Source organism: Schistocerca americana, chromosome 7, assembly GCF_021461395.2.
Source record: "Schistocerca americana isolate TAMUIC-IGC-003095 chromosome 7, iqSchAmer2.1, whole genome shotgun sequence".
NCBI lineage: Eukaryota > Metazoa > Arthropoda > Insecta > Orthoptera > Acrididae > Schistocerca > Schistocerca americana.
Window position 1 is genome coordinate 85,492,996 of NC_060125.1, and position 144,179 is coordinate 85,637,174.

The following is a 144,179-nucleotide window of genomic DNA, read 5'->3' on the forward strand; positions in this document are numbered from 1 at the left end:
ACCCACAGCAGGGTCAATCGAAGTTTTGAAGAGTATTGGTAGGTCATCACAGAGCAGATGCACTGTAGTCCTGGTAGAGATTACGGTATTGGTGGGCCACCAGAGGTGCAGACCCACTGCAGTCCTTGTAGAAATAATGGTACTGGTGAGTCAGCAAAGGTGTAGACCCACTGTAGTCCTTGTAGAAATGGCCAGCAGCCATCTGTTGTGACTGTGCAGGTGCACAATCATCATTGAAGAGTCTTGCGGATAATATAGCAAGTCCATAACCACCACTTGTGCACTCACAAAGTTTTTGGAATTGTCCTTAGAACCAGCAATGCTGTTATCCAGTCCCTTGCTGAATTATTAACACACGTGCAAACACTAACAGTCCCTACTTCTCACATATTGTCCATATACTACGACCAACAGAAACGTGTGCAGTGAAATGGAACTTACAAGTTAATAATATGATGAACTGGTGACAATTACAATTTTATAACATGAGAATACAATTACAAAGGTACAAAATACATCATTAAAGAACATAACGATACACATAACATTTGTGGTACAGGCTTTACAAAAGAATCGAACTAACATATATATCAGTGTTACTTGTTATTAATGTCAATTATATTTGAGGATAACAGTATTCCTCATCATAGTGAATGTAGCTTGGTACTAGAACAGAAAAAAATTTCTATGAAACAGGACACAGAGACAGGAAGAAAAGAAATATACAAGGGTACACAAACACATAGCATAATAATACAAAAGGAAAGGACAGGGTTTGTTTTCAGTGTAACATTTGGTACTGCAGTCCAACCCAGAACTTCATTCCATATATCTTTCCTCTTATTTCAATATTTGTTTCCACCAAAAAAATTCTATCCAAGCATGCTTTCTATATTTATATGTTCACACATTTCTTACCTCATTATTTATTTTCCATTATCTTACCTCATAATTTATTTCCAAGAAAATCCTACCTAAACCTGTTGTCCCTAAACCCTACTTTTTTGGTTCATATCCTCTTTCAAAATACTTTTTTTTTTGCCAAACCATTTTCTTATACACTCCTGGAAATTGAAATAAGAACACCGTGAATTCATTGTCCCAGGAAGGGGAAACTTTATTGACACATTCCTGGGGTCAGATACATCACATGATCACACTGACAGAACCACAGGCACATAGACACAGGCAACAGAGCATGCACAATGTCGGCACTAGTACAGTGTATATCCACCTTTCGCAGCAATGCAGGCTGCTATTCTCCCATGGAGACGATCGTAGAGATGCTGGATGTAGTCCTGTGGAACGGCTTGCCATTCCATTTCCACCTGGCGCCTCAGTTGGACCAGCGTTCGCGCTGGACGTGCAGACCGCGTGAGACGACGCTTCATCCAGTCCCAAACATGCTCAATGGGGGACAGATCCGGAGATCTTGCTGGCCAGGGTAGTTGACTTACACCTTCTAGAGCACGTTGGGTGGCACGGGATACATGCGGACGTGCATTGTCCTGTTGGAACAGCAAGTTCCCTTGCCGGTCTAGGAATGGTAGAACGATGGGTTCGATGACGGTTTGGATGTACCGTGCACTATTCAGTGTCCCCTCGACGATCACCAGTGGTGTACGGCCAGTGTAGGAGATCGCTCCCCACACCATGATGCCGGGTGTTGGCCCTGTGTGCCTCGGTCGTATGCAGTCCTGATTGTGGCGCTCACCTGCACGGCGCCAAACACGCATACGACCATCACTGGCACCAAGGCAGAAGCGACTCTCATCGCTGAAGACGACACGTCTCCATTCGTCCCTCCATTCACGCCTGTCGCGACACCACTGGAGGCGGGCTGCACGATGTTGGGGCGTGAGCGGAAGACGGCCTAACGGTGTGCGGGACCGTAGCCCAGCTTCATGGAGACGGTTGCGAATGGTCCTCGCCAATACCCCAGGAGCAACAGTGTCCCTAATTTGCTGGGAAGTGGCGGTGCGGTCCCCTACGGCACTGCGTAGGATCCTACGGTCTTGGCGTGCATCCGTGCGTCGCTGCGGTCCGGTCCCAGGTCGACGGGCACGTGCACCTTCCGCCGACCACTGGCGACAACATCGATGTACTGTGGAGACCTCACGCCCCACGTGTTGAGCAATTCGGCGGTACGTCCACCCGGCCTCCCGCATGCCCACTATACGCCCTCGCTCGAAGTCCGTCAACTGCACATACGGTTCACGTCCACGCTGTCGCGGCATGCTACCAGTGTTAAAGACTGCGATGGAGCTCCGTATGCCACGGCAAACTGGCTGACACTGACGGCGGCGGTGCACAAATGCTGCGCAGCTAGCGCCATTCGACGGCCATCACTGCGGTTCCTGGTGTGTCCGCTGTGCCGTGCGTGTGATCATTGCTTGTACAGCCCTCTCGCAGTGTCCGGAGCAAGTATGGTGGGTCTGACACACCGGTGTCAATGTGTTCTTTTTTCCATTTCCAGGAGTGTAGCTTCTAAATGCATTTCTTCCAATTCATCATAGTTAGTTTCTTATATAGTCTACCCCCTCTTAAGCTAACTTAAATCTACTGCGCTCAGATGCTAAACTAAGGGACGAGGCAATGCAGCAGCACAAAACAATTAACACAAACAGCAATGATAAAAAATACAAAAGACAAAGCAAGCAGCATAAATTACAACTAATATAAGGCAATGAGCAGCAAACAAGAAAAATAAATCAGTAGTAAAACTGGCTTAAAAGAATAATACAAAGTGAAATTTAGTAGCACTATGCCTGGCAAACAGCAGCAGCAAATGCAAAAACTTATATCTAAACATGACATAGCTCAAGCAGAAAAAATATTACACTAAAAATGACCATGTCTAATACCTATGTCACATCTTAACACTAGAGTGATGCATCACGAGAACTTACACTAGCAGATAAGTTACCAAATCGTAAAGAAATTATTTATGCAATTTCTGTGAAGGGAAATGTCTATTTATGTGCCCTCGTTTCCTTGGAAGTAGATCATAAATTTCTTATTGACTGGATCTGTAGGCATAAAATAACTATATTAGCACATATATTAAATTTTATTTTAACCAATGCTAGAAACTAGATATTAAAGAAAATGAGCAAATATGTGCAAAGGAAGGCGTGAAACATCATTCATTAGCCATATGGGATTTTATAAGGCAGTAAAAATTCTCTCAATTCTCGAGAAAGACGCTTGTCATAATCAGGGGCGCAGATGTAAGTATCTTTCCAAGTAATGAGCGTGTCGTATTTGCGGTGCTTTCTACAAGGAATGTCAATAGCGAGGATAATGGCCTCACTTTTTTTTTCTTTTCTACCTGTGCCTCTGAAAGGGGCACATGCTAATGGCTTTTTTTTTTCAGGCGACTGTCGCCCAGCTGGGTGCCCACGACGCATTACGTGCAGGTGGTCATTTAACTTTCTTACCGAAATATTTACGACACCAGTTGCCGCTACAGTGACAGTCTCATATAAAAATATTTCACAGGTCAAGAACTTGCATTACAAACCTCTAGAAACAAAATCCTGTAAATATAACAGAGTTCAAAAAATTTTCGCCCGCATTGTGATACATTCACGCATTTACACACATTTCATAACTCTTAAAGTACGATTCTTGGTTTCCAACATCCTTTTTCACAAGTCAGAGACCCTAACCACTACTCATTATTCCTTACCTTATTCGTCGACACTTCTTCAGTATTTCATCATAACAGATATGTAGCATAATCAAATAACTCATGTAGCATCAGCTTACTGATCATAAACATACCGCAACAGCATAATACACATAGTCATCGTAATAATAACATCATAACACCTCAGTCAACTCTCAAAATCGTCGTAGCTTCCTCCAATAATTTCAAAACCTAAAAAAAATTCTCTGCTCATATCAAATGTGTCATCTGCCTCAAACATACTTTAAAAATCGTGATCCCATACCAAATATATCATTCAAAGTTCTCATAATATCACAATGGGTCTGAAAAAATATGAACAGTTCACAAAGTACAGACAAAATACAGTTTTGTAAGTGTGAAGTTATACAACGGTGTAATTACGTAAACATCTGTCACTGCCGTAGTAAAAAGGTTTGTCTCTCTCAGTTAAATGATCAGATAGCTGTGTAATTCTGTGTTAGAGAAATATGGTACCAATGTGTAAAGTTGCATAAGCAAATACCATATTAGCTAGGGCTCCTTGTGCTTGCCAAACACATGGTACACAAAGTAGGCGTGTACCCCCCTGAGGATTAATGTAATTATACCCCCAGGTGTTACAGATTATTGCAATGGAATGAAATGTATCACAGAAGACATTTGTATCATTGTACTTCAAATATCTTTAAAAAATAAATGTTTTAAGTACAAAATTAATCACTCAAATACGTGTACTGTAGCGCTAAACTGTGCGTCTTGTTGTAAGATGATCTCTGTGGAAGTGCCGTAGTTATCGTCCTCCGAAAGCTAAGTTCTGCAGAAGTCAATGTACTTACCTAACGATAAACAAAAGTGAAATGCTTTACGTATAGATATCGTAGTTATTACGTACCTTACCATGATCAAGAAAGTACTATAATGTAATGTATTGTTGTGCTACGAAAAAGGCTGTTTCATTGTAGTTATACCACAAAAGTTACTACTAAAACATGTTTTACTTTCCAGAAGAATTCAGAAAAACTGTGCAGATATAAAACAGATACACCGCAAAAGCAACAAGGTAAATTGTGTCACACATTTGTAGCGTCGTGATAAAATCGTGTAGCTGTCACATAAACTAACCACTGTCTCAACTGGTATCTCACAGAAAGTACCTTAAATCCATAATGTATTTGCAAGTAAACCAAAATGTTGCATTAAAATCTCATTAGCAGTACTGGTAAATGTTCTAAGTATGTGAGCCTTATAGTCGTTACGTAAACATGCAACTAACAAGCAAGAATGTACATACACAATAACACTGTGTCGTCTGTTCACAATAACAATGCATTCGTAATTTCTGTTTAAATAAGTTCTCTTGGTTCTTGACTGGATATTTAACTTCAAACATTGTTGCATGTTAACAGATTCTAAGTCTGACAAAGCATACTAGAAATATGAAGTGAAAAATTTTATGGCAAAGACAAAGTTAAAAAGCAGATTATCTTTTAATAAACGGTTTTACATGTGAAATGTGGACCAATCCTTTACTCTTCCTACTATGCAGAGGTCCAACTTCAACCCAATTATCATGTGTACACGTCGGAAAGGAATGCTAAATCTTTTCTCAAGGTTAGCGTCTGTGTTATTTTTCTCTGAGCCAGCCGGTGCAGGTGGCTGCCTGGGGTGCAAGTCATTGTCTGTCTCTTTGTTGGCGCGCGCCGTTATTGGGATTAGGAGACCTAAGTTCTACAAATTCAACTTGCCGAGGGGGCCCTGCCCTGTTTAAATCCCACCAGTTCTGATGGAATTCAGGTCTGTCGTTATGATTATCTCGTCTGTCGTCATGTTGGTAGATTTCATAATTTCTTTCTTCTCGGTCATGTGGTGGAGAATTTCTTCCTGAATCGTACCTGCGCGCTGAACTGTTGCGTCTGAAGTTATTCTGTATCCCGTAATAATAATTGTTTTGGTTCCCATATTGTCTGTTTCTCTGATTGTCTCTGTGATAGTCATTATCGTGGAGAGGTGATCATTCCCTGTAATTATTACTACACTGCCAACGATTGTCATACGGGTGGTGTCTGTTTTGGTCACGATTTGTGTGGTGAGAATAGCCTTGTCGCGTCCAGTTATCGTTTCTGTCGTCACGGAATTGTGACGGATGTGACCTGTAGTGATTGTTTTCCTGTTTTCGCATCCCGCGACTGTCTGTGTCAATTTCTAATTCTTGTAAGAGTCCCTGAAAAGCTTCAATGTCGTCTTTGCAACGTCCTGCTAAAATAATATGTCGTAAATGTTCAGGCAATTTGATTAAGCAAATGCGGATGAGTTCTGAGGGGCTGTATGGGTTTGATAGGTACTGATTCTTGTGCAACATGTCTTCAAAATATTTCACAAGACTGGAAAATTCAGATTGTTCGAAATGTTTCATCATTACGATGCCATATTTTACTCGGTCTTGTGTGGCTTGAGACCAATATGCTGAGAGGAAGGCATGGTAAAACTTCCCTTCACTGTGGCAATCGTGAATGACCGATCGCATTCTTACAGCTGGTTCATTCTCTAAGTAGCCACACATAAATTCTAATCTGTGCTCTAATGACCAGTTGCGAGGAAAACAATGAGAGAATTAATGGAGCCACGCTTGTGGATGAATGTCGTTGCCAGAATTCTTAAATGTTTTGAATTTACGTGTAGTAATGAACAGCTTATAGTCAAAGTCATCATGTCGGCGAGTCGCATATCGGTCATTGTTACGTCGTTTCGGCGGTTCCATTTCAAAATTCGGTGCACCTTGCCAATTTCTTTCATAATTTCCGAAATGCGCTGTGTTATTATTTTGTGGCTGTTCCGTATTTCTATGTCCCTCTTCCTGTATTGGGGCGCGAGTGTCCTCTGAAATACGTAATTCTTGTATTACCTGTGTCAGCTAATCTTGTACTTCCTGGATTTCTCTTTAGTGTTGCGTATTAATTTGATTCTGATTTTGTTTGAATTTCCTAATTTGTTTGCACTCTTCTGTGTCATTCAGATTATCATCTACATTCGTAGATAAATTAGTGACCTGATCCGAAAGTTCGGCTACTTTCTCCGATAGTGAACACATTTCCTCAGTGTGTTTTTCTGAACCAAGTTTCAGAGTGTCCATTTGTGCTGAAATCGAATCTACTGTGTCCTTTAAGTTTTCTTGAGTTTTTGCAAGTTGCGTAACCGAATCGGTAAATGCAACTGAGTCAATTTTAGCTTGCAAGGTGTCGTGATTTTCATGAACAATAGTTTGCAGTTCTTTTATGGCTGCTTCGTGATTCTGTAATGCATTTTCATGACGCGAAAAAATAGGTTGGAAATGCTCACAAATTTGTGTTTTTACGTCATTACAGACTTTTTGACATTTCGATTCGATGTTATGTAACTCAGTAGTTAAATCTTCACGTGTGTGTTCAAGCGTGGTGTCTAACTTTTGAAGATTTTGTTCCATTGTGTCTAACTTTTTAAGATTTTGTTCCACTGTGTCTAACTTTTGAAGCTTTTGCTGTGTTTGTCTCTGATTTTGTTCCATTGTGTCTAACTTTTGAAGCTTTTGTTCCATTGTGTCTAATTTTTGTAGCCTTTGTCCCATTTGTTGCATTAACTGTAATAACAATGCACTGGTGTCTGAAACATGTTCCTCAGTGCTTTTCGGCAGTGAATTTGCACCGGCAACATTCACATTTTTACAAGCGGAAAATGTGTCTTGACTCATTTGAGAAAACGGTGAGAACCCAAAACCTGAGTCTACAGTATTTGCAATATTGTGTTCTGTCATTCCCGATTCCTGAGGCGAGCTGTTGCCGACCGATCGATCGATAATGCTTCCCTGTTCACTACCTGTTTCACTGTCTACACCATTATTTGACGCCCGCTCCATTTCCCTATGCACAGTTACCAAATTAGTACTTTGAACATTAGTTAATTCATTACATGGTGGCGCTGATAAGCTACGCTCGTCGTCACTATCATTTCTCAGTTTACTTTGGAGCCTAGTGTTACGTTTTTCACACGCCATTATTGTCACAATATTTCACACAATAACACAGAAAAGCGCAATTTGAAGAGCAAAAATAGGGGAACACATTAACATAGCACTGAAAATAATATCTAGTTAATTGCAAACGCAGCTGCGAAATACTTGCTGCAAATCTACATGCATGCCACAACTGTTTTACTGTACAACAATGAAAGACTGCAACTACAAAAGGAGATTCTCTCTACAATTACGCTCTTGCAATAAACAATAGCTACACTAATTACACAAACTACAAGAAAAAAATCAGAAGATTCCAGTGAGGTATCCTCGGCTAAGGGTCGACATATGAAACGTCCCCTTTGAACAATTATTACTTGACTGTGCTTTAACTGACACACAATATTTTTAGCGCAACGCAATCTGACTTTCAATAATCCCTACAAAAGAATGGCCCTGTCTAATATTAATCTATACGTTTCACAAATTACTTACCTCACAAAAATCTTCGTTACTCGAACTACTGCAATACAGCGAGCGCAACTACTGCCAGCTAAATAAAAGATTCAAACTAAGGAAGGCACTAACTACTGATAGGCATAGTTAGCAAATGAAAGATTTTAATAGAGAACAGACACTGTATTTACCATAATAGTCATATTATATATAGCAGTTCATGACAGTCTTACAAATTTCAAAACTCCGCCATGTCTCTCCCCAAATCCATCACTGCTGGTGCCTCACCTCCAACTGCGCAACGCTACGCGCTGTTCACGTCCAGCTGCCCAACACTACAATGGCAGACAACAATGCAAACTAGCCACAGACTGCACACAGCACAGCCAGTGATTTTCTTACAGAGAGCGCTACGTGGCGCCGTCAGTGTCAGCCGTGGCATACGGAGCTCCATCGCAGTCTTTAACACTGGTAGCATGCCGCGACAGCGTGGACGTGAACCGTATGTGCAGTTGACGGACTTTGAGCGAGGGCGTATAGTGGGCATGCGGGAGGCCGGGTGGACGTACCGCCGAATTGCTCAACACGTGGGGCGTGAGGTCTCCACAGTACATCGATGTTGTCGCCAGTGGTCGGCGGAAGGTGCACGTGCCCGTCGACCTGGGACCGGACCGCAGCGACGCACGGATGCACGCCAAGACCGTAGGATCCTACGCAGTGCCGTAGGGGACCGCACCGCCACTTCCTAGCAAATTAGGGACACTGTTGCTCCTGGGGTATCGGCGAGGACCATTCGCAACCGTCTGCATGAAGCTGGGCTACGGTCCCGCACACCGTTAGGCCGTCTTCCGCTCACGCCCCAACATCGTGCATCCCGCCTCCAGTGGTGTCGCGACAGGCGTGAATAGAGGGACGAATTGAGACGTGTCGTCTTCAGCGATGAGAGTCGCTTCTGCCTTGGTGCCAATGACGGTCGTATGCGTGTTTGGCGCCGTGCAGGTGAGCGCCACAATCAGGACTGCATACGACTGAGGCACACAGGGCCAATACCCGGCATCATGGTGTGGGGAGCGATCTCCTACACTGGCCGTACACCACTGGTGATCGTCGAGGGGACACTGAATAGTGCACGGTACATCCAAACCGTCATCGAACCCATCGTTCTACCATTCCTAGACCGGCAAGGGAACTTGCTGTTCCAACAGGACAATGCACGTCCGCATGTATCCCGTGCCACCCAACGTGCTCTAGAAGGTGTAAGTCAACTACCCTGGCCAGCAAGATCTCCGGATCTGTCCCCCATTGAGCATGTTTGGGACTGGATGAAGCGTCGTCTCACGCGGTCTGCACGTCCAGCACGAACTCTGGTCCAGCTGAGGCGCCAGGTGGAAATGGCATGGCAAGCCGTTCCACAGGACTACATCCAGCATCTCTACGATCGTCTCCATGGGAGAATAGCAGCCTGCATTGCTGCGAAAGGTGGATATACACTGTACTAGTGCCGACATTGTGCATGCTCTGTTGCCTGTGTCTATGTGCCTGTGGTTCTGTCAGTGTGATCATGTGATGTATCTGACCCCAGGAATGTGTCAATAAAGTTTCCCCTTCCTGGGACAATGAATTCACGGTGTTCTTATTTCAATTTCCAGGAGTGTATATAGCAGTTCATGACAGTCTTACAAATTTCAAAACTCCGCCATCTCTCTCCCCACATCCACCACTGCTGGCGGCTCACCTCCAACTGCGCAACGCTACGCGCTGTTCACACCCAGCTGCTGCTGCCCAACACTACAATGGCAGACAACAATGCAAACTAGCCACAGACTGCACACAGCACAGCCAGTGATTTTCATACAGAGAGCGCTACGTGGCGGCGGCGTTACCAATATAAGAACCTAAACAGCCTACACATAAGAACCTAAACAGCCTACTTACAAAGTGGATAAGTCGCAGCTCTGACGTGGATACGAAGGGCAGCAGAACTTAGCTCCAAGTATTTAAATCTCGTAGCGAAACCGTAATACAATTCTTAATTTATTTTTCTCATATTCCAGAGCTACCGGTTGACTTGTAGCATGGCCTTAATTAAACAGTAGTGGGAGGAGTCGTGGTGCAATCTAGAAATGAGATGGGGGTGATAAAGGAACAACGCCTTTGAGGACAATCCGCGTAACGCCCTAATGTTGTGGCACAAGTGCCCGAAAAGGGTTGGGACAGCACGATCGCAAATTCTTCGAATGTTACTCTGTTTCAGTATTCGTGCGGCCACCTCTAAGGGCGTGAATGCACCGCCACGCCCCATCCAACATCCTTTGAAGGCGCCGCTGATAACTTATCAGCACCCGATTAAGTGACTTTCAGAACAACAGCGGTTTCTTTGGACGCTGACAGGTGATTACAAAAGTTTGACTCGGCAGTCAATACGTTGTCAGTATGTTGTTCGGAAGCCTGCACAACAGGAGACTGACGTACTAGGAGACTGACGTACTAGGAGACTGACGTACTAGGAGACTGACGTAGTAGGACATGCATTGATACTGTGAAATAGTGCTTTGATAATGGTTAGGCACTAGCCGAAATCTAGATTTGGCTCTTAAAACCTGAAAGAAAAGGACGACTGATTGCTGTGCTCTATCATTGGAAAGCAGTTCGTAATGTTCGAATACAAAATATGTTCCAAAATGCTGCTGCATGTCGACGTTAATGATATTGGCCTGTAATGTAGTGAATTAATTCTACTGACCTTCCTGAGTATTGGTGTGACCGTTGCAACTTTCCTGTCTGTGGGTATAGATATTTCGTCGAGCGAGCGGTTGTATATTGTATCAGCATATTCTGAAAGGAACATAATTGGTATACAGTCTGGACCGGAAGACTTGCTATTATTAGGTGATTTAAGTTGCTTCACTACTCCGAGGATATCTACTTCGAAGTTACTCATGTTGGCAACTGTTCTTGATTCTAATTCTGGAATATTTACAGCGCCTTCTTTGGTGAAGGAATTTCGGAAGGCTGTGTTTAGTAACTCTGCTTTGGCAGCATTGTCGTCAATAGTATTTCTACTGCTATCTCGCAGAAAAGGCACAGATAAAGGTTCAGGCAGAACCTCAAGGAGGACAGCATTCTGCGTCCCGTCAAGGGTCATGGTCAACAGAGACACGCATGAAGAGGCTGAACTGAGAAAGGTTGGTGAATGATTTCGCACTGGCCTTATTCAAAGAATTATCAAATATTCAGAGAGCCCTACGTCTTATACCGATTATAAAACTGGCCATTGCGTTTGTTCCACGTTGTGGGGCACTATAAAGAAAGACAGAACGAGTTCTGCAAGTGAAGACCGTATTCCGCCCACCTGGTTAAACATGGTCACCGTTTCATAGTGTCAAAGACCAGGACTATGAAAGTCAGATGTAAGAGATCACCTGTCACTGAGGAATGACACTTTACAGGCCAGATGGACACTGCTATAGGCTGTTCGCTCGTCAACTATTTCGTCTAAATACAGCCAAATTCTTACTAATCCGACCCTCAGTAGTCCGGCATCTAAGGGACCCCCAGTCGCTCAAGTAGAAGTGAAGTTCACAACCACGAACTGTCGTGCCCAAGAATGTTGTTAGTTAAATATGATCTTAAATAATGATGTAGATATTCGAAATTATGGCATTCTTTACAATTCGTTACAATGGCTTCTCAAAGGTAACACGTTACACTCAACTGCAAGCAGAAGCTCCAAATTTTAGATGAGTTATACCAAGGGTCTTCGCAAAAATTTTGGGCAGGCAGCTATTTATGACATCAAAAAGAATTACATGTTACTTCGACAGTACTCGACTTAAATGGAGAGCGAGTTGGGAAAACGAAAGTGAGTTTGAAGAACATGATGTAACCGTTTATAGATAGGTCTCTCTCTCTCTCTCTCTCTGACAAACACATACACACACACACAGACACACACACACACACACCCACACACACACTTACATAGACTGACTTACAAAGCAACAATAATGTAGTTCCAGCCAGTGGCTCGATAATAGAGGAAAAAACAGTTGTATGTAACAAACAACTTGGTGACACTAACTTGTTTGCTGCAAACTAGGGTCGGTAACCAATCTGAAAAAAGCGACATAACTTGCTGCAGCTGACAGTCACCAGGGAAAGTCACAAATAGATGCAGAAGAGTTTCTAAAGCAGTTGTGGAGGATGAAGATTTAACTGCTGATGCCTTGCACAATGCTGATTTCACCAGCCACCTCTATAAGATGCTTCCTTCAGAAACATTAACTGACAAGAACGAGAAGGAAGCTCCTAGGTACAAACTACAGAAACAGCGCGTGACATTAATGGCGTGTTGTAACGCAAATGAGAGTCACACAGTGCCGCTCATGATAATTTGGAAACTCCAGCATGCCCCTAGCTATCAACACAAAGGCAGAAATACGCTACCAGTGTAATATAGTCTTCAGAAGAACTAGTGGATGGACAGAGAAATATTCTTTCAGTGGTTCCACGCAACCTTTTTACCAGCCGTGAGAAAAGAGCTGAAAAAAAAGTTCGATTGAAAGCAATGCTTATAATCGACGACGCTCCCAGTTATCCTTCTGATGTGACTCTGAAGTCCGATTTTAACAAGAACTCTTTCTTCCACTCAGTATTACGGCGCTGATTCAGCCCATCGACCGAGGAGTTTTGGAGTCAATTAAACGTCATTATCGTCGACATGTAATTGTTGTCTCTGCGCGGAACGAATGTGAAGAGGACTCCACCGAGGCTATGTTGAGGGAGTGGAAAGCGATAAAGTCATGTGATGTTGTTTTCAAACAAGACAGAAACGTTACTATAATGAAGAACTGGAGAAAAGTGTAGTCGGTCATTGATGCAGAGTTAATGCCATTACTGAGCGACAGCGGTGAGCCAGTCAATTCGGAATCATCGGCTGCTGACACTTTGTACTCTGACGTCATACACAAGCTTCCAGGAGGGGGGGAAATAGATGAAGAAGATGTTGCTAAACGGCTGAATGAGAAAAGCGTAAGCATACCAAACTTCAAGAGATGAAGAAATAGTAAAAAGCGTTCAGGAAAATAATAACGAAAGTGATGAAGAAGACGTAGGAGGAGAGAGAATGAGGACAGAAGCTGAAGAAATGAATCAAAATTTGTGCTGCAGCTGGGAGTTGAATTGCTTACTAGGCTGGTGTGCTAGTCATTACACCGCCACAGCAGTACAGGTAACACAGCTGCATGAGCTGTTCTAGTCCAATGTCCTCTCTAACATAAACTTGAGTTCATGTCTTCAGCATCGTAATAGACTAGCCCGTGCAGCTGTTTGCTGTAGTGGTGTAATGGTAACATACCTGCCTAGTGAGCAAGGAGACCTGTGTTCAAATCCCAGCTGTGGCAGAAATTGTAATTCATTTCTCCTGCTTCCACCATTATTATAGATAAAGTCGAGACTCATACGTCTCAAGGAAAATTTAATTAATTTTGTCACATCGCTGATGCTGCAGACATCTTCCTGAGGTACCTTATGTAACTACCAGATACATGCAGTGCTGATGTAATACGTGAAAAGCGGTTGCGTGACAAAGCATGCCGTCGTCGCGAATCGTCGCTGTGGCAACTAAAAATTCGGGACGTGTTTCATAACGTTGTGATAGTCATGTGCGGGTACATACTCAAGAACTAAATTTTCTATGAAAATAAATGTGTTTTGGGTTTAAGAGATTACTGATAATCTTCATGAATTTAAACTAAATTTGCCGGCCGGAGTGGCCGTGCGGTTCTGGGCGCTACAGTCTGGAAGCGAGCGACCGCTACGGTCGCAGGTTCGAATCCTGCCTCCGGTATGGATGTGTGTCATGTCCTTAGGTTAGTTAGGTTTAAGTAGTTCTCAGTTCTAGGGGACTGATGACCTCAGATGTTAAGTCCCATAGTGCTCAGAGCCATTTGAACCACTTAGAAAATTTATTTATGTGAAATAAATATTGGAGGAGCAGTTCAATCATATGACCTGGACCTCTCTTGTTGCAATTGTTATCTGATCATTTGATCTTCGGATAAGCTTCAGATCACACGATTCTTCGATATCGCGCACATCTGAAAATACATCAACCTGTACCGTCAACAGGCTCTGCGACCTTCAAGTTTGCCTGGCGAGACAGTCGATAACACTTTAGCGAGTGATGAGACGTGCTTCGCGAGGTATTTTTTACCAAATGTCTCTTGCGTAAGAGGAAAATTAGAAAGCTTACTTAACTAAAATACTCACTGACGCTGTTTGTTGCCAGGGATGAAATTCTGCCGATACCACTGGACTATGACGAGTCGTGGATCCAAGGTTACTATTTCAGCCATCACGATTATTAATATGACAATAACAGATGTTTTACGCGACTGCGCTAACACATAACAGTGATTTTACTCCTATCTTCGCATAAGTAGTGGTATTCGCTACACTCGTTTCTTTGAACACTCATCTTTACCGCGAATTCAAAAGGACCTCAAGGAATACCTTTAGATCGCTCGATAACTGGTGTAAGGGTCTAACACAATTTTATGTGTTACGGAAGCAACGGATATTTTAAAAAAAGGATTCAGTTACAAAAGGGCTCGAACAAAGTATTAGTGTCTCATATACATGGCAAGGATTGAACACAACGGTACAGTTGAATAAATCCTGTTTCTTACAGGGACTTACAGACACTTGCACTCCGATCATCCTCCAAAAATGTAATGGAAGACAGAAATTAGAATACTACAGCCATCTTCGAGAAAATTTCAACATTAAGAAAGAAGAACCACAAGAAACACTAACTCGAGAGATGCACAGGGCGGTGTAAGATCAGTAACCGATTACCATAACAGGTGTAGGATCTACCAGTAAGTTAAAAACATCCATGCCCGAGGCTGGATTCGAACCTGAGACGGTAGCGGTCGCGCGGTTCCAGACTGTAGCGCCTAGAACCGCTCGGTCACCCCAACCGGGTGACCGGGGTACACCTAGCTGATTTTGTGCAGTGTCGTCGAACAAAACAGTAATGTGGAAGCGACTAACAGTATGCTTAGTCGAAGACAAAGGACATGTCATTTTTGTCGTTTGACAGTCGCACAGATTCCAGTATGCAGGACGTAGTAATAGGCACCCTGGCGTTGAAAACAACTGAAAGCGTCGTCGGAAACAAATAAGTCGATAGGTCCGGACTGACTCCTAGTTCGGTTTTACAAAGAGTACTCTACGGCATTGGCTTCTTACTTAGCATGCATTTGTCGCGAATATCTCGTCCAGCGCGAAGTCCCAAGCGACTGGAGGAAAGCACATGTGACTTCTGTATGTAAGAATGGTTAAAGAACGGACTCGCAAAATTACAGACCAATATCCTTTACATCGGTTTGCTGCAAAATTCTTGAAAATATTCTGAGTTCGAATATAATAATTTTCCTTGAGATCGAAAAGCCTTTTTCCACGAATAAGCACAGTTTCAGAAAGCACCGCCCGTGCGAAACTCCGCTTGCCGTTTTCTCACATGATATCCTGCGAAAGACAACAGGCAGATTCCATATTCCTACATTTTCGAAAAGCTTTTGACATCGCGTCCCACTGCAGACTATTAATAAAAGTACAAGCATCCGGAATAGCTTCCCAGATGTGTGAGCGGCTCCAAGACTTTAAGTAACAGAACACAATACGCTGCCCTCGACGGCGAGTGTTCATTAGACGCCAGGGTATCGTCAGGAGCACCACAGGGAAGCGTGACACGATCGCTAATATTTTCTGTATACATAAATGATCTGGCCGACAGGGTAAACAGCAATCTGTGGCTGTTTGCTGATGATGCTGTGGTGTAGAGGGAGCTGTCGTTGTTGAGTGACAGTAGGGGGTATAAGAAGACATGAACAAATTTTCTAGTTGGTGTAATGAATAAGACCTAGCTCTAAATGTAGAAAAATGTAAGTGAATACCGATGAGTAGGAAAAACAGTCCCATATTGTTAGGATACAGCATTAATACTGTGCTGCTTGACAGCGGCATGTGGATTAAAAATCTAGGCGTAACTATGCGTACCGATATGAGATGGAACGAGCAGTAAGGATAGTAGAAGGGAAGGCGTATGGTCGAGTCTGGCTTATTCGTAAAATTTTGTGGAAAATAAAATTTGAAATTTGTGGTAAGGTCTTACGCAACCAAACTGCTGAGGTCATCGGTCCCTAAGCTTACACACTACTTAATTTAACTTAAACTAACTTACGCTAAGGACAACACACACAGCCATGCCCGATGGAGGACTCAACCTCCGACGGGGAGAGCCGCGCGGACCGTGACAAGACCCCCAAGACCGCGCGGCTATGCCGCGCGGAAATTTTGTCTGTTTGTGTGGTTCATCTGTAAACGAGATTGCATATAAGACACTAGTACGGCCCAATCTTTGTGATCTTCACCTGGTCGGATTAAAGGAAGACATCGAAGCACTTCAGAGACGGGCTGCAGATACGTTACAAAAGTATTACGTAGATGCTTAGGCTACTCAAATGGAAATCCCTGGGTGGAAGGCGACGTTCTTTTCGAGGAACCTTATTGAGAAAATTAGAGATCAGACAATTGAAGCTGACTGTAGAACGGTCATACTGCCACCAAATACATTTCGCTTAAGGACCACGAAGATAAGTGAAATTAGGGCTCGCATAGAGGCACGGAGGCAGTTATTTTTCCCTCGCTATGTTTGCAGAGGGACAGGAAAATAAAACACTAGTAGTGGTGACGGGTACCCTACGCCACGCACCGTACGGTGATCTGCGGAGTACGTATGCAGATGTAGATGTAGGTTGGACTGGTGCAAAACGTGCTGTCTTCAGGAAATGGCTGTGTCATACCGACACATGCAGGTTTGTGGAGGCCATGCGTATCTACATCTATACTCCACAACCCGTCTTACCGTTCAGCTACACACCGCACGTTGTCTTGCGGGCAACAGATGTACATAGCATGGTCTGAGTGGCAGTAGAACACAAAACTTGAACACGGAGCAACAGGCCCTTATTACTGCGTGCGCGCACGTTCTTCTCCGCACTTGAGCACGTATGCAGACGGCCCGCACATGCATTTACTGGACAGTGGATGGCAGAGAGCAGCGATCAGATAAGTCAGGCCATTACTGATACACGTGTGCAGGTCTCATAAATTTTTATCCCACGCCTCGCGATGTGGGTGCCACGTAAATAGTAGCTTGCTTGCGCCAGGTGCATAACTCGATCGGTGTCTGGATTAGATTCATCGCGAATGAGAAATGAAAGATGAGCCTTTTGACACCAGTTAAAAGAACCTTAACTGTGAAGTAATGGCAAAAAAAAGCAAAATTAAGGCAGTGGCTTCGAAAGTTAATGTCTTTGCAGATCTCTGGAACCAAAACCTCTGGTTCGGATTCATGTAAAATATGCTGATGTATTCATACAACTCTGTGGTTCTCGGAATGTTTGGAAAAAACAAGCTAATAAGGTCGTGTTGCTAAGACCACACTAATTATACAATATTGGTGGTGATTTACTCTGTCTGTAACCTTTAAGCTGAACTATGTCTATCATCTTCTCACCTCATGTCAAGCACTGTACTGTTGTTATTTATACGACTCTAAAATGTGTGTATATCTTAAACGAAACTCATGCTGACTCCCACATGTATTTCATACTTAGAACGCCGGTACGTTAAGTAGTGAAATTTTATAAATCAACTTGAACGTCGCATAATTATGTTTGCCAATGCAATCCTAATAGATCGATCTTTGAAAACTTTCTGAGAATCACAAAGCTGCATGAATACACCAGCATAAGTGCCTTACGCAGGGTGGGGCAAATGAAAGTGGCTCAGAGAACATACAATACTGGCCATTAAAATTGGTACACCAAGACTATATGCAGATGATAAACGGGTATTCATTGGGCAAATATATTATACTAGAACTGACATGTGATTACATTTTCACGCAATTTGGGTACACAGATCCTGGGAAATCAGTACCCAGAACAACCACCTCTGGCCGTAATAACGGCCTTGATACGCCTGGGCATTGAGTGAAACAGAGCTTGGATGGCGTGCACAGGTACAGCTGCCCTTGCAGCTTCAACACGATGCCACAGTTCATCAAGAGTAGTGACTGGCGTATTGTGACGAGTCAGTTGCTCGGCCACCATTGACCAGACGTTTTCAATTGGTGAGAGATCTGGAGAATGTGCTGGCCAGGGCAGCAGTCGAACATTTTCTGTATCCAGAAAGGCCCGTACAGGACCTGCAACATGCGGTCCTGCATTATCCTGCTGAAATGTAGGGTTTCGCAGGGATCGAATGAAGGGCAGAGTCACGGATCGTGACACATCTGAAATGTAACGTCCACTGTTCAAAGTCCCGTCAATGCGAACAAGAGGTGACCGAGACGAGTACCAATGGCGCCCCATACCATCACGCCGAGGAACCATCATGATGCTGTAAACAGAACCTGAATTCATCCGAAAAAATGACGTTTTGCCATTCGTGCACCCAGGTTCGTCGTTGAGTACACCATCCCAGGCGCTCTTGTCTGTGATGCAGCGTCAAGGGTAACCGCAGCCATGGTCTCCGAGCTGATAGTCCATGCTGCTGCAAACGTCGTCGAACTGTTCGTGCAGATGGTTGTTGTATTGCAAACGTCCCCATCTGTTGAGTCAGGGATCGAGATGTGGCCGCACGATCCGTTACAGCCATGCGGATAAGATGCCTGTCATCTCGACTGCTAGTGATACGAGGCCGTTGGGATCCAGCACGGCGTTTCGTACTACCCTCCTGAACCAACCGATTCCTTATACTGCTAACAGTTATTGGATCTCGACCAACGCGAGCAGCAATTTCACGATACGATAAACCGCAATCGCGATAGGCTACACTCCGACCTTTATCAAAGTCGGAAACGTGATGGTACACATTTCTCCTCCTTACACGACGCATCACAACAACGTTTCACCAGGCAACGCCGGTCAACTGCTGAAAACTTACCTCATGTCAGCACGTTGTAGGTGTCGCCACCGGCGCCAACCCTGTGTGAATGCTCTGAAAAGCAAATCATTTGCATATCACAGCACCTTCTTCCCGTTGGTTAAATTTCGCGTCTGTGGCACGTCATCTTCGTGGTGTAGCAATTTTAATGGCCAGTAGTGTAGTTCCAGGGTACAAAGAAACACAGCAGAGCAAAAGAAATACAGGACTAACCAGACTATAGCAGATGTCACCATTCATCTCTTGTTACTTTTGGGCCCTGGTCAGCAAGTCGCTGAAAGCGGATCGCGATGGGCTGCTGGAACTGCTGCAAGTTCTTCTGAAATGTTTCGCTGCACTTCTTGAAGACTGTGAGGATTGTCGCGGTACGCCTTAGCCTGGAGGGCTCCGCACACGAAGTAATCGCACGTTGACAGATCAGATGACCTGGACGACCAACAGACTGGCCTCTGCTAACAACTCTGTCAGGTGTGAAGATTTTGGAAATGTGGTCCAAGGTTCAGCCGACTGTATGGGCAGTTGCTTCAGCCCGTTGGAAGTAAGTGCGTAATTGTAGGTCTTTTCCTCCTCCGTTAATGCTGCCACAAATGATTTCAAAGTGTTGGAAATGCAGTGCGCCGAAGCAAGCGTCTGATGAAAGAAGGTGAAGCCAATAAAGCGGCGGACAGACGCTGCGCATCAAACCCTAACCTTCTGGTCACGCAACTGTGTTTCGTGGAAGTTACGCGGATTCTCTGTTGCTCAGAAGCTGTAATTCTGCGAGTTGACATAATCACTCAGGTGAAACCAGGCTTCATCAGAGATAAAGGACAGATCCATGACCAAGCCATTGATTGATATCTCAGTGAACAGGTATTTACAAAACTGGAGGCGCTGAGGAGTACCTGCTGGTGTTAATGCACGAACAACAGAGGGATGCATTTGCAGGTCCAAGGGGTGTATTGTTCCGCATGATTGACGTGATATGCCTCTCTCTTGAGACAGGCGGCGGGTTGATTTGGTAGGAGTCTTTAGCATTTTCTGGTGAACTGCAACCACAATTTCTGGTGCGCTGGCACGTTTAGGAATGTTTTTTGACTTGTTCAAAGCAGATCTAGTCTGATGCCATTTTTAAACGAAGCGTTGCACGGCTCTCCTTGCTGGAACTTTGACACCACCAAACTTATCAGTAAACGACTACCCACACCGTTTACGCGACTTTGTTGTCACGTAACTTTTCACAAGTAACACCCGCTGCTCCGCTATGAGTACCATTCTCCCCTGTGCACTGCTCCACTCATTCTGCCTGCACTACGCTCTGAACCGGTGTGGATCACTTGGCGGGCCTACAAGTGATGTGCGCGTCACGGAGTGTGGTTATGTGCGTACATCCACGTCCAATCGTATCCATTCGTCCGGACCAATTTCATTTGCCCCACCCTGTAGTACTATAATATAGTTTACTATACTATATTTTCGTATAACTGATGTTCTGCAAGAAGTGGAAAGTACCCCAGCTCGCTTGTTTATTTCAATCTGTTTTCTTTTATTTATAGTTTGGATTGTTTTATTGGCTCAATCTTTGTATGAGCAATGTTGTTAGGCAAGGTCTGTCTGACTGTCACTTATTCAGTCTCTCTTTTCCAGTGCATGCACGTGTTTTATCCTATCCTGCACAAACCTCCTCATCTCCGAATAACTACTGCAACCTACATCCTTCTGAATCTGCTTACTGTATTCATCTCCTTGTTTCCCTCTACCATTTTTGCCCCCCACACTTCTCTCCAGTACTAAAGTGGTGATCCCTTAATATCTCAGAATGCATCCCACCAACCGATCACTTCATCTAGTCAGATTGTGCCACAAATTTCTTTTCTCCCGAATTATGTTCAGTACCTCCTCATTAGTTGCGTGATCTACCCACCTGATCTTCAGCATTCTTCTGTAGCACCACGTTTCAAAAGCTTCTGTTCTCTTTTTGTCGAAACTGTTTATCATCACCTGGTTTAGTTCGGCTACAGTTCATCATCCTTGTTTTGCTTTTGATGATGTTATCTTATACCCTCGTTTCACAACACCGTCGGTTTCGTTAAACTGCTCCTCCAGGTCTTTTGCTGTCTCTGACAGAACTACAGTGTCACTGGCAAACTTCAGTGTTTTTATATCTTCTTCCTGAACTTTAATTCCTTCTACAAATTTTTCTTTGGTTCCTTTACTGCTTGCTCGGTATGCAGATTGAATAACATAGGGAATAGACAACAAACCTGTCTCTCTCCCTTCTAAACCACTGCTTCGCTTTCGTGCCCATTGACTCTTATAGCTGTCATCTGGTTTCTGTAAAAGTTGCAAATAACTTTTCGCTCTCTTTATTCTATCCCTGCTATCTTCAGTATTTCCAAGATAGTATTCCAGTCACCACTGCCAAAAGATTTCTGTAAGTCTAGAAACGCTATAAACATAAAGTTTGCCTTTCCTTAACGTATATTGTAGGAGAAGTCGCACGGTCAGTATTGCCTCGCGTGTTCCAAGATTTCTACGGAATCCAAACTGATCTTCCCCGAGGTCAGCTTGTACCAGTTTTTTCCATTCTTCTGTAAAGAATTCGTGTTAGTATTTTGCAGCCATGACTTATTAAACTGATAGTTCGGTAATTTTCACACCTGTCGACACTTGCTGCCTTTGGGATTGGAATTATTATATTCTTCTTGAAGTCTAAAGGTATTTCGCCTGTTTCATACATGTTGCATACCAGATGCAAGAGTTTTGTCATGGCTGGTTCTCCCTAGGCTACTCGTAGCACGTCATCTTCGTGGTGTAGTAACTTTAATGGCCAGTACTGTAGCATACAGACTGGTTGGTTGCAGGGCCTTAATTAGCCTCTTTCAATCAACACACGGCTGTTAGTGGCACCGAGGCAAAACCATCTTTCATCATAAAGCACAACAGACCTCCACCCTGTCCTCCAGTGAGCTCCCACTTGACATCACAGAAGTCGCAACACGTGGTGGTTTGGAGACGGTGGAATGCACGCTACAGGGAGTCTACCTCGGAGCTGTGCGTGAAGTAACCGATTTGTAAGAGTTCGTTGTCTCATTTTCGCGCCAGCTGCTCCTCAGACTGCTGCTGCAGATTCAGTGCTATGCGCCAGAGCCACACGCGGAACACGATAGTCTTCCCTCTAGTAGTACCACGTTGCCGTCCAGTGGCCTATCTCCTTGCGAGTGTGCGTTCTCGTGACTACCACTGCCAGCAGTAATGTTAATTGCCTACATTCCCGCCAAGTCCTTCTGCAGTATCGCAGAAGGAACGTCCAGCTTCTCGTAGCACTGTTACCCAACATCGTTCAAACTCTGTGAGATGTTGGCAATGGCGTCTTCGCCGCCTAAAACGCATTGTTGACCAACGTCAACTCACCATGTCCAATCTCAGACGTAACTAAAGGTTCCTTGTTTAAGGGAAATCTAATGTAGATTATTCTACTAGCGGCTCCCACGCCCGGGTTCCCGGGTTCGATTCCCGGCGGGGTCAGGGATTTTCTCTGCCTCGTGATGGCTGGGTGTTGTGTGCTGTCCTTAGGTTAGTTAGGTTTAAGTAGTTCTAAGTTCTAGGGGACTGATGACCATAGATGTTAAGTCCCATAGTGCTCAGAGCCATTTGAACCTTTTTTTTTCTACTAGCGGCACTCTTATGCGACTGGCGCCAAATTGGAATAGACGTCTTTTTCAGATGTAGAAACACGCCTAGGAACTTTCGTCTACGTCTCAAAACGTCTCCTTGGTTTTGCTATTTTTTTCCCGTCAGTGTATATTTCAGATTTTTTACTTGTTCCACTTCCTTGAGAAACATTTCGTTTTGGATGTGTGGAAGGAATATTAGCTTTTGAGTTCTAAATATGCAGGATGATTCAGATAAGGTGCTCACCTCAGACATTTCCCTAACCGTTAAATATATTGTAATTCTTTTACACCTGGAAAAATCCTCGTCAAATGAAATATAGTCCCTCTTCATAGCTGTAATAGTTGCAGACATTTCGGAATCAACTTCACTTATGAACAAGGAACTACATTGTACTTTCTGTTGCTAGTGTAATAGTCCTAAAAGAGACAATTTGAACAGCGTTTCTCTCTTCAGAATGTGATAAGCAGCTTGCGAGAAATCACAAGAAACAGAACTTAGGCTTAATGTGTTTAGAACATGAAACCGACTGCTGTGTTATCCGGAACTTCGTGCTGTTGTAAGTAGCTGTCACGTCACAATGGCGGGGCGTTCCACCTGATGCAGCTAAGTGCGTTCTACCTACAAAAGCGGAATGATGAAGATAAGTTCAATTCACACTTGGCTTCATCCGACTGGATGGCAGAGGATGTGACATCTACCGTCGATTCACCAGCTCACTATGGTAACAGTTCGGCTCTTGCTTGTGCCAGAATCCCGAAATTAAGGTGCGCGTCAGTAATTAAACTGGTTTGTAAAAAGGGGAATTGAGCTATAAATACTGCTAAATAATAACTTCTAGTCATGAGTTTAACGTCAAGATACAACGTTACATTGCCAAATTACATTATTTATTTATTATTTTGCGTATGGCAATACAGCGACAATATTTTATATAAGTACAACAATATGTAAACGAAATGTATAAAACAAAATAATGTGTAAATAGTACATGTGTAAGAAACAAGCAATAACACAAAAGGATAAAGTACAAACACTCAAAACAAAATAACTACACGTTAAAAGCTTGGCAAGCCTGACTAGAAGCTCATTCATATATTTAAAGCTCAATATCTACATTGCATAGCCAATCCAAAGCAGAGGGTTTCACATACATAACCCCAGAGACAAGTCTAGCGTATCTTCTTCAAGGGGCATTCCTCAATAATATGGCGGACGTTCTGTTCTGGTGCTCCACAGTCACAGCCTGGTGAGTCGCATAGACGTGCGACGTGTAGACAACCTCCAAGATGGACGATCCCGGGCAACGGACTGCGACAGCAGGACGGCAGAAAGTCTACACAAATGGCGGCCACACACAGCGACGAAACAAGAAAAAGAAAAATGCCATATTACACCAGCAAGAGCAATAAAAAGAATGTGATCATAAACACTTCCTTAAAATGTATGGTATCAAGTGTTCAAATTACACTCGGTTTATTGTGCAGTAACTGGTGCAAGGAACAGTTATTCAAGTCACAACGCTCGTTAAAGGCTTGATCATTACGCTCTGCGAAGTATTCTTGTGCTCTTCGAACAGTTTTTTTTTTCTTTTTTCTTTTTTTTTTTTGTACATTCGCTGAATTATCATTCTTGTTGGACACTGTTTGTCAGGATGCCTTTGTGTGTGCAACTCAATTGTTCCTTTCGCTTTCGTTCTGTGTTCGCGGTAAGGAAGTAACATATATAGTTTCTCTTGGTTTCCGATAGACATGTATTTTTCAGATTAACCAACACCCGACACACGTAAACGACAGGAACAGAATGAAAGCTGCATTTCCTCAGTTCCCCTTCTATAGCCTGTATCAAAGGGGTTGCAATACCCCCTTGGCTACTTATCTGATGTCATGTATTTCCTTATTTGGATACGAAATCGCAAATTCGACATGAGACAGTATAACCCTTCCTCTACGACCGAGGAGAACAATTCATTGGCAAAGATAGTTATTCACATTTTTGAGAAAGAGAGAAAGTAGACTGGTACTCCATTGCGAGGGTAATAGGCTTGCAACTCCTAGTTCGCGACCGCGTGAATATTAATTATTATGGACTTGCCAAGTTTATTCGCGCTTGAACATCGGACTTCAATTCGGTTGCGAGTCGCCCAATGCGGCGCCGACTGAAGTAAAACTTGGGCTTGCCGGCCGAACCCGACTGGGGCATCCCGGCCAACAATGCCATATGATCATTTCATTTTTTCATCGGACTTCAAAGCGAAATAATAATTCCAGGCTCTGAAAATGTATGCTACCGTTAGTAACCAATGCATGAGATATAAAAAACAGCTGCTAAACTGTTCGTCCGCAAGCTTTATTCTGGAAAGCGTTACGAGTACTCACAGCAACCCAAATATCTGGTCTGTCAGCTGTGAAAACGGTGGTAATTAGTCTTACAATAAATACACGTACACTATTCCCAGTTAATGCCGTTATTATTATCTAATAATCACAAATGCTTACAGAAGCAATGGATAAAACAGGAGAGAGTAGCGCTGCGCCACGAATGGATATGGGGAATTCTTATAAATTTCGCCTCGTTATGGCTGTAAGGTAGTAGCTAAGGGACCGACTGTCACATGGCAGGTGCGGGCGAAATTGGTATTTAGCAAATGATTCTGCGACGCAGGTTTGCGACACCGATCGCAAGCGAGAAGGATCGGCCCGGCGGGCACTGTGAACAAGTGTGAAATAATCAGAGCAGCAGAAGACACTGACATGCTGTGAAGATTGCATACGTTGCAGTTACGCAGCACACATTCATAGTTCCCCTGAGCCTCCGAATAACCGTCTCCTTTTCCCGCCCGCGGCAGTCCATCTGCCGCATTGGCGGCCCGGAGCGGGGCTAACGATTGCGGTTAGCGTGCGGTCCCTTCTCTCCGAACTGGAGTCCTTCCCTTTACCACCTGTACTTGCGGTCCGTTCTCGCACGTCTCCATGGTGCACGCCTCGGCCGCAGCTTCGTCTGGACCTTTTGCATGGCCCTAAGGACTCCGTTAAGCCCGCCGCTCTCCGCTGTCACATCCTCTCTATTCTTGACGCGTTCTGGGGCTCTGAAGTGGTTTATACCGACGGCTCAATGGCTGATGGTCACGTAGGCTTCGCATATGTTCATAGAGGACATATTGAGCAACCTACAAGCTATCGACCAGTGCTACCCTCGACAACCCTCTGGTAGCGTCCATTCAGGAGCCCATCTATGTCCTGGAACAGTAGATAGTGTCGGAAGTTCCATGTGGCTTTTCGCGGATGATGCTGTAGTATACAGAGAAGTTGCAGCATTAGAAAATTGCAGCGAAATGCAGGAAGATCTGCAGCGGATAGGCACTTGGTGCAGGGAGTGGCAACTAACCCTTAACATAGACAAATGTAATATATTGCGAATACATAGAAAGAAGGATCCTTTATTGTATCATTATATGATAGCGGAACAAACACTGGTAGCAGTTACTTCTGTAAAATATCTGGGAGTATGCGTGTGGAACGATTTGAAGTGGAATGATCATATAAAATTAATTGTTGGTTAGGCGGGTACCAGGTTGAGATTCATTGGGAGAGTCCTTAGAAAATGTAATCCATCAACAAAGGAGGTGGCCTACAAAACACTTGTTCGACCTATACTTGAGTATTGCCCATCAGTGTGGGATCCGTACCAGGTCGGGTTGACGGAGGAGATAGAGAAGATCCAAAGAAGAGCGGCGCGTTTCGTCACAGGGTTATTTGGTAAGCGTGATAGCGTCACGGAGATGTTTAGCAAACTCAAGTGGTAGACTCTGCAAGAAAGGCGCTCTGCATCGCGGTGGACCTTGCTGTCCAGGTTTCGAGAGGGTGCGTTTTTGGATGAGGTATCGAATATATTGCTTCCCCATACTTATACCTCCCGAGGAGATCACGAATGTAAAATTAGAGAGATTCGAGAGCGCACGGAGGCTTTCCGGCAGTCGTTCTTCCCGCGAACCATACGCGACTGGAACAGGAAAGGGAGGTAATGACAGTGGCACGTAGTGCCCTCCGCCACACACCGTTGGATGGCTTGTGGAGTATAAATGTAGATGTAGATGTAGATGTAGTCCTGCCGCTCCGTGGTGTTTGTGTGGACCCCAGGACACGTCGGAATCCCCGGCAACGAACTTGCCGACACGCTGGTCAAACAGGCTAGGCGGAAACCGCTTCTGGAGATAGGCTTTTCCGAAGCTGACCGCAGCGTTTAGGTAGACGAAGATTATTAATTACCAAGTAACATCAACACGAATGCTTATTCGTGCTGAATTTCTATCTTACACCGCAGGGTTTTCCGGCTTTGGGAGACGGAATGGCATAACAGCACGCACAACAAACTGCGTGTCATTAAGGAGACTGTGAATCTGTGGAAGTCCTCTATGCAGGCCTCTCGCAGGGAATCAGTTGTCCTCTGCCGGCTCCGCATTGGCCATACGCGGCTGACGCATGGTTACCTACTCCGTAGCGAGGACCCGCCTCAGTGTCGTTGTGGCTCCCAAATGACAGTCGTCCACCTCTTGCTGGACTGCCCACTTTTAGCCGCTCTGCGGCAGACTTTTAACTTTCCTAGCACCCTGCCTTCGGTGTTGGGCGACAATGCCTCCGCAGCAGCTTTAGTTTGAAACGTTCCCTTAGAAAAATTTATGAATGACTGTGCTGATAAACCTCTTACATTATTTGCTTTTCAAGCAGCTGAGCAAAACTGAACGACATTACTCTCTTTACTTATTCTGATCAACACTAAACTGACACACAATATTTTTAGCGCAACGGAATCTGACTTTTAATAATCCCTACAAAAGAATGGCCCTGACTAACAATGACCTATACCTTTCATCAATCACTTACCTAAAAAAAATCTTTGTTACTCGAACTACTGTAATACAGCGAGCGCCAATACTGCCAGCTAAATAAAAGATTCTAACTACTGAAGGCACTAACTACTGATAGGTATAGTTAGCAAATGAAAGATTTTGATAAAGAACGAACAATGTATTTACCTTAATAGTGTTCAAAAGTCATTATATATATATATATATATATATATATATATATATATATATATATATATATATCAGTTCATGACATCCAGTCTTACAAATTTACTGTCTCTGTCCAGATCATACGCTCTCAAAACTCCGCCATTTCTCTCCCCACATCCACCACTGCTGACGGTTCACCTCCAACTGCGCAACGCTACGCGCTGTTAACACCCAGCTGGCCAACACTACAAGAGCAAGCAACAATGCAAACCAGCCACAGACTGCACACAGCACAGTCAGTGATTTTCATACAGAGCGCTACGTGGCGTTACCAATAAAAAAACCTGAACAGCCTACTTACAACTCTCTTCTGTTTCTAGCGTCTCTCTGTTATTTTCTTGTCCTCTTTTCTTCCTTTTAGTGTTCGTTGCCTTCCCTTCGCTCGCTTTTCCTTTTTTTCCGTTTTGTGTTATACACTCCTGGAAATTGAAATAAGAACACCGTGAATTCATTGTCCCAGGAAGGGGAAACTTTATTGACACATTCCTGGGGTCAGATACATCACATGATCACACTGACAGAACCACAGGCACATAGACACAGGCAACAGAGCATGCACAATGTCGGCACTAGTACAGTGTATATCCACCTTTCGCAGCAATGCAGGCTGCTATTCTCCCATGGAGACGATCGTAGAGATGCTGGATGTAGTCCTGTGGAACGGCTTGCCATGCCATTTCCACCTGGCACCTCAGTTGGACCAGCGTTCGTGCTGGACGTGCAGACCGCGTGAGACGACGCTTCATCCAGTCCCAAACATGCTCAATGGGGGACAGATCCGGAGATCTTGCTGGCCAGGGTAGTTGACTTACACCTTCTAGAGCACGTTGGGTGGCACGGGATACATGCGGACGTGCATTGTCCTGTTGGAACAGCAAGTTCCCTTGCCGGTCTAGGAATGGTAGAACGATGGGTTCGATGACGGTTTGGATGTACCGTGCACTATTCAGTGTCCCCTCGACGATCACCAGTGGTGTACGGGCAGTGTAGGAGATCGCTCCCCACACCATGATGCCGGGCGTTGGCCCTGTGTGCCTCGGTCGTATGCAGTCCTGATTGTGGCGCTCACCTGCACGGTGCCAAACACGCATACGACCATCATTGGCACCAAGGCAGAAGCGACTCTCATCGCTGAAGACGACACGTCTCCATTCGTCCCTCCATTCACGCCTGTCGCTACACCACTGGAGGCGGGCTGCACGATGTTGGGGCGTGAGCGGAAGACGGCCTAACGGTGTGCGGGGCCGTAGCCCAGCTTCATGGAGACGGTTGCGAATGGTCCTCGCCGATACCCCAGGAGCAACAGTGTCCCTAATTTGCTGGGAAGTGGCGGTGCGGTCCCCTACGGCACTGCGTAGGATCCTACGGTCTTGGCGTGCATCCGTGCGTCGCTGCGGTCCGGTCCCAGGTCGACGGGCACGTGCACCTTCCGCCGACCACTGGCGACAACATCGATGTACTGTGGAGACCTCACGCCCCACGTGTTGAGCAATTCGGCGGTACGTCCACCCGGCCTCACGCATGCCCACTATACGCCCTCGCTCAAAGTCCGTCAACTGCACATACGGTTGACGTCCACGCTGTCGCGGCATGCTACCAGTGTTAAAGACTGCGATGGAGCTCCGTATGCCACGGCAAACTGGCTGACACTGACGGCGGCGGTGCACAAATGCTGCGCAGCTAGCGCCATTCGACGGCCAACACCGCGGTTCCTGGTGTGTCCGCTGTGCCGTGCGTGTGATCATTGCTTGTACAGCCGTCTCACAGTGTCCGGAGCAAGTATGGTGGGTCTGACACACCGGTGTCAATGTGTTCTTTTTTCCATTTCCAGGAGTGTATGTTTCGTCCGTTTTATTCTAAAACATGTGGCATACGAAGTGGGGTGAGGAAATTATTAAAGAGCGCTCCACTCGTATCCTCCAGAGGAACTACGACAGGGGCGTAGGGAAAAGTATAAATAAGTGAGCCCGGAGGCAGTCGTGTCGCCACTCAGTCTGCGTCCAGAACCGGAGAGACTGGTGACTGTAAGTTGCAGGACAACCACGACGGTCTGTGGTGATGGACATCGGCGACCAGCCGGCCAGTTGAAACTACCACAAATCACCGCTGCACTGACGAGCCACAGGTGTTTTTTGAGGGCCCTCAAGTACTGCGGTCATTAGAGCCCAGACTAAATTATGAGTGCACTGCGAGGCACAATGTTAAAACAGCAACTAAAAAGGACAACACTATAAAAGGCACTGCTGTGGCGGGGTGGGCCACACCTTGAAGCTGCACCGGCGCGAGGAGCGAGACGGCTGCTGGCTGCCGCTCCCTGGGTGGACTGCGAGCTGCCATCCGCAGGGGCGGGGCCGGGGCGCGAACTCGCGGCCTCCCGGATGCAGAGCTGTCTGCGGTCACTGACCGAGCTGCCCTGCGCTCACGACCTGAGCTGCTATGGCTCACGACAAGGGTGGCGGACGCCTGTTCCCTTCGGTGCCATACGTGGGGCCTGCGAGTTGCGCTTGAGGGAACGGCCTTGTCCCGGGCTAACAGCGCAGACCCATGCACGCACGCCGCGCGGCGGCATCACCGGGGTCAACGGAAGGCCGGCTGTATACCTGCGACGCAGTAGAGTCAATGACGCACTTAGCGTTGTTTGTCTGCAAGCTTCGGCGTGCGTCACCTCTCTGACCCAAACCAAACCTCTCGATTCTTCTGACATATTACAATCCCTGAGCTCGGGAGTTGGAACACTAGGCTAGCTGAAGAAGAAGAAGAAGATGAAGTAGAGAAGAGATACTTTATTAAAGACAAGTGATGAACAACTTACAAAAATTCAGAAAACATTTTGTTATTTTTTGTCACAAGTACTGGTATATACCGGGTGATCACAAAGTCAGTATAAATTTGAAAACTTAATAAACCACGGAATAATGTAGACAGAGAGGTAAAAATTGACACACATGCTTGGAATGACATGGGGTTTTATTTGAACAAAAAAAAATAATTACAAAATGTCCGACAGATGGCGCTGGACAGCAAATCGTCAGTGACTGCGCATGACAATCGTGCATAAAAGGAGCTGTAATGAGAGAGGGAATCAGATGCGCCAACAGTCACAGCATGTTGACGTTACCTGAAAAGGCGCTTTTAGTGAAGCTGTATTGCCAGAATGGGGAATGTTCTAGTTCAGCGTTACGATCCTATCGCCATGGGAAGGGCATTCGAACGGGTAAAGGTCCGTTGACAAATGCAGCTGTGGCGAGAATGATTTCGAAGTTCTAAGCCACGGGTTGTTTAGACGATAGACCCCGTAGTGGCCGACCGAGCACAAGGCGTAATGCTGCTGCTGAGATAGTTCAGGAAGAAATGGAGACTGTAGCGGATTCGTCTATGCATGGGGAAGTCAGCGCTCGTGTAGTCGCACGTCGCACCGGCATTCCATACACTACTGTTTGGTTGGCACTTAGCCGCACCCTCCGATGCTATCCGTACACAATCCATCGGCATCATGAACTGTTACCTGGCGATTTAGTGAAGCGGAGGGCATTTGCGGTGTGGGCGTTTCAAAAGATGGCGGAAGATGACGATTGGTTGAGTAACGTGTTGTAGACCGACGAAGCTCATTTCACGCTCCGAGGGTCTGTCAACACCCACAACTGAAGAATTTGGGCTACAGAAAATCCTAGAACTGTAGTGGAAACTCCATTGTACGACGAGAAAGTCACGGTATGGGTTGGATTTACCACATCTACTGTCATCGGTTCTTTTTCCTTCGAGGAAATGCGTGATTCTGGTTTTGTAACTGCTACCGTGACAGGTGAGAGGTACGCCGATATGTTACAGAATCGGATCATCCCCAGCCTGGCTGATAAAGACCTGCTGGAACGTACGATGTTTATGCAGGATGGCGCTCCACCCCATATTGCTAGACGCGTGAAAGATCTCTTGCGCGCGTCGTTTGGTGATGATCGTGTGCTCAACCGCCACTTTCGTCATGCTTGACCTCCCAGGTCCCCAGACGTCAGTCCGTGCGATTATTGGGTTTGGGGTTACCTGAAGTCGCAAGTGTATCGTGATCGAACGACTTCTCTGGGGATGCTGAAAGATAACATCCGACGCCAATGCCTTACCATAACTCCGGACATGCTTTACAGTGCTGTTCACAACATTATCACTCGACTACAGCTGTTGTTGAGGAATGATGGTGGACGTATTGAGCATTTCCTGTAAATAACATCATCTTTGCTTTGTCTTACTTTGTTATGCTAATTATTGCTATTTTGATCAGACGAAGAGCCATCTGACGGACATTTTTTGAGCTTTTGTATTTTTTTGGTTCTAATAAAACCCCATGCCATTCCAAGAATGTGTGTCAATTTATACCTCTCTATCAACATTATTCCGTGTTTTATTGTTTTCAATTTTATGCTTTTTTTTATCACCATGTACATTAAGTTTGTCTTCTCTGGCCATGTGCATAAAAGGTCATTAAATTACAGATATCAAATAGCATTTAATCATTTGTATATAGGAAAATAAATCGATGTACCGTTACAACAGAAATCTGTTACAACTTCAAACAGATAAATGTTGGATTTTTCTCTTTTAGTACTACGGTACTAGCAGGAGAAATTACTGTAGTTCCATTTGAAGAAGTCTCTGGTGGCCTAGTAGCAAAGCGCGTGCTTGGAAACCGAGAACTCGAGGGGTGAATCCCTTTCAGACACAGAAATTTTCCGCCCGCATCTCGTGGTCGTGCGGTAGCGTTCTCGCTTCCCACGCCCGGGTTCCCGGGTTCGATTCCCGGCGGGGTCAGGGATTTTCTCTGCCTCGTGATGGCTGGGTGTTGTGTGATGTCCTTAGGTTAGTTAGGTTTAAGTAGTTCTAGGGGACTGATGACCATTGATGTTAAGTCCCATAGTGCTCAGAGCCGTTTTTGAACAGAAATTTTCCGTGTCTCTTTAATCTAATCTTCGTTTCTCAACAATGTGAGCAGTCGTCAGAAACGGCAGGTGGTTCGGATTCCAAGTTAAACTGTAGGTCCCCTTTCCCCGATTGGCTAACTGGATTAGGTTAGCGACATACAGGTCAATGACGTGGTGACCAATTGAAAGAGGGGCCACTGAGAAAAAAAAAAGTGGTTCAAATGGCTCTAAGCACTATAGGACTTCACATCTGAGGTCATCAGTCCCCTAGACTTAGGACTACTTAAAACTAACTACCCTAAGGACATCACACACATCCATACCCGAGGCAGGATTCGAACCTGCGACCGTAACAGCAGCGCGGTTCCGGACTGAAGCGCCTAGAACCACTCGGCCACAGCAGCCAGCCCACTGAGTCACACGAAATTAATTAGTTTGAAAAAGTAAAGTTGGTATCGACGTGTTGGTATTGAGAGGCACCCACATGCCTTGCTCATACTGTGGCATCAAGCAGTCAGGCCTGCAAGATGAGTGGTCTGCCAAGCGAGTGGATTCATCCTTATTTATCGAGTAACATGAACTCTCGTACTCACAATTAAGTTACAAATTATCCTCCTGTATGAATAATACGCAACGGAAACGCACATCTGACTACCAGTGATTTACAGAACTCTGACTGTTCACTACGCACTGGCAATACCACATTTTCTTTTTGTCTTTTATTTAACGGCTTTTATCAACACGTGGCCACCGTAGGATCCTACGCAGTGCCGTAGGGGACCGCACCGCCACTTCCCAGCAAATTAGGGACACTGTTGCTCCTGGGGTATCGGCGAGGACCATTCGCAACCGTCTCCATGAAGCTGGGCTACGGTCCCGCACACCGTTAGGCCGTCTTCCGCTCACGCCCCAACATCGTGCAGCCCGCCTCCAGTGGTGTCGCGACAGGCGTGAATGGAGGGACGAATGGAGACGTGTCGTCTTCAGCGATGAGAGTCGCTTCTGCCTTGGTGCCAATGATGGTCGTATGCGTGTTTGGCGCCGTGCAGGTGAGCGCCACAATCAGGACTGCATACGACCGAGGCACACAGGGCCAACACCCGGCATCATGGTGTGGGGAGCGATCTCCTACACTGGCCGTACACCACTGGTGATCGTCGAGGGGACACTGAATAGTGCACGGTACATCCAAACCGTCATCGAACCCATCGTTCTACCATTCCTAGACCGGCAAGGGAACTTGCTGTTCCAACAGGACAATGCACGTCCGCATGTATCCCGTGCCACCCAACGTGCTCTAGAAGGTGTAAGTCAACTACCCTGGCCAGCAAGATCTCCGGATCTGTCCCCTATTGAGCATGTTTGGGACTGGATGAAGCGTCGTCTCACGCGGTCTGCACGTCCAGCACGAACGCTGGTCCAACTGAGGCGCCAGGTGGAAATGGCATGGCAAGCCGTTCCACAGGACTACATCCAGCATCTCTACGATCGTCTCCATGGGAGAATAGCAGCCTGTATTGCTGCGAAAGGTGGATATACACTGTACTAGTGCCGACATCGTGCATGCTCTGTTGCCTGTGTCTATGTGCATGTGGTTCTGTCAGTGTGATCATGTGATGTATCTGACCCCAGGAATGTGTCAATAAAGTTTCCCCTTCCTGGGACAATGAATTCACGGTGTTCTTATTTCAATTTCCAAGAGTGTATATGCACGTCTTCCTGCGCAATGCAAGCCAAGTGGCGTTGCTGGATAGACGGCCGACTCACCTTGCTTCTCTCTCAGAGTTTGAATCTAGCGTCACTCAGAATCATATCACGCAAAGTAATATTAAGAACATATTCATCACACACACGAGTCCTCAACTGATACCATGGACGAGTACTTCTCTTTATCCTTTGCCTCATACACAGATTGATACTCACACAGTACTCACCACGTGGAAGTACTCAACTCTAATTTCAAGTGCTGCACACGCCATTTCTTAAATATTTCAACTTATGGTACACACGCTATTTCTTAAATATTTCAACTTATTGTACACACGCTAGTAATTCAGCTTAACTTAAGCACACGGAAGTATTTCAACTTATTGCTACACGTGGTTTCATTGTGATCGTTGGTCACTTCCGAAGATTACTACAATCCCATTAATATTACCAGCCTGCCATTTAATGCTCCCCACAAAAGTTCCTGAAATAGAGAAATTATTAATTCAAACTACTCTTAAATACTCCATTTAATTCTCCCCACAAGAGTTCCTGAAATAGAGAAATTATTATTTCAAACTACTCTTAAATACTCCACATGCATACCATGTCTCCACTCTTTTGTCATTACGGAGCACAACTAAAACAGGTCTTAACAGCACAAGATCCAGCGGCAGAGTGCTGAAATATGGCCGTTCTCCAGGTCCTCTCGCACCTTTGCTGAAGTGGGGAGGCACCTTGCTACCATATTGGTCAGCCACATTTCAGGCGCTCAAAGCTCAGGTAAATTTCATCTCTTTGGTCCCACCAAAGGTGGGCAAAGGATCGTCTCAAAGATGATCATATATTCACATTCACTATCTGCGGTTAGCAGACGACCATACATTCATTCATTTCACAGATCTCACCAAACTGGATGTAGAGATTTACTTTGTGGGAGTGCACATGTGATCAATTAAATAAATAAATTGTCATTCTTTCCCACACTCGTATCCGGCTTCGCTGTATTAATTAAAATTGAGTTATTTTACAAAAAAAAGTGTTGTTCTTACAAAAAGAATGAAGTATGTTGTACCTATTTTCAATGTCGGGCGGTACTGTACCCTTTCAGTATAATGTATCTATGAAAAGAGATTTCACGGTTTTAGAAAGGAATTTCTCACAGTTCGTCTTGTCGAATACAGAATTACGAAATTTTAATTCTGGAAGTATTTCAGTTGAACAGCTTCGCTGACTCATCACTTATGTTATGCATTTTTATTTCTGTGAGATGTATTACACAAGTTTCGCTCAAATGACAAACAACTAAGCTGACATTTGTTCCCATTTTCTTGACAGCTTCTGCCCGGTTCTGCATTCCTTACGCCGGAACGCGACCCCCTTCTCACGGGGTGTCCAACAGAGGTAGCACACATTTCACAAGACTGCTTGCGTGTATGACGTCACTTTGACGTCACGTTCAGTATTGAAGACAGGAGGAAGTGAAATCGTCTTTCGTTAGCGTTTGATGTGGGACGTGTGGGTGCCGCCATATTGAAAATTTCCGTATAACTTGTACCTTACGGAAGTATGGCGTTTCAAGGGAACGGCACACAGAAGATTCATAAAAACACGTCGTTCTTGATACGATTTGTATAATTAAATGTCGCATAAATACATATCAGCTGTGAAAGCTTTCGTGGAATCTAAGTTACAAGTTGCTAATGGACCCGTGGTCTAGGGGTAGCGTCTTTGATTCATACTCAAAACGTCTTCGGTCCCGGGCTCGATCCCCGCCACTGCCTAAATTTTGATAAATAATCAGCATTGGCGGCCGAAGACTTCCGGCATAAGAAGTCAACCTCATTCTGCCAACGGCCTTGTCAAAGAGGGCGGAGGAGCGGATAGAGGTTCAGGGCACTCTCTTGTCCTAGGGGTGGGAAATTGCCCCTAAAGGCGGAAGAATCAGCAATGGTCAACGACATGAGGATGCAGAAGGCAATGGAAATCACTGCATTAAAGACACGTAACGTGTATCCACAGGACATGTGGCCTGTAATTGAAGAAGTGTCATGATAATCTCTCCATTGGCAAAAGATTCCGGAATAGTCCCCCATTCGGATCTCCGGGAGGGGCCTGCCAAGGGGGAGGTTACCATGAGAAAAAGATTGAATAATCAACAAAAGTATAACGTTCTACGAGTCGGGGCGTGGAATGTCAGAAGCTTGAACGTGGTAGGGAAACTAGAAAATCTGAAAAGGGAAATGCAAAGGTTCAATCTAGATATAGTAGTGAAGTGAAGTGGAAGGAAGACAAGGATTTCTGGTCAGATGAGTATCGGGTAATATCAACAGCAGCAGAAAATGGTATAACAGGTGTAGGATTCGTTATGAATAGGAAGGTAGGGCAGAGGGTGTGTCACTGTGAACAGTCCAGTGACCGGGTTGTTCTAATCAGAATCTACAGCAGACCAACACCGACAACGATAGTCAAGGTATACATGCCGACGTCGCAAGCTGAAGATGAACAGATAGAGAAAGTGTATGAGGATATTGAAAGGGTAATGCAGTATGTAAAGGGGGACGAAAATCTAATAGTCATGGGCGACTGGAATGCAGTTGCAGGGGAAGGAGTAGAAGAAAAGGTTACAGGAGAATATGGGCTTGGGACGAGGAACGAAAGAGGAGAAAGACTAATTGAGTTCTGTAACAAGTTTCAGCTAGTAATAGCGAATACCCTGTTCAAGAATCACAAGAGGAGGAGGTATACTTGGAAAAGGCCGGGAGATACGGGAAGATTTCAATTAGATTACATCATGGTCAGACAGAGATTCCGAAATCAGATACTGGATTGTAAGGCGTACCCAGGAGCAGATATAGACTCAGATCACAATATAGTAGTGATGAAGAGTAGGCTGAAGTTCAAGACATTAGTCAGGAAGAATCAATGCGCAAAGAAGTGGGATACGGATGTACTAAGGAATGACGAGATACGTTTGAAGTTCTCTAACGCTATAGATACAGCAATAAGGAATAGCGCAGTAGGCAGTACAGTTGAAGAGGAATGGACATCTCTAAAAAGGGCCATCACAGAAGTTGGGAAGGAAAACATAGGTACAAAGAAGGTAGCTGCGAAGAAACCATGGGTAACAGAAGAAATACTTCAGTTGATTGATGAAAGGAAGAAGTACAAACATGTTCCGGGAAAATCAGGAATACAGAAATACAAGACGCTGAGGAATGAAATAAATAGGAAGTGCAGGGAAGCTAAGACGAAATGGCTGCAGGAAAAGTGTGAAGACATCGAAAAAGATATGATTGTCGGAAGGACAGACTCAGCATACAGGAAAGTCAAAACAACCTTTGGTGACATTAAAAGCAACGGTGGTAACATTAAGAGTGCAACGGGAATTCCACTGTTAAATGCAGAGGAGAGAGCAGATAGGTGGAAAGAATACATTGAAAGCCTCTATGAGGGTGAAGATTTGTCTGATGTGATAGAAGAAGAAACAGGAGTCGATTTAGAAGAGATAGGGGATCCAGTATTAGAATCGGAATTTAAAAGAGCTTTGGAGGACTTACGGTCAAATAAGGCAGAAGGGATAGATAACATTCCATCAGAATTTCTAAAATCATTGGGGGAAGTGGCAACAAAACGACTATTCACGTTGGTGTGTAGAATATATGAGTCTGGCGACATACCATCTGACTTTCGGAAAAGCATCATCCACACAATTCCGAAGACGGCAAGAGCTGACAAGTGCGAGAATTATCGCACAATCAGCTTAACAGCTCATGCATCGAAGCTGCTTACAAGAATAATATACAGAAGAATGGAAAAGAAAATTGAGAATGCGCTAGGTGACGATCAGTTTGGCTTTAGGAAAAGTAAAGGGACGAGAGAGGCAATTCTGACGTTACGGCTAATAATGGAAGCAAGGCTAAAGAAAAATCAAGACACTTTCATAGGATTTGTCGACCTGGAAGAAGCGTTCGCCAATATAAAATGGTGCAAGCTGTTCGAGATTCTGAAAAAAGTAGGGGTAAGCTATAGGGACAGACGGGTCATATACAATATGTACAACAACCAAGAGAGAATAATAAGAGTGGACGATCAAGAACGAAGTGCTCGTATTAAGAATGGTGTAAAACAAGGCTGTAGCCTTTAGCCCCTACTCTTCAATCTGTACATCGAGGAAGCAATGATGGAAATAAAAGAAAGGTTCAGGAGTGGAATTAAAATACAAGGTGAAAGGATATCAATGATACGATTCGCTGATGACATTGCTATCCTGAGTGAAAGTGAAGAAGAATTAAATGATCTGCTGAACGGAATGAACAGTCTAATGAGTACACAGTATGGTTTGAGAGTAAATCGTAGAAAGACGAAGGTAATGAGAAGTAGTAGAAATGAGAACAGCAAGAAACTTAACATCAGGATTGATGGTCACGAAGTCAATGAAGTTAAGGAGTTCTGCTACCTAGGCAGTAAAATAACCAATGACGGACGGAGCAAGAGAAGTCTACTAATATCAAATACCGGCCTTAATTTGAGGAAGAAATTTCTGAGGATGTACGTCTGGAGTACAGCATTGTATGGTAGTGAAACATGGACTGTGGGAAAACCGGAACAGAAGAGAATCGAAGCATTTGAGATGTGGTGCTATAGACGAATGTTGAAAATTAGGTGGACTGATAAGGTAAGGAATGAGGAGGTTCTACGCAGAATCGGAGAGGAAAGGAATATGTGGAAAACACTGATAAGGAGAAGGGACAGGATGATAGGACATCTGCTAAGACATGAGGGAATGACTTCCATGGTACTAGAGGGAGCTGTAGAGGGCAAAAACTGTAGAGGAAGACAGAGATTGGAATACGTCAAGCAAATAATTGAGGACGTAGGTTGCAAGTGCTACTCTGAGATGAAGAGGTTGGCACAGGAAAGGAATTCGTGGCGGGCCGCATCAAACCAGTCAGTAGACTGATGACCAAAAAAAAAAAGGTTACAACATAAAGTCTGAAATTCTGTCGGGTCATCGTGGTGTACTGTTTATACGTGGAGAGATATGAAGTGTAAAATAGCGGGTTCAGCATCCAGCCGTGTCCAATTCTTTTTCCGCCTTCGCAGTTCTGAAAGATTCTGGAATTTACTTAGTAATTTAACAGAAGTATATTCTGTAATAAAAAATGGTTCAAATGGCTGTAAGCACTATGCGACTTTAACATCTGAGGTCATCAGTCCCCGAGACTTAAAACTACTTAAACCTAACTAACCTAAGGACATCACACCCATCCATGCCCCAGGCAGGATTCGAACCGGCGACCGTAGCAGCAGCCCCTAGAATCGCTCGGCCACAGCGACCGGCTATTCTGTAATAGTTGATGTTATATACATACAAGAGTGTTCTCCGTTAGGAGTGAGTTGTCATTTTCAGTAATTTATAAACTATGCATTAAACAGGGCAGATGCCAATAAATATTAAAACACCTTGATCTTCTGGTAAAACAAAGTACTACATAGAATAAAAAACATAGAAAAGAGTGACACATTTATAAAAGAATGAAAAAAGTAACTTAATCTACGCCCTCTATAAAGTATAAAGGAAGATTTAGGAGCTAGTTTTTTTACGACATTTCTTTGAGAAAAAAGAATGTCTTCTATTAAAGCAAATTGTACCCACACCAGGATATCGTCCTCAATGTATTGCTGTTTTGCAACTGCTTCTATTCGTAGACCATAAGTTAAATGAGCATGACCTGCATCTTACGTGGCGTACAGAATGAGTTATACAGATTTCACGAGACTGCACTCACACATGGCGTCACGTGCATTATCGAAGACAGCAGGAACTGCAGACCTATTCGTGGAATTAGTTTTCAGAGTTTGTAAAAATAAACATAAGTTCTTGAGACACCTTAATGAACAACGTTGAATATTTACGTTAATAGGAATCAGTGCTGGCTGAATTCCGCTTGTGTGTTTGCTTCTAAACCACATGTCGGTGCTGATGAAGACGTATTAGGGAAAATACACTACTGGCCATTAAAATTGCTGCACCAAGAAGAAATGCAGATGATAAACGGGTATTGATTGGTCAAATATATTATACTAGAACTGACATGTGATTACATTTTCACGCAATTAGGGTGCATAGATTCTGAGAAATCAGTACCCTGAACCACCACCTCTGACCTTGATACGCCTGGGCATTGAGTCAAACAGAGATTGCATGGCGTGTACAGGTACAGCTGCCCATGTAGATTCAACACGATACCACAGTTCATCAAGAGTAGTGACTGGCGTATTGTGACGAACCAATTCCTCGACCACCATTGACCAGACGTTTTCAGTTGGTGAGAGATCTGGAGAATGTGCTGGCCAGGGCAGCAGTCGAAATTTTCTGTATCCAGAAAGGCGCATACAGGACCTGCAACATGCGGTCGTGCATTATCCTGCTGAAACGTAGGGTTCGGCAGGGATCGAATGACGGGTAGAGCCACGGGTCATAACACATCTGAAATGTAACGTCCACTGTTCAAAGTGCCGTAAATGCAAACAAGAGGTGACCGAGACGTGTAACCAATGGCACCCCATACCATCACGCCGGGTGATACGCCAGTATGGCGATGACGAATATACGCTTCCAATGTGAGTTCACCACGATGTCGCCATACACGGATGCGACCATCATGATGCTGTAAATAGAACCTGGATTCATCCGCAAAAATGACGTTTTGCCATTCGCGCACCCAGGTTCGTCGTTTACACCATCGCAGGCGCTCCTGTCTGTGATGCAGCGTCAAGGGTAAGCACAGCCATGGTCTCTGAACTGATAGTCCATACTGCTGCAAACGTCGTCGAACTGTTCGTGCAGATGGTTGTTGTCTTGCAAACGTCCCCATCTGTTGACTTAGGGATCGAGACGTGGCTGCACGATGCGCTACAGCCATGCGGATAAGATGCCTGTCATCTCGACTGCTAGTGATACGAGGCCGTTGGGATCCAGCACGGCGTTCCGTATTACGCTCCTGAACCCACCGATTCCATATTCTGCTAACAGTCATTGGATCTCGACCAACGCGAGCAGCAATGTCGCCATACGATAAACCGCAATCGCGATAGGCCACAATCCGACCTTTATCAAAGTCGGAAACGTGATGGTACGCATTTCTCCTCCTTACACGAGGCATCACAACAACGTTTCACCAGGCAACGCCGGTCAACTGCTGTTTGTGTATGAGAAATCGGTTGGAAACTTTCCTCATGTCAGCACTTTGTAGGTGGTGCCACCGGCGCCAACCATGTGTGAACGCTCTGAACAGCTAATCATTTGCATATCACAGCATTTTCTTGCTGTCGGTTAAATTCCGCGTCTGTAGCACGTAATCAACGTGGTGTAGCAATTTTAATGGCCAGTAGTGTACTCAGTACAACTCTTTGAGTAAGTCTCAGAATTGACTGTTGACACTTTAGTCTCTGCGCTATCCACAGCCCCGTTCACAGGAATGCACAGTTTTACACGTTTATAAATAACTCCGGGGCTAACGTACGCTGTAGTAAAGAAAAAGCGTAACATGGAGTGCATCCTAATTAAGACGAACGTTTCGAACGTCACGCTCGCCCCACGTATTGCGATCTGTGCGGTCACGACAGTCGGTAGACAGCTGTTTCCGTCTTCGGCACAGCGTGTGACGTCAAAACGAGCCGAGTTAAACGAGTGTTACCCGCCCACAAGTGGCGCGACCGCCGCGCGCTCTGTGGCTGGTCAGCTGTGGAGGCCCGTGGTGACAGGCAGTGAAGTTATCTGTCGGCCAAGGCTGGCCGCGCGTCGCCAGACACACTCGTGCACGTGTTTTGGCTCCCTTATCTCACTCTCACCGCTGGCTGCTGGCGCTTCTGAAACTCACCAACACAAGTCGGAGGGCGGTTCCGCTGAACAAAACAAAGGCAAAAAGATCGTCAATAACTTGAAAAGTGTGTGTATCTTTTGTTCGGAGACCTCTTCGTCAGTGCTCCTATAGTGACCCACTTTTCTAATAACTTGAATGAGGACTTCTAGTTTTTATACAGGGTGGTCCATTGATACTGACTGGGCCAAATATCTCACGAAATGAGCATCAGACGAAAAAACTACAAAGAACGAAACTTGTCTTGCTTGAAGGGGGAAACCGGATGGCGCTTTTTTTCACAAAGGATGGGGCCCCTCCACGCCCGCACCAACGTGGTGACCAACACAAAAGTTCTACTGTCACCTCCGTATGCATGTTAGTTTTGAATCAAGGCGTCACAGGATGCAGGCTGTGATGTTATCCATGCGTCTGGGTAAGACTACTCATTAACATGGTCCATCAGGAGATAGAAGTGGTCGAAAGCGATCGAAGGGTAGCGGTTGTAAGAGCAGAGGAAAAAAAGTGCCAAGGCCAGCGCCAAGGGAAAAAAACCTCTGCGACAGTAGGACGGGTAGTAAGGGCAGTAGCGGCTTGCTATCTGCGACAGTGCATGCAAGGTGTGGTTGTGTTAGTTCGAGGTATCGTGCATCGTTACCTTTGTCGTTGTTGGAGCTTGTTGCGGCGCTTGCTGCAGTTGCTGCGTCACTGCAACAGTTCAAGGTCGTTGTGGATTAGTGGGCGATCGGTCATAGATCGGCTCACGGACTGTGTAGGGGGGTGTGTGTGGCCGGTTTGCGTGCTGTGTACAGCACGGTTTCCCTGCGGTTGCCTGTTTTTCGGCTAGTCGCACATCTGGGTTTCCAGTAATAACTGTGTTGCAGGGGCTCGCCAGTACTGTCGTGTTAGCGTTCTATAGACCATAGATGTTAAGTTCCTAGCCAGTAATGTCTTTGGTCTGTTATGCTTCCATCTATGGTTGTGGTCGTAGTTACCCAGAGAAAGGATAAACGGGTTGCGCGAGTGTCTCGTGTTATTGTACAGTCGTGTGGAGAGTTTTTGGAATACCTGCAAGATAGTATCTAGCCGGTATTCCCGGTGAAGATCCGCGATGCGTGTGTAGCGCGGAGCGTTGCTTATGATTTTGAGTACTTTGTTCTGTATGAGCTGCAGACGGCGCAGGCGAGTTGGCGCAGCGTATCCCCAGACAGGGGCTGCGTACGTCATCATGGGTCTAATAAGTGTCATGTACATGGACCTAGACACCCTCCTGTTTAGTGTGCTACGCCTGTTAAGCATAGGGTAGAGTTGTTTGAGCCTCGCGTTAGCTTTGTTGGTCACGTGTTGAATGTGGTCCCCCCAGAGTAGTTTCCTGTCCAGCCAGACACCGAGGTATTTGACCTTCTCGCGGAAACGTATTGGGCGTGTGTGTAGTGTTATTGGGTTGCAGTGCTGATGTTTGCGCAGTTGCTTCGGTCTTCTAGTGAACAGAACGGCCTCGCACTTGTCGACGTTTACTCTAACATGCCATTTCACCAGCCAAGGCTCCGCCGTTCTGAGTGCGGTCTGTAGTCGTGAGTTAATGTTAGACGGCTTCCAATCTTGCGCAAGGATGGCAGTGTCATCTGCGTAGATTGCTACCGTCGTGTTATGTGTAGCTGGGAGGTCGTTGATGTAGAGGTTAAACAGTAAGGGCCCTAGGATACTTCCTTGGGGTACTCCTGCCTGGATACCATGTCGTGTCGATTGTTTGCCCTGCACGTCGGTGTTGAAACTCCTGTCCGTGAGATATGAGTGTATGAGACGTACGAGCCCGTCGCGGAACCCTGCGTCGCTAAGTTTGCGTATTAGGCCGTTGTGCCATAGACGATCGAAAGCCTTTTCGATGTCCAGGAACACCGCCCCAGTTGCTTTGCTTGTGTTGTATCCGTGTGTTATGTATTCAACGACGCGGAGGAGTTGTTGTGTTGTTGAGTGGTGATTCCTGAAACCGAATTGCTCCGGTCTCAGGGTGTCGTTTGTGATGCAGTGCCTGGTGAGTCGTTTTAATATTACCTTCTCAACGATCTTGCTGAGCGCGCTCAGCAGACTGATGGGTCGGTAATTTTGTGGGAGGGAGTGGTCTTTCCCCTGCTTCCTGAACATCAGGACCTTGGCCGTCTTCCAAAAGGCGGGGAAGTGTTGGTGTTTGAGTATGGCATTCGTAATGTGTGCTAGGTAGTCTACAGCTTTATCCGTGAACTCCTGGAGGACACGGTTTTGAATGCCATCGTGACCAGGGGCCTTCCTAGCTGTGGTGTGCATGATGGCCCATTTGATTTCTGCTGTACTAGCTTGTCGGATGTTGTTGCGCGCTGGTTGGGCCAAGATGCGTGTGACCTCCTGGTCCGTATCAAGTGTGAATGCTGGGTCTGAGGGATCCAGGTTCGGTGTGAATGACGCTGCGAGTGTGAGGGCCATCAGTTCCGCTTTTTCTTCCGCCGAATATGCTGGTCCGTCTGGCCCTTGTAACGTGTGGCGCTATGGTTGGCCCGCTAGAGGGCGCTGCCATACGTCAAACGGATATCAACTACGTTTTTTTTAAAATAGGAACCTCCATTTTTTATTACATATTCGTGTAGCACGTAAAAAAATATGAATCTTTTAGTTGGACAACTTTTTTTGCTTTGTGACAGATGGCGCCGTAATAGTCACAAACGTATAAGTACATGGTGTCGCGTAACATTCCGCCAGTGCGGCCGGTATTTGCTTCGTGATATATTACCCTTGTTAAAATGGACCGTTTACCAATTCCGGAAAAGGTCGATATCCTGTTGATGTATGGCTATTGTGATCAAAATGCCCAATGGTCGTGTACTATGTATGCTGCTCGGTATCCTGGACGACATCATCCAAGTCTCCAAACCGTTCGCCGGGTAGTTACGTTATTTAAGGAAACAGGAAGTGTTCAGCCAGATGTGAGACGTCAACCACGACCTGCAACAAATGATGATGCCCAAGTAGGTGTTTTAGCTGCTGTCGCGGCTGATCCGCACATCAGTAGCAGACAAATTGCGAGAGAATCGGGAATCTCAAAAACGTCGGTGTTGAGAATGCTGCATCAACATCGATTGCACCCGTATGATATTTCTATGCACCAGGAATTGCATGGCGACGACTCTGAACGTCGTGTACATTTCTGCCACTGGGCATAAGAGAAACGACGGGACGATGACAGATTTTTTGCACGCGTTCTATTTAGCGACGAAACGTCATTCACGAACGCGGTAACGTAAACCGGCATAATATGCACTATTGGGCAACGAAAAATCCACGATCGCTGCGACCTTGCCGGGTTAATGTATGATGCGACATTATAGGAAGAAGGATAGTTGGCCCCCATTTTATCGATGGCAATCTAAATGCTGCAGTGTATGCTGATTTCCTAAGTAATGTTCTACCGATGTTACTACAAGATGTTTCACTGCATGACAGAGTGGCGATGTACTTCAGCCGGCCGAAGTGGCCGTGCGGTTAAAGGCGCTGCAGTCTGGAACCGCAACACCGCTACGGTCGCAGGTTCGAATCCTGCCTCGGGCATGGATGTTTGTGATGTCCTTAGGTTAGTTAGGTTTAACTAGTTCTAAGTTCTAGGGGACTAATGACCTCAGCAGTTGAGTCCCATAGTGCTCAGAGCCATTTGAACCATTATTTCGATGTACTTCCAATGTGATGGGTTTCCGGCTCATAGCTCGCGTGCGGTTGAAGCTGTATTGAATAGCATATTTCACGACTGGTGGATTGGTCGTCGAAGCAACATACCATGGCCCGCATGTTCACCGGATCTGACGTCCGCGGTTTTTTTCTGTGGGAAAAGTTGAAGGATATTTGCTATCGTGATCCACCGACAACGCCTGACAACATGCGTCAGCGCATTGTCAATGCATTGCGAACATTACGGAAGGCGAACTACTCGCTGTTGAGAGGAATGTCGTTACACGTATTGCCAAATGCACTGAGGTTGACGGACATGACTTTGAGTATTTATTGCACTAATGTGGTATTTACAGGTAATCATTCTGTAACAGCATGTGTTCTCAGAAATGATAAGTTCACAAAGGTACATCTATCACACTGGAACAACCGAAATAAAATGTTCAAACGTTCCTACGTTCTGTATTTTAATTTAAAAAACCTACCTGTTACCAACTGTTCGTCTAAAATTGTGAGCAATATGTCTGTGACTATTACATCGCCATCTATCACAAAGCGAAAAAAGTGGTCCAACAAAAACATTCATATTTCTTTATGTACTACACGAATATGCAAAAAAATGGAGGTTCCTATTTTTAAAAAACGCAGTTGATATCCGTTTGACCTATAGCAGCGCCATCTAGCAGGCCAACCATAGCGTCATCTGGTTTCCCCCATCAAGCTAGACAAGTTTCGTTCTTTGTAGTTTTTTCGTTTGACTCTTATTTCGTGAGATATGTGGCCCGGTCACGATCAATGGACGACCCTGTATAGTCAGACACGAGAGCGCCGCCGCTATGAGGAGCCCGAGATAAAATTCTCCTGGGAATGTTAATTTACCAACTCTTGTCTGGGGCCCTGGAATTCGCGTATGGTTACGAAAATAATGTTCCGTAACACCACAGTGGCTAAACTCCAAGGAATACTAAACAATAAAATTAAGGATTATCGATTGTCTCAGTTTCACAAGCAATTAATAAAGAAGAAACTGTACACTCTGCAGTTAATTGCTAAAAAAGTAGCCTAACTTTCACTTGATTTAGTTTGTAAAGGAAGTGATGAACTACTCAGAAGAATAAACGATATGAGACTGAGCTCCTACTGGCATATACAATGTTTAAAAATAAAGAAATGAAATATACAAAATAAAAATTACAGGAATGCAACCGGATGGCGACGTCGACAATCGTCGATATTTCGACAGGTGACCACCCTGTCATTTTCAGTCGGCTGTTCCAGAACATCGACATGGCATCGGTCATCCTATGGAATATAAAGACACGGACATTCCGGCATGCACTTCCAGCTATTCAGATGATATTGTTAAGGAAGCAGTTGAGATTAAATCAGCAAGTAACCTTTGTAATATTATTCGATTTCAGATACTTTGCATACGAGATATTTGTCACAAAAGAAAAGGACAGCCAACGAGCTGTTGATCGTAAAGATGCTAAGCATCACACCGCGGGAGTAAAGAGACGAAATATTTTTGTTTTAATTTGAGCCTATACCAAGACGCGCGGCCAGCGTTTAAATACTCTAAACACTATGACCCGCTGGGCGCAGATATTTAAAATCATTGCCGCAGCGCTTGTAGCAAGAAGCTGCAAAACAGAAGAAAGAGCAATCTATCTTTTGTTAAGAAATATTCTAGAGACTTCATTAACCCTTGTACTTTTGGTCGCCGACATGTTAAGACGTAATACATAGCATTGCTACAAGTTGTATTTTTATTTTGTGTAAAAATTATGTGAAACGACGAACAAAAGTTTCGGTAAGTCGGGTGAAGATATAATGTATTTACGCACACGGATGAACGGACTGACAGAACAGCGATTATTAAACTGTGCCATGTACAAAAGAAATATCAGATGTAAGTCATGTATTCATTGTATATTTGTCAATGTCTAGAAGTTTAAAGCCAATTTGTTTAAAATATATTGATATTTTACGATGCAGTAATTTTCTTCTTATTCTTTTCTTTTACTAACCAAAAGTGATGTTCAACTGTATCTGAGCTTTGTTACAGGTTCGGTCTTTATCGTGGTGTCTCGATTGTATTTGGAAGACCACTAATGTGTTCAACTTCCGATCTGTTAATCTTTTTCTTACGAAATTCCACTAATTTGCTTTCATTTCTATTTTCATATTCAAGTAGGTCCCTTAGGTATTTTCATGGAAGATTCTGGTTGCGTGAAGACAATCCGGGTCAAAAGTTCAATTAATTCGCGTAATCAGTCCGTACGTCTCCAGAACACAATCAAGGATCGACGCATTGGTGGTCAATTAATAACCTCTCTCTTTTCAAGTCGTACTGAAAAACGGCCAGACAGGATAGCCGTAAGTACGCAGTCTAGTGTTAGGTTGCATTTTGTCAGTAAATATTACCAACCAACAGTGACAGCATCACTATTACTGTTGTTGTTGTTGTGGTCTTCAGTCCTGAGACTGGTTTGATGCAGCTCTCCATGCTACTCTATCCTGTGCAAGCTTCTTCATCTCCCAGTACGTACTGCAGGCTACATCCTTCTGAATCTGCTTAGTGTATTCATCTCTTGGTCTCCCTCTACGATTTTTACCCTCCATTCTGCCCTCCAATACTAAATTGGTGATCCCTTGATGCCTCAGAATATGTCTAACGAACCGATCCCTTCTTCTAGTCAAGTTGTGCCACAAACTTCTCTTCTCCCCAATTCTATTCAGTACCTCCTCATTAGTTATGTGATCTATCCATCTGATCTTCAGCATTCTTCTGTAGCGCCACATTTCGAAAGCTTCTATTCTCTTCTTGTCCAAACTATTTATCGTCCATGTTTCACTTCCATACATGGCTACACTCCATACAAATACTTTCAGAAACGACTTCCTGACACTTAAATCTATACTTGATGTTAACAAATTTCTCTTCTTCAGAAACGCTTTCCTTGCCATTGCCAGTCTACATTTGATATCCTCTCTACTTCGACCATCATCAGTTATTTTGCTCCCCAGATAGCAAAACTCCTTTACTACTTTAAGTGTCTCTACTTTAAGTGTCTCTACTATTACTATTTACTACTATTTGTTATACAGAATATGCAAGTTCCTAACGCCAGACCTTGTAGACAGAGATGGAGGTTTCTGCTTAAATTCTGCATCGAATCCTGCTCTCTCCCTTGTCAGACAACAGAGAGACAAAGTTAATGATGTCTCACCCGTTGTTTAGTAGTTTTCAGTATCGATAACCTTTAGCGTCGGTCATCTTTAATTGTGTGGTGGCGCTAGTGTTTATACACTCCTGGAAATGGAAAAAAGAACTCATTGACACCGGTGTGTCAGACCCACCATACTTGCTCCGGACACTGCGAGAGGGCTGTACAAGCAATGACCACACGCACGGCACAGCGGACACACCAGGAGCCGCGGTGTTGGCCGTCGAATGGCGCTAGCTGCGCAGCATTTGTGCACCGCCGCCGTCAATGTCAGCCAGTTTGCCGTGGCATACGGAGCTCCATCGCAGTCTTTAACACTGGTAGCATGCCGCGACAGCGTGGACGTGAACCGTATGTGCAGTTGACGGACTTTGAGCGAGGGCGTATAGTGGGCATGCGGGAGGCCGGGTGGACGTACCGCCGAATTGCTCAACACGTGGGGCGTGAGGTCTCCACAGTACATCGATGTTGTCGCCAGTGGTCGGCGGAAGGTGCACGTGCCCGTCGACCTGGGACCGGACCGCAGCGACGCACGGATGCACGCCAAGACCGTAGGATCCTACACAGTGCCGTAGGGGACCGCACCGCCACTTCCCAGCAAATTAGGGACACTGTTGCTCCTGGGGTATCGGCGAGGACCATTCGCAACCGTCTCCATGAAGCTGGGCTACGGTCCCGCACACCGTTAGGCCGTCTTCCGCTCACGCCCAAACATCGTGCAGCCCGCCTCCAGTGGTGTCGCGACAGGCGTGAATGGAGGGACGAATCAAGGCGTGTCGTCTTCAGCGATGAGAGTCGCTTCTGCCTTGGTGCCAATGATGGTCGTATGCGTGTTTGGCGCCGTGCAGGTGAGCGCCACAATCAGGACTGCATACGACCGAGGCACACAGAGCCAACACCCGGCATCATGGTGTGGGGAGCGATCTCCTACACTGGCCGTACACCACTGGTGATCGTCGAGGGGACACTGAATAGTGCACGGTACATCCAAACCGTCATCGAATCCATCGTTCTACCATTCCTAGACCGGCAAGGGAACTTGCTGTTCCAACAGGACAATGCACGTCCGCATGTATCCCGTGCCACCCAACGTGCTCTAGAAGGTGTAAGTCAACTACCCTGGCCAGCAAGATCTCCGGATCTGTCCCCCATTGAGCATGTTTGGGACTGGATGAAGCGTCGTCTCACGCGGTCTGCACGTCCAGCACGAACGCTGGTCCAACTGAGGCGCCAGGTGGAAATGGCATGGCAAGCCGTTCCACAGGACCACATCCAGCATCTCTACGATCGTCTCCGTGGGAGAATAGCAGCCTGCATTGCTGCGAAAGGTGGATATACACTGTACTAGTGCCGACATTGTGCATGCTCTGTTGCCTGTGTCTATGTGCCTGTGGTTCTGTCAGTGTGATCATGTGATGTATCTGACCCCAGGAATGTGTCAATAAAGTTTCCCCTTCCTGGAACAATGAATTCACGGTGTTCTTATTTCAATTTCCAGGAGTGTAGTATGTGTGTGTGTGTGTGTGTGTGTGTGTGTGTGTGTGTGTGTGTGTTATCTTCCAGAAATTTCTCTGCAAACAGAGGTTTCAAATTAACTTGCACAGCGCTTATGTTCTGCAGGACAGTCAACTGTCGAAATATCCATGCTTGTCATCGACGTCGCCTGGGTGCATTCCCGTAAGTTGTTTCAACAATAAACGACGTATTCTTTAATGGCAATTACAGGCACTGAACCCGAGAATACTGAAAACTGTCACTCAGTGCAGAACGGATACAAAACCACGACTGGCGAATACATTTTGTAAGACTTTTGGCGTTTCGGCACGGCAGCACCGCGCCGTTGTCTGTGTGGTGTGCGGCCCATTGTTCTGCCTCTCCAACCTCACGTTCGTCATTGTTCTGGCAACCGCATTACCCAGAACCCGAAGCCAGACGGCTGCTCGGAAGTTCTCAGTTGGCGACATGAAACAAACTTTTTCCAGAGGATTTTTCCATACTTGTGGCCCAACTCCCAGCAGTCGGCAACACCTTGGAATTAATACCTTCGCTCACTTACACAGGGCAAAGCAGCTACGATAGGCCACATCAAATATATGCAGAATGAATGAATGTATCGAGGTGCCGTTTTCAGCAAGTTATAACGGACAATATGACGAATATCCTGACGATCTAAAGTAATTTTTCTCGTTTATAGTCGCCGAATTGTGACACCGACTTCGTTTCTTTTTTCTTATGGATCTGTATGCTTTTATCTTGGTATTTGAAAGAAACTTCTAAGATAACTTCAACGACATAACATGTATGGGGCTTGATAAAATGGTCTCAAGGTAACAGCACCGCAGACCACTGACCCGCCGACGGGAGAACAGTTTTCACAAACGTCTGCCCTATCATATAAAATGTAAGTCAGCACAGAATTCAGGTACGCTTGGCGTGTGTATTATTACAGCTGGCACGCCAAGTGCTCAAAACTTTGACCTATGAGCGTTGCTACACGCTATTCAGGTATTTTGGAGAAATAGTACTGTACGTTGAATTTGATCTGGAATTAATGACAGCTCTGGGCCCTGTTATAAGGCATTTCATGTCTTCGACAGTCGTCGGTGTTTCCTAATAGACCTACTATTTTAATCCTCGCCACTGATAAAAGTATGGAAGTGTTGAGTTTGGTGAGTGGGCAGACTGCTTCGCGTTTCCTGAACGACCGTTCCAATTCTTTCCAGATATTCTCTTATGATAGTCTCATTACAAGTGCGGGGCGGGAGGGGCATCGTGATGTTACGGTACAGCACTGACTGCCTTGTGTCCACAGGGATGGTTTCCAATAACGGCGGCAGCAGTATATCTTAGGAACTCGATATACTAGAGTGTATTTAGATTCCCATAAGTAAAATAGCTACCAATGATGCCGTTTTGGAAGACACCGGCCAAACTTTGATACACGAAGAACGTCGTTTTTATCCACTTCTTTGAGTGAGTGTGGATTTTCAACTGACGATTAGTGCATATTGCGAAGTTGACTCGCCGTGGATTGTAAACGATGCTTCTTCCTTAAGCAAAATTTAGCATAGACGTGCCGAATCACTTTGCACTTTTCGCACATAACATTTGGAGAACTGTAGCCAATTATAGAAATCATTGTCATGAGGCAGCGAAATGCGAAGAGGAGGAAATGCGGTGGAGTGTAGTGTTCACAGAACACTCGTTCGGTTGATCCCTCTCGTACTCCCGAGATACATCTTAGGGACATTTGAGCGTCTGTTACTGCTGCTAAAATCACAATGCAGCATGGTCCCCATTTATGAATTACTGCTGAGCCAGCACCTCATTAATAGTGTGAGTGACATCTACGTCTACAGTCATCGCTACATCTGCATAGATACTGGGCAATCAACCGTACAGCGCTTGGCGGAGGGTATCCCGTACCACTGCTAGTCATTTACTTTCGTGTTCCATTCGCAAACAGAGCGAGACAGAAAGAACTGCTATGTGCATCCCAATTTCTGTTATCTTCGTGGTCATTATGTGCAATATATCTTGGAGGCAGTAGAGTCCTTATGCAATCAGCTTCAAATGCCGGTTCTCTATATTTTCTCAGTAGTGTTCCTATTGTAGTATCCTATACATCTAATTAAGAAATATCAAAATACTCAACCGATTACCACAGTCTGCAGATAATAACGGGCGTTCAAGAAGTCTCTCCGCAGTGCCGTATGACTGTTAGCCGCGAGTGCCGTATGCCGCAGTGAATATACCGAAATGCAACTCATTGCTATATCGTTGTGCGTTTATTCTTTCGTTGAAAAATATGGGACCCACAATACGACGTCTAAAAATTGCAGTCCAAAATCCCATTTTCACAGAATGAAGTGGTTTCTCATGAATACACAATGGATTTGCATTACTCCACACAAGAGAGTTTTGCAAGTTCATGTACCTGGATTAATGAAACCACGCCTCATCCGTGAAAAACGTTTCATTAAGAATATCCCTTACATTTCGTTGAACGAAATTTTTGAGCGATTGACAACAATGCAAATTCTTGCCATGATCAGTATTTTTGCACGACTGTCACTTTGTATGGGAAAAGTTCTAATTTTTTCCTTACAGCTGTGTGGGCCCTTCCGACACTAACATCAATTTCCTGGGCGAGTTTTCTTACTGACTTGTTCCGACTCATGGACATTTTATCGGAAATATCGAGTAGTTTATCCTCAGACAAAACGCTAGGACGACCATTTCTCGGTGCATCTGTCACTTAACCCGTACTTCGAAATTTGTTAATCGGATCTCCCACAGTATCGCGATGTGGGAAAACTGAATTAAATGTTTGACGAACTGACACCGTGTATTTACCGCCAGCTTTGAACACTTGTTCGATTAAAAACACACTCTCTTCGATGGTTAGCATTTTAACACTGACAAAATCGAAACAAACGAACAAAGCAACTAAACTTAAACGTTCACGTCACCACGTAACGACACATACCAACGATACTACTGACGCTGGCTGAGATAAACGAAACAGTGGAATGTTGGGCCGTCCACGACGAACCACAGCAGAGAAGGCGGTCAAAAGAATACCACGAAGGGAACCTGAATCACTGTCGCTGGATTCACTTCACCAGAGAGTGCGGAATTTGTGACACCAGACGACCGTCGTAGAAGACAATGGAGAGTAATGTAACAGACTGACCTGGTACGGATCCCAAACACTCGAGCAGTACTCAAGAATAGGTCGCAGTAGTATCCTATACGCGGTCCTCTTTACAGATGAGGCACACTTTCCTTAAATTCTCCCAATAAACCGAAGTCGAACACTCGCATCCCCCACCGCAATCCTCATATGCTCGTTCCATTTCCAATCGCTCTGCAGTGTTACGCGCAGATATGTTAAACGAGCGACTGCGACGGGCAGGACGCTACTAATGCTGTATCCTAATTATGGGTTTGCTTTTCCTACTCACCCGCATTAACTTACATTTCTCCATACATCACACCAACTAGAAATTTTGTCTACGTCATCTTGTACCCTCCTACAGTTACTCAACTTCCACCTTACCGTGTACCACAGCATCGTCAGCAAACAATCACAGATTGCTCCTCATACTGTCCGCCAGATCATTTACGCATACAGAAAAAAATTCCATCACACTTCCATGGGGCACTCCCTTGTCTGTGATTGACACTCCCAATCGAAGACAGCGTACTGTGTTCTAAAAAGTCTTTGAGCCACACGCTTATCTGGGAACCTAATAGCTATACATGTACCTTTGGTAACAGTCTGCAATGGGTCACCGTGTCAAATGCTTTTCGGAAATATAGAAATATGCAATCTTTCTGTTGCCATTCATCCATAGTTGCATTATATCACGTGAGAAAAGACGGCGAGGTGCCAGGGTGGAGAAGAGTTTGTACCTCTTTAATTCTAGCGAATTCTGCATGAGAACTGGTCATGCACTCGACCCCCTTCTTACCTACCCCTTGTTGATTGTGTACACAACGGTAACGAAAGGAATTAATGGTGGGCCTCGCTAGTTGGTAAAATAAGGAGTGCACACTCACAATAATTTAATAATAATCATTATCTACTCAGTAAAGAAAAAGGGAATTTTAACACAACAAACGACACGAAATGATATGCGGATTAAATATTACAATGTGATTTATTATAAATCAGAACACTAAGGTACTTGATTGTCAATACAAACATTAGGATAAAGGGTAGGTTATACTGAACTATTATGAGAATAAGAGCTGGCTCGAGAAGAAGGAGCTCCTACTCTTAGTGATGCAATAGATTGACGATAACGACTGGAGGTCCTAATGAATCAAATATTATTCCCCCGACTATAATGAAATATTGCGATTAGTAGTGAGAGCTCAAATGGAATCACATGGAGAAAGAAGCAAGGTGAACTTGTAGCAAAGCGAGCGCACGTGCTGCTGAAGAATTTAGTATAAAAACGATAGGCCCTACAATGCCGTAGCCGCAAAATACTTTACCAGTACTGAAACCTGCAGCAAGTCGTCGGTAGGCAGCGTTCTGGTGATGTGGGCGTCGATTTCTGCTGGGCAGCAACTCTGTGTCGACCCCTGTCCTCGAAGGCTGTTCGAGAATTCTGAGTTCTGCCTAAAAAGTGCGACTAAGGCGCAAGACCGTCCGGTTCTGACGAAGATCAGATTCCGAACGTCCTGCGCCCACGCAACACAAGAGCGAAGCCAACATTACTCAACTCCCCACTATCCACGAAAACTGTGAGTCAGCATTCAGTGCTGATTCCAAAATTCCCCCAAACTGTCTCAGAACATCATTCGTGCCAATAGCGACCGTTCCTTCCAATATCGAGCAGGGCCTTATGACATCAACTGGCCTCTGTTTAAGTTGACCAGTGATGCCTCTGTTATTTAGCTCAGGGCACTGAACTTGCTGTTTGACCGACTATGAAAACAACCTGCCTAGACCACCGGCCATCCGGCGCCAGGCAGCCACGCCCAGCACGGCACGGTCCACAAGTATTCTCAGAATCATGAGGGCAATGCAGTCAGTCGGCGCCAGCAGTCTTCGTTCCAGAAGCACCGGAATGGTAAACACATGAACTGCGGCGACATCAGACGTCTCACATGTTGTTTCGCCCTGCCTACAATAGGGGAAACTCGACCGAAGGCAGTCGTCCCGCCAGTCGCTCAAGCCCATTGATATACGACCCTCTCAGTATGCGCGGAAGTGCAGCCCCCCACCGGAAACGCTGTGTGCCGCATTCTCCGGTGTTCGCCTCGCACAGGCCACCCCGGGAACTAACAGAGGAAACTAATAGCATACAGCTCCCAACATGCATAGCAATCAAGTGAAAAAAAGTATTTTCTGCTGTCAGTAGGTACAAATTCATTAAAATAACTTTATTCGGCCTGTTACCACCGTGCAATGACATAAAACATTAATAAAATTGCCCGAACAGTCCACAGGTATACTGCCGGCTCGTAGTGTCCAACGGGCACAATATTTCGGCGATCAGACATGTCGCCATCGTCAGGTGCGCTGACGAACTGAGCTCCTGAGGGCGGGCGGCCGCCGCGGGCCGCTCTCTTCGCTGTCCGCGCCCGCGCGCCGGCGGTCGCGAAGACGTGGGCGTCGGAATCTGTCGTAGCGTCGATGTGCTTGCTACGTCCGCCCTGGTCGCCAGTTCGTACTTCTTGCTGAGAGTCTTCTTAATTACATTCAGTGCCGGGTCCCAAGCCTTGCTGAGATTGTAGCCGCAATCTCGGTTGAGAAGATCTTCACTGGTGCGAATTTCGATAGCCTCCCTTATAACGCTGTCCCAATATTTAGAGGTCTGAGATAGGATCTTGGTACGCTCATAATCCATCTCGTGTTTCTCGGACAAACAGTGCTGTTACCGCCGACTTATTTGGATATTTCAGTCGAGTGTGCCTTTGATGTTCTCGGCAACGATCTTCGACGGTGAGTTCTGTTTGTCCAATATGTCTTCCCACACTCACAGCGAACTTGGTATACTCCGGCCTTCCTCAAACCGAGATCATCTTTCACACTTCCCAGAAATGCCCGTGTTTTACTGGGCTGGAAGAAGACGGTTTTAACTCGGTGTTTCTTTAATATACGGCCAATTTTCCCCGATAGGGCGCCATTATGCGGAATAAAGGCAGTGGCTACCTCTTCTTCCGAGACTTCATCCGTCTCCACAGGTTGTGCTGTGGTGGTGGGACGGAGAGCGCGTCTGATTTGCCATTCCGAGTACCCGTTTTTTCGGAACACGGTTTTGAGGTGTTCGAATTCCTGGGGCAGATTCTCTACGTCTGAGTAGCTGCGCGCCCTGTGTACTAGTGTTTATAGTACTCAATTCCTCTGAGAAGCGTGGTGGCAGCTGTCTGCATGCAGGTACCGGTCAGTGTCCGTTTTCTTCCTGTACACACCGTGGCTCAGGGTACCATCAGCTCTTCTCTTAACCATGACGTCCAGGAATGGTAATCTTCCTTCTGCTTCGGTCTCCATAGTGAATTTGATGTTTGGATGTATGGAGTTTAGGTGTGTAAGGAAATCCAGGAGCTTGTCCCTACCATGGGGCCAGATGACGAATGTGTCATCGACATAACGGAAGAAACAAGTAGTTTTCGCCGAAATATTGTCCCCGTTGAACACTATGAACCGGCAGTATACCCGTGGACTGTTCGAGCAAGAAATACGCCGGAAGAAACTGAAGAATCACATTAATAAAATTGATGAATATGAGAGGCGACATGCAAAAGACGGCATTGAACTTCTCAAGACTAAGTTTAGTTTCGCATGAACGACGCTTTCTACAAGCGTGCTGATTCGTGGAGAGAAGTTTGTCAGTCTCAACGAAATGTATTATATTCGAAGTAAGAATATGTACAAGAATTCTGCAACAAACCGATGTTATGGACATTGGTCTGTGATTCTGTGAGTTCGTTCTTCTACCTGTCTCACACAGAAGAATCAACAGCAGTTTTTCCCAGTCGCTGAGACTGGCGATAAATGCAAGCTGATACTGGCGATAAATGCAAGCTAAGTAAGAGGCCAATGTAGGTAAAACCTAACTGGGATTCCATCCGGACCCGACAATTTATTTGTTATCAGCGTCAGTTTAGCTTTGTGTGTCCTTCTGTGTGTTCAGACTATTCGATCGATTCTGCCGGAATTGTGGTAGGAGATCTTGTGGTCACCTTTCTGAGCCGACATCTGACGGAGTTTTCCGAATCTCCACGTCTGACGGACATGCTCTCAAATTGACGAGTAATGCGTCGGCTGCTGCCGTTAAGCGAGTGCCCGTTATTAAATAAGCTGTCGTATTTTAGAGATCCATCAGCAGAATAAGTAGTGCCTTTAAGGAATGGAATTTTACTAGCGGCAGCTGACTGACAGCGAACCTAGGTGCATGAGCCGGTCGGATGTCGTTTCCAGCTCAGAAAAATCGCGCTACTATCCGGATGCCAGTTTAAAACTACGTACAGTACCCGTCTTCTATGTGCCATATCATCTGAGATAGGGTCGAATAAACGAAAATTGGACCACGTTGCATTTCGAAACTAGTCTCCAGCAGTGCACGCCTCTACCCATAAAATACGTCATTGTTTATCTGTGATTACGAATTCAGAAAGACTTTCATAGTGTAAATATGTTAACCTGTTACTGATGTGACTCAATTTTCTACCAGAACCGAAACCAAAGAGTGAACTGTGTTTGTAGCGTACATTTTCTGCACGTTGGGCGCAGTAGTTTCGCCTGCCTACAACGCGATTTTGAAAACGTCTCTATGGCAACGCGTTTTCATAGGTCTATAGACGGCTATTGTTTTCGCCTAAAGCCATTTGCTCTTCGTAATTGAAGGCTGTCAAAAGCATTGTCAGGTGTCAAGAATGTCCTTAAACTGACGCGACTGTAGGAGTGTCTTAGTAGCAAGAAATAAATGTATAAAACTTTATTCGTGATGCGGCAGTTTTTCACGCGTCTCAGTTTTTATGACATCACATTTCTTGTAATATGAGTCATACAATTTTTTACATTTGTGGAGGTACATTCAGGAGCATACGTGGATACTGTCTGAGAAATGTGTCCGAACAGAGTTAGTAGCCAAGAGGTAATAAATTGAAACGTCAGGTATGAAGCGACAGTTTTTCACGCATCACAGTGTATATGACGTCTTATCTCCTAATCTGTGTGTGATACAACGATATAATTTTGGCTCAAATGGCTCTGAGCACTATGGGACTTAACTTCTGAGGTCATCAGTCCCCTAGAACTTAGAACTACTTAAACCTAACTAACCTAAGGACATCACACACATCCATGCCCGAGGCAGGATTTGAACCTGCGACCGTAGCGGCTACAACCGCACGGCCACTCCGGCCGGCGATATAATATTCTAGGTACATTCAGCGGTAAATGTGGACACTGTCTGTGAATACAGACGTCATGCACAGTGGTGCAATTTTCAAGCATCTCATTGTTTATATTGTCGTATCTCCTGAACCACGATGGGTAAGTTGTTCTAACCCTCGCAGACAGTGAGGGATGTGCGTACCAAGTTTTGTTGAAGTCGGTCCAGTGGTTTACGAGGAAATGTGGAACGTACTCACTTACACACAGTCACAAAAATGTCCATTTTTACAATATCTGTGCTTATCACAATTACATATAACTCTTACATTAATAGCGAATAAATAAATCTCATTATTGCTTCATTACGCGTTAGTGTTACAAATAAAAACATATAAACTTTCTTCTTATCGTGCTGAGAATGTTAATAATTGCAATCATTTTCACTGGAGTAAGTTTTATTCGTATCATCATTGTAGTTAAATAACCAATCAGGCAGAAGGTTAACACTCTTTACAGATGACCGATTATATATTGACTGCAGGAGGTTCCTTCTTCAGGTATCAGATGCTGATGTGCAGCTGTGGAGTCAATGAAGTAGAGTAGTTGCCATGGCTCGGTGCTTTCATATTTTGCAATTTACATGTGGATGTTCGCCTCTTGAAGCTTTCTTACGGTGTGTACGTGAAGTTTGGCCGCCGGGAAAGATTCGTGATACTTGTGGATAATGTTTGGACTGTTCTGGTATAATAGGGACTGGTTTTGATTTAGATCTGCCACTGCTGACGGATGATCTTCGCAATATCGACGGGTCAGAACTTTGATTCTGTAGAGATGTGTAGGGTAACACCTGTGGCCATTCTGCACTGTGGAATGGATGTTGTACGTCGAGAAAGCTTTATCCCCGAATACTATCTTCTTCCTCGTTGCATTGTTGAATCTCGCAAAGTTTTGTCTTCTGTCATCTGAGAGGTTTCCCAGAATGTGTACCAATCATCGAATGCCCCTTTAGTACAGTAGTTGCGAAGTATACGGAAATTGAAAACTTGTGGTATGTGTTGTGTCTAGACAAGACAGCCTAGACACAATAAGAGGAAGCCGAAAGGCACGCGCTAAGCTAAAGCTGGATGGCGTGAGGTCTGAAACAGGATACGTAATGAATGCTATAAAGAAAAGTACGTAGCTGCTGGAATACTTAACTTTAATCCATCCTTGTGGTACATCTGGAGATTGTGGCGATACAAGTGAGACTCCATAGATACATGCAATGTTACTAATGGCGCCTTGCTGGGTCGTAGCCATTGACTCAGCTGAAGGCTATTCTAACTATCTGCTCGGCTAATGAGCTATGCTTCGTCCGTGTAGTCGCTAGCAAAGTTGTCCGTACAACTGGGGCGAGTGCTAGTCCGTATCTCGAGACCTGCCTTGTGGTGGCGCTCGGTCTGCGATCCCTGACAGTGGCGACACGGGGGTCCGACATGTACTAATGGACCGAGGCCGATTTAAAGCTACCACCTAGCAAGTGTGGTGTCTGGCCGTGACACCACAGTATGATCCTATGGTACCAAATTGCTGAGGTCATCGGTCTGTAAGCGCACTAAAGTAAACTAACTTACGCTATGGGCAACACAGACACCCATGCCCGAGAAAGGACACGAACCTCCGCCGGGACCAGCCGCACAGCCCATGACTGCAGCGCCTGAGACCGCTCGGCTAATCCCGCGCGGCTTTGCGTATTAGTTCCTGTATACCAAAGAGGTAATGGGTTGTTTTCGATGTCGCAAGGGCACTCAGCGAATCTGTTATCATAATATCATTGATATTATGCAATGCGTATCTGAGTGCCTCTCTCATTGCTAGAACCGCCGTAAAGCTCATTGGATAGGTTATGCGCCTCTGCATCGAAAGGGAGCCGCTGCGCAGTTAGGTGCCCTTTAAATGGGCACATCTCAGATAAACGCCTCCGCTGCTACAAAACAGGCTGTCGTTATCATCTGTTATCGTGACTTCGAGACAGCTGTAACGAGTAAACTGATTCGTCATTTGAGAGGAAGAATACTGTCTCAGGTGTTGTTCAAATAGAAACACGTGCCACTTGTGATCTGCTGGTGTACAGTGAATTAAGGGAAATTGTGTGTGTTACTATTATCCCAGGCTCACCGGACAAAAGATCGCGGACAAAGGCTCAAAGGTGTAGAACTGGTACCGTGGGGTCACGTGGCCCGCCACCGCTGACGTAAAACGTAGCAGTCAGTTCCGGGACCAGAGATCGGTCCTGGGAGGTCACAATTTATTATTATCTTCTTTCCCCCGATGTCCAAATACAAATTACTGTCAACCCACTTTTAACGTGCTGTTTTAAAAATTAAAAAATGACAAAAAAGTGTCAAAAAGTTTTTAATAAATTGTTTAACTATAATATAATGTGGCAACGGCCTTGCCGGAGTGGATACACCGGTTCCCGGGAGATCACCGAAGTTAAGCACTGTCGGGCGTGGCCGGCGCTTGGATGGGTGACCATCCAGCCGCCATGCGCTGTTGCCATTTTTCGGGGTGCACTCAGCCTCGTGATGCCAATTGAGGAGCTACTCGACCGAATAGTAGCTGCTCCGGTCAAAGAAAACCATCATAACGACCGGGAGAGCGGTGTGCTGACCACACGCCCCTCCTATCCGCATCCTCACATGAGGATGACACGGCGGTCGGATGGTCCCGATGGGCCACTTGTGGCCTGAAGACGGAGTGCTTTTTTTTTTATAATATAATGTACAAAAAGTTTCGGATAATTCCCTTGTGGTGCGTCCTTTCCTTGGTATTTGGTCTTAGAATGTGTAACAACATCAACCTCTCATAAAACTGACAGCTGCATTATTTACACAATATAAAATCGAAATGTGCGCTGATGACTGGCGTTGCCCTACTTGACACTGCAATTGCGAAATTCAGTTTGTTTCAGTCGCAAGCGCCTACGTTGCCGAAAGTCAGTCTGGCAATAATTTTTTTTTCAAGTGCAGAGTCTTTTCTTTCTGTCTTGCCTTGCTCAGCTCCTGTGGTTTGGTTGTTTCTGCCTGTGGACTCACGAACCGCGTCTAGTTTGTTGTTAGCAGCACGCAGGGTCTGTCTCTGAATGAACATCTTTCCTGTCAGCGATGATGTGTCCAGAAGCTGGGCAAGAGGCACATCCGAGTGCCATCCCGTGTTAAATACAGCTCGTAATTTCTAGAATTCGTTGCCATTTTCGAGACTCTTAGGTTTCAAACTACTTTCTCCTCGAAAGTTACGTAAAGAATTTAGAAATTATCATACAGTACCTGACCAAAAAACGTGAAGCACATAGAGCGGGACGAGAAAGTGAAACGAATCTTCACGGGATAAGATGATATATGGTGTTGTTTCAGTGCTTACAACGTCCAGTCAAATTTACAGAGAACTTGGCAGTATGATCCCATTTATTAATATCACGTTGCCCACCCTCTGGCCTGGATGCGCGCGCTGGAAGTATGCCACAAGGCCGTTGTATCTTCTACTGAAGCAAGCTGGCGCACAGCAGTTGTAACTCGTCCTCCGTATCCCGCATACTATCACTGGGACAGAGCCGACGTCCGAACTGTTCCCACACATGTTCTGTCATGGATACACCTGGGGACCTTGCTGGCTATGGGAGTACGTCAGTATCACGCATATAGTTGATAGAGACGAGTGGCTTGTGGGGACCAGCATAACGATACTGTCACATGAGAGTTAACACGTGAGGAGGGCACAAAATGTCAGTGGTGTACGGCTGTGCCGCCAAAGTTCACCCAGTCACTACCACTCGTGACCTGAAGCCACACCCGATGCCTCCCGACATCACGACGACTGGACTAACACTGTTGTGCCTCTCCAATGGCAGAAAGGTTTCTTTCGCCAGGTCGCCGCTATACTATGGCCCACCAGGCCAGTGCAGAACCACGATTCGTCGCTGAACACAGTTCGATGGCATTCGTGATTCCCGATCACGACACCACTCCAGATGCAGCCGACTTGTGTTGCGGTGTTTACGCCAGCCTATGCAAGGGGCTGTAATTCCCTAGTCGCGCTACTGCTAGTATCTCACATATACAGGGTGAGTCACCTGACATTACCGCTGGATATATTTTGTAAACCACATCAAATGCTGACGAATCGATTCCACAGACCGAACGTGAGGAGAGGGGCTAGTGTAATTGGTTAATACAAACCATAAAAAAATGCACGGAAGTATGTTTTTTAACACAAACCTACGTTTTTTAAAAAATGGAACCCCGTTAGTTTTTTTAGCACATCTGAACATATAAACAAATACGTAATCAGTGCAGTTTGTTGCATTGTAAAATGTTAAGTACATCCGGAGATATTGTAACCTAAAGTTGACGCTTGAGTACCACTCCGCCGCTGTTCGATCGTGTGTATTGGAGAGCACCGAATTACGTAGGGATCCAAAGGGAACGGTGATGGACCTTAGGTACAGAAGAGACTGGAACAGCACATTACGTCAACATGCTAACACCTTTTTATTGGTCTTTTTCACTGACGCACATGTACATTACCATTAGGGGTGAGGTACACGTACACACGTGGTTTCCGTTTTCAATTACGGAGTGGAATAGAGTGTGTCCCGACTTGTCAGGCCAATAGATGTTCAATGTGGTGGCCATCATTTGCTGCACACAATTGCAATCTCTGGCATAATGAATGTCGTACACGCCGCAGTACATCTGGTATAATGTCGCCGCAGGCTGCCACAATACGTTGTTTCATATCCTCTGGGGTTGTAGGCACATCACGGTACACATTCTCCTTTAACGTATCCCACAGAAAGAAGCCCAGAGGTGTAAGATCAGGAGAACGGGATGGACAATTTATGCGTCCTCCACGTCCTATGAAACGCCCGTCGAACATCCTGTGAAGGGTCAGCCTAGTGTTAATTGCGGAATGTGCAGGTGCACCATCATGCTGATACCACATACGTCGACGCGTTTCCAGTGGGACATTTTCGAGCAACGTTGGCAGATCTGTAGAAACGCGATGTGTGTTGCAGCTGTTTGGGCCCCTGCAATGAAGTGAGGACCAATGAGGTGGTCGCCAATGATTCCGCACCATACATTTACAGTCCACGGTCGCTGTCGCTCTACCTGTCTGAGCCAGCGAGGATTGTCCACGGACCAGTAATGCATGTTCCGTAGATTCACTGCTCCGTGGTTTGTGAAACCCGCTTCATCGGTAGACAGGTAGAACTGCAACGCATTCTCTGTTAATGCCCATTGACAGAATTGCACTCGATGATTAAAGTCATCACCATGTAATTGCTGATGTAGCGACACATGAAACGGGTGAAAGCGGTGACGATGCAGTATGCGCATGACACTACTTTGACTCAGTCCACCGGCTCTCGCAATGTCCCGTGTACTCATGTGTGGGTTCATGGCAACAGCAGCTAACACGCCAACTGCACCCGCTTCTCCTGTGACGGGCCTGTTACGGACTCGTTTGCGTGCTACGACCATACCTGTTGCATACAGTTGGCGGTAGATGTTTTGCAATGTGCGGCACGTTGGATGCTCTCTGTCCGGGTACCGTTCGGCATAAACCCTGCAGGCTTCAGCTGCATTTCGTCGACACTCGCCATAGATGAGTATCATCTCCGCCTTTTCAGAGTTCGAATACACCATGGTCACAGTTCCTACAACACTACACTATCACAGACGTCTGGTAACACGGTGTACTACAGTTGGTCTGCGTGCGGAGACGAATGCAGAATAACAATAGCAGGAAGCGCTACATGCGGACAGTGCGAGAGCTAGACCAAACCACAACAGTGCACTACAGCCACACTCGTAAACACGGTCGTCATCGTGAACATGTCCCTGCAGATGCTGCTCGCCGACCGTGGCCCGTGTTTGTTACAACACGCAACTGAACGTCGGAGGTTTCAAGCGTCAACTTTAGGTTACAATATCTCCGGATGTAATTAACATTTTACAATGCAACAAACGGCACTGATTACGTATTTGTTTATATGTTCAGATGTGCTAACAAAACTAACGGGATTCCATTTAAAAAAACGTGGTTTGTGGTAAAAAAACATACTTCCGTGCATTTTTGTATGGTTTGTATTAAACAATTACACTAGCCCCTCTCCTCACGTTCGGTCTGTGGAATCGGTTCGTCAGTATTTGATGTGGTTTACGAAATATATCCAGCGGTAACGTTAGGTGACTCACCCTGTATATAAGAACATATATATATAAGAGAGAGAGAGAGAGATCATTGTACCAGAGTTTCACACACACACACACACACACACACACACACACACACACACACGGTGCTCCATTGATCGTGACCGGGCCAAATATCTCACGCAATAAGCATCAAACGAAAACACTACAAAGAACGAAACTTGTCTAGCTTGAAGGGGGAAACCAGATGGCGCTATGGTTGGCTCGCTAGATGGCGCTGCCATAGGTCAAACTGACATCAACTGCGTTTTTTTTTAAACAGGAACCGCCATTTTTTTATTACATATTCGTCTAGTACTTGTTTTAGTTGGACCACTTATTTCGCTTTGTGATAGATGGCGCTGTAATAGTCACAAACGTGTAAGTAGGTGGTATCATGAAAAATTCCGCCAGTGCGGACGGTATTTTCTTCTACATCTAAACCTACATTTATAGTCCACAAGCCACCCAACGGTGTGTGGCGGAGGGCACTTCACGTGCCACTGTCATTACCTCCCTTTCCGGTTCCAGTCGCGTATGGTTCGCGGGAAGAACGACTGCCGGAAAGCCTCCTTGCGCGCTCGAATCTCTTCAATTTTACATTCGTGATCTCCTCGGGAGGTGTAAGTAGGGGGAAGCAATATATTCGATATCTCATCCAGAAACGCACCCTCTCGAAACCTGGACAGCAAGCTACACCGCGATGCAGAGCGCCTTTCTTGCAGAGTCTACCACTTGAGTTTGCTAAACATCTCCGTAACGCTATCACGCTTACCAAATAACCCTGTGACGAAACGCGCCGCTATTCTTTGGATCTTCTCTATCTCCGCTGTCAACCCGACCTGGTACGGACCCCACCCTGATGAGCAATACTCAACTATAGGTCGAACGAGTGTTTTGTAAGCCACCTCCTTTGTTGATGGACTACATTTTCTGAGGACTCTCCCAATGAATCTCAACCTGGTACCCGCCTTACCAACAGTTAATTTTATATGATCATTCCACTTCAAATCGTTCTGCACGCATACTCCCAGATATTTTACAGAAGTAACTGCTACCAGTGTTTGTTCCGCTATCATATAATCGTACAATAAAGTATCCTTCTTTCTATGTATTCGCAATACGTTACATTTGTCTATCTTAAGGGTCAGTTGATACATCACCCGCGTTAAAATAGACCGTTTACCAATTACGGAAGAGGTCTATATCGTGTTGATGTATGGCTATTGTGATCAAAATATTCAACGGGCCTGTGCTATGTATGCTGCTCGGTATCCTGAACGACATCATCCAAGTGTCCGGACAGTTAGCGGGATAGTTACGTTATTTAAGGAAACAGGAAATGTTCAGCCACATGGGAAACTTCAACCACGACCTGCAACAAATGATGGTGCCCAAGTAGGTGGTGTAGCTGCTGTCGCGGCTAATCTGCACATCAGTAGCAGACAAATTGCGCGAGAATCGGGAATCTCAAAAACGTCGGTTTTGAGAATGCTGCATCAACATCGATTGCACACGTACGATATTTCTATGCACTAGGAATTGCATGGCGACGAATTTGAACGTCGTGTACAGTTCTGACACTGGGCACAAGAGAAATTACGGGACGATGATAGATCTTTTGCACGCGTTATATTTAGCGACGAAGCGTCATTCACCAATAGCGGTAACGTAAACCGACATAGTATGCACTATTGGGCAACGGAAAATCCACGATGGCTGCGACAAGTGGAACATCAAAGACATTGGCGGGTTAATGTATGGTGCGGCATTGTGGAAGGAAGGATAATTGGCCCCCATTTTATCGATGGCAATCTAAATGGTGGAATGTATGCTGATTTGCTACGTAATGATCTACGAATGTTACTACAAGATGTTTCACTGCATGACACAGTGGCGATGTACTTCTAACATGATGGATGTGCGGCACATAGGTCGCGTGCGGTTGAAGCGGTATTGAATAGCATATTTCATGACAGGTGGATTGGTCGTCGAAGCACCATACCATGGCCCGCACGTTCACCGGATCTGACGTCCCCGGATTTCTTTCTGTGGGGAAAGTTGAAGGATATTTGCTATCGTGATCCACCGACAACGCCTGACAACATGCGTCAGCGCATTGTCAGTGCATGTGCGAACATTACGGAAGGCGAACTACTCGCTGTTGAGAGGAATGTCGTTACACGTATTGCCAAATACATTGAGGTTGACGAACATCATTTTGAGCACTTATTGCATTAATGTGGTATTTACAGGTAATCACGCTGCAACAGCAAGCGTTCTCAGAAATGATAAGTTCACAAAGGTACATGTATCACATTGGAGCAACCGAAAGAAAATGTTCAAACTTACCTACGTTCTGTATTTTAATTTAGAAAACCTACCTGTTACCAAATGTTCGTCCAGAATTATGAGCCATATGTTTGTGACTATTGCAGCGCCATCTATCACAAAGCGAAAAAAGTGGTCCAACTAAAACATCCATATTTCTTTACGTACTACACGAATATGTAATAAAATGGAGATTCCTATTTAAAAAAACGCAGTTGATATCCGTTTGACCTATAGCAGCGCCATCTATCGGTCCAAGCATAGCTCTATCTGGTTTCCCCCATCAAGCTAGACAAGTTTCGTTCTTTGTAGTTTTTTCGTTTGACGGTTATACCGTGAGATATTTGGCCCGATCACGATCAATGGAGCACCCTGTATATAAGAGAGAGAGAGAGAGATTATTGATTGTTGTACCAGAGTTACACACACAACATATATATATATGGTAGATGTACGAGGGTTGCCCAGAAACTATCACTCCGCATTTTTTTCTGCAACGATTCTTTATTGAAGATAATAGACAATGAGAATTACACACACGAACGAGAGGTGTTTTATCTACACTCCCTATTTTTCCACGTAATCTCCATCCCTTCCTACAGCGTGAAACAAGGGCGTGTATGCACTGTCGGTACCAATCCTTGTCCTGGTGGCGGAACCAGTGCTTCACTGTGTGCATCACTTCCTCATGGTATGCTCAAAATGTCTTCCACGCAACGCATCCTTTAATTGCGAATGACAAGATCAGCTCTCTGCAACATGTCAGGTGTGACAGCCGTGGATGGTCTCCCAGACCGCTGCAACCCGTGGAGCTCCGCCGAACCTCCTTCTGATGACCTCACCCTCCGTGCCCAGCGACTAACTGAACTTCTGTCGACAGCAGATGCTCCACGGACTCTGCACAAGCGTTTCTGAATATTCCCCACAGTTTCTTTGTCTGCAGTGAGAAGTTCAATGACGGCACGTTGCTTCCAACGTATATCATCTACAGACGCCAGCTTGAAACGGTCCTGACTACACTATCTGTCATAAGTGGCAGAACTGGGCGCGCTCACTTAGGAGACTTCAAATAATACATATATAACGGTTCGCAATCGTAGCATTGTTTCCGGCTGAGAAAAAAAAGTGAAGCATTACTTTCTGGGCAACCCTCGTAGATGGAGGCTCGTTATTGTACCTGAGATTCAATATAATCCTGTCCATGGATGTATACATCAGATTTAGAGATTGGTAATTGTAAAGATAGTTTGGTTAACCTTGTATATTTTACAGCTTGCAACCCGACACAATTGGGCTACAACTATAAACAAAGTAACATAAGAAACTGAAAGGCGACGGGACGTCAGTGGCTCGAAATAATAATCCGCGGCTTTCACCTCCAGACGCTTTATGGCGGAATAAATTTCTGTTCTATACTCCATCCTACCTTCTTTTTCCCTCTTCTGAAAAACAATTACTATAATTTCCTGTTTCCCGATCGACATATGTTTTTTGTTAATCAGAGTACAAATGCTGCATTAAAAGAAGAGAGGGAAGAGGAAAGGTCCTCCTGTCCGTGACCGCTAACGGGAAACGGTGTCGAGGGATGGTAACGACTTCTCGGTAACCTCAGTCCTCAGTGCCAACCGTAGCGGCTAGCAGACCTAAACGGCCTGAAGAAAGAAACTGGGCAATCGGCCATAAAAATAAAGCAACAATTGAAGAAAAAGTCTCCAACCAATTGTGCGGGATAAAACAAGAAGTTGCAGGGGGTCCGTTACCTGCCTCGGACAGCCCGTGCAGATGTCAACGGGTTTGGTGCACTCCTTGTGGTGGTCAGACGCGGTCGACGTGAACCTTCCTGACGAGTTTCCCTGCCCTCAAGTTCCCATGCAGTGCAATATCGTGCCACTCTCACATCAGAATGCCTCCCAAATCTGGGTACCGCACGGTTGGACCAGTCGGTCAAATGGAGGCTCCCAGTGAGGTCTTTGTCACACACTGTCCAGTGCTGTTAACCGTGTACCACACGAGTACGCGGCATCTCAGTGTCCTTCACGGTGAACAGTCAAGATCCGCCGTTGTTCAAGCCCCTTATATATCTTACTAGGGTCAGCAACAACACTGAATACGGACAAAAGTAATGCATCATGGTGGCCATTCCACCTGTCACGGAGAATCGCAACGCTAATCGTCTACGTACCCACCGATGGGGTGTATGTGCACCACGTTACACTGACATATGATAATCTGAAACTTCCTGGCAGATTAAAACTGTGTGCCGGACCGAGACTCGAACTCTGGACCTTTCTCTGTCGCAGACAAGTGCTGTACCAAGTGAGCTACCCGAGCACGACTCATTCTCCGTCCTCACAGCTTTAATTCCGCCAGTACCTAGTCTCCTACCTTCCAAACTTTACAGAAGCTCTCCTTTGATATCAGCGCAGACTCCGATGTAGAGTCAAAGTCTCATTCTGAAAACATCCCCCAGGCTGTGGTTAAGCCATGTCTCCGCAATATCCTTTTGTTTCAGGAGTGCTAGTTCTGCAAGGTTCGCAGGAGAGCTTCTGTAAAGTTTGGAAGGTAGGAGACGAGGTACTGGCGGAATTAAATCTGTGAGGACGGGGCGTGAGTCGTACTTGGGTAGCTCAGATGGTAGAGCACTTGCCCGCGAAAGGCAAAGGTCCCGAGTTCGAGTCTCGGTCCGGCTCACAGTTTTAATCTGCCAGGCAGTTTCATATCAGCGCACACTTCGCTCTAGAGTGAAAATTTCATTCTAGAAACAACTCCCAGGCTGTGGCTAAACCATGTCTCCGCAATATCCTTTCTTTCAGGAGTGCTAGTTCTGCAAGGTTCGCAGGAGAGCTTCTGTAACGTTTGGAAGGTGGAGACGAGGTACTGGCGGAATTAAAACTGTGAGGACGGGGCGTGAGTCGTACTTGGGTAGCTCAGATAGTAGAGCACTTGCCCGTGAAAGGCAAAGGTCCCGAGTTCGAGTCTCGGTCCGGCACACAGTTTTAATCTGCCAGGCAGTTTCATATCAGCGCACACTCCGCTCTAGAGCGGAAATTTCAATCTAGAAACAACCCCCAGGCTCTGGCTATGCCATGTCTCCGCAATATCCTTTCTTTCAGGAGTGCTAGTTCTGCAAGGTTCGCAGGAGAGCTTCTGTAAAGTTTGGAAGGTAGGAGACGAGGTACTGGCGGAATTAAAACTGTGAGGACGGGGCGTGAGTCGTACTTGGGTAGCTCAGATGGTAGAGCACTTGCCCGCGAAAGGCAAAGGTCCCGAGTTCGAGTCTCGCTCCGGCACACAGTTTTAATCTGCCAGGAAGTTTCGTATCAGCGCACACTCCGCTGTAGAGTGAAAAGTTCAATCTGATAATCTGCTCTGTGAGCTTCGCGTTTTTTGATAGGCTGTCTATTATAAAAATTTCGAAGAGAATAATAAAAAGCTAGGTACTGCAACAATACGGACAGCCCTACATTAGTATACATAAATCTTTTAATATGCCACTACAAGTGTCTGTAATATTCAGCTGGCTGTGTACTGACATCTCAAAGATAAAGTTGGCACGGTTTGTAAACGAAAGGTTTAGAAGATACAGCTGGAAACCGAGGTGAGACGATTATCCTCAATATTGTAATTCAGCAGTATATTTCCCCTTTTTATGCCTAGTAAGAGAATAGAAGCTGTTCGAATGTGCTACTACAGAAGAATGCTGAGGATTGGATATGTTCGTCGGTTAAGATTGGATATGCTCATCGGTTAACTGATGAAGATTGCTGAATCTAACCGTTGAGAATAGAAATTTATGGCACAACTTGACTAAAACAAGGAACAGATTGATAAGTCGCTTCCTGAGGCATCACGGTATCGTTAACTTTGCAATGGAAAGTCGGAAAGGAGAGTAAAATCTGTATGGGAAGACGAAATGTTGACTACAGTGGGCAGGTTTCATTAGTTGTTGGCTGCAGTAGTCGCGTACCGATGTAGAAGCTCGCACAGGATGGACTGCCGGAGATTGGCAAGAGTGTAGCGGAAGTGTTAATAAGAGACATCCCAATAAACAGATAAAATGAATGCCAATCCCAAAGTTACTGGTTACTAACAGTAGTAATTTAACCGTTGACGATTATAAAATGTCTTTTGCTAGCGTTATGTGTGGATTCCTTGGTGGCTAAATGCTCCTATTCTGGAGGCACAGATTCTCCCGCAGTAATGGCACACCCAGTTGGAGGGGATGCCTCCTATGTATACAACAGCTTCAAACAAAAAATGGTTCAAATGGCTCTGAGCACTATGGGACTTAACATCTGAGGTCATCAGTCCCCTAGAACTTAGAACTAATTAAACCTAACTAACCTAAGGACATCACACATATCCATGCCCGAGGCAGGATTCGAACCTGCGACCGTAGCTGTCGCGCGGTCCCGGCCTGAAGCGCCTAGAACCGCTCGGCCACCGCGACCGGCCAGCTTCAAACGTCTGATTACAAATGAGCGAATGTGTTAAATATTGGTCGTTATGCGTGTGAAAACCTTGTGGTTAAAGACGATTAACCCTAATTATGCTGGTTTCATTAGTTTCAAGTTATTCTCCCAAAGGCCAATGATAAAGTAAAAAGCAAACATATGTAGTTTAGTAGCAGATCCACTAGTAATCAATACATAACAGCTAAACGATAAGAAAGCAAAAAGAGTGAAACGATTTAGATATCTACGAGAGATTATAATATGCAATTTGGACGAGAAACCTGCATGGTAAGAAAGAAGCAATGAAATGACAGAATCTCAGAAATTAACATGGCCTGCATACAATAAAAAATGTTTATCAGTCAAAACTAAATTAACACATTAAGAGACAGTGGTTCAACCAGAGGTGACATACGGGAGTGAAACTCTTTTCAGAGTCACTCTGGCCGCGCGGGAGTAGCCAAACAGTCTAAGTCGCTGCAGTCATGGACTGTGCGGCTGATCCCGGTGGAGGTTTGAGTCCTCCCTCGGGCATGGGTGTGCGTGTTGGTCCTTACGATAATTTAGGTTAAGTAGTGTGTAAGCTTAGGGTCTGATGACCTTAGCAGTTAAGTCCCATAAGTTTTCACACACATTTGAACTTTTTTTTTCAGAGTTACTCAGAAAAATAGAATCGATAAAATCCATCAAAGTAGAGAGAAGAATAGCTAGGACATGAGTGCATAAGAAGTATCAGAAAGATGGACAGTGGCGAATGGTACCAAATGAAGCGGTGTACAGCGAACTGGACACTATATGGAAGAAATAAATCTCTTTTCTTGGTGGCATTATGTGAACACCGGAAACCAGATTACCAAGAAAAATGTTGTAGAGTATCTTTCGGAACATGAAGGAACAAGTAGGATGGATAAAGGAAATCAGGAAGGATATAAAACAGCTAGAATTAAACCTGGACGATTCGAGAAACAAAACAGAAAATTTAAAGATACTGAAGAACTTAAGAATACAAGATTTAAACCAAAAACAGACTAACGACGTACTATGGATAGCGTATTTACAAATCAGGAACGACAGAAAAATTGGAACGAGTGAAATGTTGCAAGACAATTCAGAAAGAAAAGTTATTGAACGAGATAATTAGAAAATGACGACAGAAGTGGTCCAATAAGGATGAAAAACCAGAAGAAGAGGAAGAAGAAGTTTAGAAAGTGTTTGAAATTATGTTTAAAGTTTGTTGGAAGTCACTAAGTGTTCTCGTCCTCTAACAATGTATAAATATATTCTGGGTAATTTGCGCGAAATGAGTTATGCTGCCTCAGACATATGCAGTTTTTAACGTCACGACTTGACTTATGGCGTTAAACCTTTAATGTAGGACTGTATCTGTGAATGAATAGATTATGACAGCATTTTAAATTGGGGCAATAACTGTGTGAAACACTGTAGATCAAATTTTTGTTGCTCTTGGAACCTACAACTGGGTATGTGTGACTGAGTGACCGTTTTTATTCGTGTATATAGATAATTTCTCATTTTTAGAACCTCTCTGTTTGCATTAACTAGTATGACAAGTTTTTTTATTAATGTTTCTACTTTCAAAATACGCATTTCCCTTATTTCTTGTAATCGTTGATTACGTAAGTAACTTAAAATCAAAGTAAATTGGTTATATAAAATAATAAACGCAGTATTTTTGTCATTCAGAAGTATTAGTTATGAAACTGCCATCTCAGCCTCCGACTCCAAAATAATAATACACTACTGGCAATTAAAATTGCTACACCAAGAAGAAATGCAGATGATTAACGGGTATTCATTGGACAAATATATTATACTAGAACTGACATGTGATTACATTATAACGCAGTTTGGGTGCATAGATCCTGAGAAATCAGTACCCAGAACAACCACCTCTGGCAGTAATAATGGCCTTAATACGCCTGGGCATTGCGTCAGACAGAGCTTGGATGGCGTGTACAGGTACAGCTGCCCATGCAGATTCAACACGATGCCACAGTTCATCAAGAGTAGTGACTGGCGTATTGTGACGAGCCAGTTGCTCGGCCACCATTGACGAGACGTTTTCAGTTGGTGAGAGATCTGGAGAATGTGCTGACCAGGGCAGCAGTCGAACATTTTCTGTATCCAGAAAGGCCCGTACAGGACCTGCAACATGCGGTCGTGCATTATCCTGCTGAAATGTAGGGTTTCGCAAGTATCGAATGAAGGGCAGAGTCACGGATCGTGATACAACTGAAATATAACGTCCACTATTCAAAGTGCCGTCAATACGCACAAGAGGTGACCAAGACGTGTAACCAATGGCACCCCATACCATGACGCCGAGAGATACGCCAGTATGGCGAGGACGAATACAAGTTTCCAATGTACGCTCACCGCGATGTCGCCAAACACGGATGCGACCATCATGATGCTGTAAACAGAACCTGGATTCATCAGAAAAAATGACGTTCTGAAATTCTTGCAACCAGGTTCGTCGTTGAGTACACCATCGCAGACGCTCCTGTCTGTCAAGGGTAACCGCAGCCATGGTCTCCGAGCTGATAGTCCATGCTGCTGCAAACGTCGTCGAACTGTTCGTGCAGATGGTTGTTGTCTTGCAAACGTCACTATCTGTTGACTCAGACATCGAGATGTGGCTGCACGATCCGTTACAGCCATGCGAATAAGATGCCTGTCATCCCGACTGCTAGTGATACGAGGCTTTGGGATCCAGCACGGCGTTCCGTATTACCCTCCTGAACCCACCGATTCCATAGTTTGCTAACAGTCATTGAATCTCGACCAACGCGAGCAGCAGTGTCACGATACGATAAACCGCAATCGCGATAGGCTACAATCCGATCTTTATCAAAGTCGGAAACGGCATGGTACGCATTTCTCCTCCTTACACGAGGCATCACAACAACGTTTCACCAGGCAACGTCGGTCAACTGCTGTTCGTGTATGAGAAATCGGTTGGAAACTTTCCTCATGTCAGCACGTTGTAGGTGTCACCACCGTCGCCAACCTTGTGTGAATGCTCTGAAAAGTTAGTCATTTGCAATACACAGCATCTTCTACCTGTCGGTTAAATATCGCGTCTGTAGCACGTCATCTTGGTGGTGTAGCAATTTTAATGGGCAGTAGAGTAATTGCCCAGCCTCCGATTCCAAGACAACTGCGCAGCCCCGACGGATCTAATAGGATCACCCTCGTGACGTCCCTACTGTCGAGTAACTTCAGTGCTGCTGACAGCTTATTGTCAACGATGTCGCACGTCGTCATTTCATGAAACACTTGGGAGTTTAGACTGAACCCAAGACAGTGTAGGAACCTGAAACTGCACCTCGCCTTTTCTCCTCTCCTTGTCGGTCACCCAATTGTGACGAAGATTTACTTCACCGTCGGCATTCGGATCGGTCCTACCTCTCAAGTCGAGCACCAGCGCGCTGGTGTGCTTCAGGTAAAACCGTTGTAAATGTGGCTGTGATAAATACCGATCTCTGCAAATGCTGTACTCTGCTACTGGTTCCGTACCAAAGCCAATATTTTTTCCATGTGTCGACTAAAGCTGGACGCGTACTTCGCCGGTAGTGACAGCGGTATCTTTGTATGGCAGCTGGATGTGGACATTTCAGGACACGACAAACAAGCACTGTTATCTGGCCACGGCTGCTGCGCTGCGGCCTTCAGATGCGGTGCCGCCATTCGTTGCAGGGCGTGCCGGCTGCAGACAGCTCACGCTCATGGGCTCTGCATAGCGTTGAGTTACTTTGTAGGTTCTTTGAGCTAATATTCTATTAATACGTCTTATGTGACTCACAAGTTCGTGATTTTTTTGAAGTGTTAATACTTTTCAGCACTCGCGCTGAACAGCGGTAGAGAAATTTATAAATAAATCAACTGCTTTTCCTCCAGTAAGGTGAATAAAAGATACAAAAATAAGCCATATACAAGTTTAGAGATTAATTAAGCAACTGCTAATGGTAAAAAATTGAATTTCACAATGTTGCGGCTCAGTATAAATGGTCACCATACTGAAGATCTTTGTCTCCTACTGGGATTCGGGAAGAACGTTCTTGCTATTGAACTTAGTTACTGATGTACATCTGTAAAATAATTTGAAAGTGATCCGCATCGGCCAATATATTGTTTATTTACGTAAACAGTTCAAAAATGGTTCAAATGGCTCTGAGCACTATGGGACTTAACATCTGAGGTCATCAGTCCCCTAGAACTTAGAACTACTTAAACCTAACTAACCTAAGGACAGCACACACATCCATGCCCGAGGCAGGATTCGAACCGGCGACCGTAGCTGTCGCTCGGTTCCAGACTGAAGCGTCTAGAACCACTCGGTCACACCGGCCGGCACGTAAACAGTCAGACGTTTTATGTACAGCCGGCAGTTCTAGGGGACTGTGACCTCAGAAGTTAAGTCCCATAGTGCTCAGAGCGATTTGAACCATTTTTATGTACAATTTCTTGAATACCGTACGATGCCGAAATATAAAGGGTAGTGGAACTATGATTATCGAAAACGTCTCGAAAGTAATAGGCAGACTGATGTGTTGGCAAATGTGCCAACACCTTGCAGATAGAGGAGGCCGAAATGCACGCTATCTAACGCAGACGGGCGTGAATTCTGGAACAGGATAAGTAGTGAATTCTAATAAGAACAGTATGCAGCTCCTCGAATACTTAACTTTTATTCCTTGTGTGAATACAGCATTCTTGATGAGACATTTCATACGATAACTATCAAACTATGTAAGGCTAATGGCGCCTTGCTAGGTCGTAGCCATGGACTTAGCTGAAGGCTATTCTAACTGTCTCTCGGCAAATGAGAGAAAGGCTTCGTCAGTGTAGTCGCTAGCAAAGTCGTCGTACAACTGGGGCGAGTGCTAGTCCGTATGTCGAGACCTGCCTTGTGGTGGCGCTCGGTCTGCGATCACACAGTGGCGACACGCGGGTCCGACATGTACTAAATGGACCGCGGCCGATTTAAGCTACCACCTAGCAAGTGTGGTGTCTGGCGGTGACACCACACAGACAAATTCCGTGGACGGTGCCATCATAAAGGCTAAACCACTACCCAGCGAAGCGTGCAGACAGCACGTGGGGCAAGCACTACGAATAAGGATGTAGCCACCATCAGTCAACAGAAAAAAACATGTACCACACTCTAGTCATGTTGACATACTCTAAAAGCAAAAACCAGACCAATTCGAGGAGCCAGTGTGAACCAGTTAGAATGTTAAGATTGCAGATCGATGTACTTGCGATCACAGACAGGAATTTCAAAACCATATACAGAGAACACATAAAAAAAACTAGAATATTTTACTGAATACCCAGCGAAACGTGGGTATTAAATATTTAATCCTGGACCGGAAAAATTTCTAACATTACAAGAAAATTTTCACAATAAAAGAGCACTTGCAATGAACAAGAAAGAGGTTGAGTTGGGGTGGCAGTCACTGAAACAAAGGCGGTTTTCTTTGCGGCGAGATCTATTTACGAAATTTCAATCACAGTCTTTCTCTTCCGAATGCGTTAATATTTTGTTGACCTACGAAGGGAGAAGTGATCATCACGATAAAATAAAAGAAATCAGAGGTCGAACGGAAAGATTTAGGTGTTTCTCTTTCCCACGCGCCATTCGGGACTGGGATGGTGGAGAAGTAGTATGAAAATGGTTCGATCAACCCTCTGCCAGGCACTTAAGTGTGAATTGCAGAGTAACCATGTAGATGTATTCCTTTTTTAAAGGCTTGTGACGATAGATCGCTGGAGTGCCCCCTTTTGTGCCTATAGCCACTGCACCTGTGAACTTTCTTTATGCCACAGACAAATAGTGAATGATAAACAGCGCTGACACCACGATACTACCGAACTGAAGAAAAATGTGCCGATGAATAATCCCCTCCTCAACGTTGACTGATATGTCGCGTTGTACCGAGTACTTCCGAGACGTACCGAGCAAAGCCGAGAAAGGCCGAACCTCGGTCCGCCCGCGGCACGAACATCGCGCTAGCGTGCAGTTTGGCACGCCGTGGCCGATCTTGGTCTAGAGGAAGACTGAAAACATCCGTGATCCTACTGGGATTCGATCTAGAAGTTACCGGTTTCCAGGCAAGCACCCTGATAGAAAACGAGACCCGACATATGTTTCTTTCTCTGAAAACATCATGTACGACCTATATTATATGCATACAACAAATACGTATTCAGACCCCTGAAGATAATTTTTAAATAAAGACAAAATATGTGTGACATAAAACAAACAGCCTCTTACTTAGTTGCATCGATGGACCATATTTCCAAGAAGATGACAGCAATACCAGTAATAAATTTTGGGAAGTTCCCCTGGGCTGTAAAGCAAGTTTGACACTTGTAATCATGTGGTGAGTATAGGCAAAAAACACGAGACACAAGGTTTGTTGTGCCATATTCTCAGATCATTTAGACTTGAATACAAAGGAATAAAACGCACAGTGGGGCACATCCCACATTACCTTGCGGTCAAGAAAGAAATGTAAAACAATGGAAAAGATAAAGAATAGAATCGAGGAGTCTGGTTGCAGTCCAAGTAGTGAATAAATATATAAAACTGTTGCTCGAATCACTTGAAAAAGACGAAAAACTTGAGAGACATTCTTCACAAAATCGAATTGTTAAGACAGCCCTTTTTTTTAAGTCATCAGTCTTTTGGCTGGTTCGATGTGACACCATAAATTCCTCTCCTGTACCAACATTGTCAGTAGGATACCAATGCCGATTCAACCCCAGATAACGATCTTATCACATCCAGTCTCAGACTATGCATCGGGTGACAGGTTACACACTTGGCCTACTTATATAAAGGCTCATCTCCATCTCCACCCCTTCCCTCTCCGTGGGAACCACCGAGAATTGATCAAGGTCAACGAGAGGAACTCCAACAGGCTTTAGGCAATTGTGTGATGGTGGTCACGTGATATAAAATTGGTGGGAAACCCTTCCCCATCCCTTCCAGCCAATGCGGTGGGTGGGGGGTGGGGGGGGGGCAGGGAGCACAGTAAAGTGGCGGGAAAACCCTCCCCTCTCCCTGAATGGATAAGGATCAAGCATCCCTCCCCAACGCCATCTATTATAACTAGGACACTTGACTGGCCGTAGGTCACTCTTGATAGCATAGCGAGAGAATCAGGCTGTGTGTCTGTGTTAGTAACAAATCACGTTAAGTCAAGTCACCCGAGAGATCTGTTTGTTAGTTACCATTTAGTATTACGTCATCTGAGGTACCAGCAGATATCACACCCAGGAGATGTATAAGTAACCTCATTCTTCCAAAATTTTAAATTTTTCACCCATTTTCCACAATTTTGTGCATTTTACCCAGCCTTTGAATTTCTTCGACGTCTTCCTTTAATACGACGTGTTACGGATCCCAAAAACTCGAGCAGTATTCAAGAATAGGTCTCACTAGCCTCCTGTATGCTGTCTGCTTTACAGATGAACCATGCTTTCCTAAAATCTCCCAATAAATCAAAGTCGACCACTCGTCTTCCCACCAACTAGATATTTTGACTAAGTCGTCATGTACCCTCCTATAGTCACTCAACTTCGACATCTTACTGTACACCACAGCATCATCAGCAAACAACCACAGATTGCTGCCCACGCTGTGCGCCAAATTGTTTATGTATGTGGGGAACAACAGCGATCCAATCACACTACCATGGGGCAATCTTGGCGATACCCTTGTCTGTGATGAACACTCACAGTCGAGGACAACATACGAGTACTGGGTTCTATCACTTAAGCAGTCTTCGAGTCACTCAAATATCTGTGAACCTATTCCATATGCTCGTACCTTCTATAATAGTCTGCAATGGGACACCATATCAAATGATTTTCGCAAAACCAAAAATATGCAATCTGCGTGTAGCCCTTCATCCGTAGTTCGCAATGTATCATGTAAGAAAATGGCAAGCTGAGTTTCGCACGAGCAATGCTTTCTAAAACCATGCTGATTCGTGGGAAATGGCTTTTCGGTCTCGAGGAAAATTATTATATTCCATCTGAGAATGTATTCAAGGCTTCTTCAGCAAACCGATGTTAGGGATGTTGGTCTGTAATTTCGCGGGTCCCTTATTTTACTCTTCTTATATGCAGTAGTCATTGCGCTTTTTTTCCAGGCCCTTGGGACCTTGCGCTAGGCGAGAGATTTATGATAATTAAAGCTAGACAAGGGGCCAACGCTGTAGAGTACTTTTTGAAAAACCAAATTTGGATTCCATCCGGACCTGGTGACTTATTTATTTTCAACTCTTTCAAAAAATGTTTCAAATGGCTCTGAGCACTATGGGACTTAACATCTATGGTCATCAGTCCCCTAGAACTTAGAACTACTTAAACCTAACTAACCTAAGGACATCACTCAACACCCAGTCATCACGAGGCAGGGAAAATCCCTAACCCCGCCGGGAATCGAACCCGGGAACCCGGGCGCGGGAAGCGAGAACGCTACCGCACGACCACGAGCTGCGTACTCAATTCTTTCAGTTGTTTTTCTGCGCCATGGATGCTTGCAACGATGTCATCCATACGTGAGACAGTTCGATGGTCAACCGACGGTATGTTAGTACAATTCTCCTGCGTGAACGATTTCTTAAACGGGAAATTTAAAACTTCGGCTTTCGTTTTGCTATCTTCAGCTGCCACACCAGACTGGTCAACAAGTAATCGGATGGAAGCCATAGACCCACTTAGCGGTTCTACATAGGACCAGAATTTTCTTGGGTTCTCCGACAGATCTTTTACTAAGATATGGCGGTGGTACTGGTTGTATGATCCGTTCATAGGTCTTATCACAGACGCACGGAGACCAAGCATCGCTTGTCGTCATAGTGTATGTGTTCGAAACGTTACATCATATTAATGACAGCATAGTAAAATTTATAAGCACTACAATTTTCTAACCAAACATATTGTAAGTATAAGAAATATCGCATCACTAAAGATAAATCACTGCCAAACCACCACTTCATTAATAGGTTTCGTGACATCATAGTAAAATTCTGATGACTTCAAAAGATGACGTGCGTGTTGTGTATGTGTGTGTGTGTGTGTGTGTGTGAGAGAGAGAGAGAGAGAGAGAGAGAGAGAGAGAGAGAGAGACCTGACTAATGTCAACAACCACCCAAGCAAAGACTGTGCCTCCTGCAGGATAGATAACCGCTCGAACTCTGACGTGTGTGGAATAGTCACAAACATCGCGCTAGCAGAGGCCGAGAAGACGCATAAATATAAGTGTAATCTTCTCCAGCCTGGTGGCTGACACAAAGTATACAAGTGCTGTAGCTGTTCTGGCTAAGGCATCCCCCGCCCGCAGTAATAATGGCAAACAGATTCCAACTCGCCTGTGGATATACCAAAGACTACTACAAATACATAACAAGTTTACGAGGAACTTCACGCCTGATCTTGCAGGTCGGGCGAACCAAAAGACATGTGGTCAGAGTATGCATCACTTCATGTAGTGTTTCTGGTCGTTGTTCTTGGATTTAGTCTGCATGGACTCAGCCATTCCTTCCTTTCCCTTATGATAGCAGAAAGACACCATTTCTCATCACCAGTAACGATACAGGAGAGGAACGGTCGGTTTTGTTCACGAGCCGACTGATGACGAGCAAGTAGAGATTCACGTATGGCCACCTGCCGATTTTTGTGATTTTGGTTCAGAGTATTCGGTACAGAACTCAAACAGAACAATATTTCGGAAATATTACGATTTCTCCACTTGGCACTCCACTTTCTGGCGATCGCAGCTCTATTCACTATCTCCAAATGACAAAATAACGCTGTGAAAACTCAAATAGCAAGACGTGAACTACAAACAAAAAATGACAATCGATAAATAAATCCGTAGCAATCGGAATACCAACGTGCAAAAAAAAAAAAAAAATAATTAAGCGCTACGACCATATGCACCACCCTAAAATATTCTAAGTAGTTATGTACACCACTGCACTGGTACGAGCTCTGCATCAGTTTCAAGTCTGCTGTTCCATTGCAAACTGACCCATTTCTCCAAAAACACAACAACTGACGCACGAACTCACAGTTGCACTCAACTTCACCATAAAATGTAGTTTAGCCAACTTTCGAGACAGTGTTGCCACTTCACAAGCAATTCACCTAGAGGTGATTACCAGTACATGAGGCGTAACATATGGGACACCTGTACTTAGAGTTTCTTGTTGTTTGTTTATTTGCAACATGCTGCATTAGTCGCTATTTGTAATACTACATGTATGTATTTTGTGTGTAGACCCGTTGGAAATGAAATGGTTTTAGTTATTTATACAGATTAAGATAGGTGGGGAAGGCGTGTCACACATTTACTTCGAAATAAAAAAATAATAATTGAACAGATGGGGTAATCGGTAGAGAGGGCTGCAACGAGTAGATATAAGGGAGGGTGTGACACCAGATACAATTTAATAGTGGAAACATGGTGATACTAGAGAGAAAGAGTGAAGACTCCCATTAGTTCTATACGTGTGAGGAAACATAAGTGTTATTTCATTCTGAATGCTCCACCCAATACATGTGAGTTGATAGTCATGTGAATTTGGTAACATAAAAAACAATATTTGGATGCGGGGCCGAAAAAATGCGAAATAGGTTGAGTGCTTATTAACGTTACTATAGATGAAATGAAGAGCAGTTTTCTGATAAATGATTAAAGAGTCTCTGTACACGACATGTGCAGCTCGTGGTCTCGCGGTAGCGTTCTCGCTTCCCAAGCACGGGGTCCCGGGTTCGATTCCCGGCCGGGTCAGCGATTTTTCCTCAGTCGAGATGACTGGGTGTTGTTGTGTCGTCTCATTCATCATCATCATTCATTCCCATTACGGTCGGAGGAATGCAATGGGGTCTCGCGGTAGCGTTCTCGCTTCCCAAGCACGGGGTCCCGGGTTCGATTCCCGGCGGGGTCAGCGATTTCTCCTGAGTCGAGATGACTAGGTGTTGTTGTGTCGTCTTCATCATCATCATTCATTCCCATTACGGTCGGAGGAAGGCAACGGGGTCTCGCGGTAGCGTTCTCGCTTCCCAAGCACGGGGTCCCGGGTTCGATTCCCGGCGGGGTCAGCGATTTTTCCTGAGTCGAGATGACTAGGTGTTGTTGTGTCGTCTTCATCATCATCATCATTCATTCCCATTACGGTCGGAGGAAGGCAACGGGGTCTCGCGGTAGCGTTCTCGCTTCCCAAGCACGGGGTCCCGGGTTCGATTCCCGGCGGGGTCAGCGATTTCTCCTGAGTCGAGATGACTAGGTGTTGTTGTGTCGTCTTCATCATCATCATTCATTCCCATTACGGTCGGAGGAAGGCAACGGGGTCTCGCGGTAGCGTTCTCGCTTCCCGAGCACGGGGTCCCGGGTTCGATTCCCGGCGGGGTCAGCGATTTCTCCTGAGTCGAGATGACTAGGTGTTGTTGTGTCGTCTTCATCATCATCATCATTCATTCCCATTACGGTCGGAGGAAGGCAACGGGGTCTCGCGGTAGCGTTCTAGCTTCCCAAGCACGGGGTCCCGGGTTCGATTCCCGGCGAGGACAGCGATTTTTCCTGAGTCGAGATGACTAGGTGTTGTTGTGTCGTCTTCATCATCATCATCATTCATTCCCATTACGGTCGGAGGAAGGCAACGGGGTCTCGCGGTAGCGTTCTCGCTTCCCAAGCACGGGGTCCCGGGTTCGATTCCCGGCGGGGTCAGCGATTTTTCCTGAGTCGAGATGACTAGGTGTTGTTGTGTCGTCATCATCATCATCATCATTCATTCCCATTACGGTCGGAGGAAGGCAACGGGGTCTCGCGGTAGCGTTCTAGCTGCCCAAGCACGGGGTCCCGGGTTCGATTCCCGGCGAAGACAGCGATTTTTCCTGAGTCGAGATGACTAGGTGTTGTTGTGTCGTCTTCATCATCATCATCATTCATTCCCATTACGGTCGGAGGAAGGCAACGGCAAACCACCGCCACTAGGATCTTGCCTAGTAAGGCGGTGCGGGTCTCCCGCGTCGTTCCCCTACGCTCATCGTGAACAACATGTGTAGCATATATATTATCTACGTGACTTAGTTTAGCTCCTAATACTATTGCTTCGTGTTTGTCCTATTTTTTAAACCATTTGTCTTACTTTTAACAATTTTTTCGATTGTTCTCTCCAGGACGTATATTGCTTTCAACATATATGACATTGTTTGTTTTGGAGGAGAACTAACGCACACAGGAAAGAGGGTACTCCAGAGATGCTGTCAGCCTGATAGGCATTTTATGTCTCCTCTTTACTATGCTGTGTGATACATCACATCTGTCTCAGAGACGAATCGTCAGGTCACCCAGGAAGTTTATCTGCATGTCTGTGTTCTCCAATCACCATCCTCTGTTATACATTGTTACCGTCATACATGATTATTGTTTCAAAAGTAAGCAATTACTCTATTGCCACAAAGTGGCCTGGGAGCCTTTTAAGGCAATTCCGTCCATCAGTATAAGTGTTGGGTAACGTCTTGCATACAGAAAAAAAAATCACATCTAATCTACTCATAACCTCGTGGTATTCACGTTGCAGCATACACATAAAAGAGTATAATTACTGCCACACTTAAACCTGAAAATGCTGCCATCTTGAGTGAATGTTGCTTGTCGTCGCTGAGCACATTTCCCACCTGGGGATCTGTGTTGCAGCACACATGAAACAGTGTATCTGGATTGTAAGTCCTTTGACATTTGACCATAAGATCATGGAACTGGGAGTATTGTCACCACTGCCTTTACCAGATGGATTTTTGTTATTGTAGTGAATAATTATACCCTGTAGTGTTACCCTACACAGGGTGGTCCATTGATCGTGACCGGGCCAAATATCTCACGAAATATACGTCAAACGAAAAAACTACAAAGAACGAAACTTGTCTAGCTTGAAGGGGGAAACCAGTTGGCGCTATGATCGGACCGATAGATGGCGCTGCCATAGGTCAAACGGGTATCAACTGCGTTTTTAAAAATAGGAACCCCCCATTTTTATTACATATTCGTGTAGTACGTAAAGAAATATGTATGTTTTAGTTGGACCACTTCCTTCGCTTTGTGATAGATGGCGCTGTCATAGTCACAAACACATGGCTAACAATTTTAGACGAACAGTTGGTAACGGGTAGGTTTTATAAATTAAAATACAGTACGTAGGTACGTTTGGACATTTTATTTCGGTTGTTCCAATGTGATACTTGTATCTTTGTGAACTTATCATTTCTGAGAACGCATGCTGTTACAGCGTGATTACCTGTAAATACCACATTAATGCAATAAATGCTCAAAGTGGTGTCCGTCAACCTCAATGTATTTGGCAATACGTGTAACGACATTCCTCTCAACAGCGAGTAGTTCGCCTTTCGTAATGTTCGCACATGCATTGACAATGCGCCGACGCATGTTGTCATGCGTTGTCGGTGGATCACGATAGCAAATATCCTTCAACTTTCCCCACAGAAAGAAATCCGGGGACGTCAGATCCGGTGAACGTGCGGGCCGTGGTATCGTGCTTCGACGACCATCCACCTGCCATGAAACATGTTATTCAATACCGCTTCCACCGCACGCGAGCTATGTGCCGGACATCCATCATGTTGGAAGTACATCGCCATTCTGTCATGCAGTGTAACATCTTGTAGTATCATCGGTAGAACATTACGTAGGAAATCAGCATACATTGCACCATTTAGATTGCCATCGATAGAATGGGGGCCAATTATCCTTCCTCTCATAATTTCGCACCATACATTAACCAGCCAAGGTCGCTGATGTTCCACTTGTCGCAGCCATCGTGGATTTTCCGTTGCCCAATAATGCATATTATGCCGATTTACGTTACCGCTGTTGGTGAATGACGCTTCTTCGCTAAATACAACGCGTGCAAAAAATCTGTCATCGTGCCGTAATTTCTCTTGTGCCCAGTGGCAGAACTACACGACGTTCAAAGTCGTCGCCATGCAATTCCTGGTGCATAGAAATACGGTACGGGTGCAATCGACGATGATGTAGCATTCTCAACACCGACGTTTTTGAGATTCCCAATTATCGCGCAATTTGTCTGCTACTGATGTGCGGATTAGCCGCGACAGCATCTAAAACACTTAATTGGGCATCATCATTTCTTGCAGTTCGTGGTTGACGTTTCATATGTGGCTAAACACTTTCTGTTTCCTTAAATAGCGTAACTATCCGGCAAACGGTCCCGACACTTGGATGATGTCGTCTAGGATACCGAGCAGCATACATACCACACGCCCGTTGTGCATTTTAATCACAACAGCCCGACATCAACACGATATCGATCTTTTCCACGTTTGGTAAACGGTCCATTTTAACACGGGTAATGTATCCCGAAGCAAATACCGTCCGCACTGGCGGATTGTCACGTGGTACCACGTACTTATACGTTTGTGACTATTACAGCGCCATCTATTGCAAAGCGAAAAAAGAGGTCCAACGAAAACATTCATACTTCTTTACGTACTTCACGAATATGTAATAAAAATGTGGGTTGATATTTAAAAAAAGGCAGTTGATATCCGTTTGATCTATGGCAGCGCCATCTAGCTGGCCAACCATAGCGCCATCTGGTTTTCCCCCTTCAAGCTAGCCGAGTTTCGTTCTTTGTAGTTTTTTCGTTTGATGCTTATTTCGTGAGATATTGGGCCCGGTTACTACCAATGGACCACACTGTATATCCTAAAAGTATGGAAGGAAACTTGTGAAGTATTAACTGGAAGCTCTTTCTTCTTTTTGTCCAGTTTCATATCCTGTTTTTACGTTCTCTCAAACCTGGTTACAGTTTTTCTACAGATGAGATACGCTTGAAAAAAGGAGAATTTTACGCCAAACGATTAAACAAAGCTATATTTTTCAAAATCCTTAGAGAGATATCTCCATCAAGTGAACGTTTGGATGTATGTTGGTCTTCGGATCCAAAACTCGCGAATGACGAAGATTTTGAACCGATAAATCATTAATACGCAACTCACTACAAGAGTTTTCTCTATAATGTACCTTTTTTCATGCTTATCTCGATGTTGTTTCGGTATCTATACTGAATTAAGCAAAAGTTATAAAACATGAACGCTTATTTTTACGTAAAAACCGGTCATTATCTCCATGATGGTTGCTGTTTCCTATAAAAGAATAACAGAACATTTGACACGTATTTTGAGATATCGTCCGAAAATTGCATGGTTCATAGACAACTGATATTTTGTCTTCCACGCCTGTGGAAGTGGTGACCTAAGTGACTCACAGTGCAACACGAATCTTGCTGCAGGCACGTCGCGCTACTACGCAGGTTTTCTCTGTAATGGAACAGTTCTGAAATATTCCATCCATGAGGGCGGATTCGACCAAGGGTTTTGCCGAAGTGTGGGGTCTGAAGGGTACGCTTTCTCTGCTTATTCAAGCATGTGTCAGTGTCGTACCCCTCCGTGGTCACGCACAAGGGAGTGAAAAACAGGAGGACTGAAAAAGCATAACGATCCTTTGGTGCTTGGGATCACGTTCAAATTTCGTGCAATTTTTTTGGCGGTGTTTAGTGGTTTCAGCATGTACATCGTAGGAAAAAATTACGGTCGCGCTGCGCTCCAAAGGGGTGCGATCTCATTCAGTGGGTAAAGTCCATAGAGAAGTGAAACGTCCGAGGTCGTCAACAGTGTTAAAGGTTGTCAGGAACATTTTCTTGTTCTCATTGCACTGCGAACCGTCGTTTGCGACCGCGAAATGCGTGGGAGTCATCGTCCAAGGAAAGGGGTGGTTTTATTGACGCGACGTATGCCACCCGCTGAGACCTTTTCGTTTCGATTCTGAGCAGCGATGTGTGTGACATGTTTCGCCGGCCACTCGGTGATTTGTGATGTTGCTTGATGACTCACGGTATATCTTCGATTTTCTAGCTCTGTAGACCGACAAATAAAATTGAGGCTCTCTTAGATGAAGATCGGTTTGGCTTTCGGAACGGTAATGGCAACAGAGAGACAGTTGTGACGTAATGGAAGCAAGATTTGAGGGGATCTGGAACGCCCTATCGCGACAATGTTAAATTTAGTGACTTAGCTTACCTGTATTTCAGGAACCAATGTAGCTATTGACATGAAACTTTTACAGGACCTTAAACTGTATGTTCTGAGTCTACTGAACGACAATAATTGCATTTCGGCCACTGCTTTCGGAAATACATCTTTCTAATCACACGGTTAAAATTTTGTGTACTTTTTTTGTACGTTACCCTAAATAATTTTAATTATATAAAACATTATGTTCTTCTTTTAGTTCAGTAGACTGAGGATATGTATGTTATTACTTCATAAAAATTTGAATACTCTACTCGATGTGGTTTCTGAGATTTAGGGAAAAATGCAACAGATCATGTAAATTTTCAGGTATGGCTTCTACAGTTTAAAAAGACTCTAACTCACTTAATATATGCTTAATTTTTTATATTTTTTTATTTTTAGTCACTCAGAAGCACCGTGCACCATACTGTACAGCATCCTCTTGATCTTTTTCCAAGTTTTTTCTTCTTTTCTTCTAATTCGACTCCTTAGTGGCCAACTGTGCTGCATACTATGCTTTATCAATGCGAACCTTGTCCATCTGTTCAAGTTCTCTGATGCAGTTTGTTTCAGGATTAATTCCAATATGCTGAAGCACTTTCACCCTGCCAATGTTGCCATCATTAAAAGCAATAACAGCATCACTGACCTCCCACTTTAGTGTCTTCACTCCATCAAGAACATTTTTTGGTACACGAGTCCGTATAAGATTACTGAACGACTCATTGAGATTTTGAGTCTGACCATACAGAAGACACTTTTTCAGTAAATCAGAATGTGTCAGGTCTCTGAAAATAGGTTTCATGATATCCATGACTACTGATGGGGTGGAATGTTTATGGCTGTATGAACTGTCTGAGTACTGGGCATTGCGCTTGTATTGTATTGTATGTTAAGCGGGGGCCTAGAAACGACGGAGAGGCTCCGTCCCCGCCACAGCCGCAGTGGTCAACAACCCCACGACGACCACCGCATTCCACGTCACCCCTCCGCCGCCCCACACCGAACCACTCTTTCACGGTTATTGTGCGGTTCGGCCCCCGGTGGACCCCCCCCCCCCCTCCCCGAGTATGACACCTATGTTGTTTGCGTGGTAGGGTAATGGTCGTGTACGCGTACGTGGAGAACTTGTTTGCACAGCAATCCTCGACATAGTGTAGCTGAGGCAGAATAAGGGGAACCAGCCCGCATTCGCTGAGGGAGAAGGAAAACCGCCTAAAAACCATCCACAGACTGGCCGGTTCACTGGACCTCGACACAAATCCGCCGGGCGTATTCGTGCCGGGGACCAGTCGCTCCTTCCCAATGCGGAAAGCCGTGCATTAGACCGCACAGCTAAACGGGCGTGCTTGGCATTGCGCTAATTGCACCACGAATCACGTCCAGGAGGTCAAAGGTGGTGTACTGGTTATTCATCAATTGACACCCCGTGGAAGAAGGTAGCTCATACTGCCTGCGTCATTTGCAACAAGTCCTCATTATTATTTATAATGGTCATCCCATAATACTGCTGTATTTCATCAATCATTTTGTCTGTCAGCCTGCCTCTTATGGTTTTACCACCAGAAAGTTTCAGTGTCTCTCAAACTTTGTTTCAACTTCCTCAACCTGGTGCCCATCCTCTTCTGGACATTTGTTCACAGATCGACTAAAAAGTTCAATAGCTGCAGAGGTCTCCATAACACGACTTGTTCGTTCATAATTTCTGTCACAGATATGCCTTCTTCATTCCCTGATTTACACTTATAACAATGTTTGGTTAAAATCTGGAAATCTATTAGCCTTTCCGTATCTACACTGGTCACTGTAGCAACAGAATTCTCAGAACTGTAGCTGCGCTTCTGCCAAGTGCCATCAAAAGCTACTGGTATGTCAGTCATACCATCATTTGTTTCAACAGATTCGTTTGCAGCACCCCTCATTGACTCACATGCAACACATTCCACAGCAGCTCCAATAAATCCTGCATATTTGTCGATTTTACAAGGTGGGAGTGGCATATTCATCATGGCACACATTGTTTCTGCTGCAGTGTGTCCTTTGTCAGTTGCTCTCAGTCCATAAGTCCACCTAACATTTACTTCAAAATAACTATCTTTACAGTTATCAGAATTCCAAAATGAATGAGTATATTTACAACTGGCATAATGATAAGTTTCCTGGCTAGTCCATTTGATACCTCACTGTCTTCATGTGAACTAACTAGCCCTCCACATATTTTACAACACACACATTCACCTAACACCCTTGTTAGGATGTATAAATCTATCAGAATATAACCTAACCTATCATTTACATCACTTACGTTTAGAGAAAACTGTGTATCACAACGTTTTATTTTAATCTTCGAAGCACTAATGGGTGTTTCACTAGATACTGACGAATTTGCCTCTATTTCATTGTCAGTAATTTCACACGCCACATGTTGAACACAAGATTTCCCTTTATTCAAAAATCTATTACCATGAAACACACGTTTCTTATAAACACTTCATTTTGGCGTCATACTTTACTTTTTGAGAGCTTTACGAATCTATTCGTCATTTTTCCTCGGAAAAACGTTAGCACTTCGACATACAACGCGTGTTTATGCTATGAAACGATACGATACTGTTTTTGACAGTGCTAACAAAGCAAACACGTAATTTAACCTTTATAACACGGCAATCCACAGCCCTCTAAATAAAAAATTACCCGTTTTATTAAATCTTGTGGTAATGCACGTAAAAATTTTAACATTTTCAACCAGTGTAGATTGTATTTAAAAAAGTAAAATAAAATACTTCACATGTGAGTGTGTATATATATATACAGGGCTATTACAAATGATTGAAGCGATTTCATAAATTCACTGTAGCTCCATTCATTGACATATGGTCACGACACACTACAGATACGTAGAAAAACTCATAAAGTTTTGTTCCGCGGAAGCCGCACTTCAGGTTTCTGCCCCCAGAGCGCTCGAGAGCGCAGTGAGACAAAATGGCAACAGGAGCCGAGAAAGCGTATGTCGTGCTTGAAATGCACTCACATCAGATAGTCATAACAGTGCAACGACACTTCAGGACGAAGTTCAACAAAGATCCACCAACTGCTAACTCCATTCGGCGATGGTATGCGCAGTTTAAAGCTTCTGGATGCCTCTGTAAGGGGAAATCAACGGGTCAGCCTGCAGTGAGCGAAGAAACGGTTGAACGCGTGCGGGCAAGTTTCACGTGTGGCTCATGCCAGACCTGGAGACCGACAGCGCCGACTTCATCTTTCAACAGGATGGTGCTCCACCACACTTCCATCATGATGTTCGGCATTTCTTAAACAGGAGATTGGGAAACCGATGGATCGGTCGTGGTGGAGATCATGATCAGCAATTCATGTCATGGCCTCCACGCTCTCCCGACTTAACCCCAAGTGATTTCTTTCTGTGGGGTTACGTGAAAGATTCGGTGTTTAAACCTCCTCTACCAAGAAACGTGCCAGAACTGCGAGCTCGCATCAACGATGCTTTCGAACTCACTGATGGGGACATGCTGCGCCGAGTGTGGGAGGAACTTGATTATCGGCTTGATGTCTGCCGAATCACTAAGGGGGTGCATATCGAACATTTGTGAATGCCTAAAAAAACTTTTTGAGTTTTTGTATGTGTGTGCAAAGCATTGTGAAAATATCTCAAATAATAAAGTTATTGTAGAGCTGTGAAATCGCTTCAATCATTTGTAATAACCCTGTATATATATATATATATATATATATATATATATATATATAATCATTTTATTCGAAAAACAGCAAATTTTATAATGAGATAAAAATCCGAAAACGTGAAAAAAAATTTTCCCTTCCAATTCCCCTTAAGAAAAATCGAGACACGTTTATAGGATTTATCAACCTCGAGAAACGGTTGTTGAAAGGAAAATGGTAGAAGCAGAAAATTAGGAGAAAGCTATAGGGAAAGATGGACAATATAAAATATGAACAGGGAGAAAGAGGGAACAATGATACTGGAAGACCAAAAACGAAGTGGTCTTGTTGAAAAGGATGTAAGGCAGAAATGTAGCCTTTCGCCACTACTATTCACTCTACACACAGAAACAGCAATGGGGGAAAATAAAAGAAAGTTTCAAGAGAGAGATTAAAATCAGGATGAACGAATATCAATGATAAGATTCGCTAATAATACTGCTACCTTCAGTGAAAGTGAAGAAGAATTTCAGAACATGATGAATGGAATGAACAGTTTATTGTGTACAGAATATGGACTGAGAGTAAACCGAAGGAAGACAAAAGTAATGAGAGCTACAATGAGATTACTAACTTTCAGCATGCTGGAGTAGCTTGGGTGAGCAACTTCTGTTAATCAAAATAACGAAAAATAGTCTATGTTGCAAATATTTTCCTTTGCGTTCATTCGATGACTAGTTTCCCATTTTCAAATCAACACAACAAAGTCGAATATAGCATTTACGATGTTGTCAAAGCATGTGTAATGTACATTTACAGTGCATACTCGGTTGATGTATGCACTTAAATATACATTTTTTGACATCTTCGGAAATGCCATTTTCGACTTTGTTGCATTGATCTGAAAATGGGTCTCAGCCCGAAACTAGTCATCGAATGAATAAAACGTAAAATATTTGCCACTTCGACTGTTTTTTCGTTCAGGAAATGAGATTATTGATAAGCCTAGCACAAAAATTGGGGTACATGACAAAGGCGAAGTTGAGAAAGTTTGCTAACTTGGAAGCAAAATAACGGGTGATGGAAGAAATAAGGACATAAATAACAGCGTAACAAAGAGACGTTCCTGGCCAAGAGAAGTCTGGTAGTATCAAACATCGGCCTTGTTGTGAGCACAAATTTGTATGGAAGTAGATCACGGACTGTGAGAAATTCAGAAAAAAAGAGATTCGAACCTTTTGAGTTGTGGTACAATATAAGGATGTTGAAAATTAGCGCTGTAGTACAATACAATGATGTTGAAAATTAAGTGTACTGATAAGGTAAAAAATGAAGAGTTCCTCTGTGGAAAAAAAAATGAACGCATGGCATAGTTGGCAGGGAGGCCCCATCCGGGGAAGTTCGACCGCCAAGTGCAAGTCTTATTTCAGTTGACGCCACATTGGGCGACTTCCGCGCCGGTGATGAGGATGAAACGAAGATGAGGACAACACAACACCCAGTCCCCGAGCGGAGAAAATCTCCAGCCCGGCCGGGAATGGAACCCGGGCCCGCTTGGGAGACGAGTACGTTACCACCCAGCTAAGCAGGCGGACTCGTCTGTGGAATCAGCAAGGAAAGGAACCAGGGAAACACTGACAAGAAGAATAGGCAGTAACGTGTTAAGACATTAGGGAATAACTTCTGTAGAACTAGAGGGAGATATACAGGGTGGTCCATTGATCGTGACCGGGCCAAATATCTCACGAAATGAGGGTCAAACGAAAAAACTACACAGAAGGAAACTTGTCTAGCTTGAAGGGGGAAACCAGATGGCGTTATGGTTGGCCCGCTACATGGCGCTGCCATAGGTCAAATGGATATCAACTGCTTTTTTTAAAAATAGGAACCCCCGGTTTTATTACACATTCATGAAGTACATAAAGAAATACGAATGTTATAGTTGGACCACTTTTTTCGCTTTGTGATAGATGGCGCTGTAAGAGTCACAAACATATGACTCACAATTTTAGACGAACAGTTGGTAACAGGTAGGTTTTTTAAATTAAAATACAGAACATAGGTACTTTTGAACATTTTATTTCGGTTGTTTCAATGTGATACATGAACCTTTGTGAACTTACATTTCTGAGAACGCATGCTGTTACAGCGTGATTACCTGCAATTACCACATTAATGCAATAAATGCTCAAAATGATGTCCGTCAACCTCAATGCATTTGTGGATACCTGTAACGACATTCCTCTCAACAGCGAGTAGTTCGCCTTCCGTAATGTTCGCACATGCATTGACAATGCGCTGACACATGTTGTCAGGCGTTGTCGATGGATCACGATAACAATATCCTTCAACTTTCCCCACAGAAAGAAATCCGGGGACGTCAGATCCGGTGAACGTGCGGGCCATGGTATGGTGCTTCGACGACCAATCCACCTATCATGAAATATGCTATTCAATACCGCTTCAACCGCAAGCGAGCTATGTGCCGGATTTCCATCATGCCGGAATTACATCGCCATTCTGTCATGCAATGAAACATCTTGTAGTGACATCGGTAGAACATTACGTAGGAAATCAGCATACATTGCTCCATTTAGATTTCCATCGATAAAATGGGGGCCAACTATTCTTCCTCCCAAAATTCCGCACCATACATTAACCCGCCAAGGTCGTTGATGTTCCACTTGTCGCAGCCATCGTGGATTTTCCGTTGCCCAATAGTGCATATTATGCCGGTTTACGTCACCGCTGTTGGTGAATGACGCTTCGTCGCTAAATAGAACGCGTGCAAAAAATCTGTCATCGTGCCGTAATTTCTCTTGTGCCTAGTGTCAGAACTGTACACGACGTTCAAAGTCGTCGCCATGCAATTACTGGTGCATAGAAATATGATACGGGTGCAATCGACGTTGACGTAGCATTCTCAACACCGACGTTTTTGAGATTCCAGATTCTCGCGCAATTTGTCTGCTACTGATGTGCGGATTAGCGGCGACAGCAGCTAAAACACCTACTTGGGCATCATCATTTGTTGCAGGTCGTGATTGACGTTTCACATGTGGCTGAACACTTCCTGTTTCCTTAAATAACGTAACTATCCGGCGAATGGTCCGGACACTTGGATGATGTCGTCCAGGATACCGAGGATCATACACAGCACACGCCCGTTGGGCATTTTGAACACAATAGTGATACATCAACACGGTATCGACCCTTTCCGCTATTGGTAAACAGTCGATTTTAACACGGGTAATGTACCACGTACTTACACTTTTGTGACTATTACAGCGCCATCTATCGCAAGGCGAAAAAAGTGGTCCAACTGAAACATTCATATTTCTTTACGTACTACACGAATATGTAATTAAAAAATGGGGGTTCCTATTTAAAAAGACGCAGTTGATATCATTTTGACCGATGGCAGCGCCATCTAGTGGGCCAACCATAGCGCCATCTGGTTTCCCCCTTCAAGCTAGACAAGTTTCGTTCTTTGTAGTTTTTTCGTTTGACGCTTATTCCGTGAGATATTTGGCGCGGTCACGATCAATGGACCACCCTGTATAGGGTGTCCCACAAATGTTGTGACAGACTTTGAGGGATTGTAGAGTGTGTCTTCAAGAACAAATCGAGGATAGGAACCTGTGACCGGAAACTTCATCCAACGACGCTGCAGAGCGTTGAAGCTATAGTCGCCGGCGCCCGCCGCTAGCCACCCTTTTTTAGCAGCAAACGTCACTCTGTACACTGATGGACCGTAGGCGGGACGTCTTACAGTGCTGTTCAGTGATCGCGACTGAGTGCCGCGATCGGCCGCGGAGAAGATGCAGCTAGATGCTGCTTAGGTAGGTCTTGCTTCCTATGCACGTGATGCTCTGTTGCCTCAGTGGATCACGGTTTCCGACACAGGTTTCAATACGCAGTTTATTTTCCTCCTATAACCCTCTAAAATCTCCAATGTTTTTCGGTATACAGGAGAAAAATAAACGCAGATGGGGATCAGTGTTCAAAACCGTCATCCAACAACGCAAGAAATATTGATGGTTTACGTCTGTAGGTCTCACTGGCCAAACCGTGTGTGCTACTGTTCCCGGTACAAATTATATGTGAAGGAGTCGAAACAAATTAGAATTCGATGTTTACCGACCAGTGGGAGATAGTGACAGGATTCCCCGCTCGGTGGCTCTGTTACACTTTTTTTCGGGTCAGTAATCAAAATATCATCTGTTGCAAAGTGATCTGGAGGTGTGAGTGCTTGCTTCCCTAAACGCTGTTTAATACTCTGGTAATTGAGTGAAACTTTCACGTGAGAACAGCTAATCAAAGTCCCTGGCTTCCCAGTCGGTTACTACAAAGGCCCTCCTCGCCCATAAGGGGAAAATTTTAATTCTATTCTTTAAAATGTATTTACGTTGTAACTGTCTTTCAAAAATGTGCTACATTTGTTACATGACTTATCGTAATAACTTGTCTTTCATGTAATGCTATATTTAAACTTTCTGTATCTATTATCTACATCTATAGGCTATGTTATATTGTTGTACTTCCCACATACTTACATAGCCATAACCAAGTTCCAGTTCCAATCCCGTCAAAAACCTGCGTAATACCGACTATTAAATCATCTCACTACACTATATTTTTTGCTTTCCCTGAGAGCTTCGTGAGCTAGGGGTGAAGGAGGGGGGTTGGGACGGACGGATACGTAGCAGCGAATGCCTTGTACTCCGACAGGGACATGCTACTCAAGTTTAGCGTCTAGTTTATTTTAATCGCAGAACAATTGTTGTACTTCGTTATATACTTCATTAGTCAATGTGTAGCATGTATTATCTAAGTTTAATAATCTTAACCCTCATTCTCACTGAACGCATTTCTCTCGTTTTAGTCCTAAATCGAACTTTAACAACTGTCAGATTTGGAAAGATAAATACTCGGTAGATGCTCTAGTTTATAATCTTTGTTCCTACAAAAATTTCACTGCCACACATATTTATATTTATACCTAATGACGGTTTATCAGTCGAAACCCGATTTGTGAAATAATAATAATAATTATTATTATTATTATTGTAGAATATACACCAGTACATGTATTTCTTCATTCAAATGTATAAAATATTCTAACAAGAACCGACGGAAAAGTCAACCGTTGTTACTATGAGGTGTTTTGGATGATAGGCACTATCAAAAAATAATCGGTGATTCCGTAACTACTGAACTCCACTGACAGGATAAAATGTTCTCGTAGCAGTGGCAGAAGACGACTAACGAAGCACAGATGACAATGATACTGACGATTGATCTAATTCACTCAAACAACAAGGTCATCAGCATTCTGACTGGATATTAGCGCAAACACAACTCGTCGTTTGATCGCCCTCTGTCCCCACTAGAAATTGCCGCAGTGATTGCTGTCAGCAGTTCCCCTCAAAATGTCGGGGTATGCCGATGCAGATATGCGATTCGTCACTGATAAAGCCAGCTGATTAGTAACCTTGCCAAATGTTAAAATCCACCAGTCATCTGAGAAAAAAGGATCTTTACGATTCACGGAAGAAGCAAAAACGCAAAGTGTGCTACTGTAACATTTGCAGTACCTCCGAGAATAAGTCGACTTCCAATGTTAGCGTATGAGGCCACCGTCCCCCTCCAATCTTGATGTCGAAACTTTATTCCTAAGAAACCTTGACGTTGACATTCCATTCTATGCCGTTGACGGCCTGTGTGAAGGCCGTCATTTGTAATGCATTGTGTAATGCGTTAGGGTCCCATCACGTGCAAATCGATCCGACACAAACTGCATTGTCCAGTTCACGATTGTACACATAACGAGCTCTGAACAAAGAAATCAGCTTTATTTTACTTTCATTGCGTAGGGGGTACTACTTAACGATTGTTCAAACAAATTTCGGGCTTGCAGCCGGTCGTCGTTCAATACTTCTCACGATATTTCAACTGGGCACCTGCCAGTCATCTTCAGGTGAGCCATCGCAGACTGGCGTAAACGTTTTTTTTTTCCTTTTTTTTTCTTTATTGAATTTCAATTCCCCCCGAAGGGGGGCGGGCTGGCAGCAGCTTAGCATGCCGCTCTTCAGCCTACAGACTTTATGAGAAATATGAAGAGAATAAATAATAAAAACAGGCGATAAAATCGGAGACTTAAAGAGTAACATGGCGAAAAGAAATCGTGGAATTGAAAACAAAGAACAGAGGGACGATGTAGCTAATAAAATACATACGAATCAGACAGGTAAAACAATAGACAGACAATTAAAAAAACACGGCGACAGTCTGGATTCTGTTCGCAAAAGACATAAAATGCACACCTAGCGACAGCATGGTGTCCGTTCGCAACACGAGAAAGACGAACAACACTGAATAGTCACTGGAACACTGCACGAAAAAGTTGGCAAATGCGACACACCACAGCCGAGAGCAGGTGGGGGGGAAACTGGACAGATGATGGGAAAACAAAAAAAGGGGGGAAAGGAGAGAAAAAGCGAAGAGGAGAACCGGGATAGGAGCTGATGGAGGAGGAGGACCCATAAGAGGGGTGGGGGGCAGATGCGACAGGGAGTGGGGTAGGCAGAGGAGGGGAATACAAAAGGACTTGGGGGGGGAGAAGGGAGGTTGGGAGAGCTTTACTGGGGAGAAAACAGGACGGAAGGGGGGGGGGGAAGAGGGAGCCCAGGGAAAGGACAGAGGAAAGGAGGGGGAGTGAGGATCAGAGTTGATAGGAGGGATAAATGGAGGGAGAGCGTTCATCATCCGGGAGGGGGAGTTGACGGAAGCCACCTTGGGAAAGGAGATGTAGGGTGTAGAGATGGAGGGTAGGGGGGACACAATGGGGAAGACGTGGCAGGGGGCGGGGATGGGAGAGGAGAGGAGCAACCAGGGGCTGAGGGGGTGCAAGACGGCGGGAGGTGTAAAGGATGCGGATATGTTCGATGAATAGGAGCAGATGGGGGAAAGGAATGAGATCATAGAGGATCCACGTGGGGGACGGGAGGCGTATTCGGAAGGCGAGGCGAAGTGCATGACGCTCAAGGATCTGGAGGGACTTATAGAATTTGGGGGGGGGGGGCAGATATCCAGGCAGGACTGGCATAACAGAGGATGGGACGGATTAAGGATTTATGGGTGTGGAGGATGGTAGAGGGGTGCAACCCCCACGTCCGGCCAGAGAGGAGTTTGAGGAGTCGGAGGCGGTTGTGGGCTTTGGATTGGATGGAGCGGAGATGAGGGATCCAGGTGAGGTGACGGTCAATGGTGAGGCCAGGGTAGGGGAGGGTGGGGGTGAGGCGGACAGGACGTGCGCAAACAGTAAGGGAGAAATCCAGGAGCCGGAAGGAGCGAGTGGTACGACCTACGATGATTGCCTGGGTCTTGGAAGGATTGAGTTTCAGGAGTCACTGGTTACACCATGCAGCAAAAAGGTCAAGGTGAGTCTGGAGAAGGCGTTGGGACTGTTGGAGGGTAGGAGCGAGGGCGAGGAATGCGGTGTCATCAGCATATTGCAAGAGGTGTACTGGAGAGGGGGGGGGGGGGGTTCGGGCATATCCGCTGTGTACAGGAGGTAGAGGAGAGGGGAGAGGACAGAGACCTGGGGCACACCTGCAGAGGGGTAGAAGGTGTGGGAATTGGCATTATGCATGGTAACATAGGAGGGGCGATGGGAGAGGAAGGAGGCCACCAGACGGATGTAGTGATAGGAAGGGCGTAGGTTTGGAGTTTAAGCGAAAACGTCCTCCGTTCCGCAATATATAGCGTACTGTAACTATTCTGCGCATGCGTCGAAAACTTGATAGATGAACCACACTGGCCGCCGGCAGCGCCCTCGCTGGTGGAATAGCGGAACTCAGTCGCCCTCTGCGTTGCTGTTTGCCACGGCCGTCGACGCACTCTGTCGTCTTCGATTTGAGCAAATCGTGGAGATGATGGGATTCCATGCACTGTCCAACTGGTAGCCGCTGTCACGGTTTAACAAATTTTCCGCCAGTCGTATTTCTACGGATTCTTTAAAAATGGAGTCCCAGAAAGACGGTGCAGTGGACAAAATCATTGTTTCCTCATGCTCCATTGAATGTCCAGTAGAAATACAATGTTCAGCAATAGCGAACTTGCTTGGCTGCAAAAGGCGAGTGTAACGTTGATGTTCAGTGCAGCGTTCTTTCACGGTTCGTGTGGTTTGACCTATGTACGCCATACCACATTAACACGGTATCTTGTAAATTCCGGCCTTTCGTAGTAACAGATCGTCCTTAACCGATCCCACAAGGTCCGCAATCTTCGATGGTGGGCGGAAAACCACTTTTACCTGAAATTTTCGGAGCATTCTTGCTATTTTAAACGAAGTGTTGCCAACGAAAGGAAGAAAAGCTAAAGATTGTTCCGGCATGTTCTCCTCTTTATTCACTTTCTGCTTCTTAGTTTTAACTGTTAGTGCCCTGTTAATCTGCCGAATGGAATACCCATTTTCGCTGAATACTGTCTTTAGATGGGCGAGTTCTTGAGGTAAGCTATCTAGATCTGAGACAGTATGAGCTCTACGAACAAGTGTTTTAAGCAAACTCATGGTTTGCGATGGGTGATGGCAACTCGATGCTTGCAGGTACAAATCAGTACGAGTGGGTTTTCTACGGTATTGAGAAAAAGGTTTGTAATTTGGAAAAATGCACTCTATGGAAATGATAAGACTGGTGCAACCTTCCTCAGAGTAGTTAATTTAAAAATTTCGTTGTCCACTAGTAGCTGTTATAAAATGTGGACTGTGGTGTGTTCAGAATTATTATAGGATTGGTAGCTACGATAGATGTAATGGGGTAAGGCCCAGCAGGCAATCCCCATATCCCACTATCCTATGAAACTTGCTGTGTAAGTACTCGAATCAGATAGACTCGAAATATCAAGATCGCAAATATAATTTTATTAATTACTAGATTCGGCTTACTTGACTATTGAGTGTTTTTCCGAATCTACAGTTTTAGCTCAAAAGATCACTTATCTTCAAATTTGACCATCTCAAATATTAAGACCTGCCGTATGGCCGCAGCTACCAGTCGTAGTTGACAAACGATCAGCTGCACCACCACAACACTTCCCACTTGCACTGTACTTCACTTCCAGGTGGATTATCGTCCTGTGTGAGCGTTGATTGCACCATGTGATACTGCTTTTTTTTCGTATTAGCGGTACGAGGAGATATTAATAGGGTTGCCATAAGTTCTGGAAATCAGGGAACTCATGGGATATCGGGGAATTTCAAACGTGTCAGGGAAATATCAGGGAAATTTGAAGAAAAGCACTCAAAAATCTCGTTTTTGTCCCGTCATGCATCGTCGCTGGCTGGGCCCCGCTTCCCTACTGCTGCTTCTCCCCTTCCTGCCACTTCTTCCTGCCGCTAGCCGAGCAGCTGCCAACGAGAGGCAGGGACGCCTGAGGAGTGGTTTGTTTGGATCTGATTCTCAGAGACTGCAGACGCAGCGGCCGGAGATGACACTCTTCGTGCATGAGTTTTGTCTGAGTCATTGTGTGAATGTGTGTGTGCTATCGTTTTCTGACAGAAGCTATGCATGAAAATTTTGTTGTGAGAGTGCGATTGTCTTTACTACTAGCCTGTCTACGGCCTATCATCATTTTTATTCTCAGAGTATTTGAAAAAGTTATCTGTTACACGTATTGATCACTGCGGTCTCATTTCATCAACGTGATGTCTGTGACACGTCAGTAACTGGCCACACGAGTGGATTTCCGCAAAGGGCCAAAACTGCGGGCCTGCCCATCTGAAGCCCATCGTTTCCCACTAATGTGCAAGCCCTGGCCGTCGGATCTAGTCCGAAAGTAAAGACACCATATCCATATAAGAATATAGTTCTGGCAATACCGGTCATGACCTTCCTATTCTGTGCGGATGCACACATATTACCCGAACTCTTACGGGACTTGGTAAGAATGTCTTCCACGAGTAATGAGTGTGTTGGGTAGGGACACTACGAATGTAGTGTGCGGACCTACATGGTGAGAATGTGGGTCTCGCAGGAGGCGTGTGCGAGATAGTCCCTGCGGTCGCACTATCCTCTGTGCCTTTCGGTGGCTCAGATGGAGCCGGCGTGGTAGCTCAGCGTGCTCTCTGCAATAAAAAAACTGAGTCAAGGAATCAACTATCAACTTGAACGGATGTCTTGTGTCGTCCGTCCAGACCAAACGCAACGAACTACACTCCTGGAAATGGAAAAAAGAACACATTGACACCGGTGTGTCAGACCCACCATACTTGCTCCGGACACTGCGAGAGGGCTGTACAAGCAATGATCACACGCACGGCACAGCGGACACATCAGGAACCGCGGGGTTGGCCGTCGAATGGCGCTAGCTGCGCAGCATTTGTGCACCGCCGCCATCAGTGTCAGCCAGTTTGCCGTGGCATACGGAGCTCCATCGCAGTCTTTAACACTGGTAGCATGCCGCGACAGCGTGGACGTGAACCGTATGTGCAGTTGACGGACTCTGAGCGAGGGCGTATAGTGGGCATGCGGGAGGCCGGGTGGACGTACCGCCGAATTGCTCAACACGTGGGGCGTGAGGTCTCCACAGTAGATCGATGTTGTCGCCAGTGGTCGGCGGAAGGTGCACGTGCCCGTCGACCTGGGACCGGACCGCAGCGACGCACGGATGCACGCCAAGACCGTAGGATCCTACGCAGTGCCGTAGGGGACCGCACCGCCACTTCCCAGCAAATTAGGGACACTGTTGCTCCTGGGGTATCGGCGAGGACCATTCGCAACCGTCTCCATGAAGCTGGCCTACGGTCCCGCACACCGTTAGGCCGTCTTCCGCTCACGCCCCAACATCGTGCAGCCCGCCTCCAGTGGTGTCGCGACAGGCGTGAATGGAGGGACGAATGGAGACGTGTCGTCTTCAGCGATGAGAGTCGCTTCTGCCTTGGTGCCAATGACGGTCGTATGCGTGTTTGGCGCCGTGCAGGTGAGCGCCACAATCAGGACTGCATACGACCGAGGCACACAGGGCCAACACCCGGCATCATGGTGTGGGGAGCGATCTCCTACACTGGCCGTACACCACTGGTGATCGTCGAGGGGACACTGAATAGTGCACGGTACATCCAAACCGTCATCAAACCCATCGTTATACCATTCCTAGACCGGCAAGGAGACTTGCTGTTCCAACAGGACAATGCACGTCCGCATGTATCCCGTGCCACCCAACGTGCTCTAGAAGGTGTAAGTCAACTACCCTGGCCAGCAAGATCTCCGGATCTGTCCCCCATTGAGCATGTTTGGGACTGGATGAAGCGTCGTCTCACGCGGTCTGCACGTCCAGCACGAACGCTGGTCCAACTGAGGCGCCAGGTGGAAATGGAATGGCAAGCCGTTCCACAGGACTACATCCAGCATCTCTACGATCGTCTCCATGGGAGAATAGCAGCCTGCATTGCTGCGAAAGGTGGATATACACTGTACTAGTGCCGACATTGTGCATGCTCTGTTGGCTGTGTCTATGTGCCTGTGGTTCTGTCAGTGTGATCATGTGATGTATCTGACCCCAGGAATGTGTCAATAAAGTTTCCCCTTCGTGGGACAATGAATTCACGGTGTTCTTATTTCAATTTCCAGGAGTGTATATCGATTTAAAAAAAAAAGTATAGAGCGTCTGCCATGTAAGCAGGAGACCCCGGGTTCGAGGCCCGGTCGGGGCACATATTTTCACCTTTCCCCGTTGATATAATTCTAAAAAGCAAGTAAGTTGTTGGCTGCTAAGCGAGCAGGGCGGATTTCGGCAGGACGGTCGAGCGCGTTTACAATTGTTTAACGGATGTGTGTGTCACCCAAAGCCGTGGGCCTGACCTCCAGCAAATACGTAAATGGTGTTAACTGAGTGACTTGTTTGATATGTTTAAGTGTTCATTCGTGCACCGTGATACGCGACAACCGCGCCGGACGCCTACGATTTGCATTGCACTGAGGATTGTGCTTTCAGTGTCACGTGGAGAATATTGGCGAGTGACGACATTAAGAGGTGACCTGTGATGAGTTAACCGTCAGACGAAGGGAGTAACTACCTCATTCGTGCTGTTTAGACAAAATATATAGAACATTAACAACAAAGTATGTACCGATTATTTCTACCCGACATACTAATTAGCTTTGTTGCATTTGATACGAAAGAACTACCGTGCAAATATTAATCGATCAGCCTTTATGACTTGCACACGGTCAAACTATTTTAAACTTTTAGGCTATAATCCACTAGTCAATAACGGTGGGTTTAATAAGGAGTGTTTCGCTCCCCACGCCATAACACCTGGACCACTAAAGTGATACGATCGACAATGTTGCTGGGAGCATAATGTTTTCGCACCTCTCGCCACATGAGGGTGCAACCAGAATCACTGCTCAGACTGAGTCTGCTGTTGTCCGCGAAGAGCACGCGAATCCACTCCTCGGTGATCCAGCCCCTGCGCTGTTGACACCATCGCAGACGGCGCCGCCGATGTGTGAGTGTCGAAGGTACAGAACGCATTGGTGGTCGGGCAAAGAGACAACCACCATGGATTCGCCGTGCCACTGTGTTGCGTGAGATTGCCTTCCTTGCGGTCCTGTTAAGCGTGGTTGCAATTGTACCCCCTGTGTAGCTTGGGTTGTACAATGTAGAGGTAATCTGCTACTGTAGTTGACCGTGATCGACCACCTCCTCTCCTTTGGACAGCAGTACCGAGCAGTGGGTAGCACACTGGGCTCGCTATTCGGGAGGACGACGGTTCAAACACGCTTCCGGTCATCCTGACTTAGGTGTTCCTTGATTTCCCTATATCGCTTCAGGAAAATGGCGGGGTAGTTCCTTTGAAAAGACACGGCCGCTTTCCTTCTGCATCCTTCCCTAATCCGAGCTTGTGCTCGGTCGCTAATGACCTCGTTGTCACAGGGAGGTTAAACACCAAACTAGTCTCCTCCTTGGGCAGAAGTGACTGTGATTCCGAACGCTTCCTATGCACGTGAAACAGTGCTGTGAGCAATACCAAACTGCTGAGCTTCACTCGCCACACTGTGTTGTTTTAGTTTCCCGATGATTCCCACTCGTGTGAAGTCACCCAAATGTTGTCTCCGGACCATGCTGTAACGAAGAAAACGACCACATTGCTCTGTAACTGTTCGCGCTGGATGACACACACACACACACACACACACACACACACGCAGAAGGAGAGAGAGAGAGAGAGAGAGAGACTGTCTTCTGTAATGCTTTCAACTTCCTCGCGTCGTGCAGCCAGCCTCATTTGGCGCTATACTTGTGCTGACCTATGACGTCCAACTTTCTGTGCACGACTGGGAGACACCTACACTACTGGCCATTAAAACTGCTACACCAAGAAGGAATGCAGGTGATAAACAGGTATTCATTGGACAAATGTATTATACTAGAACTAACATGTGATTACATTTTAACGCAATTTAGGTGCATAGATCCTGAGAAATCAGTACCCAGAACAACCACCTCTGGCCGTAATAACGGCCTTGATACGCCTGGGCATTGAGTCAAACAGAGCTTGGATGGCGTGTACAGGTACAGCTACCCATGCAGCTTCAACACGATAGCACAGTTCATCAAGAGTACTGACTAGCGTATTGTGACGAGCCAGTTGCTCGGCCACCATTGACCAGACGTTTTCAATTGGTAAGAGATCTGGAGAATGTGCTAGCCAGGGCAACAGTCGAACATTTTCTGTACCCAGAAAGGCCTGTACAGGACGTGCAACATGCGGTCGTGCATTATCCTGCTGAAATGTAGGGTTTCGCAGGGATCGAATGAAGGGTAGAGCCACGGGTCGTAGCATATCTGAAATGTAACATCCACTGTTCAAAGTGCCGTCAATGCAAACAAGAGGTGACCGAGACGTGTAACGAATGGCACCCCAAACCATCACGCCAGGTGATACGCCAGTATGGTGATGACGAATACACGCTTCCAATGTGCGTTCACCGCGATGTCGCCAAACGCGGATGCGACCATCATGATGCTGTAAACAGAACTTGGATTCATCCGAAAAATGACGTTTTGCCATTCGTGCACCCAGGTTCGTCGTCGAGTGCACCATCGTAGACGCTCCTGTCTGTGATGCAGCGTCAGGGGTAACCGCAGACATAGTCTCCGAGCTGATAGTCCATGCTGCTGCAAACATCGTCGAACTGTTCGTGCAGATGGTTGTTGTCTTGCAAATGTCGCCATCTGTTGAATCAGGGATCGAGACGTGGCTGCACGAAGCGTTACAGCCATGCGGATAAGATGCCTGTCATCTCGACTCCTAGTGATACGAGGCCGTTGGGATCCTGCACGGCGTTCTGTATTACCCTCCTGAACCCACCGATTCGATATTCTGCTAACAGTCATTGGATCTCGACCAACGCGAGCAGCAATGTCCGATAAACCGCAATCGCGATAGGCTAGAATCCGACCTTTATCAAAGTCGGAAACGTGATGGTACGCATTTCTCCTCCTTACACGAGGCATCACAACAACGTCTGACCAGGCAACGCCGGTCAACTGCTGTTTGTGTATGAGAAATCGGTTGGAAACTTCTGAAAAGCTAGTAATTTGCATATCACAGCATCTTCTTCCTGTCGGTTAAATTTCGCGTCTGTAGCACGTCATCTTCGTGGTGTAGCAATTTCAATGGCTAGTAGAGTAGCAACATGCGTCTGCACTTCCATTCATATCCAGCGAGTACTTAATATGTTATGTGACTTTGGCTATCTCGTCCTTAAGTTAAGGTGAATTTCCGAAAGTGTTCAGTTATTTGGTTGTGAAAAGTGTATTCCTAGGCTTTGGATGCAGTGGAGGGGGTCGAAACGGAACCGTAGATTGTACAAAGTGTACTACCAAAGAAAGAGTTTCAGGACGCGTTTCAAGCACGGTAGAAACGTTGAGTTTGGTGTATTCTCTCCCAAGGGGACGCTACTGATGGTGCTATTCGCAAATTCTGTACGTAAGATGTAATAATTTTGAATATACATCTCGGAACTTTCGCATACCACCTCGTATAAACAGAACAGCGGAAATGCTTTTCGGAACTTGGGCTTTCGGTTATGTGGTAGCTGCTGCGCGCTCCTAAACGCGGCGAGTGCTGGCCGGCGGCATTTGGGAGTCTGGAGGGGCCCGCACGAATGCCGCGGCAGCTGCAGCATCTGCAGCTGTAGCCTAGGCGCTGCGTGGTGTGGGGAGGCCGAGCACCGCTGCGGGAGAGGGAGGGAGGGAGGGTGGGAGGTCAGCTGGCCTCCCGCCCCGGTCGCGAGCTCCGAGCGCCATTGTGGTATCGTGTGCCGCTGCGGCGCCGCTGCCTGCTGCAGACCAGACCCTACCAGAAAACCACAAGAGGCTGCCTCCGTGTCACGCCGATTCACAGCTGTAGTCAGTTAAGAGTCGCTTCGAGGCCCCTGTGGACGATCGGACAATGGGCCAGTTAAGATTTACTTCAGGGTAGAGATGGGCAAACTCGTTCATCCTTGGGAACTAGTTCACTGCTGATCGTTCTTTTTTAGGAACCGTTCATTTTTACTCGTTCACCGTTCATTTGTGCTTGGTATATGATTCTTATGAAAAACTGAAAACTAATAGTGTAGGTGACTGAAGGATGGAGGGCACCAATGGGGGGCACTTGCCTCCCCCCTGGAGTATAGAGTTTTTATTCATTACAGAATTCTTACACACTTTTAGAAGTAATTTCTGTGATTCTGCAGAACCTCTCGTTTAGCCAACTGCAGCGTTGTGTGGCTGATCGCAGGGAAATAATATAGGGTGGCGCACGGAAAACCGGCCCCGAGTACAGACTGCTCGCCAATTACGGACGATGTGTTGCCCGTTGCGAGCAGATACAACAAACAAACATGTAATAATTAGGCAGTGATGAAATAACAAGCTAATGCAAGCAACAATGGCGAAACAATCGATGAAGATGTGTAGAGAGCTGGAGAAGAGAACATGAAAATCTCACGCGACGCGCATGGGCAATAGCACATGTAGTCTTGTAAACCTGTTGGTGGCTGTTTCCCAACTTAATAGACCACAAGTGTCTTGTATAAAATTCTTCGTTTCGACTTCCACTACATAACTATGCTACGCTGTAAGCAATAATCGTTTACACCCTATAAATACTTCTCGTTGTCTCTGAGTTCGTAGGCGAAGTAGACTTTATGGAAGCATAAAAAAAATGTGATTTTCTCATCATACTTGCGTCACACGCTTAGTAAAAATTAGATTTTTATGTTGCATTATTAAAGTGAATGCAGCAATAATAATAATAATTAAGTTTGCAGTAGTAAAGTTTTTGGTTTGAAAGCTCCTTCTGAACAAATGTTTTTGAGATAATAAGTAAATACGATTTTATGGCAATCTATGTCTTTTCAAATAGAGAGGCACCGCTTTTCCTACTGAGCCAAAATGACCCACAACCCACTTTTTTTTTTAAAGTAATCAAACTAGCAGGTAATGCAAATTGGAAACAACCAAACTTAAAAATAATTACAGCCTTCGTAAATGTAATGTTTTGTATATGAAAGATACACGAAAATCGCTTTATATGAATTTTCTTGCACTAAAAATTAAGCAAATTATTGAAAGTTGGGTGCTAAATCAAGTCGATGAAACCAAAAAATATATGAATAACAAAAAAAACTTGCCTTGTTATAAGTATGTCTTCTGCTGTTCATCGATATAATGAAGTGAGCTGATATGCCCTTTTGTTATCTGAAAAGACGTACCTAATACATACAACGTAATTTTTATATAATTTATGTAACTATAAAACACTTTTTGATTACTGGTCGTGGACGCTGAATAGCCAGACCCAAGTGCAAGAACAGTTTGGAACACATGTCAAATGGGCGAGCGCAGTGAACGAAACGAACACCTTTATTCTACAAACTAGGAGCAGTCGGCAGTGGAACTGAGACAGGTGGTCATGCGAAGAACGACGATTGCAGCCGTGGGAGACCGAGACTGCGACGAGCACGCGACCGAGGCTGGGACGAGAACTGCCGAAGTGACCGCGGTGACCGAAGTGAACTAGTGAACTATGAACCGATCGTTCCTCGTTCCAGGGAACTATAAGTAGACCGCCGCGACCGAAGTGAACTATGAACCGATCGTTCCCCGTTCTCGGGAACTATAAATAGACCGCCGCGGCCGAAGTGAACTATGAACCGGTCATTCCTTGGAATTCGTTCCTCGGTCCTTTCGTTCATCTTGGTGAACCGTTCCTTTGCACCCGTTCGTTCGCGAACTACCCATCTCTACTTCAGGGCCCCAGAAGACGATCGGACAATTTGTCAAACTTCACCAGTTTCGTCAATTATTTGGCAGTGTGCGGCTCTGTTTGACGTTTTTGTCATATATACACTGTGTGCGGTATGTTTGAGAGATATTTTGGTTGACGCCCAATTCGACACGATGGCGTACGTTGTTTGTGCCGACGCTTCGCCGAACATGTTCAAATGGAACGAGTTTTTATTAATCTTCGTATATCTATAATTGAAACGGACGACTTGGGACGTCAGCTAGTATAATATATGTTACAAAATGACGAAATTCCTCCGACCGTATTAACGTGTTGGTTTTATTGGCAACTAGTTTCGATGTTGTTACATCATCATCTTCAGGCCGTATATACAACATACCATACATAAACAACCAATGCAACAACAGTAATTTACGAGTTATTACGCAAAACAATTCTATTGTAACCATATTACATAATGGATAATTTTAATGAAACTAATTACATTTTTGGTAATTTCCGTTAAAATGCCATCACTCTGGATATTAGCCATTTACGTGGTATCACTAAATACAAATCAAGCAATATATGCACAATCGTTTTATTATAGGTTAATATCAGGTATTAAAAAATGGGAATACATAAAAGCTTAAGCGACAAGCCATTACTCTAATGGATAATAATATAGGCGTGGGACATTGTAATTTTATTTTGTAAATAATAAACTATAAAAAGGAGAACATACGCATTGCCAATCAGACATATGTTAGGTAAACTTCATTGTTTACTAGCAGTGAACTGTGGGCGAGGTAGACTAAGAGTTACTAGAGTTACGTTCGCAAAATTCTGTACTCTCGTCATACTAAAGTAACAGTGGCGTAATTTACTTAGACAGCTTCGTTCCTGACACCAAGAAACAAATGGTAAGGGATCGAAAAAATGGTGTGAACCCAGTTGATTCAAGGTAGTCAGTAGTGTAAAATACATACTAATCAATTTAAAAAACTATTCATTCCAATAAAAGTATAAGCTAACACGTTGCTGAAATAATTTCTATGTCGGTGTCTCATCGAAAACTATGACCAGGGTCTAAAACAATCAAATCCAGTAAGTTTACATGGTTAAAAGTACGATCAGGTACATGGCAATGCTCTAAATAGAAGCAATCTAGGTAATGTCAGTTGAAATAAACGGTCATATATGTAACCTATTTGTTGTTCCTCTAATAAAATTAAATATCGATAAGTCTCCACATTGTTTGGCCCGCACAAAATATCGATATTTATCGCCGCTATTATCCCCCCCAAAGGTATCGATATGTTGATATCAAAATGAAAATGTCGAGTGCCGATATTTTTATTTTATAATTTTTTCTCATGTTTCGGTGAACATTTAAAAAAGTTCTTTTGAAATTGTAGTAGAACATAATTTTACTTTCATTGTGCGAGGGAGTCTTACTACTTTTTGAGCTTTCATCACATACAGTCTTCGACTGTGACGTAAGTACAGATCGCACAAAACAAGAAGTCTGATTGCCCGGGAGAGGGGGTGGGGGGCGGGGAAGGGGTGCTGTGAATGGAACAATAAGATTTCTGATGTGAAGAAATAACAAACCAGCTGTGTTAAAAAAAAAATTAACGCAACTGGTGTGCTGTTTCTTCACATAGGCATTCTTTAAAAACAGTTGCCAAAAATGATGAACAAAAATCTAAATAACAAGATTGGTCTTTGCGGCGGGTGGAGACGTGTGGGGGAAATGCTGACGTAATCGGCGATCAGCGTTGCCAACAGAAACAGCAATGTTTAGTTTCACCACGCAACTTTCCTACGTCAGTGTGAAAAAAGTTTTTTTCCGACATGTCGCCAATGACAAATCAAGAAAATATGGTATGAAAGGTTAACTGGAATGGAATATTCCTTGACAATGCACCATGTAGACATTTGTTAATTAACAAAGCAACAGTCGACCAAAAAGGTGTTGTAATACAAGCTTTTCATCTGCAGGAAGTCCCATTATTAACTTACAAATTTTCGAATTCGGTATTTGTCTTTCAATTCTGGCTCTAAGGGGGATAGGCAGAGGTTGCTAGCTTGTTGATGTACAGAATATCTAATATCGAATGAATACTTAAATATACTACTCTGGGACTTGCAGTATATTTACAATGTGCAGTCGATATTTTTATAGACAGATGTACGGCTATTTTTTCCTTCTATATTTCGATACTTTTTGTCGGTATATCGAGGGCCGACAATGATACTTTATTAAATATCGATGTATCTGATTCCCAATATCTTTAAAAACAGCAACAGTCCTAGCTTTTATCACCAACTAGCTGACAAATCCGGCATTGCCCGGGTATTCATTTTGCCAGTTTTCTATTGGAAACTGTCAAAAGCGCTGCCACGTGTCACGAATTTCGTGAAGGTGACTCGACTGTAGGAGATTCTAAGCAATAAAGAACAAATGTTTCAGAACTTCATGCATGATGCGCCAGTTTTTCATGTGTCTCAGTGTTTATCACATATGTCTTAAAATATGTTACAATGATATAATTGTGAGGATAGATTTAGGAGCACATGTGGATCCCGCCAGCGAAATACATTGCGAATAGAGTTGGTAACAAAGAAGTAATAAATTGGACGGGGGATGATAATTTAAATTTCTTGAGAAGGTCCCGCCGCAACGAGAAATGTCTTTGATTTAATGATGTTCACCCCATATCCTGTACCATGCCCGTGGCTCTCTCTCCCTATTTCTTAATAATACAAAACGAGCTGCCCTTCTTTAAACTTTCTTGATGAATCCCGTTAATCCTAACTGGTAAGGACCCCACACCATCCAGCAGTACTCCAATGGAGGACGGACAACCGTATTGTAGGCAGTCTCTTTAGTAGGTCTGTTACATGTGCAAAGTGTTCCGACAATAGAACTCAGTCTTTGGTTCGCCTTCCCCAAAACATTATGTGTGTTATTTCCAATTTAAGCTGCTCGTATTTGTAATTCCTGTGTATTTAGTTGATTTTACGGCCTTTAGAATTGATTGATTTATCGTGTAACCGAAGTTTAATGGATTCCTTTTAGCACTCACGTAGATTACCTCACACTTTTCATTATTTAGGGTCAACTGCCAATTTTTGCACCATACAGATATCTTATCTAAGCCGTTTTGCAATTGGTTTTGATCTCCTGACGACTTTTTTTACACGATAACCGATAGTATCATCTGCAGACTTCTTAAGACGGCTGCTCAGACAGTCTGGTAAATAGTTTATATAGCTAAGGAACAGCAGAGAGCCTGTAACACTACCTTGGGGAACGCCAGAAGTCGCTTCGTTTTACTCGATGACTTTCCGTTAATTACTGTGAGCTGCGACCTCTCTGACACTAAATCACGAATCCAGTCCTATCAGTGAGACGTTATTCCATAAGTCCGCTATTTGATTATAAGCCGCTTGTGAAGTACGGTGTAAAACGAATTCTGGAAATCTAGAAATACAGAATCAATTTGAAATTCTTTGTCGACAGCACTCCACAATTGGTGTGAGTACAGAGCTGCCGGTGTTTCACAAGAACGAAGTTTTCTAAATCCGTGTTGACTGTGTTTTAATAGACCGTTCTCTTTGAGGTAATTCATAATGTTCGAACACAATATACGTTCCAAAATCCTGCTGCATATTGACGTTAATGATATGGGCCTGTAATTTAGTGGATTATTCCTATTGACTTTCTGTGAATACTGGTGTGACCTGTGCAACTTTCCAGTCATTGGATCTTTCGACGAGCGAACACTTGCAGGTGGTTGTTAAGTGTGGAGCTATTGCCATCAGCATACCCTGAAAGGAACCTAACTGGTATACAATCGATATAAGAACACTTAGTGCTTTAACTCGCTTCACTACTCAGAGGATGTCTACTGGTAAGCTACTCATGTTGGCAGCTGTTCTTGATTCGAGTTCTGGAATACTTACTTCTTCTTCTCTGTTGAAGGAATTTCGGTAGGTTTTGTTTAGTAACTCTCCTTTAGCAGCACTGTAAATGTCGATAGTACTTCGATTGCTGTCGCACAGAGAAGGCACTGATTGTGTCTCGCCGCTGGCATACTTCATACGACCAGAATCTCTTTGGATTTTCTGCAAGGTTTTGATACACAGTTTCATTGTGGAAACTATTATAAGCATCTCGCATCGAAGTCCGCGCTAAATTTTGAACTTCTGTAAAAGATCGCCAATCCTGGGAGTTCTGTAGTCGTTTAAATTTGGCATGCTCTTTTCGGTATTTCTGCAACAGTATTCTGATCTGTTTTATGTACCATGAGGGATGAGTTCCGCCGTTTGTTAATTTATTCGCTATAAGTCTCTCAACTGTTCTTGATACTATTTGATTGAATTCAAGCGACATGTTGAAAAATGGCTCTGAGCACTATGGAACTTAACTTCTGAGGTCGTCAGTCCCCTAGAACTTGGAACTACTTAAGCCTAACTAACCTAAAGACATCACACACATCTATGCCCGAGGCAGGATTCGAACCGGCGACCGTAGCGGTCGGGCGGTTCCAGACTGTAGCACCTAAAAACACTCGGCCACCCAGGCCGGCTCAAGGGACATGTGGTCTGAACTTACATTGTTAATTAGAAATGAGTGGAAATTGTCTCTCAGGAAGGCGGCAAGCGAATTTTCACGTGCTGTTTTGAATAGATATATTTTTCATTTATTTTTGGTGGATTTGTGAGTTACAGTGTTTAGCCTCACTACGACAACCCTAGGTTCTCTAAACCCTGTACTCGTTATTATACTCGTTATTAGCTCAGGATTATTTGTTGCTAAGAGGTCAAGTGTCTTTTCACAACCATTTACTGTTCGAGTGGGCTCATCAAGTAACTGCTCTAAATTATTTTCAGAGAATGCTTTTAGTCCAGTTTCGGATCATGTTTTATGCGTGCCTCCGGATTTAGACATGTATTTTCACCAACATCTCGAGGGTAAATTGAAGTCACCAACAACTATAATTTATGAGTCGGGTACGTGTTTGATATTAGACTCAAGTTTTCTTAGATCCATTGAGTAACAGTGTCATCACGCTTGGGAGGAGGGTCCAGTCATTATTTTCTACCGGTTTTCACGAGTGACAGCTACCCATACTAACTCACAGGATCTATCTACCTCAGTTTAGGTACAAGGTAAACTACTTCTAACGGTAACAGTCACGCCACAGCCAATGATTTAACCTATCCTTTCTGAACACTGATAAGTCCTTCGCAAAAGTTTTGGCTGAGCTTTCAGTACCTTTAGCGATTTGAGCATCAGTGCTTTCTATCAGCCACCTGAAGTTGGCTGCAGCCCGTGCTCTTCATGGCGTCTGGCAGGACCCGTTCCACGTCTGGAATGACTGCACCCAGTATGCACCCAGAGCGCACACTGGCTTTCTACGTGTGCTTGGCAGCTATGTCCCTAAGCGGCCCCATGACGTGCCTAATATTGGAGCTCCCAACTACCGATAATCCCACCCTCTATAGTTGCCCAGATCTTGCAGGCTGAGAAGTTTCCTCTGAAATAGGACAAGCTACTGCAGCTGTCTGAGGGACATTGTCTGCCGCAGATTGCACCTGGAAGTGCGGTGGCACTGCATTCGACACCCCGGGAAGATTTTCGCGACCTACAACCCCCCGACCCGACCTCCCACTCTACCACGGTTGAGGCCTCAACCACAGTGTGAGTAGTAACTGGGCTGGCCACTAGTGAGGACTGGTTGTAGAACTCGTTAGTCGTGCTGGACGTCCGTTGGATCACCATGGCTGGTCCACAACAGTGATTCCCATTCCACTGCAGCCCAAAGCTGTGTAATCGAAGCCAACACAGCCTGGAGCTGAGAGTGAAATGTCACCAACTCAGCTCGCACCAGCACACATAAATCACAGTCCCTATCCAAATTAAAGATGGAGGAAAACTACACTGCACAGACACAAAAAAAGAAAAGACTATCGACACGCACCTCGAAACTCTGCTATAGACACCGACGTAAATGGAAAAGCTTTGTCTAATAAAATAAATTATCGAACGTAGACTTAAAAATTAAACTGCTAAAGTACGCAGGTGAGACTAAATAATTCGCTCCTATTTAGAAACTCGTAAATGTCACAAAATCCACTACTTTCCTACACAAAGTAAAACGCAAGAATTGTGTCAACTAAATATTAAATGTTGAATAAAACCAATGATGTGCTTTGCTCAGTTGTATGAGTTTCACTTTCATGCAGTGCACTAAATGCAAAATATGCTTTGGTTGCAGAGATAAAATGAGGTTTATTGCAATTCCATAAGCAGTAGCAGAACGAAGTATGAAAGACTCGTATCGTCCCTCTCTAAGACCACTTTGCAAGAAGAGTGACGCGTTGTCAGAGGACAGTACACGGTCTGGGTGTCCTGCAGACGCAGTTGACTGTGGTGCAGATAACAGGTGCCCCACAGTGTGAGAGTGAAATGACGCAGCAACTGGCGGCGAACGCCAAAGTTGAATTACAGGGGACAGTACGATTCTAGTGGGCAAAACGTCGAATTTGCACGCAAATTGACAGTGAATTCTGGTGGGATGTGGGCCAAAAAATGCAATGTTGCGTCCAACCACAGTGAAATGGTGCCGACATTTTGAGCAAGGCCGCACAGGAGTGGCCGATGCTGATCGCGAAGGAAGGCCATCGACTTCCAAATGGACCACAGACGACAATGTGAATGCAGTCGAGCAAACGATTCCAACCGATCACAGATTTTGCGACGACGAAGCAATTTACACAGCGGTTCTGGAGTGGCCAAGGTGCTGGTTTCGATAGTCGGGGAACTGAGCGACTGGTAAAACGTTTCGAGGTTCTTTTATGGAGTTTTCAAGATTGTATTGCAAAATAGTATCATGTAATAGTGTCAGTTGGAACTGTAATGCAGCGTTTAATAAAAGTTACTTGGTCTGCCATAATAATGTGTAACTTACTTTTTGAAGGCCCTGGTACGAATAATTTTCGGAGGGTATTTTCCGATATAATGACTCACACTTTGTGGTACTTACATAAATATATTGATGTACTTCAGTTCTCAGATTATAAATAAAATTCATCAACGTAATCCGTGGAAATATCTCACTACTATGATGAAAAATGAGGTTGATTTATGATGTTGCCTGTATGCTACATGCCCCAATGAATGGCACGAAATTGACTCACAAGGGCTAAAAAAAATATTGGTGTTTCGGTCTTGTTTGGTCCCAGAACAAATCATTGACCACCATTATTTTCATTCATAGAATCTAAGCTCAGGACCGAGTTGGATTAACAAATCTGTTTTATATTCTGTCTTTAGTTGATATGTGAAGATTCGTTATCTATATATATTGGACGTATTTGAAATAGTAAAATAATTTAAAGTCACTGTACACACTATTTATACTTTGTTTTCTCTGCGTGTATGAGTTTATATTTGTACCAAGCTGTATGCAGTATGGCAAAATAAACCCAATCCTATAGTAATTGTAAGAATAAAACTGCAACAAACAGTGTGTGTGTTCCCCGTCCTACTAACGCCTTCTTCACTTTACACTTTGCCTACTCTGCGCTGATTAAAGCGGATTTGACAGTTGAATATACAGGATGATTCGTAAAGGAAGAACAGTTTTCAGTTTTTATCAGAGACAAAATACGAAAGACAGAACACTTTAGGCGTGTCACTGGATAGAGGGAGGACGAAAATCTTATGATCGCACAGACACTGTACAATACACTCAACATGAGCACCATATGTTGCTCGAGAAACGTCGAAACGGTTGTCCATTTCATGTAACAAACGAATAAACAGGTCCCTGTTTACTGAAGCAACAGCTTCAACAGTTTATCGGCTATTGAAGCGTAGATGCCATAGGTGGGACAAAAGCTCTTTTCTTTATGCACCCACAGAGAGAAGAATCTCAAGGTGTGACGTCTGGTGATGTGGGAGGCCAAAAACAATGAACAAAGTCTTGTTGTCCAACTCTTCCAATCCTGCGTTGTGGGAAAATGTAACGCTGTACCTTAATGTGACAGTGGGGAGGGGTACCTTGCATAAAAATAAAGTCATTGGAATCTTCGTGAAGGTGACCGAAATAACCGATTTTCCATCATGTTCAGGTACGACATTCCTGTCAGTTTCCTTCACACTAAGGAAAGGTCCATAAACTGTCCGAGCAGAAATGGCACAAAACACATTCAGTTTCAGTGTTCCACGACGACGACAGGACTTTGTGGTCAAACAGTTCTTGTATTATGGCGGTTTACTTTGCCCAATGGATGAAACATCGATTGGTCTGTAAAGTTGAGTCGCCCGAAAAGAAGTGTCCTCTGCCATGTTCTGGATTGGTTCAAATGGCCCTGAGCGCTATAGGACTTAACATCTGAGGCTATCAGTCCCCTAGAACTTAGAACTACTTAAACCTAACTAACCTAAGGACATCACACACATCCGTGCCCGAGGCAGGATTCGAACCTGCGACCGTAGAGGTCGCGCGGTTCCAGACTGAAGCGCCTACAACCGCTCGGCCGGCTGGCACATGTTCTGGAGAAATGAAATGTAAAATTCGTACCTTCCGCTATGGTCGCCGTTACGCAGTTGCTGCAGTAAGTGCAACTTGTAAGGCTTAATACGCAGACGTCTGCTCAGAACGCGCCACGCCGTTGTTTGAGGAAGTGAAAGTTCCTGGCCTGCCCGTCTTGTGAACTTCCGAGGGCTCTGTGTGGACGCATCTCGGGCACGCTCGATCTTTCCATCAAACGGGCGTAGCCGATCAGCACTCTTCCCTGTGCATATGCAACCAGCTTCCAAGAGGTTTGTATGCCAGACTTAGATCTGCATGAGCAGAGGTGCTTCGCCCTGGATCGGCGGCGAGATGGACGTTGCACGTGAACAATGGACTGACTTCGCGCAATTTCAACACAGAAATTGATTTCTCCGGTGGTGCAGTCGCCATTTTGCTACGAACAGCGCAGCCGCCTCAAAACTTTGAGCCTTCCTCTATCCAGTGACATGCACAATGTGTTATAAACAACTTTTTTTTTCCTTTTTGAGTCACATGGTATAAGGGGACAAACAGCATTTTCGTCAGATTAACGACCTCAAAAGAAAAAGATGACAAGTATGGCAAATGTATCTAATATTCAGCAGCCCAGATCCGTTTTCTTAACGAGCAATGGCGTGTGTTCAGTATTATGGACACTAAGAGAAGGAAGAGCAGGAAGTGTTGGCGAAGTGGTTAGCGCACTGGAGTTTCGTCTACATCTACATGGTTTCTTTGCAATTCACACTTAAGTGCCTGGCAGAGGGTTCATCCAACCATTTTCATACTACTTCTCTACCATTCCACTCTCGAATGGCGCGTGGTAAAAACGAACACCTAAATCTTTCCGTTCGAGCTAAGATTTCACTTATTTTATTATGACGATCATTTCTCCCTACGTAGGTGGGTGTCAACAAAATATTTTCGCATCCGGAAGAGAAAGTTGTTGATTGAAATTTCGTAAATAGATCTCGCCGCAAAGAAAACCGCCTTTGTTTCAGTGACTGCCACCCCAACTCGCGTATCATATCAGTGACACTCTCACCCCTATTAGGCAATAACACGAACCGAGCTGCCCTTCTTTGCACTTTTTCGATGTCCTCCGTCAATCCTACCTGGTAAGGATCCCACACCGCGCAGCAGTATTCCAGCAGAGGACGGACAAGTGCAATGTAGGCTGCCCCTTTAGTGGGTTTGTCGCATCTTCTAAGTGTTCTGCCAACAAAGCGCAGTCTTTGTTTCGCCTTCCCCACAATATTATCTATGTGGTCTTTCCAATTTAAGTTTCTCGTAATTGTAATTCCTAGGTATTTACTCGAATTGACAGCCCTTAGATTTGTGTGATTTATCGTATACCCAAAATTTATCGGATTTCTTTTAGTACCCATGTGGATGGCCTCGCACTTTTCTTTGTTTAGCGCCAATTGCCACTTTTCACATCGTACAGAAATTCTCTCCAGATCATTTTGTAATTGGAATTGATCGTCTGATGATTTTACGGTAAATTACAGCGTCATCTGCAAGCAATCTAAGGGGGCTGCTCAGATTATCACCTAGATCGTTTTTGGAAATCAGGAACAGCAGAGGGCCTATGACACTACCTTGCAGAACGCCAGATATCACTTCTGTTCTACTCGATGATTTACCATCTACCACTACGAACTGTGACCTCTCTGAGAGGAAATCGCGAATCCAGTCACACAAGTGAGACGATACTCCAGATGCACGCAATTTGATTAATAGTTGCTTGTGTGGAACGGTATCAAAAGCCTTCTGGAAATCTAGGAATATGGAATCGATCTGAAATCCCTTGTCATTACTTCATGGTAATAAAGAGCTAGCTGTGTTGCACAAGAACGATATTTTCTGAATCCGTGTTGGTTATGTATCAATAAGTCATTTTCTTCAAGGTGATTCATAATGTTCGAGTACAGTATATGCTCCAAAATCCTACTGCAAATTGAGGTCAGTGATATGGGTCTGTAATTCAATGGGTTACTCATATTTCCTTTCTTGAATATTGGTGTGACCTGTGCTACTTTCCAGTCTTTAGGAACAGACCTTTCGTCAAGTGGGCGGTTGTATATTATTGCTAAGGAAGGCGCTATTGTGCCTGCATACTCCGAAAGGAACTTGATTGGTATGCCATCTGTACCGGAAGTCTTGCCTTTCTTAAGTGATTTGAGTTGTTTCGCAACACCTAAGATATCTACTTTTATGTCACTCATGCTAACAGCTGTTCTGGTTTCGAATTCTGGAATATTTACTTCGTCTTCTTTCGTGAAGGAATTACGGAAAACTGTATTTAGTAACTGTATTTAGTAACTCCAATAACATTTACATCGCTATCGCGCAGTGATATGTCTAAAGCTACTCACATCGTCATTCAGCGATCTCTCTTGAAATCTAATTCATTCTTCTAGCCACTTTAAGCAAATGCCGGAATGGTTAATCTGAAAACTTTATGATTCATTTAATGATACATTTTTGCCATACTCGAACGTCAACGAGGTGCCAGAACCAAGTTTCCGGGTCTGCCATCTAGAGCTTCACAGCGTTGGGTGAAACTCCAACAGAGCTCTAGAAAATCTTTTAATCAGGTGGTAGACGTTTGGATCCTTAATCGGTAGTTTCCGTCCTAGTGATCAAGTTTGTATCATCTTACCTCCTTCCCGGGGCTTATATTGTATTGTATGGAACCGGGGGCCTAGAAACGACGGAGAGGCTTCGTCCCCGCCGTAGCCCTCAGTGTTTCACAACCCCACAGCAGGCCACAGCAGTCCACCCACCCCACCGCCGCCCCACACCGAACCCAGGGTCATTGTGCGGTTCGGCCCCCACATAAAACTAATCCTACTGAAAGCAGATGCCAGGCTGAGATTCACTGGAAGAGACTTGGGAAAATCTAATTCATCCACGAAAGACGTGGGTTACAAAAATGTCGTTCGACTGATTCTTAAGGATTGCTGATCAGTTTGGGGCATTTGTCCGGTCAGAGAAATAGAGGAGATTGAGAAGATTCAACGAAGGTTCACTGTTTCTATTAATATAATTCCATTACGAACTTACAAAAAAATGGCTCTGAGCACTATGGGACTTCTGAGGTCATCAGTCCCCTAGAACTTAGAACTACTTAAACCCAACTAACCTAAGGACATCAGACACACCCACGCCCGAGGCAGGATTCGAACCTGCGATCGTAGCGGTCGCGCGGTTCCAGACTGTAGCGCCTAGAACCGCTCGGCCAACCCGGCCGGCGAAATTACAAATACTGTAGATAAACTGTTAGACACTAAATCGAATCATAACCGAGAATTGTAACTTATGGTATCTGTTAAAAACGCCAGATACTACCAAAATAAAAAATATACATTAATTTTCTCAAAATACAGCCCACGTAACTGAAAAGAAACAGACTACTAAACCAAAGAGTCAAAACTATGACACAACAAGTGTAAACTAGAAATATACTTACAGGCTCAGCTACTTTTCCAAAGCCTGCTACTGTTGATAATGGCTCGGAAATAATATTTGCTTCCCAGATAACCGTAGTTCATACTATACTCGGAAACAGCGAAATATTTCTAGTAAGTAATTCCTCGTAAATCAAATCATATTTGGAACTAAGCCAAACAAGTATCACGAACAAACTACTAACGTTAAATCGTTAGTATGTTGTCAGCCAATGACAACAGCATTCATTGGTACATAATATCAGCTGCAGTTTTCTATTAATAACTTTTAATTGAACCACATAGTACAAATATTCGGCGATGTCGTAAACACAAGTAGGAAATTGCGAAAAGCATCATATTTTACAACATACGATGCGAATCAACCAGGCACCGTACATTCGTGCTACCGTTCGTTTCCTTCGACACCACAACGAAATCTGCACGTTACACATACCACAGATCTCTTTCTACACTACAGGTGAGTCCCTTACCGCATGTAGTTTCTTTGGCTTTAACGAGAAAACTGTTGAATTATAAACTAACATAACCTAACGCTACGCTACAGATCAGCCTGTCACAACAAAACATTTCCCACTGTAAGATTCGTTGACTTTGCCAACTCAAATCCAAATCATTCCATCCTAACCAAGACCTCCAGCTAAATCAGCCCATTATCCTGACATAAAGCTGTTCTACTGACTCATGAGGTAACCACTTTCTCGGGAACCGGCAACTTCTTCAATAATTCCAAAAAATTACATCTCTCTTTTTACTCCACCTCTTCCTCGGCATGTGCTCAATTGCTATCTACAAATTCGCTCACACCAACGTCAAACAATTGCCAACATAAGCATCACTGCTAAACAAAATTGGTATGGTTCAAATGGCTCTATAGTCTGATTTAAAGTAGTTGTCACTTGACGTTTGCGCTGCGAAGTTGCGGCGTTGGCACGTCAAAGCACTGCCTGGAGGCAGCAGCCTCAGCGCATCGCTACCCCCGGCGATAGAAAATCGTTTGAAAGCCTGTATCTTCTACAAAAAGTAAGTAAAAAATTTCAAACCCACATATGATGTATATCTCTACAATGTCTCTCAATCTGTCAAATATCTGTTCTTAAGTTTAATTAGGACAAGAGTTCCGTTAATTTGTTTGAAACCATTTAAATTATCGATTTCGCAAACAGCTTCTAACTTATCACGTCATTACTGAAGAACTATTGGTGTCACAGCAAAATATTTTTTTCCATTCATTACCAAAATAATGCACTCGGCAAAGAATCCTTAAACGTTTTCGTAGTGCATCACGGTTCTTGTATATAAATTTCTGAAAACACCATTTTTAAGCAACCATATCAGTACTGAACTCGAAACAAGTAAGTCGTTTAAAATCTCTATCTCCTATAAATATTATGTAAATATTTTGAAATTTACGTACAGTATCGGTCTCAGTGGTATCTATAAGCAAATCAAATATCTTTTCTTAATTTTAATTATAGTACTTGTTACATTAACTATTGAAGTGTGAGAAATTTTCGCGTCCGGAAAAGTTTTCTTCTTTAGATTGCAAATCTCGAAAACTATTACACACATTGAGTAACATCTTGGTGTATATACAAAATGAAATAGAATTAAAACTCAGTCTAACTTACCGTAAGGAGATGACGAGAGCTGGCCAAACAGTATTTCTTAGTCTCACAACAAAAATAAGAATTAATCGAAATAAATTCACAAACACAATATTTAATGGCAGTACACTACACACTAATCAGACAATGCGAAAACACCACTTAATTCAGAGTCAGAGTCAGTGGAACTATCCGTGTCGCTGCTCGAATTGACAGATATAATCAAGTCTTCGACACTTTGTTGTAAGATATCTTCATTGTTCCATGCGTACTGTATCACTCCTTTCACGTGATGTACTACCTTCTGCCTGTCTTCCCATGTCACAATTTCAACTGCCTCTTTCAAAAGGCGTTCCACTTCGGTAAATGTGAATTTCTTATTTTCTGCAGCAATATGCCGTTTAACCTGAGCCCAAATCAGCTCTATTGCGTTGAAATGGCAATGGTAAGGAGGCAATCTGAGCACTTTATGTCCGTATTTTTTTGCTGCTTCATCCACAATGTACATCGGGTTCTTTGGCTTGTGTTGCGATACAAGTTGTAATAATTCTGCCCTTGTAAAATTACTGTCGAACTGCACCTTATGTTTCTGTAACCAGCTAACAATGTCGTTTTTCCTCGTTGCCTTTGTGGGTGCTTTGTCTGGTATTACTGAATGATAAGGAGCGTTATCCATAACAATGATAGAGTTTTTTGCTGTTCTGGAGCACACAGTCTTCAAACTATTTCACAAAAGTATTGTGGCTCATCTCTTCGTGGTAGTCGGAGGTCTTATTTGAACTGAATTGCAGCAGACAATTTGGAATGAAACCTTTTGAATTTCCGGCATGTGCTACAATTATCCTTTTTCCTCTGCCGATCGGAGCTGCCATACTTCCGCTGATGGTACCGTCTGTCCAGCCTTTTTTTAAACTGTGTCCTGCATTCACCCACGTTTCATCAAGCCAAACGATATCATCAAAATGTGTCCCCACTAATTCTCTAAGAAAGCGGCATCGCCAGGCTGCAATATCTTGGCGTTCCATTAGTAACTTTCTGCCAGAGATGGATTTATAGCGGAATCCTAACATTTTCACGGCTCATAACAAAGACGATTTACTGCCCTGAAACAGGTCAGCCGCTGTGAGGGTAGCATGTCCTGTTTTGAGTGTTGGATACTCCTTCCTTGAATAAAATGCGTATATTTGACGAGGAATGCCACCTTCCTGAAAAGAGTCAAGTTTTGTGACCCTCTTCTCTAGTCGCCTCTTTTTCCTAGGTGTATCCAATTTAGATGATTCACTTGAGCCTTCTTTCGTGAATTTCTCCTTGCAGGTTCTTATTACTGATCGTTCGCTAACTTGCAGAGCAGCTGCAGTTCGCTCCACCACCTTATCCAAAGGAACGAGAGACCCTCCTGCATCCCTCTCTCTCTCAAAATACTCCCTTAAGGAACACACGTATTCACGCGCCTGACTGCGTATAACGACACCATGTCCGCCACTTTTTGGAGGTTTCCGAGGAGTGTGCAGCCTTGGCCTCCCTCTCTTGCGACTGCTTTCACCAGACATCGTAAACACGCGAAGCTACAAGTCACAACAAATCTCTCACCCGCACGTCTACAACGGCTCGCTGAGGACTGGCTGATACAATGCCTTAGTCAGCTCAGCAGAGCGAAGTGGCGACGCAGTGGCAGCCGACAGCGCCGGCTGCCATTGGTTGATTGGTGGCGGGAGCCCTGCAGCCCGTTGCCTGTCAAGTGACAACTACTTTAAATCAGACTATAAGCACTATGGGACTTAACATCTGAGGTCATCAGTCCCCTAGACTTAGAACTACTTAAACCTAACTAACCTAAGGACATCACACACATCCATGCCCGAGGCAGGATTCGAACCTGAGACCGTAGCAGCGGCGCGGCTCCAGACTGAAGTGCCTAGATCCGCTCGGCCACAGCGGCCGGCGCAAATTTGTATGGAAATGAAAATTGCAGTAATAGGATAGGCACCAGTACTTACCAACAGCAGATTAGGGGATATCAATAGGCTGACGTCCAGGAAATGAAAGCTATCTATGAACTATTAAAATAAACCATCCTAATACTTCAAAACCAAACATGAAAAAAAATTATCGAAATAAAACTAATTGCAAAAATTTAAATAAACGAGAAATGCATCATCATTAAAAAAAATAAACTAAACTCTCTTTCTTTGGCAAATATAACCTCCGCAAACCTTCCAAATAAACCTGTCACGCAACGATTTTATGGAACATTCTTCCTAGAGACTTACTCATTTAGATGACTATGTAGTCTCATTTAGATGACTACATTGTACTCAAATTCGCGTTTTCTCTCGCCCAATAGTACTTTTTATTTCTCCCTAACACCCTTCAATTGTGTTTGTGCTGGTTTTTGTCCCTAAACTCATCGGAATGGTTCACAGCCAATTGCATCTATGCATCTACCCGGTTTCGTCTAATCCCTTACAACTGACCCATCCATCTGACCTTATGGTTCATCCATCTGCTAAACAACTTTTTACTAACTGAAACATAGTATAAACTGACCTATCTTTAATTATCTTAAAAACCATGTGTGGAGAAGAGTGATTCCCTGAAACAACTACCCCCACATCCATAGTCCAACAACACTATGCCCTCGCTTACTCTATTTTTTCACTAAATGCGATTGGTCAGTTTCTATAATAATCCTAGCTCAGCAGTTTTCCCCTTCTCATAACAAAATCCGAACATACTTCCCGACAAAATGAGTACTAGTCTATAACACTTTTATGGCCTCTTTCTGTCTCATGAGCAGCAAGTCAAATAGGAGATCTCAAACAAAAATGTGAGTAAGTAATAAAATACTTCTCATAGGAAGCCTGATTTCTCAAACCAGGTCCCTCCAACGAACAGAACGCCACACACGATCTTGTGCGCTGCGTCATGTAAACAAATCGCCCGCGTGTTTCCTCGAAACCCAGGAAAATGTCATGTCATAGCCACAAGCACTACACTTACAATCGCAATCAGTTAATTTGTACTGTCTGACAAAACTGATTATATTCGTTGGTTCCCTCAGTTCATCAGCTAATTGCACAATAGCGAAAAGGACGTGACGAATATTTTGGTCCCCATTCCCACGGTTTTCCATATCTTCAAAATCAGAAGCAGGCACTTGCCTAATATTTCGTGATGCTACTTGTGGTGTCACCACCAGACACCACACTTGCTAGGTGGTAGCCTTTAAATCGGCCGCGGTCCGGCAGTATACGTCAGACCCGCGTGTCGCCACTATCAGTGATTGCAGAGCGAGCGCCGCCACACGGCAGGTCTAGAGAGACTTCCTAGCACTCGCCCCAGTTGTACAGCCGACTTTGCTAGCGATGGTTCACTGACAAATTACGCTCTCATTTGCCGAGACGATAGCATAGCCTTCAGCTACGTCATTTGCTACGACCTAGCAAGGCGCCATTATCATTTGCTATTTATCTTGCGATGCATGTACCGTCAGACCGATGTTCACCAATTATGGATTAAAGTTAAGTATTCCCGCAGCTACGTACGTTCTTTGCTACTATAACTTCCTTTACCTGTTCCAGACCTCTTGCCAGTCCACAACACTACTAATACTTGAAAAGCAATATCCAATCATGGGCAAAGATTAACATATTACTTTATGCATAAACCAAAGAGATTATAATCGACAGAATGTAAGGCTACACAGAAGTTCGCACCAGAACGTGACTTTGCAACAGCCATTACGTCACAGGTCAAAGGCAGAGACTAGTATCAAACACTCTTCTAGACCTGGTATATTTTGTCAGAGGATCATTGAGTAGGAGCGAGAACGTTACGGGTTTCCTCTACATACATACTTCAGTCGCAGACGCCACAAGAGGCCGTTGTGCATCACGACGAGGTTACTGTAGAAATTCCAAGAGCGTACGTGCTGAAGAGTGTCGGGCAACATATTACTTGCTCCGATAGAGGTCACCTGCAATACTAAAGACTCGGAAAACAAGCAATTAGAGCCGCTGCGATGGTTTGTTTTCAGAAGACCCTCTCGTGCACCATGTGCGAATACAAGAGGGGAGGCGGGAATGCTTATGTACTCTCCGCCATACACCATAAAGTGGCTAGCGGAGCATAGCTGTCGACGCAGAGTGAATCACGATTCACACGAGCCTCCCACGCCAAAATACTCAGAAAATGTCTGTAAAAAGCATCCAAAACGTTGTTGGTGTTGCTCGGATTCACACTGTATCTTATTCCGATTCGGATATTCAGCACTCAGCATTTGCAGCTTTTTAAGTTGTTGCCTCCAGTATAGGATTTCATCGCGGATGTATGTCGATAGCTGAGTATGGATGTCTTTTGGTCACTTACCTCCATTCGCTTTGATGTCTTCTACCTCACAAGTCTGCTTTTCTTCAATAGTTAACCTTCTTTCAAAGTCTCGTTTAACTTCTGTTCGCGAAGATATACAGCAAACTTTTTAATCATTATATTCCTTTCAAAACCACGCATACACGTCCGACTTACTTCAGCTCTCGAAGCAGACTATTGCCGAGCAACGGCAGCGTCGCGTCGCGCGATATTTTCATTGTTGTGAGACTGGCCTGGGACCGATGCTTAACAGCGACCATCGCGAATAACTAAGGCCCGGATTGTTTGGTTTTTGTAAACTTGATTTTAGCGCTTTATCTTCTTGGAAAATATTTTAGCATTTTTGGAGTCCTTTAATAAAAAAATTACTGAAGTCCAAAATTAACATAGAAAATTTTGTTATATTTTTGGCACAGTGTGTAGTATTGGCAGAAGCGCCAACACTGTGTTGCTAGAGGAGGCCGAAATGCACGCGTTTAATTACACGCTGACTGGCGTGAGGTCTGGAACAGGACAATATCTTGAGAATTGCAAATAAAGTAAGTAGTTGATATAATACTTAACTTTAATCCATAATTGTAGAACATTGCTCTTGACGGTACATGTTATAACCACAATATATATATATAGCAAAGGATTATGGCGCCTTGCTAGGTCGTAGCAAATGTAGCTGAAGGCTATGCTAACTATCGTCTCGGCAAATGAGAGCGTATTTGTCAGCGAACCATTGCTATGAACGTCGGCTGTACAACTGGGGAGAGTGCTAGTAAGTCTATCTAGACCTGCCGTATGGTGGCGCTCGGTCTGCTATCACTGACAGTGGCGACACGCGGGTCCGGCGTATACTAATGGACCGCGGCCGATTTAAAGGCTACCACCTAGCAAGTGTGGTGTCTGGCGGTGACACCACACAGTTAGTCTAGTTCTTTGTGAAAAATGAACAACTTATTATTCCCTACATCGAAACTCGAAAAAATCCCCAAGCACTTCAAATATTTACCACTGCTACAACTATTTTCTTTTTTCATAACATTGTAACGAGACGTCTTTTACGAAAAAATTCCTTTCATATGTCACTCACATAAAAACACAGACTTGAGATGCGTACATGAGTATGACCACAATCTGTGGCCTAACGTTACAATCGTATTATGTTTTGGATCTGCAGTACGCAGTGATCCACATTTCTATATTGTATATTTTGAAACTTTTTCTAATGTTTCTCAGAACATTTTTGCAGGCTAAAAGTTCCGCCCTAGAGTCAGTAGTCTCGTTGACTGAAAGGCAAATACAATGGTCACGAATGTTTGTTTTAACCCCATCAACAGCCTTTTCATACATCTGTTTCAAATAATTTTCGCGCATATTCAACTTACACTATCTGATCAAAAGTATCCGGACACAAGTTCGTGGCGCCCTCCATCGGTAATTCTGCAATTCAGTATAGTGTTGGCCTATCCAGAGCCTTGATAACAGCTTCCACTCTCGCAGGCATACGTTCAATCAGGTTTCTTGGGGAATGGTTGTGATGTGTTGGCAAATGTGCCAACACCTTGTAGATAGGGAAGGCCGAAATGCACGCTATCTAACGCAGACGGGCGTGAATTCTGGTACAGGATAAGTAGTGAATGGTAGCAAGAAAAGTACGTTGCTTTGGGAATACTTAACTTTTATATATCCTTGTTGTGAATACAGCATTCTTGATGAGACATTTCATACGATAACTATCAAACTATGTAAGGCTAATGGCGCCTTGCTAGGTCGTAGCCATGGACTTAGCTGAAGGCTATTCTAACTGTCTCTCGGCAAATGAGATAAAGGCTTCGTCAGTGTAGTCGCTAGCAAAGTCGTCGTACAACTGGGGCGAGTGCTCGTCCGTATCTCGCGACCTGCCTTGTGGTGGCGCTCGGTCTGCGATCACACAGTGGCGACACGCGGGTCCGACATGTACTAAATGGACCGCGGCCGATTTAAGCTACCACCTAGCAAGTGTGGTGTCTGGCGGTGACACCACAGGTTGCCCATTCTTCAAGGAGTGCTACACGGAAGACCGTTATCGATATCGGTCGGTGAGTTCTGGCGCGAAGTCGGCGTTCCAAAACATCCCAAAGGTGTTCTGTAGGATTCAGGTCAGGACTCTGTGCAGGCTAGTCCATTACAGGGATGTTTAGTCGTGTAACAACTTCGCCGCAGGCCGTGCATTATGAACAGGTGCAAGATCGTGTTGAAAGATGCAATCCCCATCGCTTTGGACTCCGGTTCTTAGTTTTGGCAACTGCTTTTACCGCGTGAAACAATGCGCTCAGAGAATGCGTTGCCTTCATTATTCAGTCGGATCAGGTGCTTCAGGCAAACAGTCACCCGGTTTACTTTCTGTTCGGCGCTCTACGCTTAGTATCCGCTGGCTGCCGAATAATGTGTGGCACACTGCCGAAGCTGATTCTTTGTTAGCGCACTAATGGTTATGTTCGGGACCGTCTCAACAGCGTCAGCAAACGCCCGCTTGTGCTTTTCCGTAATAGATGCAGGTGGTCTTCCTAATCGACCAACACCTTGTGTTGAATCGCGACCACCCGACACTTCACCGTTGCACAACGGTGGTTTCAGACTGATATGCTAGCCCACACACTATTCATTTTCCGACGGATGTCTACTGCTGTTTGTCCTTCGGGAATCAAGAAAACAGTAGAATCAATAAAACAGTAACAGCATGCTGGTCCTGTTTGTGGATGTTTGGTAATAATGTCACCATTTTCCGCACGCACGTAGTACGTACACGAATGCCACACTAACAGCACACGTACATGTTGGTGCTTATATACCCGCATCGGAGTCGCGCTACGTTGCATATGCACAGTAACGACGCTCTCAAATGGAAAGTTTCCGATCACCTCTTATAAATTTAGGTTTGCAAAACTGAGGGAAGAAGACTAGCAAGAAGACTGAAAGATGGAATGAATGATAAAAATAACTTGTGTGTAGTTGTTTATGTTTGGTAGGCTTGGGAAAAAATTGTCGGCCATCACTTATGAAATTTGAGACTCCCCCAATACAAAGCTGGAAAAGTCCAATTTTTCATGATGACAAAATGACCCTTAAAGCAACCTACTCAGCGCGAGTCAACACAACTTGTGATTTTACTTGGTAGATACAAAGCCGGCCGGGGTGGCCGTGCGGTTCTAGGCGCTTCAGTCTGGAACCGCGTGACCGCTACGGTCGCAGGTTCGAATCCTGCCTCGGGCATGGATGTGTGTGATGTCCTTAGGTTAGTTAGGTTTAAGTAGTTCTAAGTTCTAGGGGACTGATGACCACAGATGTTAAGTCCCATAGTGCTCAGAGCCATTTGAACCATTTGATACAAAAATGAATAATCCATGCGTTCCCGAATTATTCCTTAAATATGCCTCTCCATTATCGAATGGCAGTTAAGGCTGGATGGGTCTGTCCCAGAGAAGCAAAGTGTAGATGTTGGGTTGGGTTGTTTGGGGGAGGAGACCAGACAGCGAGGTCATCGGTCTCATCGGACTAGGGAAGGACGGGGAAGGAAGTCGGCCGTGCCCTTTCAAAGAAACCATTCCGGCATTTGCCTGGAGCGATTTAGCGAAATCACGGAAAGCTTAAATCACGATGGCCGGACGCGGGATTGAACCGTCGTCCTCCCGAATAAAGTGTGTATGTATTCACGCGGGGTCAATGCGTCATACACAGTGTCGATTTCAGTGCGGGCTCTATTTCTCATAACTTCCGAAACAAGTAGACTCAGGTAGCACCGATGGAGCAGTGTTTGGACACGTTATCGAATTATAAAGACAATCGACATTGTGCGACACACATTCTTGATTTCACTACAGAATATGAACTATTAATCGTGTCTTTTCCTAAAATGCGCAAATTCACATATTTTTTCCCGTAACATTGATCAGAAATTTCATTTAAAATTCCAGTTTTCTAGTAAAAAGTCTTCTTTATAAATTATAGAGCGCAGCCATCAGTCGTCCTTTTCTTGTAGGTTTTATTACGCTAATCCTACTAGTATTCAAAGAACTGTGACTGACGCCCGAACAACAGGGAACCAATATGCATCGAGATAAGAAAATGTTGCATTGATAATGGCTAGGCACTAGCCGAAATCTGGATTTTCGTAATAAAACCTACAAAAAAAGGACGACTGATTGCTGCGCTCTATAATTTATAACTCACGTAACACTCGCTGAGTGCACCCACTTTCAGAATGGGAGGTAACCTGATGCAGTCTTCTTTAGCCCCTTCTTTTTCTGTGTGAGTCCTATTTAGCTCCTTTTAGACCTTTAAGTATGATGTAAGCCTTTTGAGGTCTGCTGCACAGAGGAATAGTAAGGGTTCCAGGAATACAATTTTGTTAAGAACCGACAAAGACGGCTAAGTGGGGCACATCTGCCGGCTGCGTAACCGTGTTGTATAACTGAATGTCAACGAGAACGGGCAAAAGCACAAACAAGGTGTGAACGCATTTCATCAGATTATTCGATATGGAATCCAAGAACAACTGATTCAGCGTTTCGGCAACAGTACGAAACACACATAACGTGCTGTATAACGAGGCTAAATGTAAGAACTTCGCTTACAGATGTCATAAGAATACCTTTCAGGATGTAAAGTTATCATAAAGGAACACTTTCAGACTTCTTCTTCTTCCATTGTCACTAGATCCCGGGATGGGACTTTGCGTCCTCAATAATTTTCTGCTATTCCTCTCTGGATTTCACCGTGGGCCTCCAGTTATGGCTACCGACTCTGGCAGCGTCTTCTCCAAACTCGTCGTCCCATATCAACCTAGGTCGTCCTCTTGCTCCTCTTCCTCAAGGTTCAATGGTTCAAATGGCTCTGAGCACTATGGGACTTAACTTCTGAGGTCATCAGTCCCCTAGAACTTAGAACTACTTAAACCTAACTAACCTAAGGACATCACACACATCCATGCCCGAGGCAGGATTCGAACCTGCGACCGTAGCGGTCGCGCGGTTCCTGACTGTAGCGCCTAGACCGCTCGGCCATCCTCCAGGTTTACTGCAACAGGCTTTCCTTGCGGGATCTGTCTCATCGAGTACTTCTTTCATGTGATTTCAGTTTGTTTTATTTCCTGTAGGGCAATTATGCCTGCCTTGGTTTTATCGGGTTGATCTAGCACTGACCTCAGGTCCCCAACCCTGTAAACGATTTTACGTTGCAGGTTTCAATAAGCACATCATTTTTTTCGTTTTCTTTTGCCTTTAACAGTGCCATGTCGTCGTCCATAGATCCGTCTGGCTTCTTTACTCTGAGGTTTCTGAACAAGAATTTTTTACTGGATGGGGTTGTTAGTCGCTTGCCCAACCCCCAACTTGGAGGACCAGATTTGTATGAGGTTTACTCCTTTAGAGAAGCTGGCTTCTCTACGCCTATAGAGACCTCCCTGTCCTATGTTGTGCGACGCACTTTGTCTGGCTCCTTCATCAAGACCACTCCGGCTTGGGTGAGCCTGCCAATAGCGACGCTGTCGCAGACACAGCTCTTGACTTCATCCGAGCACGCAAACCCTCCCGACCGCCACTGAAGGTACCTTCGATAGGGCGGTGTCCCCTGGGAAGGAACACTTTGAGATCCTGAACACTAAAGCAGCCGAGAGCGCTGACAGGCTTAGAATACGAAAGGATATTCAGTCACCAGTGTGTGTGCGTGTGGGCAGGGAGGAGGGGACGGGGTGGTGGTGCCACTACATGGCCTGCTAGGAATCCTCCGCCCTCCTCAAGTTCGTTCTCAGACAATTCAGTCTACATTAGGAACACGCAAGGGAGACCGGCTCTATTACACTTCTGGCCATTAAAATTGCTACACTAAGAAGAAATGCAGATGATAAACGGGTATTCATTGGACAAATATATTATACTAGAACAGACATGTGATTACATTTTCACGCAATTTGTGTGCGTAGATCCTGAGAAATCAGCACCCAGAGCAACCACCTCTGGCCGTAATAACGGCTTTGATACGCCTGGGCATTGAGTCAAACAGAGCTTGGATAGCGTGTGCAGCTACAGCTGCCCATGCAGCTTCAACACGATACCACACTTCATCAAGAGTAGTGACTGGCGTATTGTGACGAGCCAGGTACTCGGCCAACATTTACCAGACGTTTTCAATTGGTGATAGATCTGCAGAATGTGCTGACTAGGGCAGCAGTGGAACAGTTTATGTATCCAGAAAGGCCCGGATAGGACCTGCAACATGCGGTCGTGCATTATCCTGCTGAAATGTAGGGTTTCGCAGGGATCGAATGTAGAGTAGAGCCACGGGTCGTAGCACATCTGAAATGTAACGTCCACTGTTCAAATTGCCGTCAGTGCGAACAAGTAACCAATGGCACCCCATACCATCACGCTGGGTGATAAGCCAGTATGGCGATGACAATTACACGCTTCCAATGTGCATGCACCGCGATGTCTCCAAACACGGATGCGACCATCACGATGCTGTAAACAGAACCTGTATTCATCCGAAAAAATGACGTTTTGCCATTCTTGCAACCAGGTTCGTCGTTGAGTACACCATCGCAGGCGCTCCTGTCTGTGATGCAGCCTCAAGGGTAGCCGCAGCCATGGTCTCCGAGCTGATACTCAATGCTGCTGCAAACGTCGTCGAATTGTTCGTGCAGATGGTTGTTGTCTTGCAAACGTTCCCATCTGTTGACTCAGGGATCGAGACGTGGCTGCACGATCCGTTACAGCCATACGGATAAGATGCCTGTCATCTCGACTGCTAGTGATACGAGACCGTTGGGATCCAGCACGGCGTTCCGTATTACCCTCCTGAACCCACCGATTCAATATTCTGCTAGCAGTCATTGCATCTCGACCAACGCGAGTAGCAATGTCGCGATGCGATAAACCGCAATCGCGATACGCTACAATCCGACCTTTATCAAAGTCGCAAACGTGATGGTACGCATTTCTCCTCCTTACGCGAAGCATCACAACAACGTTTCACCAGGCAACGCCGGTCAACTGCTGTTTTTGTATGCGAAATCGGTTGGAAACTTTCCTCATGTCAGCACGTTAGAATAGATTAGATTAGTACTTGTTCCATAGATCATGAACACGACATTTCGTAATGATGTGGAACGTGTCAGGTTAATAAAAGGTGTCTATACAAGATATTACATTAGACAAAATATTACATGACACTCATTTTTTTGTGGAGGTTGGGAAATTACCCACTTACAATATCCAAAAATTCATCTAATGAGTAGAAGGAGTTACCATTAAGAAATTCTTTTAATTTCCTTTTAAATGCTATATGGCTATCTGTCAGACTTTTGATGCTATTTGGTAAGTGACCAAAGACTTTTGTGACTGCATAATTTACCCCCTTCTGAGCCAAGGTTAGATTTAACCTTGAGTAGTGAAGATCATCCTTTCTCCTAGTGTTGTAGCCATGTACACTGCTATTACTTTTGAATTCGTTCGGCTTGTTAGTAACAAATTTCATAAGTGAATATATATATTGTGAGGCTACAGTGAAGATTTGTAGCTCTTTAAATAGGTGTCTGCAGGATGATCTTGGATGAGCTCCAGCACTTATTCTGATTACACGCTTTTGTGCAATGAACACTCTTTTACTCAATGATGAGTTACCCCAGAATATGATGCCATACGAAAGCAAAGAATGAAAATAGGCGTGGTAAGCTAATCGCCAAAATTTGCAATGACCCTAATAGCGTAAGTAGCCTAACTCAAACGTTTCAGCAGATCATCAGTGTGTTATTTCCTGTTCAACCCCTCATCAATGCATACACCTAGAAATTTTGAATATTCTACCTTAGCTACCGATTTCTGATCGAAGTCTATATTTATTAATGTGGTCATTCCATTTACTATGTGGAACTGTATATACTGTGTTTTGCCAAAGTTTAATGAGAGGCCATTTGCAGAGAACCACTTAATGATTTTCTGAAAAACATCGTTTACAATTTCACCAGTTAATTCTTGTCAGTCGAGTGTGATAACTATTCTTGTATCATCGGCATAAAGTACCAGCTTTGCATCTTCGTGAATATAGAATGGCAAGTCATTAATATATATTAAGAACAGCAGAGGACTCAAGATCGAACCTTGCGGCACCCCATTCTTGATTGTTCCCCAGTTTGAGAAATCACCAGTTTTTTGCGTATTATGTGAACTGTTGATTTCAACTTTCTGCACTCTTCCAGTTAGGTATGATTTAAACCATTTGAGCACTGTCCAGTTCATACCACAGTACTTGAGCTTATCTAGAAGTATTCCATGATTTACACAATCAAAAGCCTTTGATAGATCACAAAAAATCCCAACAGGTGACTCCCGGTTACTCAGAGCATTTAATATTTCATTAGTGAAAGTATATATAGCATTTTCCGTTGAAAAACCCTTCTGGAAACCAAACTGACATTTTGTTAAAACTTTATTTTTACAAAGGTGTGAAGCTACTCTACAATACATTACTTTTTCAAGAATTTTGGATAAGGCAGTCAGAAGAGAGATTGGGCGGTAGTTGTTGACATCAGACGTATCCTCTTTGTTATGCAGTGGTGTAACAATGGCATACTTCAGTCTATCTGGGAAAATACCCTGCTTCAGAGAGCTATTACATATGTGGCTAAGAATCCCACTTATTTCTTGGGAACAAGCTTTTATTATCTTGCTGGAAATGTCATCAATTCCATGTGAGCTTCTATTCTTGAGAGAGTTTATTATCTTCCTAATTTCAGATATAGAGGTGGGTGGAATTTCAGTTGTATCAAATGGTGTGGGTAAGGCCTCTTCCATTAACTGCCTTGCTTCTTCTGATGAACATTTAGAACCTATTTTCTCTACAACATCTAAAAAATAATTATTCAAAATGTTTTCGACTTCCAGCTTGTTGTTTATCAAGTTTCCATTCGCTTTGATGGCGATGCCGTCATCCTGTACTCTTGGTTGTCCTGTCTCCCTTGTAATAATATTCCAAATTGTTTTGATTTTGTTATCAGAGGTATTAACCTCAGCCATGATGCACATGCTTCTGGAATTTTTAATAACCTTTCTTAATGTAGCACAGTAGTTTTTATATTTGGCTGTTTCTGGGTCATTACTCTTTCTTGTTGTTAGATACAGTTCCCTTTTGTGGTTACAATATATTTTTATTCCTTTAGTAAGCCAAGGTTTTTTACATAGTTTCTTATAATTAGATTTAACTACTTTCTTGGGGAAACAGTTTTCAAATTCTCTTACATGTGTATCATGAAATAAGTTATATTTTAAATTAGCATCGGGTTCCTTGTACACCTCATCCCAGTCTAACTGCAGAAGATTTTCTCTGAAATTTCTAATTGTTGAGTCATTAATTGAACGCACAACTTTGGAGGGTAGTTTTGAATTACTGAATGGAGCTATGTCATATACTGTAACTAGCTGAGCATCATGATCAGAAAGCCCATTGTCAACAGGACAAGAATTTGTGTTTTTAAACCTATCTTGGTCTATAAAAGTGTTATCTATCAATGTGCTGCTGACCTTTACTACCCGAGTCGGAAAATTAATGACGGATGTCAAATTGAAAGAACCAAGCAAGACTTCCAGGTCATTCTTCCTATTACACTCTTTCAATGAATCAACACTAAAGTCCCCACAAATAATAATTTGCTTTCCCCTATCTGACAGATAGCACAACAAGGTCTCCAGGTTTTCCAGGAATAAATGAAAGTTTCCTGAAGGGGACCTTTATACATTTACAATTATAAAAGAGCCCTCCGTCAGTTTCAGTTGACAGGCACGTGCATCTATACGTTGCTCTAGACAAGACTTTTTTGTATCTAAGCTTTCTACACAGTGATAACTTTTGACATATGTGGCAACTCCTCCTCTCACCTTATTCTCTCTCCTCATTAGTGCAGCTAGTTTATAACCACTGATATTTACCTTTTCCATATCAGACACAATGTGATGCTCAGACAGGCATAGTATATCTATTACATTATTAGATTCAATGTCATCTATACAAACCAGGAGATCATCTACTTTATTCTTCAATCCCGGAATATTTTGGTGAAAAATGGTAACATTATTTTTTACTTTACTTTTCTGAGAATCTACTTTTTTCTTTAACCCACCAATATTTTGGTTAAATATGGTAAAATTATTATTTACTTTCCTGCGGTAGGTGTGGCCACCGGCGCCAACCTTGTGTGATGCTCTGAAAAGCTAATCATTTGTATATCACAGCATCTTCTTCCAGTCGGTTAAATTTCGCATCTGTAGCACTTCATCTTCATGGTGTAGCAATTTTAATGGCCAGTGGCGTATTTTACAGCATTCTCTGGTGAACTCAACAACCGTCTACAAGCTTCTGTAGTACACTGCTCTCGACCCGCAGAGGGGACCTGATCTGCGATCCGCATTCCTGCCAGTCACAACAGTGACTCAATGACGAGGGGGGAGTGGGGGTGGGGGGCGGCCCATCTTTCGTCTTCAAGTTCTGGGCGCCTGTGTCGCCGCTATTGGGGCTGCACAAGTACCGTCCTACCGGCTGTATGCTGGGACCGCCACGTCGGCTGACCTTCGTGTTGCTGCTGGGTCTCCTGCCTACACGCCATCTCGACAACCGACAACAGGAACAAACAGATCTCTGGAGCCGACCCTGGGTGCAGCTTCACTCGTCGAGAAGTCTGGGGCTCTGACGGACGTCCACAGCCACGCCAAGCTGTTGGTACGTACGGCCGCCGCATCCTCCTGCGACGGGGCCGCAGCAGTAGGCCTACCCACTGGAAACGCGTGACCTGTGCTCGGGAAGTTCCTCGCCGGGCTCTGAAGCGCCACCTCGCGCTTTCAAGCAGCGCGAATTCGACACGGTCGCTGCCAGACAGGGCCGGGAAGAAGACGGAGCGATTGCAAAATTCTCGCCAAAAAATGATTGTTAACTGAATGATGTCTCACTGGCGCCTTCGCCCTCTTCAGGATCGCTCATCCTCGCTCTACATCTACATCTGCATCTACATCCATACTCCGCAAGCCACCTGGCGGTGTGTGGCGGAGGGTACTTTGAGGACCCCTATCGTTTCTCCCTTCTATTCCAGCCTCGTATTGTTCGTGGAAAGAAAGATTGTCGGTATGCCTCTGTGTGGGCTCTAATCTCTCTGATTTTATCCTCATGGTCTCTTCGCGAGATATACGTAGGAGGGAGCAATATACTGCTTGACTCCTCGGTGAAGGTATGCTCTCGAAACTTCAACAAAAGCCCGTACCGAACTACTGAGCGTCTCTCCTGCAAAGTCTTCCACTGGAGTTTATCTATCATCTCCGTAACGCTTTCGCAATTACTAAATGATCCTGTAGCGAATCACGCTGCTCTCCGTTGGATCTTCTCTATCTCTTCTATCAACCGTATCTGGTACGGATCCCACACCGGTGAGCAGTATTCAAGCAGTGGGAGAACAAGTGTACTGTAACCTACTTCCTTTCTTTCGGACTGCATTCCCTTAGGATTCTTCCAATGAATCTCAGTCTGGCATCTGCTTTACCGACGATTAATTTTATATGGTCATTCCATTTTAGATCACTCCTAATGCCTACTCCCAGATAATTTATGGAATTAACTGCTTCCAGTTGCTGATCTGCTATATTGTAGCTAAATGATAAGGGATCTTTCTTTCTATGTATTCGCAGCACATTACACTTGTCTACATTGAGATTCAATTGCAGTTCCTTGCACCATGCGTCAATTCGCTGCAGATCCTCCTGCATTTCAGTACAATTTTCCATTGTTACAACCTCTCGATACACCACAGCATCATCCGCAAAAAGCCTCAGTGAACTTCCGATGTCATCCACAAGGTCATTTATGTATATTGTGAATAGCAACGGTCCTATGACACTCCCCTGTGGCACACCTGAAATCACTCTTACTTCGGAAGACTTCTCTCCATTGAGAATGACATGCTGCGTTCTGTTATCTAGGAACTCTTCAATCCAATCATACAATTGGTCTGATAGTCCATATGCTCTTACTTTGTTCATTAAACAACTGTGGGGAACTGTATCGAACGCCTTGCGGAAGTCAAGAAACTCGGCATCTACCTGGGAACCCGTGTCTATGGCCCTCTGAGTCTCGTGGGCGAATAGCGCGAGCTGGGTTTCACACGATCGTCTTTTTCGAAACCCATGCTGATTCCTACAGAGTAGATTTCTAGTCTCCAGAAAAGACATTATACTCGAACACAATACGTGTTCCTAAATTCTACAACTGATCGATCTCCTGATCAGGACACGATAACAGATCGTAACGCGTTATATAAACATAAAACCTTCATATCCAAGTCATACTAACGACAATTCAAAATTTATTTTCGTAATCTGTTTAAATCGACCTCGGTAATTGGAATAGAGACCAACATAAACATCTTTTGTGCCCATTTTATTATTCATGAAAACCACACATTGCATGTTGAACTACCATACAGCGATATCTTCAGTGGTGGTGGTCCACATTGCTGTACATACCAGTACCTCTAATACCCAGAAGCACATCCTCTTCCATTGATGTATGCCTGTATTCGTTGTGGCATACTATCCACAAGTTCATCAAGGCACAGTTGTTCCAGATTGTCCCACTCCTCAACAGCGATTCGGCTTAGATCCCTCAGGGTGGTTGATGGGTCACATCGTCCACAAACAGCCCTTTTCAATCTATTCCAGGCTCGACCATGAAATCCAAGTTTTCTCACAACCCGCCTGTCATAGTAGTTGCAGTGGATCCTGATGCAGTTTTGAATTCCTGTGTGATGGTCTGGGTAGATGTCTGCCTATTACACATTACGACGCTCTTCAACTGTCGGCGGTCTCTGTCGGTTAACAGACGAGGTCGGCCTGTACGGTTTTGTGCTGTACGTGTCTCTTCACGTTTCCACTTCAGTGTCACATGGGAAACAATGGACCTAGGGATGTTTAGAAGTGTGGAGCTCTCGCGTACAGACGTGTGACGCAAGTGACACAGAATCACCTGACCACGTTCGAAGCCCGTGAGTTCCGTGGAGCGCCCCATTCTGCATCCTCACGATGTCTAATGACTACTGATGTCGCTGATAATGAGTACCGGGAAGTATGTGGAAGCACAATGCACGTAATATGGAAACCGTATGTTTTGGGGATGTCCGGATACTTTTGATCACATGGTGTAAGTGTGGTGGCCGAATATACAGGGATGCAGCCCTAAACACACACCACAGAAAATCCGTTCGGGCATCAACCGATACCGCTTCATACTGCAAACGTAACTACGTGCTACGGTCTGTCGGCGTCGCTTATAGTAGAGCCGTATGTTTTCGAGGATGTGGGTCCATTGTCCTCCGGTGTTTGCTGGAAGTCTTCCAATCACTGTATTCCTCTACTAGCTTCTGATGTTGAGCTTCTCGTTGTTCTCATTTCTGCTATTTCTCATTACTTTCGACTTCCCTCGATTTGCGCTCAATCCTTATTCTGTACTCATTAGACACTTCATTCATTCAACACACCCTGTAATTTTCTTCACTTTCTCTGATGGTAGCAATGTTATCAGGGACTCTTATCATTGATATTTTTCACCTTGAATTTTAATGCGATTCTTGAATCCTTCTTTTATTTCCGTCATTGTTTCTTCGAGGTATACGTTAAAAATTAGGAGTGAAGCCTATATCCCTGTCTCACACTATTTGATTTACTTCATCTTCCAGTCTTATTGCTCCATCTTGGTTATTTTTCATATTGTATGTTATCCGTCTTTTCCTACAGCTTGCCCCTACTTTTCGTGGGAATTTCGCACATTTTGCACCATTTTATACTTTCAACGATTTTCCCAGGTCGATAAATCCTATGAACGTGCCTTGGTTTTTCTTTAGTCTTGCCTTATATTACCAACTGCCCGTCTGGTGTCTTTAGCTTCCTTAAAATCAAACTGATCGTCCTCTAACGTATCCTTAACTTCCTCTTCCATTCTTCTATATATATGCTTGTCAGCAACTTGGATGCATGAGCTGTTTGTCGATTCTTGCTATCTTCGGAATTTTGTGGATGGTGTTTTTCCAAAAGTCACATTCTACGTCCCTAGTCTCACTTATTCTACACACTAATGTGACTAGCTTTTTTGCCACTTCCCTCAGTGTTTTCAGAAATTCTGACGGAATGTTATCCATCCCTCCTCCCTTACGTGACCATAAGTCATCCAAAGCTCTTTTAAATTGTGACTCTAATACTGGATCCCCTGCCCCTTCCTTGTCGATGAGCCTGCTTTTTCCATAACGGCACCAGAAAAATCCTCCCCCTCACAGAGGCCTTCAATGTACTCTTTCCACCTATCCGTTCTCCCCTCTTCATTTAACAGTGGAATTTCCATTGCACTCTTAATGTTAACTGCCCTTGCTTTTAATTTCACGGAAGGCTTTTTTTTCTTTTCTATATATTGAGTCAGTGCTTCAGACAATAATTTCTTTTCCGATTTATTCACAGTTTTCACGTAGTCGTTGCACCTTTGCTTCACTTCATTTCCTGACTTGTATTTCTGTATTCCTGAATTTTCCTGAAAATTTCTGTACTTCCGTCTTTCAGCGATTAGCCAAAGTACTTCTTCTGTTGCCCATGGTTTTTTTCATAGTTACTTTCCTTGCATCTATGTTTTTCTTTCCAACTTTTGTGATTGCCCTTCTTAGAGATACCCATTCCTCTTCGACTACTGATCGATTCATAATCGCAGCATCTACCGCCTCAGCGAACTTCAAGCCCATCTCTTCATTTCTTAGTACTTCCGTAACACAGTGCTTTGCACAATGATTCTTCCTGAATTGTCTCTTAATCTTCAGCAACTCCCCATCTTTACTATATTTCGATTTGAATCTATATCTGCTCCTGGGTAAGACTTACATCCAATATATGACTTCGGAATCTCTGCCTGACAAATATGTAATCCAACTGGATTGATTGCAAGGTCTCTGTTGGATTCCTTTCATGTTAATTTCTTAAACCTGTTGTCATTTACGGCATAAATTCCACTTCTAAATTTACTGTGGTGTTTCTGACTCTATCTGGGAGGAGACTGAGCAGTGTAACGCGTTACTTTTACACATAAACAAGAACGATCTGTCACACTATTACACTTTAAAACACAGTTTATATGTAATTCATCTCACACAGTCTCATAAGGAACCTACATCCGCTTTCTTTTATATACTGAATATGATACTGTCATCCCCCTTCCCTTCTGTGTGAAAGGATGAATGAACAAATGTATTTCTAGTTGCATGCTTGATGGTAGCAGACAAGTCTGTCTGCTAGAGAACAGTAGGACCAACGTCGGAACAGGTAGCTACGCTTTATAAAAGCAAAGAGGTTTCTATTCTTAGTATGGTCCTGTCCGTCCCTTGTCATGTTGGTATAGGAAGCTGCCTCTCTGCTCCCTTCCGTTTGCATTTGTGAAGCACCCTCGGTAGGGGCCCACACCAGTCTGTCCACGGCAAACGTCCGAAGTGGTAAGATCTCCGGCTAAGCGCGTCTCTGCTAAGTCCGTAGGACAATGGTTTTCTTAAGTTCAGCCTAACTGGAAATTTAATTACCTTTATTTCAGGTTTAGATCTAAAATATGTTATCTTAAATTGCAACGCAGTGTAATTCGAGTGTGAAGTTCAGAATATCTTCCAGTCGTAGTTTTGTCACTACTTTGTGAGTAAAGTGGAACCACGTGTTGAGGATCCGTAACTCTAACTAAGATCATCATTCTTAAATACGAATGTGCGTGAGATAATTATTCCCATATTCTCTAACCTTCTACTCCTTCCCCCACAAGTGGAACCACGTGTTGAGGATCCGTAATTCTAACTAATATCATCAATCTTAAATGCGAATGTGCGTGAGATAATTATTCCCATATTCTCTAACCTTCTACTCTTTCCCCCACAAGTGGAACCACGTGTTGAGGATCCGTAACTCCAACTAAGAGCATCAATATTAAATGCGAATGTGCGTGAGATAATTATTCCCATATTCTCTAACCTTCTACTCCTTCCCCCACAACCGCATTCCAATCTCTCATGTCTGTTAGTATAGGCTGTGGGAGTCTTTTACGCGCCAACGTCATTTGAACACGTCAACTGCGTGGAGGTGTGAGTAGGATCATCGTTATGTAAGATGGAGCCAGCCAGAGAAACATCCGTTGCAGAGATATCCTCGAAGTGCTAGAATTACCATATGTCATTTCCATACAATCTGGCCGTCCGTATAACCTGATGCGAATCCATTTGACTTCTGGCTGTGAAGTTATCCGAACGACGAACGTAACTGATTTGAAGGCACAAATTGCGCAACGCATTCTTAACGTGACCGCTGACACACTCCGATCTATTATTGACCATGCCGTCTCTCAATTCCAACTTGTGGCAGAAAACGGTGTGCAGCATACTGAAAATGTCTTGCCCCAGTCTGAAGAGAGTTAAAAACCAATTTCTTTGTTGCTTTTTCTGCGATTTCTGACTCATGACAATTAAAAACTGATTTTTCCTCTTCTCATGTGGTCCAGCCTTTCAGTGGTAAATGGGCTTATCTAACGAACAGTACCACAACTGATGAATGCCAAACATGTGCGGTTACGCCCATTGCACAGTGTAGATGGTTTAAAGTGCAACTCACGCCATAATATTCCGTTCCAACTGACGTACTTCTAAGCAGTGGTTCTTTTTTCACAGCATTTTGAAACTAGGACTTTAATTATAATCATCATCATTATCATTTCTTTATCACTGACAAACCTGTATTAAATTTACAGCTCGTTCAAACATGCATTATCTTACATGTGCGTTACATAAAGGAGAAGTTTCGCTTTACAAAAGAGATGAGATCGGAATA